This window comes from Silurus aristotelis (assembly GCF_946808225.1).
Source record: "Silurus aristotelis genome assembly, chromosome: 8".
NCBI lineage: Eukaryota > Metazoa > Chordata > Actinopteri > Siluriformes > Siluridae > Silurus > Silurus aristotelis.
The window spans coordinates 13,867,699-13,991,088 of NC_139581.1; the positions used below are offsets into that span (position 1 = coordinate 13,867,699).

General features: G+C 35.9%; 3 protein-coding genes across 9 annotated transcripts; 2 read left to right on the forward strand and 1 right to left on the reverse strand.

Annotated features, from left to right (window-relative positions):
• Nucleotides 1–50,595: 50,595 nt before the first annotated feature.
• On the forward strand, nt 50,596–64,760 carry LOC310730277 (uncharacterized protein). The gene is made up of 14 exons (XM_083549154.1): nt 50,596–50,725; nt 51,987–52,150; nt 52,760–52,864; nt 55,861–56,055; nt 57,540–58,334; nt 60,861–61,213; nt 61,422–61,580; nt 61,732–61,837; nt 62,072–62,316; nt 62,518–62,610; nt 63,003–63,084; nt 63,163–63,263; nt 63,391–63,550; nt 63,906–64,760. The coding sequence occupies exons 2-14, from the start codon at nt 52,000–52,002 to the stop codon at nt 63,908–63,910; spliced, it is 2,550 nt and encodes an 849-aa protein (XP_083405280.1). The 5' UTR covers nt 50,596–50,725; nt 51,987–51,999; the 3' UTR covers nt 63,911–64,760.
• Nucleotides 64,761–68,961: 4,201 nt separating this feature from the next.
• git1 (G protein-coupled receptor kinase interacting ArfGAP 1) lies at nt 68,962–95,707 on the reverse strand. Of its 6 annotated transcripts, none has more exons than XM_083548793.1 (21): nt 95,168–95,649; nt 90,306–90,439; nt 90,118–90,230; nt 88,971–89,076; nt 88,639–88,725; nt 87,666–87,796; nt 87,416–87,510; nt 87,018–87,060; nt 86,445–86,471; nt 85,936–85,984; nt 85,083–85,155; nt 84,463–84,560; nt 83,723–83,834; nt 82,764–82,891; nt 80,441–80,593; nt 79,465–79,743; nt 73,376–73,456; nt 73,180–73,256; nt 72,870–73,040; nt 72,031–72,094; nt 68,962–71,942 (listed from the first exon to the last, which is right to left on the reverse strand). In XM_083548793.1, exons 1-21 carry the CDS (start codon nt 95,217–95,219, stop codon nt 71,727–71,729), a joined length of 2,289 nt encoding a protein of 762 aa, XP_083404919.1. In that variant the 5' UTR covers nt 95,220–95,649; the 3' UTR covers nt 68,962–71,726. The 6 variants fall into 6 exon arrangements, with proteins under 6 accessions (XP_083404919.1, XP_083404918.1, XP_083404922.1 ...); XM_083548792.1 differs by having other exon boundaries at nt 79,459–79,743; nt 95,168–95,644; XM_083548796.1 differs by lacking the exon at nt 79,465–79,743 and having other exon boundaries at nt 95,168–95,707.
• Nucleotides 95,708–97,339: 1,632 nt separating this feature from the next.
• Nucleotides 97,340–121,262, forward strand: ankrd13b (ankyrin repeat domain 13B). Of its 2 annotated transcripts, none has more exons than XM_083548559.1 (15): nt 97,340–97,827; nt 104,258–104,393; nt 104,882–105,006; nt 109,250–109,295; nt 112,944–113,087; nt 113,306–113,519; nt 115,143–115,209; nt 115,384–115,465; nt 115,564–115,628; nt 115,959–116,095; nt 116,371–116,528; nt 117,344–117,514; nt 117,736–117,899; nt 118,339–118,415; nt 119,365–121,262. In XM_083548559.1, exons 1-15 carry the CDS (start codon nt 97,720–97,722, stop codon nt 119,558–119,560), a joined length of 1,890 nt encoding a protein of 629 aa, XP_083404685.1. In that variant the 5' UTR covers nt 97,340–97,719; the 3' UTR covers nt 119,561–121,262. The 2 variants fall into 2 exon arrangements, with proteins under 2 accessions (XP_083404685.1, XP_083404686.1); XM_083548560.1 differs by having other exon boundaries at nt 97,371–97,827; nt 118,339–118,422.
• The last annotated feature ends 2,128 nt before the right edge of the window (nt 121,263–123,390 follow it).

Genomic DNA, 123,390 nt, shown 5'->3' on the forward strand with positions numbered 1-123,390 from the left:
CCAATGCTGGGGCTATAACCCACAACCTTGTGGGGACCTGCTGACCAGTAAACCTATGCTTTACCCACTGAGCTATTAGATCTGTCTTACACAAGCAGTCAATAAGCCTAATGAACCAGCATGGCTTCTTTTCTATACTTCAACACTATGTAACTCATTTTAAAAGAAGGCCAAACAAGTAAAAAAAAAAAAAAAAAAAAGACAAATAAATAAAGCAATCTTTTAAACAGGTCTCTCTAATTAACAAATCGATTTACAGTTTAATGTCACAAAGGAGACAAACAATTATATTTAAAAAAATAAAATAAAATGCTACCATGCCAATGCTGGGGCTTGAAACCACAACCTTGTGGGGACCTGCTCAACTGTAAACATATGTTTTACCCACTAAGCTGTCAGATCTGTCTTGTGCAAGCAGTCAATAAGCCTAATGAACCAGCTTGGCTTCTTTTCCATTCTTCAACATTATGTAAATCATTAAAAATAGGCCAAACAAGTTTTTAAAAAAATAAAATAAATAAATAAAGCAATCTTTTAAACAGGTCTCTCTAATTAACAAATCGATTTACAGTTTATTGTCACAAAGGAGACAAACAATTATATTTAAAAAAATTAAATAAAATGCTACCATGCCAATGCTGGGGCTTGAACCCACAAACTTGTGGGGACCTGCTGACCAGTAAACCTATGCTTTACCCACTAAGCTGTCAGATCTGTCTTGTGCAAGCAGTCAATAAGCCTAATGAACCAGCTTGGCTTCTTTTCCATTCATCAACACTATGTAACTCATTAAAAATAGGCCAAACAAGTTTTAAAATTAATAAATAAATAAATCAAGCAATCTTTTAAACAGGTCTCTCTAATTAACAAATCGATTTACAGTTGAATGTCACAAATAAGACAAACGATTATATTTAAAAATAATAGAATAAAAAGCTAACATGGCAATGCTGGGGCTTGAACCCACAACCTTGTGGGGACCTGCTGACCAGTAAACCTATGCTTGACCCACTGAGCTATCAGATCTGTCTTGTGCAAGCAGTCAATAAGCCTAATGAACCAGCATTGCTTCTTTTCCATACTTCAACACTATGTAACTCATTTTAAAAGAAGTCCAAACAAGTTAAAAAAAAAAAAAAAAGACAAATAAATAAAGCAATCTTTTAAACAGGTCTCTCTAATTAACAAATCAATTTACAGTTTAATGTCACAAAGGAGACAAACGATTATATTTCAAAAAAATAAAATAAAATGCTACCATGCCAATGCTGGGGCTTGAACCCAAAACCTTGTGGGGACCTGCTGATCAGTAAACCTATGCTTTACCCACTGAGCTATCAGATCTGTCTTGTGCAACCAGTCAATAAGCCTAATGAACCAGCTTGGCTTCTTTTCCATTCTTCAACAATTTGTAACTCATTAAAAATAGGCCAAACAAGTACAAAAAAAAATAATAATAATTAAAGCAATCTTTTAAACAGGTCTTTCTAATTAACAAATCGATTTACAGTTTAATGTCACAAAGGGGACAAACGATAATATTTCAAAAAACAAAACAAAAAGTACTACCATGCCAATGCTGGGGCTAGAACCCACAACCTTGTGGCGACCTGCTAAACAGTAAACCTATGCTTTACTCACTGAGCTATCAGATCTGTCTTGTGCAAGCAGTCAATAAGCATAATGAACCAGCTTGGCTTCTTTGCCATTCATCAACACTATGTAACTCATTTTAAAAGAAGGCCAAACAAGTAAAAAAAAAATATAAAAAGACAAATAAATAAAGCAATCTTTTAAACAGGTCTTTCTAATTAACAAATCGATTTACAGTTTAATGTCACAATGGAGACAGACGATAATATTTCAAAAAACAAAACAAAAAATACTACCATGCCAATGCTGGGGCTTGAACCCACAACCTTGTGGGGACCTGCTGAACAGTAAACCTATGCTTTACCCACTGAGCTATCAGATCTGTCTTATCAAAGCAGTCAATAAGCCTAATGAACCAGCTTGGCTTCTTTTCCATTCTTCAACACTATGTAACTCATTAAAAATAGGCCAAACAAGTTTTAAAATTAATAAATAAATAAATAAAGCAATATTTTAAACAGGTCTCTCTAATTAACAAATCGATTTACAGTTTAATGTCAAAAAGGAGACAAACGATTATATTTAAAATAATAATAATAAATGCTACCATGCCACTGCTGGGGCTTGAACTCACAACCTTGGGGGGACCTGCTGAACAGTAAACCTATGCTTTACCCACTGAGCTATCAGATCTGTCTTGTGCAAGCAGTCAATAAGCCTAATGAACCAGCATTGCTTCTTTTCCAAACTTCAACACTATGTAACTCATTTTAAAAGAAGGCCAAACAAGTAAAAAAAAAAAAAAAGACAAATAAATAAAGCAATCTTTTAAACAGGTCTCTCTAATTAACAAATTGATTTACAGTTTAATGTCACAAAGGAGACAAACAATTATATTTAAAAAAAATAAAATAAAATGCTACCATGCCAATGCTGGGGCTTGAACCCACAACCTTGTGGGGACCTGCTGATCAGTAAACCTATGCTTTACCCACTAAGCTATCAGATCTGTCTTGTGCAACCAGTCAATAAGCCTAATGAACCAGCTTGGCTTCTTTTCCATTCTTCAACACTTTGTAACTCATTAAAAATAGGCCAAACAAGTAAAAAAAAAATAATAATAATAATTGAAGCAATCTTTTAAACAGGTCTTTCTAATTAACAAATCGATTTACAGTTTAATGTCACAAAGGAGACAAACGATAATATTTCAAAAAACAAAACAAAAAATACTACCATGCCAATGCTGGGGCTAGAACCCACAACCTTGTGGCGACCTGCTGAGCAGTAAACCCATGCTTTACCCACTGACCTATCAGATCTGTCTTGTTCAAGCAGTCAATAAACCTAATGAACCAGCTTGGCTTCTTTTCAAACGATTATATTTTCAAAAAATAAAATAAGATGCTAACATGCCAATGCTGGGGCTTGAACCCACAACCTTGTGGGGACCTGCTGAACAGTAAACCTATGCTTTACCCACTGAGCTATCAGATCTGTCTTATCAAAGCAGTCAATAAGCCTAATGAACCAGCTTGGCTTCTTTTCCATACTTCAACACTATGTAACTCATTAAAAATAGGCCAAACAAGTTTTAAAATTAATAAATAAATAAATAAAGCAATCTTTTAAACAGGTCTCTCTAATTAACAAATCGATTTACAGTTTAATGTCAAAAAGGAGACAAACGATTATATTTAAAAATAATAATAATAAATGCTACCATGCCAATGCTGGGGCTTGAATCCACAACCTTGTGGGGACCTGCTGAACAGTAAACCTATGCTTTACCCACTGAGCTATCAGATCTGTCTTATCAAAGCAGTCAATAAGCCTAATGAACCAGCTTGGCTTCTTTTCCATTCTTCAACACTATGTAACTCATTAAAAATAGGCCAAACAAGTAAAAAAAAAATAATAATAATAATAAAAGCAATCTTTTAAACAGGTCTTTCTAATTAACAAATCGATTTACAGTTTAATGTCACAAAGGAGACAAACGATAATATTTCAAAAAACAAAACAAAAAATACTACCATGCCAATGCTGGGGCTTGAACCCACAACCTTGTGGGGACCTGCTTAACAGTAAACCTATGCTCTACCAACTGAGCGATCAGATCTGGCTTGTGCAAGCAGTCAATAAGCCTAATGAACCAGCTTGGCTTCTTTTCCATTCTTCAACATTATGTAAATCATTAAAAATAAGCCAAACAATTTTTTAAAAAAATAAAAAAATAAATAAAGCAATCTTTTAAACAGGTCTCTCTAATTAACAAATCGATTTACAGTTTAATGTCACAAGGGAGACAAACAAGTATATTTAAAAAAATAATAATAAATGCTACCATGCCTATGCTGGGGCTTGAACCCACAACCTTGTGGGGACCTGCTGACCAGTAAACCTATGCTTTACCCACTGAGCTATCAGATCTGTCTTACACATGCAGTCAATAAGCCTAATGAACCAGCATGGCTTCTTTTCTATACTTCAACACTATGTAACTCATTTTAAAAGAAGGCCAAACAAGTAAAAAAAAAAAAAAAAAAAGACAAATAAATAAAGCAATCTTTTAAACAGGTCTCTCTAATTAACAAATTGATTTACAGTTTAATGTCACAAAGGAGACAAACAATTATATTTAAAAAAATAAAATAAAATGCTATCATGCCAATGCTGTGGCTTGAAACCACAACCTTGTGGGGACCTGCTCAACTGTAAACATATGTTTTACCCACTAAGCTGTCAGATCTGTCTTGTGCAAGCAGTCAATAAGCCTAATAAACCAGCTTGGCTTCTTTTCCATTCTTCAACATTATGTAAATCATTAAAAATAGGCCAAACAAGTTTTTAAAAAAATAAAAAAAATAAATAAAGCAATCTTTTAAACAGGTCTCTCTAATTAACAAATCGATTTACAGTTTAATGTCACAAAGGAGACAAACGATTATATTTAAAAAAAATAAAACAAAATGCTACCATGCCAATGCTGGGGCTTGAACCCACAACCTTGGGGGGACCTGCTGAACAGTAAACCTATGCTTTACCCACTGAGCTATCAGATCTGTCTTGTGCAAGCAGTCACTAAGCCTAATGAACCAGCATTGCTTCTTTTCCATACTTCAACACTATGTAACTCATTTTAAAAGAAGTCCAAACAAGTAAAAAAAAAAAAAAAAGACAAATAAATAAAGCAATCTTTTAAACCGGTCTCTCTAATTAACAAATCGATTTACAGTTTAATGTCACAAAGGAGACAAACGATTATATTTCAAAAAAATAAAATAAAATGCTACCATGCCAATGCTGGGGCTTGAACCCAAAACCTTGTGGGGACCTGCTGATCAGTAAACCTATGCTTTACCCACTGAGCTATCAGATCTGTCTTATGCAACCAGTCAATAAGCCTAATGAACCAGCTTGGCTTCTTTTCCATTCTTCAACAATTTGTAACTCATTAAAAATAGGCCAAACAAGTAAAAAAAAAAATAAATAATAATTAAAGCAATCTTTTAAACAGGTCTTTCTAATTAACAAATCGATTTACAGTTTAATGTCACAAAGGGGACAAACGATAATATTTCAAAAAACAAAACAAAAAGTACTACCATGCCAATGCTGGGGCTAGAACCCACAACCTTGTGGCGACCTGCTAAACAGTAAACCTATGCTTTACTCACTGAGCTATCAGATCTGTCTTGTGCAAGCAGTCAATAAGCATAATGAACCAGCTTGGCTTCTTTGCCATTCATCAACACTATGTAACTCATTTTAAAAGAAGGCCAAACAAGTAAAAAAAAAATATGAAAAAAGACAAATAAATAAAGCAATCTTTTAAACAGGTCTTTCTAATTAACAAATCGATTTACAGTTTAATGTCACAATGGAGACAGACGATAATATTTCAAAAAACAAAACAAAAAATACTACCATGCCAATGCTGGGGCTTGAACCCACAACCTTGTGGGGACCTGCTGAACAGTAAACTTATGCTTTACCCACTGAGCTATCAGATCTGTCTTATCAAAGCAGTCAATAAGCCTAATGAACCAGCTTGGCTTCTTTTCCATACTTCAACACTATGTAACTCATTAAAAATAGGCCAAACAAGTTTTAAAATTAATAAATAAATAAATAAAGCAATCTTTTAAACAGGTCTCTCTAATTAACAAATCGATTTACAGTTTAATGTCAAAAAGGAGACAAACGATTATATTTAAAAATAATAATAATAAATGCTACCATGCCAATGCTGGGGCTTGAACCCACAACCTTGTGGGGACCTGCTGAACAGTAAACCTATGCTTTACCCACTGAGCTATCAGATCTGACTTATCAAAGCAGTCAATAAGCCTAATTAACCAGCTTGGCTTCTTTTCCATTCTTCAACACTATGTAACTCATTAAAAATAGGCCAAACAAGTTTTAAAATTAATAAATAAATAAATAAAGCAATCTTTTAAACAGGTCTCTCTAATTAACAAATCGATTTACAGTTTAATGTCAAAAAGGAGACAAACGATTATATTTAAAAATAATAATAATAAATGCTACCATGCCAATGCTGGGGCTTGAACCCACAACCTTGGGGGGACCTGCTGAATAGTAAACCTATGCTTTACCCAATGAGCTATCAGATCTGTCTTGTGCAAGCAGTCAATAAGCCTAATGAACCAGCATTGCTTCTTTTCCATACTTCAACACTATGTAACTCATTTTAAAAGAAGTCCAAACAAGTAAAAAAAAAAAAAAAGACAAATAAATAAAGCAATCTTTTGAACAGGTCTCTCTAATTAACAAATCGATTTACAGTTTAATGTCACAAAGGAGACAAACGATTATATTTAAAAAAAAAAAAAATAAAAAGCTACCATGCTAATGCTTGAACCCACAACCTTGTGGGGACCTGCTGATCAGTAAACCTATGCTTTACCCACTAAGCTATCAGATCTGTCTTATGCAACCAGTCAATAAGCCTAATGAACCAGCTTGGCTTCTTTTCCATTCTTCAACAATTTGTAACTCATTAAAAATAGGCCAAACAAGTAAAAAAAAAAATAAATAATAATTAAAGCAATCTTTTAAACAGGTCTTTCTAATTAACAAATCGATTTACAGTTTAATGTCACAAAGGGGACAAACGATAATATTTCAAAAAACAAAACAAAAAGTACTACCATGCCAATGCTGGGGCTAGAACCCACAACCTTGTGGCGACCTGCTAAACAGTAAACCTATGCTTTACTCACTGAGCTATCAGATCTGTCTTGTGCAAGCAGTCAATAAGCATAATGAACCAGCTTGGCTTCTTTGCCATTCATCAACACTATGTAACTCATTTTAAAAGAAGGCCAAACAAGTAAAAAAAAAATATGAAAAAAGACAAATAAATAAAGCAATCTTTTAAACAGGTCTTTCTAATTAACAAATCGATTTACAGTTTAATGTCACAATGGAGACAGACGATAATATTTCAAAAAACAAAACAAAAAATACTACCATGCCAATGCTGGGGCTTGAACCCACAACCTTGTGGGGACCTGCTGAACAGTAAACTTATGCTTTACCCACTGAGCTATCAGATCTGTCTTATCAAAGCAGTCAATAAGCCTAATGAACCAGCTTGGCTTCTTTTCCATACTTCAACACTATGTAACTCATTAAAAATAGGCCAAACAAGTTTTAAAATTAATAAATAAATAAATAAAGCAATCTTTTAAACAGGTCTCTCTAATTAACAAATCGATTTACAGTTTAATGTCAAAAAGGAGACAAACGATTATATTTAAAAATAATAATAATAAATGCTACCATGCCAATGCTGGGGCTTGAACCCACAACCTTGTGGGGACCTGCTGAACAGTAAACCTATGCTTTACCCACTGAGCTATCAGATCTGACTTATCAAAGCAGTCAATAAGCCTAATTAACCAGCTTGGCTTCTTTTCCATTCTTCAACACTATGTAACTCATTAAAAATAGGCCAAACAAGTTTTAAAATTAATAAATAAATAAATAAAGCAATCTTTTAAACAGGTCTCTCTAATTAACAAATCGATTTACAGTTTAATGTCAAAAAGGAGACAAACGATTATATTTAAAAATAATAATAATAAATGCTACCATGCCAATGCTGGGGCTTGAACCCACAACCTTGGGGGGACCTGCTGAATAGTAAACCTATGCTTTACCCAATGAGCTATCAGATCTGTCTTGTGCAAGCAGTCAATAAGCCTAATGAACCAGCATTGCTTCTTTTCCATACTTCAACACTATGTAACTCATTTTAAAAGAAGTCCAAACAAGTAAAAAAAAAAAAAAAGACAAATAAATAAAGCAATCTTTTGAACAGGTCTCTCTAATTAACAAATCGATTTACAGTTTAATGTCACAAAGGAGACAAACGATTATATTTAAAAAAAAAAAAAAAAAAAAGCTACCATGCTAATGCTTGAACCCACAACCTTGTGGGGACCTGCTGATCAGTAAACCTATGCTTTACCCACTAAGCTATCAGATCTGTCTTGTGCAACCAGTCAATAAGCCTAATGAACCAGCTTGGCTTCTTTTCCATTCTTCAACACTTTGTAACTCATTTAAAATTGGACAAACAAGTAAAAAAAAAAAAATAATAATAATAAAAGCAATTTTTTAAACAGGTCTTTCTAATTAACAAATCGATTTACAGTTTAATGTCACAAAGGAGACAAACGATAATATTTCAAAAAACAAAACAAAAAATACTACCATGCCAATGCTGGGGCTTGAACCCACAACCTTGTGGGGACCTGCTTAATAGTAAACCTATGCTCTACCAACTGAGCGATCAGATCTGGCTTGTGCAAGCAGTCAATAAGCCTAATGAACCAGCTTGGCTTCTTTTCCATTCTTCAACATTATGTAAATCATTAAAAATAAGCCAAACAATTTTTTAAAAAAATAAAAAAATAAATAAAGCAATCTTTTAAACAGGTCTCTCTAATTAACAAATCGATTTACAGTTTAATGTCACAAGGGAGACAAACAAGTATATTTAAAAAAATAATAATAAATGCTACCATGCCTATGCTGGGGCTTGAACCCACAACCTTGTGGGGACCTGCTGACCAGTAAACCTATGCTTTACCCACTGAGCTATCAGATCTGTCTTACACATGCAGTCAATAAGCCTAATGAACCAGCATGGCTTCTTTTCTATACTTCAACACTATGTAACTCATTTTAAAAGAAGGCCAAACAAGTAAAAAAAAAAAAAAAAAAAGACAAATAAATAAAGCAATCTTTTAAACAGGTCTCTCTAATTAACAAATTGATTTACAGTTTAATGTCACAAAGGAGACAAACAATTATATTTAAAAAAATAAAATAAAATGCTATCATGCCAATGCTGTGGCTTGAAACCACAACCTTGTGGGGACCTGCTCAACTGTAAACATATGTTTTACCCACTAAGCTGTCAGATCTGTCTTGTGCAAGCAGTCAATAAGCCTAATAAACCAGCTTGGCTTCTTTTCCATTCTTCAACATTATGTAAATCATTAAAAATAGGCCAAACAAGTTTTTAAAAAAATAAAAAAAATAAATAAAGCAATCTTTTAAACAGGTCTCTCTAATTAACAAATCGATTTACAGTTTAATGTCACAAAGGAGACAAACGATTATATTTAAAAATAATAATAATAAATGCTACCATGCCAATGCTGGGGCTTGAACCCACAACCTTGTGGGGACCTGCTGGCCAATAAACCTATGCTTGACCCACTGAGCTATCAGATCTGTCTTGTGCAAGCAGTCAATAAGCCTAATGAACCAGCATGGCTTCTTTTCCATACCTTAACACTATGTAAATCATTTTAAAAGAAGACCAAACAAGTAAAAAAAAATTTAAAAAGACAAATAAATAAAGCAATCTTTTAAACAGGTCTTTCTAATTAACAAATCGATTTACAGTTTAATGTCACAATGGAGACAGACGATAATATTTCAAAAAACAAAACAAAAAATACTACCATGCCAATGCTGGGGCTTGAACCCACAACCTTGTGGGGACCTGCTGAACAGTAAACCTATGCTTTACCCACTGAGCTATTAGATCTGTCTAAGGAAAGCAGTCAATAAGCCTAATGAACCAGCTTGGCTTCTTTTCCATACTTCAACACTATGTAACTCATTAAAAATAGGCCAAACAAGTTTTAAAATTAATAAATAAATAAATAAAGCAATCTTTTAAACAGGTCTCTCTAATTAACAAATCGATTTACAGTTTAATGTCAAAAAGGAGACAAACGATTATATTTAAAAATAATAATAATAAATGCTACCATGCCAATGCTGGGGCTTGAACCCACAACCTTGTGGGGACCTGCTGAACAGTAAACCTATGCTTTACCCACTGAGCTATCAGATCTGTCTTATCAAAGCAGTCAATAAGCCTAATGAACCAGCTTGGCTTCTTTTCCATTCTTCAACACTATGTAACTCATTAAAAATAGGCCAAACAAGTTTTAAAATTAATAAATAAATAAATAAAGCAATCTTTTAAACAGGTCTCTCTAATTAACAAATCGATTTACAGTTTAATGTCAAAAAGGAGACAAACGATTATATTTAAAAATAATAATAATAAATGCTACCATGCCAATGCTGGGGCTTGAACCCACAACCTTGGGGGGACCTGCTGAACAGTAAACCTATGCTTTACCCACTGAGCTATCAGATCTGTCTTGTGCAAGCAGTCAATAAGCCTAATGAACCAGCATTGCTTCTTTTCCATACTTCAACACTATGTAACTCATTTTAAAAGAAGTCCAAACAAGTAAAAAAAAAAAAAAAAGACAAATAAATAAAGCAATCTTTTAAACAGGTCTCTCTAATTAACAAATCGATTTACAGTTTAATGTCACAAAGGAGACAAACGATTATATTTAAAAAAAATAAAATAAAATGCTACCATGCCAATGCTGGGGCTTGAACCCACAACCTTGTGGGGACCTGCTGATCAGTAAACCTATGCTTTACCCACTAAGCTATCAGATCTGTCTTGTGCAACCAGTCAATAAGCCTAATGAACCAGCTTGGCTTCTTTTCCATTCTTCAACACTTTGTAACTCATTAAAAATAGGCCAAACAAGTAAAAAAAAAATAATAATAATAATTGAAGCAATCTTTTTAACAGGTCTTTCTAATTAACAAATCGATTTACAGTTTATTGTCACAAAGGAGACAAACGATAATATTTCAAAAAACAAAACAAAAAATACTACCATGCCAATGCTGGGGCTTGAACCCACAACCTTGTGGGGACCTGCTTAACAGTAAACCTATGCTTTACCAAATGAGCGATCAGATCTGGCTTGTGCAAGCAGTCAATAAGCCTAATGAACCAGCTTGGCTTCTTTTCCATTCTTCAACATTATGTAAATCATTAAAAATAGGCCAAACAATTTTTTAAAAAAATACAAAAATAAATAAAGCAATCTTTTAAACAGGTCTCTCTAATTAACAAATCGATTTACAGTTTAATGTCACAAGGGAGACAAACAAGTATATTTAAAAAAATAATAATAAACGCTACCATGTCTATGCTGGGGCTTGAACCCACAACCTTGTGGGGACCTGCTGACCAGTAAACCTATGCTTTACCCACTGAGCTATCAGATCTGTCTTACACAAGCAGTCAATAAGCCTAATGAACCAGCATGGCTTTTTTTCTATACTTCAACACTATGTAACTCATTTTAAAAGAAGGCCAAACAAGTAAAAAAAAAAAAAAAAAAAGACAAATAAATAAAGCAATCTTTTAAACAGGTCTCTCTAATTAACAAATTGATTTACAGTTTATTGTCACAAAGGAGACAAACAATTATATTTAAAAAAATAAAATAAAATGCTATCATGCCAATGCTAGGGCTTGAAACCACAACCTTGTGGGGACCTGCTCAACTGTAAACATATGTTTTACCCACTAAGCTGTCAGATCTGTCTTGTGCAAGCAGTCAATAAGCCTAATGAACCAGCTTGGCTTCTTTTCCATTCTTCAACATTATGTAAATCATTAAAAATAGGCCAAACAGGTTTTTAAAAAAATAAAAAAAATAAATAAAGGAATCTTTTAAACAGGTCTCTCTAATTAACAAATCGATTTACAGTTTAATGTCACAAAGGAGACAAACGATTATATTTAAAAATAATAATAATAAATGCTACCATGCCAATGCTGGGGCTTGAACCCACAACCTTGTGGCGACCTGCTGAGCAGTAAACCCATGCTTTATCCACTGAGCTATCAGATCTGTCTTGTTCAAGCAGTCAATAAACCTAATGAACCAGCTTGGCTTCTTTTCAAACGATTATATTTTCAAAAAATAAAATAAAATGCTACCATGCCAATGCTGGGGCTTGAACCCACAACCTTGTGGGGACCTGCTGACCAGTAAAACTATGCTTGACCCACTGAGCTATCAGATCTGTCTTGTGCAAGCAGTCAATAAGCCTAATGAACCAGCTTGGCTTCTTTTCCATTCTTCAACATTATGTAAATCATTAAAAATAAGCCAAACAATTTTTTAAAAAAATAAAAAAATTAATAAAGCAATCTTTTAAACAGGTCTCTCTAATTAACAAATCGATTTACAGTTTAATGTCACAAAGGAGACAAACAATTATATTTAAAAAAATAAAATAAAATGCTACCATGCCAATGCTGGGGCTTGAAACCACAACCTTGTGGGGACCTGCTCAACTGTAAACATATGTTTTACCCACTAAGCTGTCAGATCTGTCTTGTGCAAGCAGTCAATAAGCCTAATGAACCAGCTTGGCTTCTTTTCCATTCTTCAACATTATGTAAATCATTAAAAATAGGCCAAACAAGTTTTTAAAAAAATTAAAAAAATAAATAAAGCAATCTTTTAAACAGGTCTCTCTAATTAACAAATCGATTTACAGTTTAATGTCACAAAGGAGACAAACGATTATATTTAAAAATAATAATAATAAATGCTACCATGCCAATGCTGGGGCTTGAACCCACAACCTTGGGGGGACCTGCTGAACAGTAAACCTATGCTTTACCCACTGAGCTATCAGATCTGTCTTGTGCAAGCAGTCAATAAGCCTAATGAACCAGCATTGCTTCTTTTCCATACTTCAACACTATGTAACTCATTTTAAAAGACGTCCAAACAAGTAAAAAAAAAAAAAAAAGACAAATAAATAATGCAATCTTTTAAACAGGTCTCTCTAATTAACAAATCGATTTACAGTTTAATGTCACAAAGGAGACAAACGATTATATTTCAAAAAAATAAAATAAAATGCTACCATGCCAATGCTGGGGCTTGAACCCACAACCTTGTGGGGACCTGCTGATCAGTAAACCTATGCTTTACCCACTAAGCTATCAGATCTGTCTTGTGCAACCAGTCAATAAGCCTCATGAACCAGCTTGGCTTCTTTTCCATTCTTCAACACTATGTAACTCATTAAAAATAGGCCAAACAAGTAAAAAAAAATAATAATAATAATTGAAGCAATCTTTTAAACAGGTCTTTCTAATTAACAAATCGATTTACAGTTTAATGTCACAAAGGAGACAAACGATAATATTTCAAAAAACAAAACAAAAAATACTACCATGCAAATGCTGGGGCTAGAACCCACAACCTTGTGGCGACCTGCTAAGCAGTAAACCTATGCTTTACCCACTGAGCTATCAGATCTGTCTTGTGCAAGCAGTCAATAAGCCTAATGAACCAGCTTGGCTTCTTTGCCATTTATCAACACTATGTAACTCATTAAAAATAGGCCAAACAAGTTTTAAAATTAATAAATAAATAAATCAAGCAATCTTTTAAACAGGTCTCACTAATTAACAAATCGATTTACAGTTGAATGTCACAAAGGAGACAAACGATTATATTTAAAAATAATAGAATAAAATGCTACCATGCCAATGTTGGGGCTTGAACCCACAACCTTGTGGGGACCTGCTGAACAGTAAACCCATGCTTTACCCACTGAGCTATCAGATCTGTCTTGTTCAAGCAGTCAATAAACCTAATGAACCAGCTTGGCTTCTTTTCAAATGATTATATTTTCAAAAAATAAAATAAAATGCTACCATGCCAATGCTGGGGCTTGAACCCACAACCTTGTGGGGACCTGCTGACCAGTAAACCTATGCTTGACCCACTGAGCTATCAGATCTGTTTTGTGCAAGCAGTCAATAAGCCTAATGAACCAGCATGGCTTCTTTTCCTTACCATAACACTATGTAAATCATTTTAAAAGAAGGCCAAACAAGTAAAAAAAAATATATAAAAAGACAAATAATAAAGCAATCTTTTAAACAGGTCTTTCTAATTAACAAATCGATTTACAGTTTAATGTCGAAATAGAGACAGACGATAATATTTCAAAAAACAAAACAAAAAATACTACCATGCCAATGCTTGAACCCACAACCTTGTGGGGACCTGCTGAAGAGTAAACCGATGCTTTACCCACTGAGCTATCAGATCTGTGTTGTGCAAGCAGTCAATAAGCCTAATGAACCAGCTTGGCTTCTTTGCCATTTATCAACACTATGTAACTCATTAAAAATAGGCCAAACAAGTTTTAAAATTAATAAATAAATAAATCAAGCAATCTTTTAAACAGGTCTCTCTAATTAACAAATCGATTTACAGTTGGATGTCACAAAGGAGACAAACGATTATATTTAAAAATAATAGAATAAAATGCTACCATGCCAATGCTGGGGCTTGAACCCACAACCTTGTGGGGACCTGCTGAACAGTAAACCCATGCTTTACCCACTGAGCTATCAGATCTGTCTTGTTCAAGCAGTCAATAAACCTAATGAACCAGCTTGGCTTCTTTTCAAATGATTATATTTTCAAAAAATAAAATAAAATGCTACCATGCCAATGCTGGGGCTTGAACCCACAACCTTGTGGGGACCTGCTGACCAGTAAACCTATGCTTGACCCACTGAGCTATCAGATCTGTCTTGTGCAAGCAGTCAATAAGCCTAATGAACCAGCATGGCGTCTTTTCCTTACCATAACACTATGTAAATCATTTTAAAAGAAGGCCAAACAAGTAAAAAAAAATATATAAAAAGACAAATAAATAAAGCAATCTTTTAAACAGGTCTTTCTAATTAACAAATCGATTTACAGTTTAATGTCGAAATAGAGACAGACGATAATATTTCAAAAAACAAAACAAAAAATACTACCATGCCAATGCTTGAACCCACAACCTTGTGGGGACCTGCTGAAGAGTAAACCGATGCTTTACCCAATGAGCTATCAGATCTGTCTTATCAAAGCAGTCAATAAGCCTAATGAACCAGCTTGGCTTCTTTTCCATTCTTCAACACTATGTAACTCATTAAAAATAGGCCAAACAAGTTTTAAAATTAATAAATAAATAAATCAAGCAATCTTTTAAACAGGTCTCTCTAATTAACAAATCGATTTACAGTTGGATGTCACAAAGGAGACAAACGATTATATTTAAAAATAATAGAATAAAATGCTACCATGCCAATGCTGGGGCTTGAACCCACAACCTTGTGGGGACCTGCTGAACAGTAAACCCATGCTTTACCCACTGAGCTATCAGATCTGTCTTGTTCAAGCAGTCAATAAACCTAATGAACCAGCTTGGCTTCTTTTCAAATGATTATATTTTCAAAAAATAAAATAAAATGCTACCATGCCAATGCTGGGGCTTGAACCCACAACCTTGTGGGGACCTGCTGACCAGTAAACCTATGCTTGACCCACTGAGCTATCAGATCTGTCTTGTGCAAGCAGTCAATAAGCCTAATGAACCAGCATGGCGTCTTTTCCTTACCATAACACTATGTAAATCATTTTAAAAGAAGGCCAAACAAGTAAAAAAAAATATATAAAAAGACAAATAAATAAAGCAATCTTTTAAACAGGTCTTTCTAATTAACAAATCGATTTACAGTTTAATGTCGAAATAGAGACAGACGATAATATTTCAAAAAACAAAACAAAAAATACTACCATGCCAATGCTTGAACCCACAACCTTGTGGGGACCTGCTGAAGAGTAAACCGATGCTTTACCCAATGAGCTATCAGATCTGTCTTATCAAAGCAGTCAATAAGCCTAATGAACCAGCTTGGCTTCTTTTCCATTCTTCAACACTATGTAACTCATTAAAAATAGGCCAAACAAGTTTTAAAATTAATAAATAAATAAATAAAGCAATCTTTTAAACAGGTCTCTCTAATTAACAAATCGATTTACAGTTTAATGTCAAAAAGGAGACAAACGATTATATTTAAAAATAATAATAGTAAATGCTACCATGCCAATGCTGGGGCTTGAACCCACAAGCTTGTGGGGACCTGCTGAACAGTAAACCTATGCTTTACCCACTGAGCTATCAGATCTGTCTTATCAACGCAGTCAATAAGCCTAATGAACCAGCTTGGCTTCTTTTCCATTCTTCAACACTATGTAACTCATTAAAAATAGGCCAAACAAGTTTTAAAATTAATAAATAAATAAATAAAGCAATCTTTTAAACAGGTCTCTCTAATTAACAAATCGATTTACAGTTTAATGTCAAAAAGGAGACAAACGTTTATATTTAAAAATAATAATAATAAATGCTACCATGCCAATGCTGGGGCTTGAACCCACAACCTTGGGGGGACCTGCTGAATAGTAAACCTATGCTTTACCCACTGAGCTATCAGATCTGTCTTGTGCAAGCAGTCAATAAGCCTAATGAACCAGCATTGCTTCTTTTCCATACTTCAACACTATGTAACTCATTTTAAAAGAAGTCCAAACAAGTAAAAAAAAAAAAAAGACAAATAAATAAAGCAATCTTTTAAACAGGTCTCTCTAATTAACAAATGGATTTACAGTTTAATGTCACAAAGGAGACAAACGATTATATTTAAAAAAAATAAAATAAAATGCTACCATGCCAATGCTGGGGCTTGAACCCACAACCTTGTGGGGACCTGCTGATCAGTAAACCTATGCTTTACCCACTAAGCTATCAGATCTGTCTTGTGCAAGCAGTCAATAAGCCTAATGAACCAGCTTGGCTTCTTTTCCATTCTTCAACACTTTGTAACTCATTAAAAATAGGCCAAACAAGTAAAAAAAAAATAATAATAATAATTGAAGCAATCTTTTAAACAGGTCTTTCTAATTAACAAATCGATTTACAGTTTAATGTCACAAAGGAGACAAACGATAATATTTCAAAAAACAAAACAAAAAATACTACCATGCCAATGCTGGGGCTTGAACCCACAACCTTGTGGGGATCTGCTTAACAGTAAACCTATGCTTTACCAACTGAGCTATCAAATCTGGCTTGTGCAAGCAGTCAATAAGCCTAATGAACCAGCTTGGCTTCTTTTCCATTCTTCAACATTATGTAAATCATTAAAAATAAGCCAAACAATTTTTTAAAAAAATTAAAAAATAAATAAAGCAATCTTTTAAACAGGTCTCTCTAATTAACAAATCGATTTACAGTTTAATGTCACAAGGGAGACAAACAAGTATATTTAAAAAAATAATAATAAATGCTACCATGCCTATGCTGGGGCTTGAACCCACAACCTTGTGGGGACCTGCTGACCAGTAAACCTATGCTTTACCCACTAAGCTATCAGATCTGTCTTAAACAAGCAGTCAATAAGCCTAATGAACCAGCATGGCTTCTTTTCTATACTTCAACACTATGTAACTCATTTTAAAAAAAGGCCAAACAAGTAAAAAAAAAAAAAAAAAAGACAAATAAATAAAGCAATCTTTTAAACAGGTCTCTCTAATTAACAAATCGATTTACAGTTTAATGTCACAAAGGAGACAAACAATTATATTTAAAAAAATAAAATAAAATGCTACCATGCCAATGCTGGGGCTTGAAACCACAACCTTGTGGGGACCTGCTCAACTGTAAATATATGTTTTACCCACTAAGCTGTCAGATCTGTCTTGTGCAAGCAGTCAATAAGCCTAATGAACCATCTTGGCTTCTTTTCCATTCTTCAACATTATGTAAATCATTAAAAATAGCCCAAACAAGTTTTAAAAAAAATAAAAAAAATAAATAAAGCAATCTTTTAAACAGGTCTCTCTAATTAACAAATCGATTTACAGTTTAATGTCACAAAGGAGACAAACGATTATATTTAAAAATAATAATAATAAATGCTACCATGCCAATGCTGGGGCTTGAACCCACAACCTTGGGGGGACCTGCTGAACAGTAAACCTATGCTTTACCCACTGAGCTATCAGATCTGTCTTGTGCAAGCAGTCAATAAGCCTAATGAACCAGCATTGCTTCTTTTCCATACTTCAACACTATGTAACTCATTTTAAAAGAAGTCCAAACAAGTAAAAAAAAAAAAAAAAAAGACAAATAAATAAAGCAATCTTTTAAACAGGTCTCTCTAATTAACAAATCGATTTACAGTTTAATGTCACAAAGGAGACAAACGATTATATTTCAAAAAAATAAAATAAAATGCTACCATGCCAATGCTGGGGCTTGAACCCACAACCTTGTGGGGACCTGCTGACCAGTAAACCTATGCTTTACCCACTAAGCTATCAGATCTGTCTTGTGCAGCCAGTCATTAAGCCTAATGAACCAGCTTGGCTTCTTTTCCATTCTTCAACACTTTGTAACTCATAAAAAATAGGCCAAACAAGTAAAAAAAAATAATAATAATAATTGAAGCAATCTTTTAAACAGGTCTTTCTAATTAACAAATCGATTTACAGTTTAATGTCACAAAGGAGACAAACGATAATATTTCAAAAAACAAAACAAAAAATACTACCATGCCAATGCTGGGGCTAGAACCCACAACCTTTTGGCGACCTGCTGAGCAGTAAACCTATGCTTTACCCACTGAGCTATCAGATATGTCTTGTTCAAGCAGTCAATAAACCTAATGAACCAGCTTGGCTTCTTTTCAAACGATTATATTTTCAAAAAATAAAATAAAATGCTACCATGCCAATGCTGGGGCTTGAACCCACAACCTTGTGGGGACCTGCTGACCAGTAAACCTATGCTTGGCCCACTGAGCTATCAGATCTGTCTTGTGCAAGCAGTCAATAAGCCTAATGAACCAGCATGGCTTCTTTTCCATACCTTAACACTATGTAAATCATTTTAAAAGAAGGCCAAACAAGTAAAAAAAAAATATAAAAAGACAAATAAATAAAGCAATCTTTTAAACAGGTCTTTCTAATTAACAAATCGATTTACAGTTTAATGTCACAATGGAGACAGACGATAATATTTCAAAAAACAAAACAAAAAATACTACCATGCCAATGCTGGGGCTTGAACCCACAACCTTGTGGGGACCTGCTGAACAGTAAACCGATGCTTTACCCACTGAGGTATCAGATCTGTCTTATCAAAGCAGTCAATAAGCCTAATGAACCAGCTTGGCTTCTTTTCCATTCTTCAACACTATGTAACTCATTAAAAATAGGCCAAACAAGTTTTAAAATTAATAAATAAATAAATAAAGCAATCTTTTAAACAGGTCTCTCTAATTAACAAATCGATTTACAGTTTAATGTCACAAAGGAGACAAACGATTATATTTAAAAAAAATAAAATAAAATGCTACCATGCCAATGCTGGGGCTTGAACCCACAACCTTGTGGGGACCTGCTGATCAGTAAACCTATGCTTTACCCACTAAGCTATCAGATCTGTCTTGTGCAACCAGTCAATAAGCCTAATGAACCAGCTTGGCTTCTTTTCCATTCTTCAACACTTTGTAACTCATTAAAAATAGGCCAAACAAGTAAAAAAAAAATAATAATAATAATTGAAGCAATCTTTTTAACAGGTCTTTCTAATTAACAAATCGATTTACAGTTTATTGTCACAAAGGAGACAAACGATAATATTTCAAAAAACAAAACAAAAAATACTACCATGCCAATGCTGGGGCTTGAACCCACAACCTTGTGGGGACCTGCTTAACAGTAAACCTATGCTTTACCAAATGAGCGATCAGATCTGGCTTGTGCAAGCAGTCAATAAGCCTAATGAACCAGCTTGGCTTCTTTTCCATTCTTCAACATTATGTAAATCATTAAAAATAGGCCAAACAATTTTTTAAAAAAATACAAAAATAAATAAAGCAATCTTTTAAACAGGTCTCTCTAATTAACAAATCGATTTACAGTTTAATGTCACAAGGGAGACAAACAAGTATATTTAAAAAAATAATAATAAACGCTACCATGTCTATGCTGGGGCTTGAACCCACAACCTTGTGGGGACCTGCTGACCAGTAAACCTATGCTTTACCCACTGAGCTATCAGATCTGTCTTACACAAGCAGTCAATAAGCCTAATGAACCAGCATGGCTTTTTTTCTATACTTCAACACTATGTAACTCATTTTAAAAGAAGGCCAAACAAGTAAAAAAAAAAAAAAAAAAAGACAAATAAATAAAGCAATCTTTTAAACAGGTCTCTCTAATTAACAAATTGATTTACAGTTTATTGTCACAAAGGAGACAAACAATTATATTTAAAAAAATAAAATAAAATGCTATCATGCCAATGCTAGGGCTTGAAACCACAACCTTGTGGGGACCTGCTCAACTGTAAACATATGTTTTACCCACTAAGCTGTCAGATCTGTCTTGTGCAAGCAGTCAATAAGCCTAATGAACCAGCTTGGCTTCTTTTCCATTCTTCAACATTATGTAAATCATTAAAAATAGGCCAAACAGGTTTTTAAAAAAATAAAAAAAATAAATAAAGGAATCTTTTAAACAGGTCTCTCTAATTAACAAATCGATTTACAGTTTAATGTCACAAAGGAGACAAACGATTATATTTAAAAATAATAATAATAAATGCTACCATGCCAATGCTGGGGCTTGAACCCACAACCTTGGGGCGACCTGCTGAGCAGTAAACCCATGCTTTATCCACTGAGCTATCAGATCTGTCTTGTTCAAGCAGTCAATAAACCTAATGAACCAGCTTGGCTTCTTTTCAAACGATTATATTTTCAAAAAATAAAATAAAATGCTACCATGCCAATGCTGGGGCTTGAACCCACAACCTTGTGGGGACCTGCTGACCAGTAAAACTATGCTTGACCCACTGAGCTATCAGATCTGTCTTGTGCAAGCAGTCAATAAGCCTAATGAACCAGCTTGGCTTCTTTTCCATTCTTCAACATTATGTAAATCATTAAAAATAAGCCAAACAATTTTTTAAAAAAATAAAAAAATTAATAAAGCAATCTTTTAAACAGGTCTCTCTAATTAACAAATCGATTTACAGTTTAATGTCACAAAGGAGACAAACAATTATATTTAAAAAAATAAAATAAAATGCTACCATGCCAATGCTGGGGCTTGAAACCACAACCTTGTGGGGACCTGCTCACCTGTAAACATATGTTTTACCCACTAAGCTGTCAGATCTGTCTTGTGCAAGCAGTCAATAAGCCTAATGAACCAGCTTGGCTTCTTTTCCATTCTTCAACATTATGTAAATCATTAAAAATAGGCCAAACAAGTTTTTAAAAAAATTAAAAAAATAAATAAAGCAATCTTTTAAACAGGTCTCTCTAATTAACAAATCGATTTACAGTTTAATGTCACAAAGGAGACAAACGATTATATTTAAAAATAATAATAATAAATGCTACCATGCCAATGCTGGGGCTTGAACCCACAACCTTGGGGGGACCTGCTGAACAGTAAACCTATGCTTTACCCACTGAGCTATCAGATCTGTCTTGTGCAAGCAGTCAATAAGCCTAATGAACCAGCATTGCTTCTTTTCCATACTTCAACACTATGTAACTCATTTTAAAAGACGTCCAAACAAGTAAAAAAAAAAAAAAAAGACAAATAAATAATGCAATCTTTTAAACAGGTCTCTCTAATTAACAAATCGATTTACAGTTTAATGTCACAAAGGAGACAAACGATTATATTTCAAAAAAATAAAATAAAATGCTACCATGCCAATGCTGGGGCTTGAACCCACAACCTTGTGGGGACCTGCTGATCAGTAAACCTATGCTTTACCCACTAAGCTATCAGATCTGTCTTGTGCAACCAGTCAATAAGCCTCATGAACCAGCTTGGCTTCTTTTCCATTCTTCAACACTTTGTAACTCATTAAAAATAGGCCAAACAAGTAAAAAAAAATAATAATAATAATTGAAGCAATCTTTTAAACAGGTCTTTCTAATTAACAAATCGATTTACAGTTTAATGTCACAAAGGAGACAAACGATAATATTTCAAAAAACAAAACAAAAAATACTACCATGCAAATGCTGGGGCTAGAACCCACAACCTTGTGGCGACCTGCTAAGCAGTAAACCTATGCTTTACCCACTGAGCTATCAGATCTGTCTTGTGCAAGCAGTCAATAAGCCTAATGAACCAGCTTGGCTTCTTTGCCATTTATCAACACTATGTAACTCATTAAAAATAGGCCAAACAAGTTTTAAAATTAATAAATAAATAAATAAAGCAATCTTTTAAACAGGTCTCACTAATTAACAAATCGATTTACAGTTGAATGTCACAAAGGAGACAAACGATTATATTTAAAAATAATAGAATAAAATGCTACCATGCCAATGTTGGGGCTTGAACCCACAACCTTGTGGGGACCTGCTGAACAGTAAACCCATGCTTTACCCACTGAGCTATCAGATCTGTCTTGTTCAAGCAGTCAATAAACCTAATGAACCAGCTTGGCTTCTTTTCAAATGATTATATTTTCAAAAAATAAAATAAAATGCTACCATGCCAATGCTGGGGCTTGAACCCACAACCTTGTGGGGACCTGCTGACCAGTAAACCTATGCTTGACCCACTGAACTATCAGATCTGTCTTGTGCAAGCAGTCAATAAGCCTAATGAACCAGCATGGCTTCTTTTCCTTACCATAACACTATGTAAATCATTTTAAAAGAAGGCCAAACAAGTAAAAAAAAATATATAAAAAGACAAATAAATAAAGCAATCTTTTAAACAGGTCTTTCTAATTAACAAATCGATTTACAGTTTAATGTCGAAATAGAGACAGACGATAATATTTCAAAAAACAAAACAAAAAATACTACCATGCCAATGCTTGAACCCACAACCTTGTGGGGACCTGCTGAAGAGTAAACCGATGCTTTACCCACTGAGCTATCAGATCTGTGTTGTGCAAGCAGTCAATAAGCCTAATGAACCAGCTTGGCTTCTTTGCCATTTATCAACACTATGTAACTCATTAAAAATAGGCCAAACAAGTTTTAAAATTAATAAATAAATAAATCAAGCAATCTTTTAAACAGGTCTCTCTAATTAACAAATCGATTTACAGTTGGATGTCACAAAGGAGACAAACGATTATATTTAAAAATAATAGAATAAAATGCTACCATGCCAATGCTGGGGCTTGAACCCACAACCTTGTGGGGACCTGCTGAACAGTAAACCCATGCTTTACCCACTGAGCTATCAGATCTGTCTTGTTCAAGCAGTCAATAAACCTAATGAACCAGCTTGGCTTCTTTTCAAATGATTATATTTTCAAAAAATAAAATAAAATGCTACCATGCGAATGCTGGGGCTTGAACCCACAACCTTGTGGGGACCTGCTGACCAGTAAACCTATGCTTGACCCACTGAGCTATCAGATCTGTCTTGTGCAAGCAGTCAATAAGCCTAATGAACCAGCATGGCGTCTTTTCCTTACCATAACACTATGTAAATCATTTTAAAAGAAGGCCAAACAAGTAAAAAAAAATATATAAAAAGACAAATAAATAAAGCAATCTTTTAAACAGGTCTTTCTAATTAACAAATCGATTTACAGTTTAATGTCGAAATAGAGACAGACGATAATATTTCAAAAAACAAAACAAAAAATACTACCATGCCAATGCTTGAACCCACAACCTTGTGGGGACCTGCTGAAGAGTAAACCGATGCTTTACCCAATGAGCTATCAGATCTGTCTTATCAAAGCAGTCAATAAGCCTAATGAACCAGCTTGGCTTCTTTTCCATTCTTCAACACTATGTAACTCATTAAAAATAGGCCAAACAAGTTTTAAAATTAATAAATAAATAAAAAAAGCAATCTTTTAAACAGGTCTCTCTAATTAACAAATCGATTTACAGTTTAATGTCAAAAAGGAGACAAACGATTATATTTAAAAATAATAATAGTAAATGCTACCATGCCAATGCTGGGGCTTGAACCCACAAGCTTGTGGGGACCTGCTGAACAGTAAACCTATGCTTTACCCACTGAGCTATCAGATCTGTCTTATCAACGCAGTCAATAAGCCTAATGAACCAGCTTGGCTTCTTTTCCATTCTTCAACACTATGTAACTCATTAAAAATAGGCCAAACAAGTTTTAAAATTAATAAATAAATAAATAAAGCAATCTTTTAAACAGGTCTCTCTAATTAACAAATCGATTTACAGTTTAATGTCAAAAAGGAGACAAACGATTATATTTAAAAATAATAATAATAAATGCTACCATGCCAATGCTGGGGCTTGAACCCACAACCTTGGGGGGACCTGCTGAATAGTAAACCTATGCTTTACCCACTGAGCTATCAGATCTGTCTTGTGCAAGCAGTCAATAAGCCTAATGAACCAGCATTGCTTCTTTTCCATACTTCAACACTATGTAACTCATTTTAAAAGAAGTCCAAACAAGTAAAAAAAAAAAAAAGACAAATAAATAAAGCAATCTTTTAAACAGGTCTCTCTAATTAACAAATGGATTTACAGTTTAATGTCACAAAGGAGACAAACGATTATATTTAAAAAAAATAAAATAAAATGCTACCATGCCAATGCTGGGGCTTGAAACCACAACCTTGTGGGGACCTGCTCAACTGTAAATATATGTTTTACCCACTAAGCTGTCAGATCTGTCTTGTGCAAGCAGTCAATAAGCCTAATGAACCATCTTGGCTTCTTTTCCATTCTTCAACATTATGTAAATCATTAAAAATAGCCCAAACAAGTTTTAAAAAAAATAAAAAAAATAAATAAAGCAATCTTTTAAACAGGTCTCTCTAATTAACAAATCGATTTACAGTTTAATGTCACAAAGGAGACAAACGATTATATTTAAAAATAATAATAATAAATGCTACCATGCCAATGCTGGGGCTTGAACCCACAACCTTGGGGGGACCTCCTGAACAGTAAACCTATGCTTTACCCACTGAGCTATCAGATCTGTCTTGTGCAAGCAGTCAATAAGCCTAATGAACCAGCATTGCTTCTTTTCCATACTTCAACACTATGTAACTCATTTTAAAAGAAGTCCAAACAAGTAAAAAAAAAAAAAAAAAAGACAAATAAATAAAGCAATCTTTTAAACAGGTCTCTCTAATTAACAAATCGATTTACAGTTTAATGTCACAAAGGAGACAAACGATTATATTTCAAAAAAATAAAATAAAATGCTACCATGCCAATGCTGGGGCTTGAACCCACAACCTTGTGGGGACCTGCTGACCAGTAAACCTATGCTTTACCCACTAAGCTATCAGATCTGTCTTGTGCAGCCAGTCATTAAGCCTAATGAACCAGCTTGGCTTCTTTTCCATTCTTCAACACTTTGTAACTCATAAAAAATAGGCCAAACAAGTAAAAAAAAATAATAATAATAATTGAAGCAATCTTTTAAACAGGTCTTTCTAATTAACAAATCGATTTACAGTTTAATGTCACAAAGGAGACAAACGATAATATTTCAAAAAACAAAACAAAAAATACTACCATGCCAATGCTGGGGCTAGAACCCACAACCTTTTGGCGACCTGCTGAGCAGTAAACCTATGCTTTACCCACTGAGCTATCAGATATGTCTTGTTCAAGCAGTCAATAAACCTAATGAACCAGCTTGGCTTCTTTTCAAACGATTATATTTTCAAAAAATAAAATAAAATGCTACCATGCCAATGCTGGGGCTTGAACCCACAACCTTGTGGGGACCTGCTGACCAGTAAACCTATGCTTGGCCCACTGAGCTATCAGATCTGTCTTGTGCAAGCAGTCAATAAGCCTAATGAACCAGCATGGCTTCTTTTCCATACCTTAACACTATGTAAATCATTTTAAAAGAAGGCCAAACAAGTAAAAAAAAAATATAAAAAGACAAATAAATAAAGCAATCTTTTAAACAGGTCTTTCTAATTAACAAATCGATTTACAGTTTAATGTCACAATGGAGACAGACGATAATATTTCAAAAAACAAAACAAAAAATACTACCATGCCAATGCTGGGGCTTGAACCCACAACCTTGTGGGGACCTGCTGAACAGTAAACCGATGCTTTACCCACTGAGGTATCAGATCTGGCTTATCAAAGCAGTCAATAAGCCTAATGAACCAGCTTGGCTTCTTTTCCATTCTTCAACACTATGTAACTCATTAAAAATAGGCCAAACAAGTTTTAAAATTAATAAATAAATAAATAAAGCAATCTTTTAAACAGGTCTCTCTAATTAACAAATCGATTTACAGTTTAATGTCAAAAAGGAGACAAACGATTATATTTAAAAATAATAATAATAAATGCTACCATGCCAATGCTGGGGCTTGAACCCACAACCTTGCGGGACCTGCTGAACAGTAAACCTATGCTTTACCCACTGAGCTATCAGATCTGTCTTGTGCAAGCAGTCAATAAGCCTAATGAACTAGCATTGCTTCTTTTTCATACTTCAACACTATGTAACTCATTAAAAATAGGCCAAACAAGTAAAAAAAAAAAAAAAAGACAAATAAATAAAGCAATCTTTTAAACAGGTCTCTCTAATTAACAAATCGATTTACAGTTTAATGTCACAAAGGAGACAAACGATTATATTTAAAAAAAAAATAAAATAAAATGCTACCATGCCAATGCTGGGGCTTGAACCCACAACCTTGTGGGGACCTGCTGATCAGTAAACCTATGCTTTACCCACTAAGCTATCAGATCTGTCTTGTGCAACCAGTCAATAAGCCTAATGAACCAGCTTGGCTTCTTTTCCATTCTTCAACACTTTGTAACTCATTAAAAATAGGCCAAACAAGTAAAAAAAAAAAAATAATAATAATTGAAGCAATCTTTTAAACAGGTCTTTCTAATTAACAAATCGATTTACAGTTTAATGTCACAAAGGAGACAAACGATAATATTTCAAAAAACAAAACAAAAAATACTGCCATGCCAATGCTGGGGCTTGAACCCACAACCTTGTGGGGACCTGCTTAACAGTAAACCTATGCTTTACCAACTGAGCTATCAGATCTGGCTTGTGCAAGCAGTCAATAAGCCTAATGAACCAGCTGGCTTCTTTTCCATTCTTCAACATTATGTAAATCATTAAAAATAAGCCAAACAATTTTTTAAAAAAATAAAAAAATAAATAAAGCAATCTTTTAAACAGGTCTCTCTAATTAACAAATCGATTTACAGTTTAATGTCACAAGGGAGACAAACAAGTATATTTAAAAAAAATAATAATAAATGCTACCATGCCTATGCTGGGGCTTGAACCCACAACCTTGTGGGGACCTGCTGACCAGTAAACCTATGCTTTACCCACTGAGCTTTCAGATCTGTCTTACACAAGCAGTCAATAAGCCTAATGAACCAGCATGGCTTCTTTTCTATACTTCAACACTATGTAACTCATTTTAAAAGAAGGCCAAACAAGTAAAAAAAAAAAAAAAAAAAAAAGACAAATAAATAAAGCAATCTTTTAAACAGGTCTCTCTAATTAACAAATCGATTTACAGTTTAATGTCACAAAGGAGACAAACAATTATATTTAAAAAAATAAAATAAAATGCTACCATGCCAATGCTGGTGCTTGAAACCACAACCTTGTGGGGACCTGCTCAACTGTAAACATATGTTTTACCCACTAAGCTGTCAGATCTGTCTTGTGCAAGCAGTCAATAAGCCTAATGAACCAGCTTGGCTTCTTTTCCATTCTTCAACATTATGTAAATCATTAAAAATAGGCCAAACAAGTTTTAAAAAAAAATAAATAAATAAATAAAGCAATCTTTTAAACAGGTCTCACTAATTAACAAATCGATTTACAGTTTAATGTCACAAAGGAGACAAACAATTATATTTAAAAAAATAAAATAAAATGCTACCATGCCAATGCTGGGGCTTGAACCCACAACCTTGTGGGGACCTGCTGACCAGTAAACCTATGCTTTACCCACTAAGCTATCAGATCTGTCTTGTGCAGCCAGTCAATAAGCCTAATGAACCAGCTTGGCTTCTTTTTTTCCATTCTTCAACACTATGTAACTCATTAAAAATAGGCCAAACAAGTAAAAAAAAATAATAATAATAATTGAAGCAATCTTTTAAACAGGTCTTTCTAATTAACAAATCGATTTACAGTTTAATGTCACAAAGGAGACAAACGATAATATTTCAAAAAACAAAACAAAAAATACTACCATGCCAATGCTGGGGCTAGAACCCACAACCTTGTGGTGACCTGCTGAGCAGTAAACCTATGCTTTACCCACTGAGCTATCAGATCTGTCTTGTGCAAGCAGTCAATAAGCCTAATGAACCAGCTTGGCTTCTTTGCCATTCATCAACACTATGTAACTCATTAAAAATAGGCCAAACAAGTTTTAAAATTATTAAATAAATAAATCAAGCAATCTTTTAAACAGGTCTCTCTAATTAACAAATCGATTTACAGTTTAATGTGAAAAAGGAGACAAACGATTATATTTAAAAATAATAATAATAAATGCTACCATGCCAATGCTGGGGCTTGAACCCACAACCTTGGGGGGACCTGCTGAACAGTAAACCTATGCTTTACCCACTGAGCTATCAGATCTGTCTTGTGCAAGCAGTCAATAAGCCTAATGAACCAGCATTGCTTCTTTTCCATACTTCAACACTATGTAACTCATTTTAAAAGAAGTCCAAACAAGTAAAAAAAAAAAAAAAGACAAATAAATAAAGCAATCTTTTAAACAGGTCTCTCTAATTAACAAATCGATTTACAGTTTAATGTCACAAAGGAGACAAACGATTATATTTAAAAAAAATAAAATAAAATGCTACCATGCCAATGCTGGGGCTTGAACCCACAACCTTGTGGGGACCTGCTGATCAGTAAACCTATGCTTTATCCACTAAGCTATCAGATCTGTCTTGTGCAAGCAGTCAATAAGCCTAATGAACCAGCTTGGCTTCTTTTCAAACGATTATATTTTCAAAAAATAAAATAAAATGCTACCATGCCAATGCTGGGGCTTGAACCCACAACCTTGTGGGGACCTGCTGACCAGTAAACCTATGCTTGACCCACTGAGCTATCAGATCTGTCTTGTGCAAGCAGTCAATAAGCCTAATGAACCAGCATGGCTTCTTTTCCATACCTTAACACTATGTAAATCATTTTAAAAGAAGGCCAAACAAGTAAAAAAAAAATATAAAAAGACAAATAAATAAAGCAATCTTTTAAACAGGTCTTTCTAATTAACAAATCGATTTAGAGTTTAATGTCACAATGGAGACAGACGATAATATTTCAAAAAACAAAACAAAAAATAATACCATGCCAATGCTGGGGCTTGGACCCACAACCTTGTGGGGACCTGCTGAACAGTAAACCAATGCTTTACCCACTGAGGTATCAGATATGTCTTATCAAAGCAGTCAATAAGCCTAATGAACCAGCTTGGCTTCTTTTCCATTCTTCAACACTATGTAACTCATTAAAAATAGGCCAAACAAGTTTTAAAATTAATAAATAAATAAATAAAGCAATCTTTTAAACAGGTCTCTCTAATTAACAAATCGATTTACAGTTTAATGTCACAAAGGAGACAAACAATTATATTCAAAAAAATGAAAAAAAATGCTACCATGCCAATGCTTGAACAAACTTGTGGGGACCTGCTGACCAGTAAACCTATGCTTTACCCACTAAGCTGTCAGATCTGTCTTGTGCAAGCAGTCAATAAGCCTAATGAACCAGCTTGGCTTCTTTTTCATTCTTCAACACTTTGTAACTCATTAAAAATAGGCCAAACAAGTTTTTAAAAAAAATAAAAAAAAATAATTAAAGCAATCTTTTAAACAGGTCTCTCTAATTAACAAATCGATTTACAGTTTATTGTCACAAAGGAGACAAACAATTATATTTAAAAAATAAATAAATAAAGCAATCTTTTAAACAGGTCTCTCTAATTAACAAATCGATTTACAGTTTAATGTCACAAAGGAGACAAACGATTATATTTAAAAAACATAAAATAAAATGCTACCATGCCAATGCTTGAACCCACAACCTTGTGGGGACCTGCTGACCAGTAAACCTTTGCTTTAACCACTGAGCTATCAGATCTGTCTTGTGCAAGCAGTCAATAAGCCTAATGAACCAGCATGGCTTCTTTTCCATACTTCAACACTATGTAACTCATTTTAAAAGAAGGCCAAACAAGTAAAAAAAAAAAAAAAGACAAATAAATAAAGCAATCTTTTAAACAGGTCTCTCTAATTAACAAATCGATTTACAGTTTAATGTCACAAAGGAGACAAACAATTATATAAAAAAAAAAAAAAAAAAAATGCTACCATGCCAATGCTGGGGCTTGAACCCACAACCTTGTGGGGACCTGCTGACCAGTAAACCTATGCTTTACCCACTGAACTATCAGATCTGTCCTGTGCAAGCAGTCAATAAGCCTAATGAACCAGCTTGGCTTCTTTTCCATTCTTCAACACTATGTAACTCATTAAAAATAGGCCAGACAAGTTTTAAAATTAATAAATAAATAAAGCAATCTTTTAAACAGGTCTCTCTAATTAACAAATCGATTTACAGTTAAATGTCACAAAGGAGACAAACAATTATATTTAAAAAAAAATTAATAAAGCAATCTTTTAAACAGGTCTCCCTAATTAACAAATCGATTTACAGTTTAATGTCACAAAGGAGACAAACGATTATATTTTTAAAAAAATACAATAAAATGCTACCATGCCAATGCTGGGGCTTGAACCCACAACCTTGTGGGGACCTGCTGACCAGTAAACCTATGCTTGACCCACTGAGCTATCAGATCTGTCTTGTGCAAGCAGTCAACAAGCCTAATGAACCAGCTTGGCTTCTTTTCCATTCTTCAACATTATGTAAATCATTAAAAATAAGCCAAACAATTTTTTTAAAAAATAAAAAAATAAATAAAGCAATCTTTTAAACAGGTCTCTCTAATTAACATATCGATTTACAGTTTAATGTCACAAGGGAGACAAACAAGTATATTTAAAAAAATAATAATAAATGCTACCATGCCTATGCTGGGGCTTGAACCCACAACCTTGTGGGGACCTGCTGACCAGTAAACCTATGCTTTACCCACTGAGCTTTCAGATCTGTCTTACACAAGCAGTCAATAAGCCTAATGAACCAGCATGGCTTCTTTTCGATACTTCAACACTATGTAACTCATTTTAAAAGAAGGCCAAACAAGTAAAAAAAAAAAAAAAAAAAGACAAATAAATAAAGCAATCTTTTAAACAGGTCTCTCTGATTAACAAATCGATTTACAGTTTAATGTCACAAAGGATACAAACAATTATATTTAAAAAAATAAAATAAAATGCTACCATGCCAATGCTGGGGCTTGAAACCACAACCTTGTGGGGACCTGCTCAACTGTAAACATATGTTTTACCCACTAAGCTGTCAGATCTGTCTTGTGCAAGCAGTCAATAAGCCTAATGAACCAGCTTGGCTTCTTTTCCATTCTTCAACATTATGTAAATCATTAAAAATAGGCCAAACAAGTTTTTAAAAAAAAAAAATAAATAAATAAATAAAGCAATCTTTTAAACAGGTCTCTCTAATTAACAAATCGATTTACAGTTTAATGTCACAAAGGAGACAAACAATTATATTCAAAAAAATAAAAAAAAATGCTACCATGCCAATGCTGGGGCTTGAACCCACAAACTTGTGGGGACCTGCTGACCAGTAAACCTATGCTTTACCCACTAAGCTGTCAGATCTGTCTTGTGCAAGCAGTCAATAAGCCTAATGAACCAGCTTGGCTTCTTTTTCATTCTTCAACACTTTGTAACATTAAAAATAGGCCAAACAAGATTTTAAAAAAAATAAAAAAAAATAATTAAAGCAATCTTTTAAACAGGTCTCTCTAATTAACAAATCGATTTACAGTTTATTGTCACAAAGGAGACAAACAATTATATTTAAAAAATAAATAAATAAAGCAATCTTTTAAACAGGTCTCTCTAATTAACAAATCGATTTACAGTTTAATGTCACAAAGGAGACAAACGATTATATTAAAAAAAAATAAAATAAAATGCTACCATGCCAATGCTGGGGCTTGAACCCACAACCTTGTGGGGACCTGCTGACCAGTAAACCTATGCTTTACCCACTGAGCTATCAGATCTGTCTTGTGCAAGCAGTCAATAAGCCTAATGAACCAGCTTGGCTTCTTTTTCATTCTTCAACACTTTGTAACTCATTAAAAATAGGCCAAACAAGTTAAAAAAAAAAAAAATAAATAAAAAATCAAAGCAATCTTTTAAACAGGTCCCTCTAATTAACAAATCGATTTACAGTTTATTGTCAAAAAGGAGACAAACAATTATATTTAAAAAAAAAAAAAATAAAGCAATCTTTTAAACAGGTCTCTCTAATTAACAAATCGATTTACAGTTTAATGTCACAAAGGAGACAAAGGATTATATTTAAAAAACATAAAATAAAATGCTACCATGCCAATGCTTGAACCCACAACCTTGTGGGGACCTGCTGACCCGTAAACCTAGGCTTTACCCACTGAGCTATCAGATCTGTCTTGTGCAAGCAGTCAATAAGCCTAATGAACCAGCTTGGCTTCTTTTCCATTCTTCAACATTATGTAAATCATTAAAAATATGCCAAACAAGTTTTTAAAAAATAAAAAATAAATAAAGCAATCTTTTAAACAGGTCTCCCTAATTAACAAATCGATTTACAGTTTAATGTCACAAAGGAGACAAACGATTATATTTAAAAAAAATAAAATAAAATGCTACCACGCCAATGCTGGGGCTTGAACCCACAACCTTGTGGGGACCTGCTGACCAGTAAACCTATGCTTGACCCACTGAGCTATCAGATCTGTCTTGTGCAAGCAGTCAATAAGCCTAATGAACCAGCATGGCTTCTTTTCCATACTTCAACACTATGTAACTCATTTTAAAAGAAGGCCAAACAAGTTTAAAAAAAAAAGACAAATAAATAAAGCAATATTTTAAACAGGTCTCTCTAATTAAAAAATCGATTTACAGTTTGATGTCACAGAGGAGACAAACGATAATATTTCAAAAAACAAAACAAAAAATACTACCATGCCAATGCTGGGGCTTGAACCCACATCCTTGGGGTGACCTGCTGAACAGTAATCCTATGCTTTACCCACTGAGCCATCAGATCTGTCTTGTGCAAGCAGTCAATAATCCTAATGAACCAGCATGGCTTCTTTTCCATACTTCAACACTATGTAACTCTTTTTAAAAGAAGGCCAAATAAGTTTTAAAATAAATAAATAAATAAATAAATAAATAAATAAATAAATAAATAAATAAATAAATAAATAAAGCAATCTTTTAAACAGGTCACTCTAATTAACAAATCGATTTACAGTTTAATGTCACAAAGGAGACAAACGATTATATATAAAAAAAAAAAAAATAAAATGTTACCATGCCAATGCTGGGGCTGATACCCACAACCTTGTGGGGACCTGCAGACCAGTAAACCTATGCTTTACCCACTGAGCTATCAGATCTGTCTTGTGCAAGCAGTCAATAAGCCTAATGAACCAGCTTGGCTTTTTTTCCATTCTTCAACACTATGTAACTCATTGAAAATAGGCCAAACAAGTTTTAAAATTAATAAATAAATAAATAAAGCAATCTTTTAAACAGGTCTCTCTAATTAACAAATCGATTTACAGTTTAATGTCACAAAGGAGACAAACGATTATATTCAAAAAAATAATAATAAATGCTACCATGCCAATGCTGGGGCTTGAACCCACAACCTTGGGGGGACCTGCTGACCAGTAAACCTATGCTTGACCCACTGAGCTATCAGATCTGTCTTGTGCAAGCAGTCAATAAGCCTAATAAACCAGCTTGGCTTCTTTTCCATTCTTCAACATTATGTAAATCATTAAAAATAGGCCAAAAAAGTTTTTAAAAAAATTAAAAAATAAATAAAGCAATCTTTTAAACAGGTCTCTCTAATTAACAAATCGATTTACAGTTTAATGTCAAAAAGGAGACAAACGATTATATTTAAAAATAATAATAATAAATGCTACCATGCCTATGCTGGGGCTTGAACCACAACCTTGTGGGGACCTGCTGACCAGTAAACCTATGCTTTACCCACTGAGCTATCATATCTGTCTTACGCAAGCAGTCAATAAGCCTAATGAACCAGCATGGCTTCTTTTCTATACTTCAACAATATGTAACTCATTTTAAAAGAAGGCCAAACAAGTAAAAAAAAAAAAAAAAAAGACAAATAAATAAAGCAATCTTTTAAACAGGTCTCTCTAATTAACAAATCGATTTACAGTTTAATGTCACAAAGGAGACAAACAATTATATTTTAAAAAAAATAATAAAATGCTACCATGCCAATGCTGGGGCTTGAACCCACAACCTTGTGGGGACCTGCTCAACTGTAAACATATGTTTTACCCACTAAGCTGTCAGATCTGTCTTGTGCAAGCAGTCAATAAGCCTAATGAACCAGCTTGGCTTCTTTTCCATTCTTCAACATTATGTAATTCATTAAAAATAGGCCAAACAAGTTTTTTAAAAAATAAAAAAAATAAATAAAGCAATCTTTTAAACAGGTCTCTGTAATTAACAAATTGATTTACAGTTTAATGTCACAAAGGAGACAAACAATTATATTTAAAAAAATAAAATAGAATGCTACCATGGCAATGCTGGGGCTTGAACCCACAAACTTGTGGGGACCTGCTGCCCAGTAAACCTATGCTTTACCCACTGAGCTATCAGATCTGTCTTGTGCAAGCAGTCAATAAGCCTAATGAACCAGCTTGGCTTCTTTTCCATTCTTCAACATTATGTAAATCATTAAAAATATGCCAAACAAGTTTTTAAAAAAAAAAAATTTATTAAATAAAGCGATCTTTTAAACAGGTCTCCCTAATTAACAAATCGATTAACAGTTTAATGTCACAAAGGAGACAAACAATTATATTTAAAAAAAAATAAAATAAAATGCTACCATGCCAAAGCTGGGGCTTGAAACCACAACCTTGTGGGGACCTGCTGACCAGTAAACCTATGCTTGACCCACTCAGCTATCAGATCTGTCTTGGGCAAGCAGTCAATAAGCCTAATAAACCAGCTTGGCTTCTTTTCCATTCTTCAACATTATGTAAATCATTAAAAAAAGGCCAGACAAGTTTTAAAATTAATAAAAAAAAAATAAATAAAGCAATCTTTTAAACAGGTCTCTCTAATTAACAAATCGATTTACAGTTGAATGTCACAAAGGAGACAAACGATTATATTTAAAAAAAATAAAATAAAATGCTACCATGCCAATGCTGGGGCTTGAACCCACAAACTTGTGGGGACCTGCTGAACAGTAAACCCATGCTTTACCCACTGAGCTATCAGATCTGTCTTGTTCAAGCAGTCAATAAGCCTAATGAACCAGCTTGGCTTCTTTTCCATTCTTCAACACTATGTAACTCATTAAAAATAGGCCAAACAAGTTTTAAAATAAATAAATAAATAAATAAATAAATAAATAAATAAATAAATAAATAAATAAATAAATAAATAAAGCAATCTTTTAAACAAGGCCTCTCTAATTAACAAATCGATTTACAGTTTAATGTCACAAAGGAGACAAACGATTATATTTAAAAAATAAATAAATAAATGCTACCATGCCAATGCTTGAACCCACAACCTTGTGGGGACCTGCTGACCAGTAAACCTATGCTTTAACCACTGAGCTATCAGATCTGTCTTGTGCAAGCAGTCAATAAGCCTAATGAACCAGCATGGCTTCTTTTCCATACTTCAACACTATGTAACTCATTTTAAAAGAAGGCCAAACAAGTAAAAAAAAAAAAAAAGACAAATAAATAAAGCAATCTTTTAAACAGGTCTCTCTAATTAACACATCGATTTACAGTTTAATGTCACAAAGGAGACAAAAGATTATATTTAAAAAAAATAAAATAAAATGCTACCATGCCAATGCTGGGGCTTGAACCCACAACCTTGTGGGGACCTGCTGACCAGTAAACCTATGCTTTACCCACTGAGCTATCAGATCTGTCTTGTGCAAGCAGTCAATAAGCCTAATGAACCAGCTTGGCTTCTTTTTCATTCTTCAACACTTTGTAACTCATTAAAAATAAGCCAAACAAGTTAAAAAAAAAAAAAAAAAAAAAAAAAAATCAAAGCAATCTTTTAAACAGGTCCCTCTAATTAACAAATCGATTTACAGTTTATTGTCAAAAAGGAGACAAACAATTATATTTAAAAAAAAATAAAATAAAGCAATCTTTTAAACAGGTCTCTCTAATTAACAAATCGATTTACAGTTTAATGTCACAAAGGAGACAAAGGATTATATTTAAAAAACATAAAATAAAATGCTACCATGCCAATGCTTGAACCCACAACCTTGTGGGGACCTGCTGACCCGTAAACCTAGGCTTTACCCACTGAGCTATCAGATCTGTCTTGTGCAAGCAGTCAATAAGCCTAATGAACCAGCTTGGCTTCTTTTCCATTCTTCAACATTATGTAAATCATTAAAAATATGCCAAACAAGTTTTTAAAAAATAAAAAATAAATAAAGCAATCTTTTAAACAGGTCTCCCTAATTAACAAATCGATTTACAGTTTAATGTCACAAAGGAGACAAACGATTATATTTAAAAAAAATAAAATAAAATGCTACCACGCCAATGCTGGGGCTTGAACCCACAACCTTGTGGGGACCTGCTGACCAGTAAACCTATGCTTTACCCACTGAGCTATCAGATCTGTCTTGTGCAAGCAGTCAATAAGCCTAATGAACCAGCTTGGCTTCTTTTCTATTCTTCAACATTATGTAAATCATTAAAAATATGCCAAACAAGTTTTTTAAAAAAAATAATAAATAAATAAAGCAATCTTTTAAACAGGTCTCACTAATTAACAAATCGATTAACAGTTTAATGTCACAAAGGAGACAAACAATTATATTTAAAAAAAAAATAAATAAAATGCTGCCACGCCAAAGCTGGGGCTTGAAACCACAACCTTGTGGGGACCTGCTGACCAGTAAACCTATGCTTGACCCACTAAGCTATCAGATATGTCTTGTGCAAGCAGTCAATAAGCCTAATAAACCAGCTTGGCTTCTTTTCCATTCTTCAACATTATGTAAATCATTAAAAATAGGCCAGACAAGTTTTAAAATTAATAAAAAAAATAAATAAAGCAATCTTTTAAACAGGTCTCTCTAATTAACAAATCGATTTACAGTTGAATGTCACAAAGGAGACAAACGATTATATTTAAAAAAAATAAAATAAAATGCTACCATGCCAATGCTGGGGCTTGAACCTACAACCTTGTGGGGACCTGCTGAACAGTAAACCCATGCTTTACCCACTAAGCTATCAGATCTGTCTGTTGCAAGCAGTCAATAAGCCTAATGAACCAGCTTGGCTTCTTTTCCATTCTTCAACACTATGTAACTCATTAAAAATAGGCCAAACAAGTTTTAAAATTAATAAATAAATAAATAAATAAATAAATAAAGCAATCTTTTAAACAGGTCTCTCTAATTAACAAATTGATTTACAGTTTAATGTCACAAAAGAGACAAACTGATTATATTAAAAAAAAAATGAAAAAAATGCTACCATGCCAATGCTGGGGCTTGAACCCACAACCTTGTGGGGACCTGCTGAACAGTAAACCCATGCTTTACCCACTAAGCTATCAGATCTGTCTGTTGCAAGCAGTCAATAAGCCTAATAAACCAGCTTGGCTTCTTTTCCATTCTTCAACATTATGTAAATCATTAAAAATAGGCCAAAAAAGTTTTTAAAAAAATTAAAAAATAAATAAAGCAATCTTTTAAACAGGTCTCTCTAATTAACAAATCGATTTACAGTTTAATGTCACAAAGGAGACAAACGAATATATTTAAAAAAAAATAAAATAACATGCTACCATGTCAATGCTTGAACCCACAACCTTGTGGGGACCTGTTGACCAGTAAACCTATGCTTTACCCACTGAGCTATCAGATTTGTCTTGTGCAAGCAGTCAATAGGCCTAATGAACCAGCTTGGCTTCTTTTCCTTTCTTCAACATTATGTAAATCATTAAAAATAGGCCAAACAAGTTTTTAAAAAAATTAAAAAATAATTAAAGCAATCTTTTAAACAGGTCTCTCTAATAAACAAATCGATTTACAGTTTAATATCACAAAGGAGACAAACGATTATATAAAAAAAATAAAAAATAAAATGCTACCATGCCAATGCTGGGGCTTGAACCCACAACCTTGTGGGGACCTGCTGGCCAGTAAACCTATGCTTTACCCACTGAGCTATCAAATCTGTCTTGTGCAAGCAGTCAATAAGCCTAATGAACCAGCTTGGCTTCTTTTCCATTCTTCAACACTATGTAACTCATTTTAAAAGAAGGCCAAACAAGTAAAAAAAAAAAAAAGACAAATAAATTAAGCAATCTTTTAAACAGGTCTCTCTAATTAACAAATCGATTAACAGTTTAATGACACAAAGGAGACAAATTATTATATTAAAAAATAATAATAATAAGCCTAATGAACCAGCATGGCTTCTAATGAACCAGCATGGCTTCTTTTCCATACTTTAACACTATGTAACTCATTTTAAAAGAAGGCCAAATAAGTTTAAAAAAAAAGACAAATAAATAAAGCAATCTTTTAAACAGGTTTCTCAAATTAACAAATTGATTTACAGTTTAATGTCACAAAGGAGACAAACGATTATATAAAAAAAAAAAAAACACACTACCATGCCAATGCTGGGGCTTGAACCCACAACCTTGTGTGGACCTGCTGACCAGTAAACCTATGCTTTACCCACTGAGCTATCAGATCTGTCTGGTACCAGCAGTCAATAAGCCTAATGAAGCAGCATGGCTTCTTATCCGTTCTTCAACATATGTTGAACATAACAAAAAATACTACCATGCCACTGCTGGGGCTTGAACCCACAAACTTGTGAGGACCTGCTGAACTGTAAACCTATGCTTTATCCACTGAGCTATCAGATCTGTCTTCTGCAAGCAGTCAATAAGCCTAATGAACCAGCTTGGCTTCTTTTCCATTCTTCAACACTATGTAACTCATTAAAAATAGGCCAAACAAGTTTTTTTTTTTTAATTAAAAAATAAATAAAGCAATCTTTTAAACAGGTCTCTCTAATTAACAAATCGATTTACAGTTTAATGTCACAAAGGAGACAAACGATTATATTTAAAAAAAATAAAATAAAATGCTACCATGCCAATGTTGGGGCTTGAAACCACAACCTTGTGGGGACCTGCTGACCAGTAAACCTATGCTTTACCCACTGAGCTATCAGATTTGTCTTGTGCAAGCAGTCAATAAGCCTAATGAACCAGCTTGGCTTCTTTTCCATTCTTCAACACTTTGTAACTCATTAAAAATAGGCCGAACAAGTTTTTAAAAAAATTAAAAAATAATTAAAGCAATCTTTTAAACAGGTCTCTCTAATAAACAAATCAATTTACAGTTTATTATCACAAAGGAGACAAACGATTATATAAAAAAAATAAAAAATAAAATGCTACCATGCCAATGCTGGGGCTTGAACCCACAACCTAGTGGGGACCTGCTGGCCAGTAAACCTATGCTTTACCATCTGAGCTATCAGATCTGTCTTGTGCAAGCAGTCAATAAGCCTAATGAACCAGCTTTGCCCCTTTTCCATTCTTCAACACTATGTAACTCATTTTAAAAGAAGGCCAAACAAGTTTAAAAAAAAAAAAAGACAAATAAATTAAGCAATCTTTTAAACAGGTCTCTCTAATTAACAAATCGATTTACAGTTTAATGTCACAAAGGAGACAAATTATTATATTAAAAAATAATAATAATAAGCATAATGAACCAGCATGGCTTCTAATGAACCAGCATGGCTTCTTTTCCATACTTTAACACTATGTAACTCATTTTAAAAGAAGGCCAAATAAGTTTAAAAAAAAAGACAAATAAATAAAGCAATCTTTTAAACAGGTTTCTCAAATTAACAAATCGATTTACAGTTTAATGTCACAAAGGAGACAAATTATTATATTAAAAAAAAAAAAAAAAAACACTACCATGCCAATGCTGGGGCTTGAACCAACAACCTTGCGGGGACCTGCTGACCAGTAAACCTATGCTTTACCCACTGAGCTATCAGATCTGTCTTGTACAAGCAGTCAATAAGACTAATGAACCAGCTTGGCTTTTTTTCCATTCTTCAACACTATGTAACTCATTTTAAAAGAAGGCCAAACAAGTTTTAAAAAAAATAAAAAAATGAATGAAGCAATCTTTTAAACAGGTCTCTCTAATTAACAAATCGATTTACAGTTTAATGTCACAAATGAGACAAACAATTATATTTATAAAATCAAAAATAAAATGCTACCATGCCAATGCTGGGGCTTGAAACAACAACCTTATGGTGTCCTGCTGACCAGTAAACCTATGCTTTACCCACTGAGCTATCAGATCTGTCTTGTGCAAGCAGTCAATAAGCCTAATGAACCAGCATGGCTTCTTTTCCATACTTCAACACTATGTAACTCATTTTAAAAGAAGGCCAAACAAGTAAAAAAAAAAAAAAAAGACAAATAAATAAAGCAATCTTTTAAACAGGTCTCTCTAATTAACAAATCGATTTACAGTTTAATGTCACAAAGAAGACAAACAATTGCTGAACAGTAAACCTATGATTTACCCACTGAGCTATCAGATCTGTCTTGTGCAAGCAGTCAATAAGCCTAATGAACCAGCTTGGCTTCTTTTCCATTCTTCAACACTATGTAACTCATTAAAAATAAGCCAAACAAGTTTTTGAAAAAATAAATAAATAAATAAAGCAATCTTTTAAACAGGTCTCTCTAATTAACAAATCGATTTACAGTTTAATGTCACAAAGGAGACAAACGATTATATTTAATATAAAAAAAAAATAAAATGCTGCCATGCCAATGCTGGGGCTTGAACCCACAACCTTGTGGGGACCTGCTGACCAGTTAACCTATGCTTTACCCACTGAGCTATCAGATCTGTCTTGTGCAAGCAGTCAATAAGACTAATGAACCAGCTTGGCTTCTTTTCCATTCTTCAACACTATGTAACTCATTTTAAAAGAAGGCCAAACAAGTTTTAAAAAAAATAAAAAAATAAATAAAGCAATCTTTTAAACAGGTCTCTCTAATTAACAAATCGATTTACAGTTTAATGTCACAAATGAGACAAACGATTATATTTATGAAATCAAAAATAAAATGCTACCATGCCAATGCTGGGGCTTGAACCAACAACCTTGTGGTGTCCTGCTGACCAGTAAACCTATGCTTTACCCACTGAGCTATCAGATCTGTCTTGTGCAAGCAGTCAATAAGCCTAATGAACCAGCATGGCTTCTTTTCCATACTTCAACACTATGTAACTCATTTTAAAAGAAGGCCAAACAAGTTAAAAAAAAAAAAGACAAATAAATAAAGCAATCTTTTAAACAGGTCTCTCTAATTAACAAATCGATTTACAGTTTAATGTCACAAAGGAGACAAACAATTATATTTAAAAAAAAATAATAAAATTCTACCATGCCAATGCTGGGGCTTGAACCCACAACCTTGTGGGGACCTGCTCAACTGTAAACATATGTTTTACCCACTAAGCTGTCAGATCTGTCTTGTGCAAGCAGTCAATAAGCCTAATGAACCAGCTTGGCTTCTTTTCCATTCTTCAACATTATGTAAATCATTAAAAATAGGCCAAACAAGTTTTTTAAAAAATAAAAAAAATAAATAAAGCAATCTTTTAAACAGGTCTCTGTAATTAACAAATTGATTTACAGTTTAATGTCACAAAGGAGACAAACAATTATATTTAAAAAAATAAAATAGAATGCTACCATGGCAATGCTGGGGCTTGAACCCACAAACTTGTGGGGACCTGCTGCCCAGTAAACCTATGCTTTACCCACTGAGCTATCAGATCTGTCTTGTGCAAGCAGTCAATAAGCCTAATGAACCAGCTTGGCTTCTTTTCCATTCTTCAACATTATGTAAATCATTAAAAATATGCCAAACAAGTTTTAAAAAAAAAAAAATTAATTAAATAAAGCGATCTTTTAAACAGGTCTCCCTAATTAACAAATCGATTACCAGTTTAATGTCACAAAGGAGACAAACAATTATATTTAAAAAAAAATAAAATAAAATGCTACCATGCCAAAGCTGGGGCTTGAAACCACAACCTTGTGGGGACCTGCTGACCAGTAAACCTATGCTTGACCCACTAAGCTATCAGATCTGTCTTGTGCAAGCAGTCAATAAGCCTAATAAACCAGCTTGGCTTCTTTTCCATTCTTCAACATTATGTAAATCATTAAAAACAGGCCAGACAAGTTTTAATATTAATAAAAAAAATAAATAAAGCAATCTTTTAAACAGGTCTCTCTAATTAACAAATCGATTTACAGTTGAATGTCACAAAGGAGACAAACGATTATATTTAAAAAAAATAAAATAAAATGCTACCATGCCAATGCTTGAACCCACAAACTTGTGGGGACCTGCTGAACAGTAAACCCATGCTTTACCCACTGAGCTATCAGATCTGTCTTGTTCAAGCAGTCAATAAGCCTAATGAACCAGCTTGGCTTCTTTTCCATTCTTCAACACTATGTAACTCATTAAAAATAGGCCAAACAAGTTTTAAAATAAATAAATAAATAAATAAATAAATAAATAAATAAATAAATAAATAAATAAATAAATAAATAAAGCAATCTTTTAAACAAGGCCTCTCTAATTAACAAATCGATTTACAGTTTAATGTCACAAAGGAGACAAACGATTATATTTAAAAAAAAAAATAATAAATCCTACCATGCCAATGCTTGAACCCACAACCTTGTGTGTTTTTTTTGCTTATTTGGCCTTCTTTTAAAATGAGTTACATAGTGTTAAAGTATGGAAAAGAAGCCATGCTGGTTCATTAGAAGCCATGCTGGTTCATTAGGCTTATTATTATTATTTTTTAATATAATAATTTGTCTCCTTTGTGACATTAAACTGTAAATCGATTTGTTAATTAGAGAGACCTGTTTAAAAGATTGCTTAATTTATTTGTCTTTTTTTTTTTTAAACTTGTTTGGCCTTCTTTTAAAATGAGTTACATAGTGTTGAAGAATGGAAAAGGAGCCCAGCTGGTTCATTAGGCTTATTGACTGCTTGCACAAGACAGATCTGATAGCTCAGATGGTAAAGCATAGGTTTACTGGCCAGCAGGTCCCCACTAGGTTGTGGGTTCAAGCCCCAGCATTGGCATGGTAGCATTTTATTTTTTATTTTTTTTTATATAATCGTTTGTCTCCTTTGTGATATTAAACTGTAAATTGATTTGTTTATTAGAGAGCTTGGCTTCTTTTCCATTCTTCAACACTATGTAACTCATTAAAAATAAGCCAAACAAGTTTTTGAAAAAATAAATAAATAAATAAAGCAATCTTTTAAACAGGTCTCTCTAATTAACAAATTACAGTTTAATGTCACAAAGAAGACAAACAATTGCTGAACAGTAAACCTATGATTTACCCACTGAGCTATCAGATCTCTCTTGTGCAAGCAGTCAATAAGACTAATGAACCAGCTTGGCTTCTTTTCCATTCTTCAACACTATGTAACTCATTTTAAAAGAAGGCCAAACAAGTTTTTAAAAAAAATAAAAAAATAAATAAAGCAATCTTTTAAACAGGTCTCTCTAATTAACAAATCGATTTACAGTTTAATGTCACAAATGAGACAAACGATTATATTTATAAAATCAAAAATTAAATGCTACCATGCCAATGCTGGGGCTTGAACCAACAACCTTGTGGTGTCCTGCTGACCAGTAAAATTATGCTTTACCCACTGAGCTATCAGATCTGTCTTGTGCAAGCAGTCAATAAGCCTAATGAACCAGCATGGCTTCTTTTCCATACTTCAACACTATGTAACTCATTTTAAAAGAAGGCCAAACAAGTTAAAAAAAAAAAAAAAGACAAATAAATAAAGCAATCTTTTAAACAGGTCTCTCTAATTAACAAATCGATTTACAGTTTAATGTCACAAAGGAGACAAACTATTATATAAAAGAAAAAAAAAAAAAAAAGAATAAACACTACCATGACAATGTTGGGGCTTGAACCCACAACCTTGTGGGGACCTGCTGACCAGTAAACCTATGCTTTACCCACTGAGCTATCAGATCTGTCTGATGCAAGCAGTCAATAAGCCTAATGAACCAGCTTGGTTTCATTTTCATTCTTCAACATATGTTGAACATAACAAAAAATACTACCATACCACTGCTGGGGCTTGAACTCAAAAACTTGTGAGGACCTGCTGACCAGTAAACCTATGCTTTACCCACTGAACTATCAGATCTGTCTTGTGCAAGCAGTCAATAAGCCTAATGAACCAGCATGGCTTCTTTTCCATACTTCAACACTATGTAACTCATTTTAAAAGAAGGCCAAACAAGGTAAAAAAAAAAAAAAAGACAAATAAATAAAGCAATCTTTTAAACAGGTCTCTCTAATTAACAAATCGATTTACAGTTTAATGTCACAAAGGAGACAAACAATTGCTGACCAGTAAACCTATGCTTTACCCACTGAGCTATCAGATCTGTCTTGTGCAAGCAGTCAATAAGCCTAATGAACCAGCTTGGCTTCTTTTCCATTCTTCAACACTATGTAACTCATTAAAAATAGGCCAAACAAGTTTTTAAAAAAATTAAAAAATTAATAAAGCAATCATTTTAAACAGGTCTCTCTAATTAACAAATTGATTTACAGTTTAATGTCACAAAGGAGACAAACGATTATATTTAAAAAAATAAAATAAAATAAAAACTACCATGGCAAAGCTGGGGCTTGAACCCACAACCTTGTGGGGACCTGCTGACCAGTAAACCTATGCTTTACACACTGAGCTATCAGATCTGTCTTGTGCAAGCAGTCAATAAGCCTAATGAACCAGCTTGGCTTCTTTTCCATTCTTCAACACTATGTAACTCATTAAAAATAGGCCAAACAAGTTTTAAAATTAATAAATAAATAAATAAAGCAATCTTTTAAACAGGTCTCTCTAATTAACAAATCGATTTACAGTTTAATGTCACAAAGGAGACAAACGATTATATTTAAAAAAAAATAAATAAAAAAAAAAACTACCATGGCAATGCTGGGGATTGAACCCACAACCTTGTGGGGACCTGCTGACCAATAAACCTATGCTTTACCCACTGAGCTATCAGATCTGTTTTGTGCAAGCAGTCAATAAGGCTTATGAACCAGCATGGCTTCTTTTCCATTATTCAACACTATGTAACTCATTTTAAAAGAAGGCCAAACAAGTAAAAAAAAAAAAAAGACAAATAAATAAAGCAATCTTTTAAACAGGTCTTTCTAATTAACAAATCGATTTACAGTTTAATGTCACAAAGGAGACAAACAATTGCTGAACAGTAAACCTATGATTTACCCACTGAGCTATCAGATCTGTCTTGTGCAAGCAGTCAATAAGCCTAATTAACCAGCTTGGCTTCTTTTCCATTCTTCAACACGATGTAACTCATTAAAAATAGGCCAAACAAGTTTAAAAAAATAAATAAATAAAGCAATCTTTTAAACAGATCTCTCTAATTAACAAATCGATTTACAGTTTAATGTCACAAAGGAGACAAACTATTATATAAAAAAACCAACAAAAAAAAACACTACCATGCAAATGTTTTGGCTTGAACCCACAACCTTGTGGGGACCTGCTCATCCATAAACTGATGCTTTACCCACTGAGCTATCAGATCTGTCTTGTGTAAGCAGTCAATAAGCCTAATGAACCAGCTTGGCTTCTTTTCCATTCTTCAACATTATGTAACTCATAAAAAATAGGCCAAACAAGTTTTAGAAAAAATAAAAAAATAAATAAACCAATCTTTTAAACAGGTCTCTCTAAATAACAAATCGATTTACAGTTTAATGTCACAAAGGAGACAAACGATTATATTTAAAAAGTCAAAAATAAAATGCTACCATGCCAATGCTGGGGCTTGAACCAACAACCTTGTGGGGACCTGCTGACCAGTAAACCTATGCTTTACCCACTGAGCTATCAGTTCTGTCTTGTGCAAACAGTCAATAAGCCCAATGAACCAGCATGGCTTCTTTTCCATACTTCAACACTATGTAACTCATTTTAAAAGAAGGCCAAACAAGTTAAAAAAAACAAAAAAAGACACGTAAATAAAGCAATCTTTTGAACAGGTCTCTCTAATTAACAAATCGATTTACAGTTTAATGTCACAAAGGAGACAAACTATTATATTTAAAAAAAAAAAAAAAAAAAAAAACCACTAGCATGCCAATGTTGGGGCTTGAACCCACAACCTTGTGGGGACCTGCTGACCAGTAAACCTATGCTTTACCCACTGAGCTATCAGATCTGTTTTGTGTGAGCAGTCAATAAGCCTAATGAACCAGCATGGCTTCTTTTCCATACTTTAACACTATGTAACTTATTTTAAAAGAAGGCCAAACAAGTAAAAAAAATTGAAAATAATAAATAAATAAATAAATAAATAAATAAATAAATAAATAAATAAATAAATAAATAAAGCAATCTTCTAAACAGGTCTCTCTAATTAACAAATCGATTTACAGTTTAATGTCACAAAGGAGACAAACAATTATATTAAAAAAAAAAAAAATACTACCATGCCAATGCTGGGGCTTGAACCCACAACCTTGTGGGGACCTGCTGACCAGTAAACCTATGCTTTACCCACTGAGCTATCAGATCTGTCTTGTGCAAGCAGTGCAAGCAGTCAATAAGCATTTACTGCAGAACAGTAAACCAATGCTTTACCCACTGAGCTATCAGATCTGTCTTGTGCAAGCAGTCAATAAGCCTAATGAACCAGCATGGCTTCTTTTCCATACTTCAACACTATGTAACTCATTTTAAAAGAAGGCCAAACAAGTAAAAAAAAAAAAAAGACAAATAAATAAAGCAATCTTTTAAACAGGTCTCTCTAATTAACAAATCGATTTACAGTTTAATGTCACAAAGGAGACAAACTATTATATTTCAAAAAACAAAACAAAAAATACTACCATGCCAAGGCTGCGGCTTGAACCCACAACCTTGTGGGGAACTACTCAACCGTAAACCTATGTTTTACCCACTGAGCTATCAGATCTGTCTTGTGCAAGCAGTCAATAAGCCTAATGAACCAGCTTGGCTTCTTTTCCATTCTTCAACACTATGTAACTCATTAAAAATAGGCCAAACAAGTTTAAAAAAAAAAAAAAACACAAATAAATAAAGCAATCTTTTAAACAGGTCTCTCTAATTAACTAATTGATTTACAGTTTAATATCACAAAGTAGACAAACTATTATATAAAAAAATAAAAAATTAATAAAAAATTCTACCATGTCAATGATGGGGCTTGAACCCACAACCTTGTGGGGACCTGCTGACCAGTAAACCTTTGCTTTACCCACTGAGCTATCAGATCTATCTTGTGCAAGCAGTCAATAAGCCTAATGAACCAGTTTGGCTGCTTTTCCATTTTTCAACACTATGTAACTCATTAAAAATAGGCCAAACAAGTTTTAAAAAAAAAAAAAACACAAATAAATAAAGCAATCTTTTAAACAGGTCTCTCTAATTAACTAATTGATTTACAGTTTAATATCACAAAGTAGACAAACTATTATATAAAAAAATAAAAAATTAATAAAAAATTCTACCATGTCAATGATGGGGCTTGAACCCACAACCTTGTGGGGACCTGCTGACCAGTAAACCTTTGCTTTACCCACTGAGCTATCAGATCTATTTTGTGCAAGCAGTCAATAAGCCTAATGAACCAGCTTGGCTTCTTTTCCATTCTTCAACACTATGTAACTCATTAAAAATAGGCCAAACAAGTTTAAAAAAAATAATAAATAAATAAATAAGGCAATCTTTTAAACAGGTCTCTCAAATTAACAAATCAATTTACAATTTAATGTCACAAAGGAGACAAACGATAATATTTCAAAAAACAAAACAAAAAATTCTATCATGCCAATGATGTGGCTTGAACCCACAACATTGTGGGGACCTGCTGAAGAGTAATCCTATGCTTAACCCATTGAGCTATCAGATCTGTCTTATGCAAACAGTCAATAAGCCTAATGAACCAGCTTGGCTTCTTTTCCATTCTTTAACACTATGTAACTCATTAAAAATAGGCCAAACAAGTTTTAAGAAAAATATAAAAATAAATGAAGCAATCTTTTAAACAGGTCTCTCTAATTAACAAATCGATTTACAGTTTAATGTCACAAAGGAGACAAACGATAATATTTCAAAAAAACAAAACAAAAAATACTACCATGCCAATGCTGGGGCTTGAACCCACAACCTTGTGGGGACCTGCTGACCAGTAAACCTATGCTTTACCCACTGAGCTATCAGATCTGTCTTGTGCAAGCAGTCAATAAGCCTAATGAACCAGCTTGGCTTCTTTTCCATTCTTCAACACTATGTAACTCATTAAAAATAGGCCAAACAAGTTTTAAAATTAAATAAATAAATAAATAAATAAATAAATAAATAAATAAATAAATAAATAAATAAAGCAATCTTTTAAACAGGTCTCTCTAATTAACAAATCGATTTACAGTTTAATGTCACAAAGGAGACAAACGATTATATTAAAAAAAATAAAATAAAATAAACTTCCATGCCAATGCTGAGGCTTGAACCCACAACCTTGTGGGGACCTGTTGAACAGTAAACCTATGCTTTACTCACTGAGCTATCAGATCTGTCCTGTGCATGCAGTCAATAAGCCTAATGAACCAGCATGGCTTCTTTTCCATACTTCAACACTATGTAACTCATTTTAAAAGAAGGCCAAACAAGTTAAAAAAAAAAAAAAAAGACAAATAAATAAAGCCATCTTTTAAACAGGTCTCTCTAATTAACAAATCGATTTACAGTTTAATGTAAAAGACGAGACAAACGATTGCTGAACAGTAAACCTATGCTTTACCCACTGAGCTATCAGATCTGTCTTGTGCAAGCAGTCAATACCAGCTTAATAAACCAGCATGGATTCTTTTCCATACTTCAACACTATGTAACTCATATTAAAAGTAGGCCAAACAAGTAAAAAAAAAAAAAAAACACAAATAAATAAAGCAATCTTTTAAACAGGTCTCTCTAATTAACAAATTGATTTACAGTTTAATATCACAAAGTAGACAAACTATTATATTAAAAAATAAAAAATAAATAAAAAACTCTACCATGTCAATGATGGGGCTTGAACCCACAACCTTGTGGGGACCTGCTGACCAGTAAACCTTTGCTTTATCCACTGAGCTATCAGATCTGTCTTGTGTAAGCAGTCAATAAGCCTAATGAACCAGCATGGCTTCTTTTCCATACTTTAACACTATGTAACTCATATTAAAAGTAGGCCAAACAAGTAAAAAAAAAAAAAAAAGACAAATAAATAAAGTAATCTTTTAAACAGGTCTCTTTAATTAACAAATAGATTTACAGTTTAATGTCACAAAGTAGACAATATTTTAGATTTTAAAAGAAAAAGAAAAACACTATTTTAAACAGGTCTCATTAATTAACAAATAGATTTACAGTTTAATGTCACAAAGTAGACAATATATTAGATTTTAAAAGAGAAATAAAAATTCTACCATGTAAAAGCCAGGGTTTGAAGCCACGACCTTGTGGGGATTTGTTAATTTGTAAACCAACACCTTACCTTCTGAGCTATCTCTTGCCCCTAGAGCAAGCAGTCAATAGGACTAATAACACAAATGGCTTCTTTTCCTACATTTCAACATCATGTAACTAATATTAAAAGTAGGCCAAACAAGTGTTTCAAAGAAGACAACGAAATAAAACAATATTTAAAACAGGTCTCTTTAATTAACAAATAGATTTACAGTTTAATGTCACAAAGTAGACAATATATTAGATTTTAAAAGAGAAATAAAAAGATTAGCTTTGGTGATGCCAGGCTTTGAACCCACAACTTTGCGGGGACTTGTTAATCGGTAAACCAACACCTTACCCACTGAGCTGCCTTAAGCTACGTTTATTAACAACTACTAGATAACACTTAAAAAATTCAAGCTTTTTTATATAAAAAAAAGGGGTGGGGCATTTGTTTAACTATTATTAACTATTTTTTTTATATATTATATTATATTATATTATATTATATTATATTATATTATATTATATTATATTATATTATATTATATTATATATTATTAACTATTATTTTTTTAACCATGCTTTATGGGCAATTCTGGGTTTTTTTTCCATCCAAATGTAGTAGTTCGTTTGAAGTAGCTGACAACTCACCTCACGTCATTTGTAATACAGTCTAATAACAGTAAATAATTATTGTAGGGAATAAAGGTACTTTTCAGTTAGACAGTCGGGAAAGCTCCAGACGTGTTTCCCAGCTGTGATTGGATAAATCATGTAAGGGGCGGGGTTTATCTGCCTGTGCACGCGCGTAAGTGTGTGCGTGTCTGCGTTCTTACAGATTGAACGCGGAGGTGCACCTGACCGTAAACGGAGACAAGCAGCCCATCATTCCTTTTTAAAGCTACTTGAGAGGTGAGTGATTCTTAAAAGCGGATATGAAGCCGGATCAGTGTATCTGCAGTGGAAAATAACAGACTGTGGCAAAAGAAAAAAATGTCGATGTGATAACCTGCTGAAATGGGATGAGCGTAAAATAATTGAGCGTAATGAATGCATGAGGCGTTAATCGATCGGACACCGTTATATGCATTGACATGGTGTGTGTGTGTGTGTGTGTGTGTGTGTGTGTGTGTGTGTGTGTTTGGGGGGGGGGCGTTTATTATCAGGCGCGCTGTTAATGCGTTATGTACGGGTTAATGATTATGAATGTCGCAGGATTAGTTTCTCCTATTGACGCAAATCATCCCTAGTATGAGCAGATATTTTTTTGTTTCCTCAATTTGACCAGATGTGGAGGATGATATGGACAGATGTCTGTATGTGTTATTTTCCTGCGTTTTATGCCAATAGAGGCCTGGGTGCTGACGTCACTGCCTCTCTAGTCAGAGGATGCTGCGTGACATCAGAGGTCGAAAACTGCGCCAGAAAAGACGCAGACATGTCGTCTGAGATTATTACAATGATCAAACTTTACATTTAGTACCTGTTTTATCATATATTAATTTTATTCTGGGAAAAAAAGAATTTCGGGCAGCCTGACATGTATTAGAAGCTGTTGGGTGGGACAAAGCAGTGGGGTTTTAACAGTTGCATATGGTTTTAGATTTCATAAATCTGACGCTGGAAGGGTTCGAGATCAATTTCTTCTCCTCCAAGACAGCATAAAGCTTTTTTACTAATACTAGTATTGTTCCAGTTATTGCAGTTGCATATCTGCATCTGTGACAGTAAGATATTCCACTATTTTATTGAATATATTATTTACATAAAATTCAAGTTTGATAAGCGAGATTGTAAATATTTACTGCTGTTAATTTATGCATAATTGTATTTTGCCTGAAATGCTGCTTGTCTCGATTGAAATTAATTTATGAAATGCTGTTTTAGTATCAAAACCTGTTATTGTACTGTAAGCATGCTAACCATCCTCAGACATTCAAATAAGTGTTTGCGAAAGTGTTTTCATTTATCATCATATTCCAATGATCTGACAATCATGTGCAATCTGTCTTTGTGTTATATAGCAAGTTGCAATTGTATTATGTAACTGTATGGGCATAACATTTTTTTGCCATTACTAAGATTTAATAAGCTTTTTCACTACAGCAGTAACATTTAGTCTACTGCATATGAGCAAATTATCATTTGTCTGGACCCTATATCTGATTTTCAGCCTGACCAAGACAATGGATTTTAAAGGTGATATTCATACAAATGGAGCACCCAAATCTGGCCAAGACAGTCTGGTAAAGAAAGATAATTTGGCTACCACAGGAGCAAGGAGTTTTGAAATGAAAATGGGAGACCCTATAGATAAAACTGGTGGGAAAAAAGAAGGTAAGCAATCTTTAAACATTTTGAAATATTTTAAAATGTCATATTGAAATGTCTAACATGCATTATACTAGGAAAATCTTTCAAATTAATAGTTACCTTATTATTCAATGTATTGCTCAAATATGTATAATTTCTAATATCAAAGTCTATTTGTACAGTCTTTAACCATAGAATCCAAGCATGTCAAATAATAATAAAAAAAATAAACAAAAAACAATGGCTTAGAGAGCATCCTATTTATAGTCTTCTTCTGTGATACACCTGACACAGAGTGCAGCTGAAAACTAAGATGGTCACAGCTGGTTGTGTAGTAATAAAAATGGTTCCACGGTCTCTTCCTGTCTTCTCATTTCAGCAACACCCATCCTTGACGGCCTCTCTCATTATAACTGATCAGGAGTATGGATGGGCCCTGGTCTTGTTTCTCCCTGCCAACACTGACCGGGCACATGTTAAATCAAGCTATCACAGATCATGAAGCTAGCTGTCAGATTAGACCCAAAATATTAGTGCTATTTGGCCAAAGTGACAAAGCTCAATGAACACAGACTTTGTGTATGCCATGGCAAATATACAGTGTTTACCTTTCCATTCTCTTTACTGTTACAGACACCAGCATAATTTCTGGATTGTCTGTAGGACAGATTGGGAATCAGTGCCAGGGTTCTCTGGGGGAAAATGGTTTTGGCCAGACCCGTAAAACAAATATGTTTGGTAAGGAGAAAAGGCATTTAAAAACGTTCTTAAAAAACAGAATGTGTTGTTGAAAAAGCATTAATAACTATAAAACTATATGTATATTTATATTGCAGTTATCTATAAAATATGGACTCTCACTGTTACTCCAGCTCACTTTTATTTAACCACTTTATCCTAGTCAGGATTTTGGTGTATCTGGAGTCTTTCCTGGAAACACTGCATGAGGTGGGAATGCACCAAGGGTGGGATACAAGTTCAACACTGGGCACTAAACACACACATTTACACAATCATTCACAGTTAGGGACAGTTTATTTTAGCTAATGCACACACTGGCATGTCTTTAGGAGGTCAGGCCCTGAAGAAACCATTGCAGACATGACAAGAACATGCAGAGAATACAGAGATGGCAAAAGTACACACATCCTTCAGTCAAGTAGAAGTACAGATACTCATGTTTTAAAATACTCTGGTAAAAGTACTAACTATACTTTTTTATTCAAGAGAAAGTAAAGAAGTACTTAACAAAGACATGTACTTAACTCAAAAGTAGCTATTACTACTACTTGTTTTAGTGTCACGCTGGTAACAGGACCTCACATCATATTTATATATTAATACAAAACTAATTTAAATTTTGTTACCTAATGCCTGTATCCAGGTTGATATAACCACCACGTAGAACACAAGTAGAGCAAAGATGATGATGATCAGGTGATCAGGAATGTCTCTGTTTTCAGTCTTGTTTAAATTGCTGACTCCCCCTGTCTCCTCCACATTAGCTTAACTTCTTGTTGCCTTCTGCCATGCTTGTTGTTAGCTTGGTAAACTAGCCTATGTCTGTGGTGCATGATAGCCAGGAAATTATAAATTAATTTTTATTTATTTTAAATAAATTTAAATTAAAAAATATTGATGTGCTAAAAATGGGGTGCAATGAGAAGAAAAAATATTGACATTTCGCCAAAAAGATTAAAACTAAAGTAATAAGCCTGTTTAAAAAATGTAAGAAGTAGAAAGTATGGATATTTGTGTAAAAGATCTAATGAGTGAAATTAAAAATTTTTCTAAAAAATAAATAGTGAAGTAAAGTACTTATACTAGAAAAATCTACTTTAGTACAGTAACAAATTATTTGTACTTTGTTACTTCCCACCTTTGACAGAATATTTCCACAGACAGGACCTTGAAATCAGGATCAAACAGATCTTGTAACTGTAAAATGTGCCATTGCATCAGTGTGCTGACCTGAAGATGTTTGGCATAATTATTAATTATAATATAATAAGTACTTTTAGTCAGTTTTTTAACCAGATTGTTTATAAGAATAAGGTAGATGTGCAGTAACTACAGTGGAATTAAGTTGATCAGTCACACCATGAAGTTATGGGAAAGAGTAGTGGAAGCCAGGCTGAGAGAAGAGGTGACCATCTGTGAGCAACAGTATGGTTTTATGACAAGGAAGAGCACCACATTTGTTTTAAGAATGTTGATGGAGAAGTAAAGAGAAGGTCAGAAGGAGTTGCATTGTGTGTTTGTGGATTTAGAGAAAGTGCACGACAGGGTGCCGAGAGAGGAGTTGTGGTATTGTATGAGGAAGTCCGGTGTGTCAGAGAAGTATGTGAGGGTGGTGCAGGACATGTATGAGGACAGTGTGACAGCAGTGAAGTGTGCAGTAGGAACAACAGTCTGGTTCAAGGTCAAGGTTGGACTGCATCAAGGATCAGCTCTAAGCCATTTCCTGTTTGCAGTGGTGATGGACAGGTTGACAGACGAGGTCAGACAGGAGTTTCCCTGGACTATGATTAGTTTGCGGATGATATTGTGATTTGTGGTGATAGTAGGGAGCTAGGTTGAAAAGAGCCTGGAGAGGTGGAGGTAATCGCTGGAGAGAAGGGGAATGAAGGTCAGCAGGAGTAAGAGAGAGTATATTTGTGTGAATGAGAGGGAGGGCAGTGGAGTGGTGAGGTTGCAGGGAGAAGAGGTGTAGAAGGTGGAGGAGTTCAGGTACCTGGGGTCAACAGTGAAAAGTAATGGAGTGTGTGTTAGAGAAGTAAAGAAAAGAGTGCAGGCAGGGTGGAGTGGGTGGAGAAGAGTGATAGCAGGAGTGATTTGTGATAGTAGGGTATCTGCGAGAGTGAAAGGGAAAGTCTATAGGATTGTGGTAAGACCTGCGATGTTGTATGGTTTAGAGACAGTGGCATTAAGTAAAAGACAGGAGGTGGAGCAGCAGAGTGGAAGATGTTAAGGTTTTTGTTGGGAATGACAAGGATGGACAGGATTAGAAATGAGTTTATTAGAGGGACAGCGCATGTAGGACGTTTTGGAGACAACATGAGGGTGGTGAGATTGAGATGGTTTGGACATGTGCAGTGGAGGGACATGGGGTATATTGTTAGAAAAATTATGAGGATGGAGCTACCAGGAAGGGGGGAAAGAGGAAAACTGTGGAGGATGTGGTGAAGGAAGACATGCAGGTATTTGGTGTGACAGAGGCAGATGTAGAGGACAGAGGGGTATGGAGACCGATAATCCGCTGTGGCGACCCCTAATGGCAGAAGCCAAAATAAGAAGAAGTCAGTTATTTAGCTAATACAGTAAAATATCATAATAATATAATTATTGTTGTAAAATCAATGAGATATACCCTGTAGCACTATCTATTAAGCTAAACTAGTAACAACTTAATTTATATTACACTTTATAATAATTCATTATATTGATCCCCAAATTCTGCCACTTCCTGGCTTTCCTCAGACGGGCTCCAGATCCGCTTTGACCTTGACCAAGATAAAACTCTAATTGGAGATGAATGCATGAATAATTATCAGGAGGAATTATAAGATACGGTATCTTTGTTATTGTTGCTAAGTCATACCTGACATATCAGCCAATGGATCAGAGTGCATTTTATCTAAAATATTGTAATTACATACTATTTGTAATATGGCAAATTTGTGGAATTCATAGCTTTTATCAATGTAGCATGTTTCTTCTGTTGTGCTCAGCAGGTCTCACTCAGCAAGGAATAAATCCAAGTGCTAATATGAATATGGGACTGCCCCCCTTTCAGTCTTCTAAACCGCCCACAATGGCTGAATCTCAGATGACATCAATTCTACCTTCTAATGAACCGTCAAAACCACTCCTGGCACCCAATAAACCATCTGACACAATCACTCACAATATCTTGGACAAACCTGCAGGTAAATGTCTTTTTTATCTATCACATTGTAGACCTGTGCAGTTAAAGTAGACTTCCAATATTAACTAAACATTGACCAAAAATGTCACTATTTGGCATTCATGCATAGGTAAATTTTTGTCTTAAAAATAACTGAGATTATGTTAACTTATCAACTAAAGTCTGGTTATTTTTAAACTTGAGCCTATTAAGGACAAGAGCGTCACAATTGTATATTACTGTATTTTCACAATTTTCATCCATCATCCAATTTTTGAAATAAAAACAAACATTTTTTTTAGCTCATAATACTTCTTTTAAATTGCAAACATGTAATATATTTGAGTTATTGAAAAACAAGTGTAAACACGATCAGTCTGCTGAAAATGTAAAATTCTGTTGTGATCATACTAAATTTAAAGACAATTAAACCATTTTCAGACTGTTTACATTCTAGGGCCCTGCTTTACTGCACCATTTTGTGCATAAAATACATTTATTCTTGATAAACCTATAAATAATGTGTATGTTTACCAGTAGGGGTATATGGAGAAATGTGTTTTTTTAATATAAGCAAAAGAGCATGTCTTGTTTTTTACATGATCAACAGTGTTAAGGCAATTTCTACCAAATGTGCAAAGAACGTCATAGTATTAATGGCAATAGATTAATTCTTCACTTAAAATGTGATTTAATAAACCTGAAAGTCATATTAGGAATGGCGAATCAATGTGTAAGTAAATACCACAGTCAGGCAGGTATTCAATTTACAAAAGCTTGTTTCTGATAGTTGAATATGAAATTTTTGTTTATTAAATATTACAAATGAGAAATGAAAAATTTCAGCAAAATCAATTGTGAAGAGTTAAGCCTAATTTTTTGGAGATCATAACTAAAAATTACAATAATCTCACAGCTGTCTATGGCCTGGAGCCAGAGGGGAAAAACTGGCCGTGCTGTCTAGGTAAAAGGGATAACAAACTGTCTCGAACTTGTCAATCACACTGGCAACTTGACACAAGCCATCATTGTAATCAGGTGATTGGACAGAATCATATAATCAGAAATGTTCTCAAAAATGTTGACCTGATTTTATTTTGTATTAACCAAATATTTTTCCTTCACATATATACCAGGCTAAACACACATGTTTAGAGTTGTTTTCCTTGTATTTTACTATTCTTAAGAACATTGTCTGGTGCATCTCCTCTCTTTTAATTACCTTGAAACACTACCATACATATTTATGCTAAAATCGTTTGACTGCACTTTTTCTAGTCATCTGATATTTACATTGCAAAATAAGTTTGAGAGCTTCACTATTTGCACATGTTTAATGCGGATTTCTTTATGATGTGGTGAATAGATCACTAGTACCAACATCAGTATTGGCTTTTATATTATAGGATTATGTAATGGTGATGCATTTTGAATCCAACTGTTCATAAATTATTGTTTGCATAGTAAATAAAAATGACACTTCCTCTTCCTCTTTGTAAAATCAAGAGGAATGCTCCTTGACAGGTCAGGCCATGCTTACCCATTCCCCCAACAAGGCAGAGCAAAGTCTCTCAGAACCTTTGGGTTACCAAGGGGTTCCACATAAAGAAGCCACATCAAATGAAGGGTCAGATGAGGCTGTACAGCAGAAGAAAACGAAATGTGAAACTACTGAAGAAGCATATAGTCTCTTGGAATGCCTCAGATCTCCTGAGAAAACCCAGTCTAAAAGCTCAAACCAAGAAGACTCAGCCCCTGATAACGGTGAGAGCTGGAAGAGTGAAATTCGAGAGTGGGGTGGTGGACGAATCCAGGCAAAGAAAACTAAGACCAGAATGAAGCTCCCTGAAGAGTGGGCCAATATACCAGATTCAGGTAGCCACTCTCTTGCTCTTGACCCAAATACAGAAATGGACATAGATGTGGATATGCTTTTTCCTGAAATGAATGAGGCCAAAGACCCTTGTACCATTATTGATGAACAAGAAGGTTTATCACCTTCGTTCACAGCTACACTTCAATTGGCCATCACATCAACAATAATTCAGGAGAATACCATCATACTGACTAACAACCCTGGTATATCTCAGAGCCCAAATCTTACCTCTGGCCTTGAAGCAACTGCACATGCCATCTCTGGGCAATTTGCAGACACCAAAACCTTCCAGAACAATTCATCTTTAAGTGGTCCCTCCCCGTCAGACTCTTCCAGCTTTGTAGTAAGCCAAAATACTGCAGGTCCTACTTCCCTCACTTCTCAAACAAAGCACCAGGAACCACCACTGGCAAAGTCCCACCAAGGTTGGTGAAGAATATATGGAGACCGTTTCCTTAGTGCATGGCTCAAAGATGTGGGCCCTCTTCTGCTTAGCTGTGCCTATAGTTGATAAGAATCGCATAACTACTCTAGTAAACTATTGTTTATTAACATATCGATAAGAGTTGGATTAATGTTGAATGACAAAAAGGTCCAGTATTGAATTAACCCTGTAAACCCCCAAGACATTTTAGCTGATCTAGATATTTCTTATTCTTGTAAATACATATATTTCTTTCTAGTCTCAAGTTATTCAGAAAAAAATATGCTTTAAAATTAATTCCTGTATAACAACCCAAATTCATTTAGATTCAGATACAGGGCTTAATAAATACTGGAGTTTTTATCTATCGTTCTGGATATAACTCACTGCAGTCAGTTTTTGTTGTAAAAGGTTATTGGGAGTTCAACCTCTTCCTCTGTTGTAGTTCTCACTAATTAGACATTGTTTAGACTGGTGCCAGTCTTATTATCCACTACTCCATTAAGTAATAACTTACACCAAAAGTAATAGAAATTAGACTGAAACAGTTGTCCTATTGCTTTTGCAAGAGTATTACTGGCAATATGCAGCAATTTAAAGTCGGTACATTTGAATAGCCAATACAATGTAGAAAACAGCTATATTACCTAATACATGATGAATTCATTTTAGCTAGCTGAAATACTGTGTGTGCCCCTGATCCACTTTTTTGTCCATTTTAAAATGTCAGGGAGCAGACAAAACTAATTTGTGAAGTAGCACTGACTTCCCAATAATGCAAATGTGACAAATAGTGAGCAACAGCATTCTTTGGAGTCTGGTTTAAACGTAGTGCTGTGTTCTGAGCTCATAAATATGATTCACCTGGTTGAATCATATTTATGAGCTCAGAACACAGCACTACGTTTAAACCAGACTCCAAAGAATGCTGTTGCTCACTATTTGTCACATTTGCATTATTGGGAAGTCAGTGCTACTTCACAATAATGCAAATGTGACAAATAGTGAGCAACAGCATTCTTTGGAGTCTGGTTTAAACGTAGTGCTGTGTTCTGAGCTCATAAATATGATTCACCTGGTTGAGCTAACCAAGAAGGAAGAATTGATACTGAAATATGACTAATTTGTTATAGAAGAGATCGGGGGAGATGATACAATATAGCATAATATTTTGACTAATCTAACTCCAGAAGTTTCCATTATTGCTCCAAGTGATGAGTTAATGCCTTCACAAATGACGTGACTGTTTCAAGGACAGATGGTTTCAGATAATCTGTGACCAAGTAAGGAACAAGTTAAATAAATATTAAATTTGGGTGACACCTAAGATGAATCACTCTTAAGATACAAAGTCTGCAGGAAGTCTTTCTCATACTGACTCTGGAGCTTTGAACTTAATTAAGTATGAACTGAAAGGCTGAACTCCCTGTGATGCATCATTGAATAAGACTGCATGAGAGCTATGTGTGTCGCAGTGGACAAAGTGTGTTGCTGATTTATTAAGAAAATTAATTCCAGGTCAATTTCTAATGGGAAATCCTCATTTATTGATACTTACAGCATGTGATGAAAGGTCAGTGCTGTTATAACATGCAGACTGCTAATCATTGCATCATATAAGCCTTTTCTCTGGAAAGGATAACAGCAAACTCTCTTTTTCTTGTCTTGCAGCTATTCCTTGTGTATGTTTTTTATTTTGTGTTTAATTATGCATACTTTATTAAGAGCTTTAATTTATTTGGAATTGTTTACATAAGATAAATTACTCAAACAGATTTTTTTTTGTCCTCTCCTGGCATAATTAAAGGTAAAATATTTACTATTACAATCAATCTACTAATAATGATGCTTTATTGTATTTTCTCTTTCAATTTATGGATGGCATTATTTGACGAACACTTCATGTAAATCAGGTAAGACATCTTACAATGTAGTTTTGTTATAACTTTCTCCCAGAATGTATTGTCATTTGTTCTCTGCAAATTATGAATGTGAATGACTGGAACAGTGATGATGGAAGTTCTGAAGCTCTTGATCATTTGAAGCACATAAATTGTTCCATCTTTCTGCTGCTGAATTACAAGTTACCAACAGGCTGCAGACCAAGGCCTAGAACATATGAGATTTAGTGTTGTAGTCAGTAGAAAAAGAGCTTACATAAATATACATCAGACAACAGGGCTCAGGTGTACCTCGTTTTTAGTCAATACCCCTTTATCTTGTTCCACTGATCCAGCATTCACTCATGCTCAACCATGCTACAACTTCTTTTACACATATTTTCATATAGAAGTTCAGTCTTTATAATTATTACTTGAGATGATATTAACTCATTGATAAGATGTAGCATATTGATACACATTTGTAATAATTAATTTGACATTTTTTTCCTTCACTTTGGCAGATAGATTTTTTTTTTTTTATTACAATGTTTTTTGAGACACTTCCTCCTGCTCCTGATGTGAAAAGCTTAGGGCTTGAAAGAAGAAATGTGTAGATGTAAGCTTCTTGTTTGTCTTTTTTAAAGTAAAAGAAGACACTACTGCAAAAGAGAAGATAGAGAAAATGGACACTTCTTCAAAGGCAGATATTATAAACACACCTGAAAACACAGAGAAGGCTGATACCAAGAAAGTGGACAATGTGGGCAGGATCCAGGACAAAGAGAAACAGGACTGCAAAACGGAGAAGAATGGAAAACTTGAGAAAGTGAATAATACTGAAGAGATAAAAAAGGACATGAAGGAGGAGAAGAAGAATGGTGGCGAAAAAGTGGATAAGACAGTCAAGAATGAGAAGAATGTAAAAGCTGCCAAGGAGACCAGCAAAACCACTGCATCTAATGGAACTAAAGATTTGATCAGTCTTGATAAAGTTAAGGTATGTGTAGAGGATAAACGACATAAACGTAACTTTGTGTGGTTATGTTTAAATGTTGACATTGTTGTAATAATTGTCATATAAGGAAAAGAAAGTTTGGACGGCTTGAAGGAAGGTTTTTTTACACATTCAAGAGCGTGTTTGATTCTAAGATACCCCTTTATATTCATTATGTTTACATGTGGATATACTATGAAAACACATGCAGTCCAACAAACAGAATTTGTCAAAACCAAGTTCACATGTAACTGGAGAAAATTCTGGCATCACCTCCAAATCAGCAAATAAAAAAGGCCCTGTGGCCAAGAAAACATCTCCTACTGGCACCAAGAAGCCTCCTGGCATCACTTCGTCCCATTTGGCAAAGGTAAACATGGTATGATACAGGTTCTCAAATACAAATATGACAAATAAAAAATATATATATTATCATAGAAGTTAAATAAAAGGAAAATATTGAAACAAAAATATTTTTAGTTTGTAAGAATATGTGGTCTAAATACATTGTTATTACATAGACCTCTGAAAACAATACTTCAGCCCAGAGGAAGCCTCCAGTTCCAAAGTTTAATGGGGCATCAGCTCCAAAAGGCTCTGCTGGCACCAAGACCGGTACCTCCACAGGTAGGATTTAGAAAAAGAAAAAAAAAGGTTTTTTGAAAAGTAACTTGCATAGCATAATTTTGCTATAATATATAGTATAATCTTTAATTAAACTATAATGCTATATCAATGATTAATTTGAAATATTGTAATGATTCTCTGGATCAAATCTCTTGACCTATGACTTAACATGTTATTAATTTAAGAACAAGAGCAATAACTGCCCTGTTTGTGTTTTTCACTCTCTTGCTGAAGTTAAACCCTCAATGATGAAGACCTCTACAAATGCAACCAGTGCAGCATCAACTGATGGAGCCCCTCGGCCCTCCCGTATCACCAAACCTCCTGTGCCCAAACAGGTGCCCCAGACAAAGAAGCCCCCAGTGCCACGAGCACCACGCAACACTCGAATCTCTAACACACCCATGCCTGATCTAAAGAATGTGTCCTCAAAGATTGGTTCCACAGGCAACATGAAGTACCAGCCCAGTGGAGGAAAGGTACAGTGGGCTAGGGAAAGAATACTGCATGTTTTTATGATTGTAGAATTCTTCTTGTCTTACCCTAAAAGTAAGAAAAAGACGATATGTTTAGTACGATTTCAGTTATCACAACATAAAACAATTTCAATAATAATCAATAATAAAATTGACCTTAATCTTTAGGAACTGTAAAGTGACCTAATAACTGTATTTGTAAAGGTTCATATAGTACACAAAAAAATGGACTTCAGTCACATCACCTCCCGCTGTGGCTCCAAGGACAACATCAAGCACATCCCCGGAGGAGGAAATGTACGTTTTATTATCTAATTAGTCATATTCTGTCACATACTTATTGTAAGGTAATTTCTAAGAAATGTTATTTTATATAATGATTACATTTTAATGTAGATTTAATAAAAGGGTCCATATTATACTAGGGTTGTGAGCTACATGTGTATATAACAAGGGCACATTTCGAACTTTGAATAATTGCAAAGATGAAAAAAGAGTTTCAAAGCTTCAGAGTCTCAGAGAAATAGCAAGAAGATTTTTACGTTTCAATTCAAGTCAATTATGAAATATCTATGAGCAAACATTTAGGGGTCCCCTAATATTGGTTAAAGAAAATGACATCTTTTATTTAGGAGTTGTCTGTATTGTGGTGGAACACCTAATACCCTCCCACTGTTATCATTTTTCAGGTTCAAATTCTGAATAAAAAAGTTGATTTAGGCAAAGTCTCTTCAAGATTTGGCTCCAAGGACAACATTAACCACAAGCCAGGTAAGAAACTTTATGATGACTATTTTATATATTTTGAAAATATGGATATTTTATTCCCTGTCTACTGATGCATAATAGGTGGTGTTAATGTGAAGGTTGAGTCTCAGAAGAGCAAAATCAAGACCAAAACAGGATCAAGGGATAATGTGAGCCAAGAGCCAGGGGGTGATCATTCTGAGGTAATACAAATAATTAACCAAATCATCATGTGCAAATATGGAATATGAATAAATTGATCTAACATCAATGTGGGACCATAATAATAATTTTTTTTTTAAAGGTTATTTATGTGCAACCTGTTTTCAGAATTTAGAAACTCAACAGAAATCCGAAGAAAGCCCACCTGCTCCAAACCCACCCATTCAGACCAATGAAGGGGTGAAGGAGAAGGTACCCACTCCTGCACCCTCTGAGGGACAGGGACTCTGGAATTCTTCAAGTCAAGACAAACACATCTCTGCCACCAGTATGTACATAGCAGGTTCTTTATTTTTTCTATTATATCTGATTCTCCAGTCCACTTCTTCTCAAAACTCTTTTAATAAAATGGTATAAATAACTATCAAGGGTGCATGTACAGTGCCTGGTTTGTTGTGGTGGAAAAGTGGTGTCAAATCAAGCATTGGCATCACAGCCTTTTCCACTGTGATAACTAAAAGCACTGTATTGCATATACACTCATATATATTATAAGGCAGGGTTATGAGATTATTTCCCCACATTTTTATTCAAGCTCTAATTATTGTTTTTTTTTTACATTATAAACAATGTTTAATTGTATGAATAAAACAAACAGTTGACAGAAATTTTTATCCCTTTAGATTGAATCCTACAGGCTGGGCTTCCAAGAGGATGCACAAGCTTACACGGAACCGTGGCACCAGTATCATCTCCTGGTCCCTTCCCGAGTGGCAGCCACCTTTCACCCACAATGCATTTGCAGTGTTTCTCTGAGCTCCACAGTCTCCTTCGTCTCAACCTAGCCTTGTTGCACATAGTAGTTGGAAACGGGCTCGAAACCAGCACACTAGCAGAACAACATGTCACACCATTATCAGTTACTTTTGACTTCTTTGACCATTTTCTCTGTTTCCTCAGATACACACAGATTGGATCTCAATACAAGGCTTCAGCAGGTTTGTAGTCTCATGGTTTTAGAGCTAGCTTGGTTTAAATGTGCAGTGCTGGATGAAAGCTGTATTAGTTTTATACTAACTATACAGAAACATGCAAGCTTATACATACCTTTCTATTTCATAGGTCAAATTAATCAAACATAAGGTCTAATTAAGCCTAAGACTGATGCCTGGCTCAAAATACTTTGCTGTCATTTAACAAAATGTGTATGTCTAAATTATATGCAAAGACACATTAATCTACCAGACTACAAAATTACAATATTATATAAACCCCTGGTTTAAAGTGAGTCAGTATTACTCTGCACATCTTCCAGTGGAAACTCCCAAGCAGTTATTGAAAAGCCTGTATAACACGCATGCAACTGTATGTTTAATCCATCTAAAATGAGTAAATCACATCACTCCTTTGTCTGACTTGTGAGACTGTTAGGTTGTTAATATAATGTGTTTGCATAGCTGGAGGTCAAATCACTTGCCAACATTTGTGGTAATGAGTAGGTAAGCTCTCAAAATGCAAGAACACACACTTGTCAAAAATGAACATATATACCATAGTTCAGTGTACTGACAAAAAAATACACAGCTAATTTAGGGGTATTAGAAGAAACCAGAGCTGAGGCAGGACATTTGCATATAACAGGGAAATAATTTAACCATGCAAAGCTCCTCCTTTTCTGTTGCTCAAATTGTATTTTCTGTTTCTAAAATAGCCAAGCATGTAACTGACAGTCAGTTAAATATATTTACTATTAGGAATTTCTCTCTTAGAATTCAGGTTATTCATTTAAGAACATTCAACCAAATGTACCACAATGAATATTTTTTAATATTTCATTTTAGCTCTAAGCCCCCCCACACACAAATACACAACCGAGCATGCTGGATGCTTGATGGTGCTGGAATTTGAACTCCAATCAATCTGAAGTCTAAAATTCTTCATATAAGAATTCTTAATATAAAATTCTAATATTCTAAAAATAGCTGACTTTTTGGAAAAAAAGACCATACCGAAATGTTACAATCATCAAAGCTCATTTTCCATCTGTGACGAAATTTCCACACCCAACACCTCCTTGTATCCTCCTAACATTTAAACACAGCCTACCAAAGAGGGTCCTGGTTATCTAGCACAAAGCAAAATCATACATCCTCAAACTTCTCCCCACATGCACATTGAACCTGCATGTCATGTGCTGAGGGTGTGGTCTTATACGCAAAAATATTACTTGTGCTTAAATATCACTTTCTTCAAAATGTTAAGTATAGTAAATCCAGCTACAGTGTAAACATCTAGCGAATTAAATCAGGCCAAGTAATGTGAATGAGGTCTTGCAAAGAGGATTTGCCCTTTCAAGATAGTTGTATTAAATAATGCAAGCCTCTGAACGCAAGCCTGTGGATATAATTTGTAACATTTATATTCAATACTGTGTGTACATGCCTTTGTGCCTAGTGTGAAGTGTGTGAACAGTGTATGAACAGTGTGCAACAGTCATATGTATTCATGTATACAGTCATACTCTCTTACTTTGAATTATCTCAAGCATAAGGTCTACTAATAGCTACATCTCCAAACCAAACTAACCACTTCTTATACAGTTCCACTGGCAAGTGAAAGACAATGTAAAGGTTTTAATTTATGATTATAAATTATACACTATATACTGTAGAGCATTTTTGGTGAGTGCATTACCACCGGAAGGCTGCAGAAGGCACGAGGAACTGTAATGTCCTGAAGGGTAATAAATATGACAAGACAATCCATTCGTTTTTGGTATTTTATAGTGTGTTTTGTAGCGCAGAAAACCTAAAGTAAACAGCAATAATTTGTGATTCAAATTATCTTGATTGATTTGGCATGCCTTCACAATAGAACATTAAAAAAGTTCCTCTTGCTTTAATATTATACTAAATTAGATATTGTATAATTTAATATTATATATTACATTTAATACAGAAATACAAACTCCTCATATGTTTAATATAAGCACACTTAAGCAGTTTGAAGCAGAGGTACGTGAACAACATGCATGTGCTGTTGTATCCTTGGATTAGCACTAATACATCATAGTTGATGCCAAATTAGTTTGCGGTTTTGTTCAAATGTTAAAATAATGCTCTGCTTAATAAGCCCTAAAAGCACAAGAAAACAATGCAATGCATTAAGATATTAATGTTACATATATATTGCTGAGTGCAAACATTGGTCATTAGAACTTGTTAAAGGAAGCTACACTTTGTCCCAAGTCAGGAATCTGGCATGATCTGCATAAAAGTTTGGTTCAATCAGTGTTTTGAGAATGCTCCCTGCCATTTTTGGTCAAATTTCCAACTGGCTGGGTACAATTGAGTTAGTGTGTGGTGCCCAATTAGCATTTTCACCTTCAAACATACACAATCTCTATGAGATTGAGGTCATACACAAATTTGGCCCTATGCACCTTAAACTTGGCAGTTTATGACATGGGAGTATAAATGTTGTGTTCTATTTGGACATGAAGCCCAAAATTGGCAGCAACAGTTCTGTTTCATGTATATTCATCCAGGTCTAGAGCTTATTTACAGTTTCTAATGATACTGGCAATTGAGATTTTTTAAATGTATTTATTTTGTGCAATCTGGGGAGTGTATTTTAATAAAGTCCTTCTGGTATTTGTTAATGAATGATACAAAACAAGTATATGTACGATGTATCTGAACATGTGGCAGTTGATTATGACCAAAAGGTTATTGGAAAAATGTTTTTCATTGTAACAAAGCACATTTCTGTTTATCAAGCCCTAGTGTGAACAGCAGACTGCTTTTGTAATTTATTGTTTTGTGTTCCAGGTTATGCATGCTGGGGTTTCTTGGGCATTCTTGTTGAATGTATTTAATTGTGCTATTGTGCGTAAATGCTTATTACAGTGTTTCAACAGAAATAGTTTCTAGCATCTTGTGGGTTGGACAGAACAACAGATTGCAAATTGCTTAACATGATTGCGAGGGGGTGAATGCACTCCTAAAATAGGTTAACTTTGAAACATTATATAGCAATAATAATAATAATAATACACGATTCCTATCCCAACTTAAAATGTAATTAATCTTTCACTATCTGATTAAAAACATACAGATGTATGAAAGCATGATCAGGATCACAGCATCTTCTTCTTTTAATATCCACTCACCTGTTTAATGGGAATCAATTTAGGACTCATGATAGGCAGATGTGTCCTTGAGTGTCCTTTAGGAAGTAGAAGGAGGAATATAGGATAAAATGTATCTTCAAGCCCACCAATGTGGTTGCCTTCATCTGCTGTTTCTGATATGTAGAGTGTGAAGGCATCAGTCAGTCTATATTGTCTTTGACAAAAGACCAAGTCTCACAGTGGACTGTATAAAGTATAACACAGTGGCATTAGGCAGCTCCAGGATGTGTATAGCTGTGTGTTTACTCACTATTTAACTCTCAATTTAGAATGAACTTTATATATTGTCTTGTGCTGGACATATTATTGTTTTGAACTGTTTTGCCTATTAAATGTGTACTTGTTGTGGTTGTCAAATATAGATGTGAAAGTTAATCATTAAAAATGGCTAGCAAGAAATGGGTCTATTTTATTGTCTATAGTGTCAACATACACCTGACACCATTCATACACATAGGACTTGAACAATTGACTTTTTCAGCCATATGTGGTTTTCTGCCCAAACTGTTAACACAACGCTGGAGTCAGACAATTGTACAAGATGTCTTTAGGTGCCGTAGCATTACATTTTCCCTCCACTTGATCTAGGAGACCCAAACCTACATGACAATGCCCCTTTGAACAAGTGAGCATGGCTTCCATGGGATGAATTTGAAGATCTTGTCTTGCTATAGAGCGCTTACCTTGATCCCACTGAACACCTTTGAGATGAACTGGAGCACTAACTGCCCCAGGCCTAACCCCAGGCCTCCTTACTTTACATCAGTTCCTATCTTTTGGCTGAATGAGCACAAATCTCAAAAATCATGGAACCTCTATCCAGAAAAGTGGAGGTTCTTAAAACAGCAAATGGGGACCCGATTTGGAATGAGATGATCAAAAAGAGTATATATATATATATATATATATATATATATATATATATATATATATGTTGCTTGATCAGGTGTCCACAAAGTTTAGTTCATATAGTGCACACATTATGTCAATATATTTTAAATATATTCAGAGTAACAATTTCCTTCAAATGTCACACCTTCAATTCTTTCTTCTAATTCTTGCTTCAGATTAACAGTTTCCAACATCAGGTATGCATACTAGCTACAGCTATAGTGAAATGGCTAATCACTGCTCGCCATCCTCAGGGACTACACCATTCTGTATGAAATCAATAAAATGGTTGAAATCAGGGATTCCTAAACATTTTTAAACAAGGGTCCATTTAAACTGTAAAATATAATTTACAGATCCCATAGCACAAATTTTTTATTTAAATTAACTAATCCAACCAATTCTATATTAGGGTAATTTAATGGAGCCAAGGAGCTTCATTGCTAAACTTCCGACAAAACACGCAGTATATATTCTTGCCAGTTTGAGATTATTATATAGAGTATTTGGATCCTACTTGCTTTAACTCGGTGAAGGAAGAGAAAACATCACCTGGAAAGTATATATATATATATACACACACACACACACACACACACACACACACACACACACACACACACACACACACACACAAAAGCACTCTTGTAGGACAATTACCATTTTTTTCTTTATTACAAATGTACATCTTATGAGTTTCTATTATGATTTTTTTATTTTATTTTATTTTTTTGCTTCGTTTAATTTCTTTATTTTGTACAATTAACTCTGCTAAAAGAAATTCTCCCATCAGCCATCTCATAACAGTTATGAGGAGTACAATGCAGTGTGTTTGACTTGAAGAAGAGACTATGCAGAAGTAGGATGGGATATGGATGTTTTCGTGTGTGTATATGTTTGCACACAGGCTTGTTCTTGTGTGCATTGATTGTAATATGGCATTAGGCTGCATGGGACATAGCAGAAATTAAACTTGCAGAACTCACACTAAAGGAGCCCAACATTGTGCTGGATATATCATGAAGTCTGTGTGTGCTAAGGCTCCCATTTCCCAACACACTCACTCCATCTTTTCAGGTGCTAACTTCTTAACTATCTATGGTCACAATAAATTGGGTAAAACTCCTCCCAAGAGCCACAGTAAAAGAGCCTTGTGAAAAAAGGCAAAATTAGCAATATGTGTAACACATACTCAATGATTGGGTTCCATGTGTACTACCCAGAGGTAACAAGAAGTCTGGAAGAGATGCCACATAGCTATTTAAAAGACATAAGATGTGCAAAGTAAATGGTAAATTTTCTCTTTAAGAAAAGCAATATCCTATTTCCAAAATAAAAATAAAATAAAAAAACAAGGCGAGTGTATGAAATAATTGAAATCATCAAGGCAAATTGGACAAAATGAGAAAAGTATTTTAAAAGTAAATTAAGGCTTATGTAACGGCAAAAGAACCACAAAAACAAAACTATAACACTGAGAGAGTATTGATGCTATAACGATGACAGTCTTCACCTGGACAGTAAGAAAAGATCAATTAGTTTTAATTAGCTGTCTGGTCAGAGTCACCGTATGCAATTGTCTGATGAAATCTGGATGTGGTCCAAAGAAGAACTTAAAAGTTCTGGTTGTATAAACACCAACAGGCTTCTGTGAAAACTTAACGTGACACACTGTCTAAAAGAAGCCTGAGAATTATTAACATTAATAGTGCTCGGAATACATGATTTGAAAGCTCCAGTTTACAAACCCCACAATATCAAGGCGTATTCATTAGTTAAAATAACTTGTTTGTAGAGCCATAGAGCTCTATAGCTAGTATTCAGCAGTAGGTTGGTGGGCCCTGACTGCTTCTTACAGTTTCATACACACTGGCTTTATGGCTCCAAAAATCAACTAGGGGAGAGCTTTATACAGCACAGCTGTCATTTTTTCCCATTACTGCAACCTGCTGAAGTGCCTGGATAGTAAACTCGGATTGTGCCCTTCTACCATCAGCGCTCACATCCGTATAGCTTATATAACATTGTTACATTGACAGTACACATGCTTTCCAATCAAGAAAATAATATAAACATGAAGTATACTTAATCTGATATTTTCATAAAAGAGAAAAATCTGGTCCAAAAAAATACGCTCACATCAAAATTCTCTAACTCGCTACACTAGTAAAGAAGCCAACTTGATACTCTCAAAGAAAGTACAGTGGAAGAACTGGAGAGGAACCATCCTACCAGAGTGGACCTCTATGTTCCTAAATACAGGCAATGTTACAAACGAGCCAACAAATATGCAGCTTCTAGGAAACAATCACACAATGGAGGGATTGTGAATTGTGAGATGAATGAAGAACTGGATCCATTGCCAAAAGAATGAATGCTGACCTTATTTTCAGACACTGATAAATGTGACTAAGTCAGCCTCAACAGCTGTGAAATCATCGCGGCAGTGTCCTTATTTCCATCGCTATTTCGTTTGGTTATGGTGAACGCAAACTTTTACAGTTCTACACGTCTTCCTGGGGGACAGGTGTTCTGTACGATCATGAGGATCCCCAATACTGAGTAAAAGCTGAGTGTTCCACTTTTAACAATCCCCATTTCTTGACCAAGTGATATTCAATGAAATAACAAAAAAATAATAATAATACATAGTCAACAAAATTAGGAAAAAACAAACATCGATGACAATGATAATCATAACATTAATAAAAAAAAAATAATAAAAAAAAAAAAACTATAGGTCATACACATTACAATAATTCCAGTGTAAGTGTTTTTAAGTCCACATCTTTGTCCCGAGAGGTAAAGGCCAATGGAGTGGCATATAAAAGTAGACTTGAATCAAGAAATATTCAAGAAAATAAAAATGATGAGAACGAGCAGACGTGAGTGTTAAATGTGCATATGAGTCATCATCATATAACTGTGTGTGTGTGTGTGTGTGTGTGTGTGTGTGTGTGTGTGTGTGTGTGTGTGTGAGTAAGAGAGAGAGAGAGAGAGAGAGAGAAAGAAAGAAAGAAAGAAAGAAAGAAAGAAAGAAAGAAAGAGAGAGCAAGATGAAAAGTGCATGTAAAGAGGGATCCCAATAACAGAAGAAGAGAAGTTGTGAGATGATATTTGCCAGTCCGATAAGGGTCTCCCATAAGCCTCCCCCTCTCTTCATCGGTGGTGCAACCTGCATGTAACTTCCTTTTATTTAGATTTTTTTTCTTTTCTTTATTTCCCCAAACATGTGATTCTTACATTTATCCTCATTCATCCCGAACATTCCACATCCAATTAATTCAGGTTTTCCTTTTCTTATTTGTTTATTCCACCTCTTCAACAACCCACTGTTTGTTTGCAGTTCCTTCCTTCACCACCAGTGTGTCTGTAGTGTTTTCTGCAGTGTGTCCCGGCACCCATGAAGCCCAGAGCCGGGTCACTGCTTCTTTTCGCGAGTGGTGATGGTGACGAGCTGCTTAGCGGCCTTGGCTATGTCATAGGCACACTGGATGACCTGCTGTGTGAGGAGCTGGTAATCGACAGCGCTGGCCGAAGGCTCAGAGGGTGCAGCTTTGCGACACTCCACCTGCAGACGTGAGGCGCTAGAGGCCAGCAGCTTGAGAGAGGCGCGCACTGCATCCAGAGCTGGTCTCTGAAGACACACAGCATAAACACTGAGGTCAGGAACTAAGGCTTGTTAAACAGAATGAGCTAAAGGTGGAAAGAGAACAATAACTGACCTTCGGAAAGAGAGAGGCCATCTCTGTCACAGCCGAGTGGATCTTCTCCGAGCATGGCACAAAACTAAAAATCACATTCACGGGTTGTGTTATTTTCACAACATTCATATACTTTCATTTATTTAAAACACATTAAACAAATGTAGGGCAATTGCTTATAGCAGAGTCACCAATGAGAACACAGAAACCTAATCAAAGAAACAAGCAGAAAGGGAATTAATAAATATTTGCAAGATAAAATATATAGCAAGATTAAAAAAAATACAAAAATTCTGTGTAAACAGGTGTTTGTTTTTTATCTATTTTCTAACAACTACTGACAAGGCAAACAAGTTGCCCAACTGTGATGTTCATATACTATACAGTAGGTGGGGTCTAATAAAAATAATAATTATTACTTAAATATTCAGTTACTTATTTTATTATAGTTTCAAGTCTAATTGACTTACTATGTTTTTCATGCTGCTTTTAATACTAATGTGTTTCTCATAGAAGTCAGTGTGCCCTGACTCATTACTACTTTAAAAGATCTTCTCATAATCAATTTAAAAAATAAACTGCCCACTTGAATCCAATTGTGGAAGTTGGTATATTGCATGACAAAATATTTGATTTGTTTCACAGAATGCTGCTGGTTTTATGTTTAAGTAGTTTCAGGAATAAATTCTCACATGACTTCTGTAAATAAATATGAAAAAAAATAAAAAATAATCCATCTACCTCATGTGCTAAATAGTTTCGGCTGAATTTAACGTATAAATGACGTTCCAATTATGAAGGGATCCATTAATGTTTCACGTCATGTTTTTAGACTGTATGAACGTGGATAAAACACCCACCTGTCATGTTTAAACTCCTGTGCTGCTCTCAGCAGCTCCTGGATGTTCTTGGTGACCTGCTCAGTCTTAAGAATGACATCCTCTGTGCAGGGCAGTGTTGGATCTGGCTCCCCCGCATCTCCACTATCCTCTGCCTCCACTCGACTCTCTTCCTCACTGCTGCGGCCCACGCTGTGCCCACAACCATACATGCACACAACTCATAAAATCAGCCCTAACTTATTATATTTGCTAATGGTTAGAATGCTAGTAGAAAACCTACATGTAAGGTTTTAAAAATGAGCAAATACCTAAAACATGATCCACTTACCCAATGGAGGAGTCATATGTTTGAGTGTTGTCGTAGTCACTGTCAGTGCCACTACCATGTTTCTCTAATTTAGGTGGCTAAAGTTAAGATAACAGTTCATCAGCTGAACATCAGCTTACTTTCATTTAACATTCAGACCAATGTATGTTATTTAAAACAATAAACTGAGAAGACTCCACTCTTTTTCTCCACTTACCATGTAGCGCCCCATTTCCATGGAGGCTGACATATGTGATCCTCCATAAGGGATGGGGCCTGCAGAAGACCCTTTTCGCACCTGAAAATGTAAAACAAGAGACACAAGCTTAATGATAAATCTGGGAGAAGCCAGACAGACAGACAGGTGGAAAAAAAAACCTCAAGAAAGACCTCTGCAGAGTTCAACAAAAGGAAGGCAAGCTCTACAGTGAAATAAATGCACTGCCAGTTTCAGTTTACAGCAGTGAAGGAAGCAGAGACTAAGATAAAATATTAAAATCAGAAGAATGATACTGACTGAATCAAGCAGACAGTATCATGAAACAGGAAGACCTGTGAGTGTTCAGAACATGGGAAAAGGAGTTGCTGTTAAATTATATGTAAGATGTCAAGTCAAGACAAGGTCACAACATTGAAGTATATATATGTATGTGTGTGGTGTGTGTGTGTGTGTGTGTGTGTGTGTGTGTGTATGTACGTGTATATTTATATATATATATATATATACAGTGGGTACGGAAAGTATTCAGACCCCGTTAAATTTTTCACTTTTTGTTATATTGCAGCCATTTGCTAAAATCATTTAAGTTCATTTCTTTTCCTCATGAATGTACACACAGCACCCCATACTGACAGAAAAACACAGAATTGTTGACCTTTTTGCAGATTTATTAAAAAAGAAAAACTGAAATATCACATGGTCCTAAGTATTCAGACCCTTTGCTGTGACACTCATATATTTAACTCAGGTGCTCTCAATTTCTTCTGATCATCCTTGAGATGGTTTTACACCTTCATTTGAGTCCAGAAATTTTTGATTATACTGATTGGACTTGATTAGGAAAGCCACACACCTGTTTATATAAGACCTTACAGATCACAATGCATGTCAGAGTAAATGAGAATCATTAAGGTCAAAGGAACTGCCTGAAGAGCTCAGAGACAGAATTGTGGCAAGGCACAGATCTGGCCAAGGTTCCAAAAAATTTTTTGCTGCACTTAAGGTTCCTAAGAGCACAGTGGCCTCCATAATCCTCAAATGGAAGACGTTTGGGACGACCAGAACCATTCCTAGAGCTGGCCGACCGGCCAAACTGAGCTATCGGGGGAGAAGAGCCTTGGTGAGAGAGGTAAAGAAGAACCCAAAGATCACTTTGGCTGAGCTCCAGAGATGCAGTCGGGAGATGGGAGAAAGTTGTAGAAAGTCAACCATTACTGCAGCCCTTCACCAGTGGGGCTTTATAGCAGAGTGGCCCGACGGAAGCCTCTCCTCAGTGCAGGACACATGAAAACCCGCATGGAGTTCTCCAAGATGGTGAGAAATAAGATTCTCTGGTCTGATGAGACCAAGCTAGAACTTTTTGGCCTTAATTCTAAGCGGTATGTGTGGAGAAAACCAGGCACTGCTCATCACCTGTCCAGTACAGTCTCAACAATGAAGCATGGTGGTGGCAGCATCATGCTGTGGGGGTGTTTTTCAGCTGCAGGGACAGGACGACTGGTTGCAATCAAGGGAAAGATGAATGTGGCCAAGCACAGGGATATCCTGGACGAAAACCTTCTCCAGAGTGCTTTGGACCTCAGACTGGGCTGAAGGTTTACCTTCCAACAAGACAATGACCCTAAGCACACAGCTAAAATAACGATGGAGTGGCTTCACAACAACTCCGTGACTGTTCTTGAATGGCCCAGCCAGAGCAATGACTTAAACCCAATTGAGCATCTCTGGAGAGACCTAAAAATAGCTGTCCACCAACGTTTACCGTCCAACTTGACAGAACTGGAGAGGATCTGCAAGGAGGAATGGCAGAGGATCCCTGAATCCAGGTGTGAAAAACTTGTTGCAGCCTTCCCAAAAAGACTCATGGCTGTATTAGATCAAAAGGGTGCTTCTACTAAATACTGAGCAAAGGTCTGAATACTTAGGACCATGTGATATTTTAGTTTTTCTTTTTTAATAAATCTGCAACAGTGTCAACAATTCTGTGTTTTTCTGTCAATATAGGGTGCTATGTGTACATTAATGAGGAAAAGAAATTAACTTAAATGATTTTAGCAAATGGCTGCAAAATAAAAAAGAGTGAAAAATTTAAGGGGGTCTGAATACTTTCCGTACCCACTGTATATATATATATATATATATATATATATATATATATATATATATATATACATACAGTTAGGAAAATAAGTATTTGAACACCCTGCTATTTTGCAAGTTCTCCCACTTAGAAATCATGGAGGGGTCTGAAATTGTCATCGTAGGTGCATGTCCACTGTGAGAGACATAATCTAAAAAAAAAAATAAAAATCCAGAAATCACAATATATGATTTTTAAACTATTTATTTGTATGATACAGCTGCAAATAAGTATTTGAACACCTGTCTATCAGCTAGAATTCTGACCCTCAAAGACCTGTTAGTCTGCCTTTAAAATGTCCACCTCCACTACATTTATTATCCTAAATTAGATGCACCTGTTTGAGGTCGTTAGCTGCATAAAGACACCTGTCCACCCCATACAATCAGTAAGAATCCAACTACTAACATGGCCAAGACCAAAGAGCTGTCCAAAGACACTAGAGACAAAATTGTACACCTCCACAAGGCTGGAAAGGGCTACGGGGAAATTGCCAAGCAGCTTGGTGAAAAAAGGTCCACTGTTGGAGCAATCATTAGAAAATGAAAGAAGCTAAACATGACTGTCAATCTCCCTTGGACTGGGGCTCCATGCAAGATTTCACCTCGTGGGGTCTCAGTGATCCTAAGGAAGGTGAGAAATCAGCCCAGAACTACACAGGAGGAGCTGGTCAATGAACTGAAAAGAGCTGGGACCACCGTTTCCAAGGTTATTGTTCGTAATACACTAAGACGTCATGGTTTGAAATCATGCATGGCACGGAAGGTTCCCCTGCTTAAACCAGCACATGTCCAGGCACGTCTTAAGTTTGCCAATGACCATTTGGATGATCCAGAGGAGTCATGGGAAAAAGTCATGTGGTCAGATGAGACCAAAATAGAACTTTTGGGTCATAATTCCACTAAATGTGTTTTGCAGGAAGAAGAATGATGAGTACCATCCCAAAAACACCATCCCTACTGTGAAGCATGTGGGTGGTAGCATCATGCTTTGGGGTTGTTTTTCTGCACATGGGACAGGGCGACTGCACTGTATTAAGGAGAGGATGACCGGGGCCATGTATTGCGAGATTTTGGGGAACAACCTCCTTCCCTCAGTTAGAGCATTGAAGATGGGTCGAGGCTGGGCCTTCCAACATGACAATGACCCCGAAGCACACAGCCAGGATAACCAAGGAGTGGCTCTGTAAGAAGCATAATCAAGGTTCTGGTGTGGCCTAGCCAGTCTCCAGACCTAAACCCAATAGAGAATCTTTGGAGGGAGCTCAAACTCCATGTTTCTCAGCGACAGTCCAGAAACCTGACTGTTCTAGAGAAGATCTGTGTGGAGGAGTGGGCCAAAATCCCTCCTGCAGTGTGTGCAAACCTGGTGAAAAACTACAGGAAATGTTTGACCTCTGTAATTGCAAACAAAGGCTACTTTACCAAATATTAACAATGACTTTCTCAGGTGTTTAAATACTTATTTGCAGCTGTATCATACAAATAAATAGTTAAAAAATCATACATTGTGATTTCTGGATTTTTTTTATTTTTATTATGTCTCTCACAATGGACATGCACCTACGATGACAATTTCAGACCCCTCCATGATTTCTAAGTGGGAGAACTTGCAAAATAGCAGGGTGTTCAAATTCTTATTTTCCTCACTGTGTGTGTGTGTATATATATATATATATATATATATATATATATATATATATATATATATATATATATATATATATATATATATATATAATATAAAAAACAAATGACAAGGGATGGGTATCGTTTACATTTTATGAATACAGGTACCAATACTGCTTATTGATACCGGTACTTAATGATACTGTTATCGACACTACTCTCTAAAATTTGCAAAAAGACATGATGTAAAAAGATGTTGAAAATTACTGCAGAACTTTAATTCAGTGTTTAAATACCTCTAAGCAATCAGAAAAAGGCACAAAACAAAGCACATTTTTTAATAAAAAGGTCTGCTCATGAAGAAAAGAGAGAGAGAGAGAGAGAGAGAGAGAGAGAGAGAGAGAGAGAGAGAGAGAGAGAGAGAGAGAGAGAGAGAGAGATTTCTGCATACCACAGGACAGCATATATGAACACCATGGGCATAGGAGCACAACAGAATGTAATAAAGAATTCTGCCATCTTTAGCCAGTTGACTGTATTGAAGGGCAATAAATCCTTCACTTCAAAATAATGAAACCCTATGACACTCAGGGTTTTTTTTTCCAGATGTCAACTTTCTAACCATTACTATGGTGAATGGGCTGCTCCTGGGTGCCTGAGACCATGTCCCTGTCTCATTCCTCACTGACTGTGAAACCCTTTCTTTCCTACCGTGTCCTGTGGGGTTATTCTTATTTATATTTACATTTTAGAACTGAGTGGTGTCCCCCAAAGACTACTAGTACTAACTAAAACTTATTTTATAGTGAATGTTGCATTCGCTTGAGGCTTAGGCAGGAGAGTTGATGTTGGAGTTGGAAGATGAGGGAGTTATAGTACATAGTACAGCACACTGCTTGCAGTAGATGGTGTGTTTTGTTTGTAAATGTTTTATTATATTACCAGTGTTGCCTCCTTTCTTCACTATAACACAACTGCATCGGACAAGGGTGTTGCTTAGTTTTGCAACATAACCACACACTTTTGAACATTTCAACACCATCATGACTGACTGTCTGTGCACAAACACAAAATGCACATGTGCATGGATATTACACGTACATTGGCCAAACGTCAGCCATGTGATTTCATCATTCAGGGATGAAAAATGACAAGCAGCAGCTTCTAATTTGCCATTAACACCGAAGTATACAGAGATAAAACTACACAAGTATCGATAACAGCATCTTTTGTCCTGAAGCTTTCGGTGATCCGGTATTAAAGCAAATACCTACCGTAATAAAATATAATATCGGTTCTTGGTACCCATCCCTATAAATGACTAAAAATCAGTAGAAACAAAACCCTACACCCAAAAATGTGACAGAACTTGTTTAACCCATCTGAAAACATAATCAATGCTCTACAGCTATATTTAACCTCCACCCAATGAGTACCAGGCACAACTCACGAGTAAGCATCTAACAGCAGCAAGCATAATCATTGTTTTGATAGAATTGAACTGTGTGTATAACAGTAACCTAGTGCTGTCATACTATGACAAATCATTTAAAAAGCTCAATTTCATATAAGATTGCATTTTACCACAACATATTTTCTGTATTTTGGGAGCAGCAATTATCGATGAACACACTAACTGAAGCAAACAACCAAAGCTGTCTCTAATCAGTACGTTTAAAATGTTCTGTACTGATTTTATATGTTGATGCCAACTCGCAATTTGTATCCAGTAGTGAAAACCTGGTCATTAAACAGTGCAGAAAAAAGAAAAACCAGAGACATTCACACCAATTCAGTCCATTGATCAGACAATCAAGCACCCATACATTCCATGAACTATTTATAGTCTTCGTTCCCAGCTAGCTCATTCGGCAGTTAAGCACAAGACAAGCTTGAGACGGCCTCTCTTGGCACATTGAGCTTCTAATGGCAGAGATACCATCAATCTATGCCTAAAAGAAATCCACCACATTGCCTCAATTCCAAAAAAAAAAAAAAAAAAAAAAAAAAAAAAAAAACCCAGCAGTTCATGCTCCTGTCCATGAACATATAGATTTTTTTTTTCAGTAACATCATCTGGAGTAATTTCCGATGAAGGAAGTGCTGATGTGTGACCATAGGGTGGCAGTAAAGAGCAGTGTGCAGTGTTAATCAGTCATAAACACAAACACAGGTGTAAGCATTGGCTGCCCAGGCAAAAGCAGCAGGCTACCCAGACAAAAAGAGCTAGTAAGGCTGACAGTTAACACAGAATAAAACCAAACAAACAAACAAAAAAAGGTCAGAGTTCAGGGATTAGACGAGCCACTCACACTTACGCTGGAGCCGAGGGGCTGCAGGTGGCCGCTCAGGGAGTCCAGTGCTGGGCTGAGGGCTTTGGGGGCGGCCACTCCGGGCTCATACATCGAAAATGCCTGCCTGTCCCTTCGCAGAGGGGTTGAGGAGGGTGGACCCAAGCTTGAGTCCGCACTGCTCACTCCTCCTGCCCCTCCTCTTACCCCGGTGGGCCAAAGGGCCGGGTTGCCACACCCCAGAGCCCCCACAGGCCCAGACTGAGCCCCCTTTAGAGCTACGTTCTCCGTCTGCATCCGAGAAATCTACAGGGATGAATGGGGGCGAGTCAGCCAGAATACCAGACACACACAAAAACAAACAAAACAAAAACAACATAGAACATGAGTCGTTCCAACAAAAGGGTTTGAGAGAGGTACCAGTTAAGGGCTTAATCATGCTGAGAAAACGTCAACAAACTGGCAAAAGGGGGTACAGGCATTAGATGGGGTGAGTGCATCAGTGTCATTCTCCGGGTGGGTCTAACACATACTGAAATTACACGGCTCAATGTGTGTGCATAGACTTGTTTAAGTGTTGGTCAAATCTGCAATATCAAGTAGTTTGTGCATTTGTGTATGAAAACAAAAGAAGTACTGGCCATCTATAAATGATCAACAGACTCAAAGAACAGACAATAGCAGAGATCAGACAGACCTGATAATCTTCTATACTTGAATATTTTCACATAAACTATCCAGTTCAACACTCTTATCTAAAGAGCATTTACTGCAAACAACTACATCAGACTGGACATAAACCTGAACAGTGAAAGGTACAACTGAACAAAGCTGATCATTATATACTGCCGTGTTAAAACATCTAAACATCTACTTAGGTGGCTACTAAACACTTCATACATTTTAATTTAAAAAAACTGATTTACAGCCTTTACAAAGTGGCCGGGTTAGTGTTTAGTAATTTGTCCCTGCTCCTAGAGGCCCGACTGTAACATGCTTATACCTCTTTCTGAAGTCTCCTCAGCTCCTCACTTAAGTTGTTGTTGACCTTCATGAGCTGCTGGACTTTAGCCTCAGAAGAGGCCAGGGCTTTCTTCACTTCCAGATATTCCTGCAGTGTGATGGGGCCATCCGAAAGATCTGAAGAGTCCATGCTCTGAAACAAATAACACACAAATACATACAAAAAAATAAATAAATAAAATAAATAAATAAGGTTTTAATGTCGGTGTTTTCCAGTGTGTTTTTACTACTTAAAAAAAGTTATGTTTCTTATAAAACAATATAATTATGCTATAAATATAAATGTTAAGTTTAACAGAATACAAAAAAAAAATGATCAGAAAAGACCTGAGGTTTTAGGGTGAGAGAGATTAAGAGCAAGCTGAAAAAAAAAAAATAATAATTAATCAAGGAACCAAGTATTTCATGTCTGTGTGAATCACTGGTGATGCCTTCAGATAGACTATCAGAAAGTATTGGACATTCATGAGACAGAATCTCTTTAATAAGAGTCTCTATTCTATCAGGCAGGAAGAAAAGCAAGAAAAAGTGTTGGCCTAGTTTGTAAAAAGAAAGTCAGAAACACACTGCTTAAAACCTTCTAATAAAATAATCAAGCTGTTGCAATCTCCATATATTTCTCCTTTATCCTGCCAGTTACTATTTGGGTGTACTTCTTGGTGCACACTGTGTGGTTTGGGATGAATTTTCTCTGAAGACGTGCTGGCTTGGCACCAAAATTGTTCACCAGAAAGTCCAAAACATGCAACTTCTCACAGACATGCACAGAGGTTCAGTAGGTATAAATATTCTCTCAGTGTCTGTACTTTTTCATGCAGAAACTGTACAACACATACATTTCTTTAAAGAAAACTGAGCTCGTAAATCTCCAGGACTAAGCAGGAGAAGAAGCATTCTCTTAGTCTCAGCCCTGCCACTTCCTGTGTTGGGAGGGAGCATGTTCAGACACAACTTCCTCTTTCCAGCTGCAGAACAATGGTTCACTGTCATCATTGTTTATTTTGCCCTTTCATCATTCTACAAGTATGAGGTAGGGCTACAGATCCTACTGCAATGCATGCTGGGACAAGTTGTAAAATGTGACATAATTTGCTGTTGCTCTATCGACTTCAGTTGTTAATATAATATTAAGGCTTGGCACGTTCATATTATTGCACATTAACATCATAATAAATTAGCATTATGATTCCTTTGTTTCTTGCTGTTCAATATAACTAAACTGATTAAAAAAAAAACTACTAAGTGTTTCAGCCAAGGCCAGATGTACGCACAGGCTGACAGATATAGCTTGGACCAAATAGAAAAGAGAAAACACTATGAATAAATATTTAGAATTTCAGTCTTGTGAAATAAATATTATTTTAAGAAATAGTGCTGCTCATTTTTGCTATTTCAATACGTTGAAAATCAGTGTTTTTTTTTTATTAGATTTGCTCAGTTTTTGTTCAGTCCTGATTTCTAGTGACAATAAGAGGAAACACAGATGCATCAATTAGGCTTATAATGTATGCTAGCTATCAGTCATTGTCAAATAATGTGACAAGATTAATATAAAAATAATTAATGGATAAAAGGTGCAATAAAGAAAAATAAAAAAATATGGAATATATTGAATATATTTCTCAATATAAATCCCAATGACAACATTTCAAATATAATATTATAAAATTATATAAAAATATATATGTAATTTATTTATGGATACCATTCATACTAGCAATGTCATAGCTTTTTTCTATAGGCTACATTGCTGCCTGTTAACCTCCAATAGTGGAGTTAGTTGTGTCCTGCTACATTGAGCATGAGTTCAGCCAAGGTGGTGGCATTGAATGTGTCTCGTCTCACTACTCTGGTAAAAATTAGTTACATATTTATTTATCCAGTTATTTCTGGTCATTAGTGCACATGCATAATTTAAAAACTACTTAAGTCCACATGTTCTGAATGTCGTTATATAAAAAAAAAGAGCAGATAGATTTAGAGTTAAATTCTTCTCAAAATATACACAGTATTTGTATTTACACAGACAAACAGATTGGTTCATTTTTTTAAGCAGTAAAGAAATTAAAAACGTTATAACAAAACCCCACATTCTTATTAGCGCTGTTATCAAAACCTCAGGAAACTATTTAATACAGTGGAGTCTTCTAGCACTGTGATGTGATATTTTTGCTTCATCACCCCCTGTTAGATACAGAGCTCAAAAAACAAAAATAGCCTGTTTCTCACTCATCCTTTTCTGATGAGGTTCAGACCGGACCATTTATATTGCAGCATATTTATGTGCATGTTGAAGAGCTGACCTTAGCACGGTTGTTGCGCTGAGCGTTGTTGTTGTTGTGTGCAGTTATTTCACTGTCTGTGTCCTCATCAGAAGCTACGCTATCATAGTCGTGCTGGTCATCGTCTGCCTGGCTCACGTCTAAAGGCTCTGAAACACCCAGCAGTGTTAAAACACAAGCACAGAAACAGAGCTAGCAAAATCATTTCAGTCTAAAGCTGCCAGGTGTGCATCATGATTTTAAACTATTATGTAAAGAGAATACCCCATACCCTCTTTTGCATCTGTAGCACATGTGTGATTACCATTGACAACACATTTACCTTTACTGAGAACAAAAACTCTGTTTACTTAAACTTTGGTTAAAATTAAAGTATAAAGAACATTAGGCCAGAACACTGGGGCCGGGTGCCATGTTTGTGTTTGGACCTTGGATGCCTGGAAAAATTATTAAGATCTAAATTTTGATGTATGTGGACATCTGTGTATTAGACTCCAGGGATAAACACCATGAAAAATTTAGCTTCTAGTAGTAAAAATATGTCTGTTAGCTATGTGTAAAAGGTAAGAGAATCTTTAAAACATTAATTCATAACATTTAGTTCGAAAGCAGTCAGTGTTGTGCAACTGAGATCTCAAGCTTTTTATGTTGGTCATCTGTCAGGTCTTTCAATCAAATCAAAAAGCTCTTTCTTCTAGCATTGATGCTATATGTTTACTAAAAAGCATAACAGTCTGTAACAAGTGCCTGATTGGAGTAGATTCAATTGTAAATAAACTGAATTTACTTCTATAAGTTCTATAAAAATGTTTTGCATGAATTTTGACTATTAATATATTTATATAACTTTAAAAGAAAACAGGTTCTAAGTTCTGTTCCCAGAACAGGCAGATGTGTTTAAACTGTGACACAAATGAGAAAAAAAAAAGTATTCAAGAGTGTTTCTTTAAATTATGAGACAGGAATGCAGGATCTCTCACCAGTGGGACTTGTTAGGCCTTTGCCTTGTTGCCGCCGCTTGGCGTCGCTGAGAATGTCGATGATTAGTGTAGCAAACTCTCGTGCATTAAAGCGTGCCAACTTCTGACGGCCCTGTGGAGAAAAAAAGTTACTCCTAAGACTGCTGGTTCAAAAAAGAACAGAAAATACTATTCTATTCAAAATATATTCTTAGTCTACAAAAAGAAAATGCTGTTAAGATTGTTGACGTGGCAGTGAGCACAATGTTTGGCCAACTGCATGTGTGTGAGAAAATCATCCCACATAATTTATAAACAGAGCAAACAGGAAACAATCTGATTGGCTAATCACTGCATGGAAACCATGCTGCATGCGGATCCACAGTAGTCTATTTCAGCTGAGGAAACGGGAGAACAAGAGTAAGACAAAGTGCAAGAGACACAGAGTTAAACAGTGGAAATGTTAAGTAAGGGAGGCTACCAGTCATACTGCCCTCTTTCTCGCTGCTTTTTTTCCTACTGTGTGGTGGCTAGCACAGGCCCTATGTCATTGTAAAACCACAAACTATTTTTAGACCTGGGCTCTACTAATTTCACCATACACAAATATCAAGGCAACTCTGCCCTGCTCTTTTTTCCAGCTGGATTCCTTCATTCCTTCAAAGTCTGCCTGATCCAGGCTTGTTCATCCACATCTGGACCATTCTCTCATTGGCTTTTCACAACAGACTGGCTGATACTTATAAGCGTGTGTGTATTACCTGGTTGCGTGTGGCTGAATATTCAGGGTTGACAGGTAAAAAGGGAACAGCACTCCTCTCTGTGACCAGTGTACTATGGTTCTGAGTCGTTAGCCACACTGTGAGCAGGACAGAAAAACTAAGCATTAACAGAAATAAAGATGAGGAACAGTATTACAAAGCAAGGTAATCTTATAGCCCACTCCAAACGCCCACATGCACAATCCCACACAGATGCCATGTGTTTGGAAAAAAACGTTATCTAAAAAAATTACAAAAAGAAACAGGCTGCCTTCCTGGGTATGTGTGTGGCCCCTTGCCTTCTACCTGGTGCTGCTTACCTGAGAGACTCAGCCTGCAACCCCAGCTGCCACGAATCCTACCTCACAGAGGAGGAAGGAGGGAGCAAGAGACAGAAAGAAAAAGAGGAGGAGGAGAGCAGTCCTGAGGCGACTTAACTGACTCACTTGTTCTTATTTTCTCTCTCTCTCCCTCACTCCTCCCTTCTTCTCTTCCTCCTCCAGTCTCCCTCCCTTCCCTGCAGCTGGACTGCTTGGCCAGTGCCTTCTATAGTCAATGTTTATACAACATCAAGTGATGGGAAAAAAAAAATAGGAGAAAAAAAGAGAGAAGTGTCATACCAGCATCGTTCTCCCTACGGTCGACCTCATCATAGACATCCATGGCCAGCTCCTCAAACAAGCGGTTATTTAGCTGTGTGTGAGACACAAACTATATATCAAAACATGGTAATACATTTCAGAGTGCTCTGTGTTGAGGCTCTGCAGAAGCACAAAGGTAAGCAAAATGAGAGAAATGTGCACAGGCAACAGGAACACACAAATGTAGCATTTGGGAGAAACAATTTAAACCAACAAATCAGTCAAAGACCCATAAACCGACAAACTGTATTCTTCAAATATCACACCAAATGCATTGAAAAGACGTCTACCACTTTTTAATAAATAGTCAACATGGGCTCATGCCAACACATACAGTACATCCGTTTTTCCACTGACAGCACAGATATTGGTCAAAAAGTTGTGTGTACCACATACTACATTTGAATAATCCATGGTTTTATCACAACAATCCCAGAGTAATTTACAAAGTTATAAATCTTACTGAGAACACGTCTAAAAACAAATGATTTCACAAGGTATTTTAAATGTGGTGCTTCTTGAAGCAAAGTTTTGTTGTCAGAAAATCCTTTGTTATTAATAATAATCCTCAAATCCCTTGTTCACTTTTTATTTTGAGTTACTCAAATTGTTTTGATGGGAATTAAATAATGGGAGCAAAACACTGCGCGATCCCAAGTTCACACTTTCAGACATTACCCATAGTCAGTTTTGCCAGCTAAAAACTGGTTCTTGTGGTGAATTGCAAAGTGTTTTAGATCAGGCACCGGATTCAATTAGTACCAGCAGCTTGTCAGTGGAAAAATAAAAGATAAGAATGGTGAGCGCTCTCACCTGCATACTGAATACTCACCGCTTGAAGCTTCTTCTTGGCAGCCTTGGCCAGTTCAGACAGGTCCAGGCTACACAGAGACAAAGACACAGACATAGGCGTAAAAGTGCACCAGAAATGTACAGACAGAGAAAGATGATGAGAGAGAGAAGGAAAGAAAAAAGGTGAGAGTGGATAGATGAAGCATGACACTAGGGCAGAAGAGGTGTCAGGGTCAGAAAGAAAACAAAACAGGCAGAACAGCGTTTGGGTTTGACGACGTTCTTGCAAACTCCGCACTTCAAGTATTTTATGTAAATTGGATATTAAGGTATTAACAGATGAAAACAAATCAATTAAAATCACAAGCAGTAGAAAAACAAAAACTGTCTTAATTGGTTAGAAATTTTAATTTCAAAATCCATCTTATGCTGTTGCTCTATTCGCCTGCTTCATTCTTCCAAACACTGGCATCCAAATAAAGGACATATGAAGAGCAAAGGGAAAAAGAGAGAGGTTATGGAGAGGGGAATAAGAAGAAGGTGAGATACCTCTGTGTTGGGCACTTAGGGCGCGCTCTGCCTCCACAAAGAGCAGCAAGATGGGGAAAACAGAGAATGCGTGAGAAAGACAGTCAAAGAACGACCAAGATATACAAGTACACAGACACAGGGACAGAGACAGAGAGAGAAAGAGAGATAGAGCAGGAGAGAGAGTGAGAGATTGTTAGAGATAAAGACAAAGAGAGAGAGGAAGTGAGACAGAGAGATTGATTGACCCCATATAAACACTCTTGCAGTATGTGTGACTGTCTTGCTTTAAGAATGAGAGGCAATAAAACATCAGGCAGAAGTAAGATGTGTGCACTGATTTAAAGTGACTGACAGTATGGCGCAACCTGCTGGCCAACACACTTAAATACAATAACTGAAATAGCAGCTCGGTGTTATGTGTCTAGCATGAGTGCGAAGTACAGTGAAGAAAGCACACGTACAATGCATCGTGCCATGCCATGCCATTCATAGCACAATCCTCATAAGTGTAATCAATTATACTAATACAGATGCAGAAATCAAAACAGTCATGTAAAAATCTAAATCATAAACACACACTTATACACACACCTGTCTGCCATCTGAGGGATGATATAATGTCCATTCTTGTGATCTGCAAAATAAAAATCAAGTAAAATGTTAACGTTCATCATCAGATCAGATCATCAGTTTATTTGTCATGCAGGGTTCTTGGCCCTTTTCCAAAACATCACAGGCTTTCAAAGCCCAATTATCATGTTCAAAAGTAAAATGAAATGTGTTGCACTTATGCAAAAAATTTAAATAAAAAAGATTTCAAATTCAACAAATTCAGATATTTAATACTTTGGAATTTGGCAACAATTCCATCCAATTATGAAAATGCCTTAAACTTGGTAGTTTTTTCAGACTTGGGCAAGAACCCCGGAGGAGAAGTTACGCCAACGTGAGGTCATCCTTTACTCGTAAAAGAGCAGCTTAGAGTCTACCTGGACGACGGCCACACAGATAGAAAGCCAGCCTGTCTGTGAGCTCATACTGACATTCCACCAAGCGCTCTGCTAACTCCACCTGGCCAGCCTGCCTGTGTACCAAACACACAACAACAAAATGAATGTGAGAAACAAAAGCCAGCAAATGCACGGTATTTACTAACAACAGTAATAAAATCAGCCAGAAAGAAGAGAAAATGGCTTAATTTTTCTCGTGTGAGTAGATTCTGATCAAGTGCTTTTGTACCTGGCATAATCCATTGGTGTGCGGCCGTTGATGTCCGGCGCTCCGGGGTCAGCTCCGTACACCACAAGCAGCTCAGCCTGCAGGACCTGACCTGCTTTTGCAGCCACGTGCAAAGGAGTAGTGCCTTTTTCCTGCAGTCAATGTCAAAAAGGGAGAGCTTACAGCTATAGCCCCCCAGGCCACTGAGCTGATATTAGTCTACTAATACTCATACTGAGATAAAGAGCAGCTGGATTAACCTGCTTTTAAATGTTTAATTGCCTGTGTATGATTTGGGCTTGCATTATATAATCCAGAATACTTTCAGAAATATTCTACTCTCTAAAAAGCACATGTTTGGCATTGCAGAAGTGCCAAATATATTAAAGAAAAATTATAATATCCAAAAACATCAATGTCAATTATCAATAATTTGTAACTGCAAAACCACAATTATAATCTACAGTAAATAAAATTTACAAAATTGCCCAAGTCCTTGCCTTGTCTTACATTACAAGCCTTATTTATATTTTTGATCATAATGGTTTTTTGACAGGTTTAATTTGTGAGCCCAAATGCCTCATTACCATCATTAATGTGCACAGTAGAGATGATATTCATCAATTAATTAGTAATTGAAAGAACAACGATTTGGGTTAAGAAAACTCTATGACCATTATATATGTAGCACACGTGCGGCAGATAATTTCACCATGTTTAATCGGTAAGCCCACAATGCTATAGACAAGAGGAAAAGCCCTCCAAGAGAAATACAAAAAAATAATAATTCTTTACAAATATAGATGCATGTGTAAAATTCTAATTAGAGAAATAAAAAAAATTAAAAAAAATTTTTTACATAATATTTAGTTTGTTTCATGCAATACTACCAAGATTAACCAAGCCGTGTAGAGAATTCTGCTTGTGATCCCATTTCAGATAATAAATAAATTAAAATGTAGTTAGTCTGCATGATACAAATATTAAGACTTACAGGATGAAAGAAGTTGGCCTGAGCTCCAAGAGACAGCAGTCGCAGACATGTCTCCAGACTTCCTGTCCGCACACTTGAATGTAATTGCTGTAAGCAGGAGACGAAAAGAGAGAGAGAGAGCGAGAGCGAGAGAGAGAGAATCTTCTGTGAATCTTCTCATCGTCACTACTCAACAGAAGCAGCTTGCATTACTTTCAAGCAGGACCTCATTAAGAGCATTAAGGAGCCTCCTGCAGTGACTGTCTGTTAATTTTTCATGTGGGAGTTGAGAGCAGAAGGGAGATGGGCTTTGCCTCTCATCAGGCTCTGTTGACCTTTCATCATTTCCTCACCTTACTGAGATCCTTGCTGGTGACCCCATCATCATCACGGCACGGTAGTTTGTGGACAAATGCTAGCATCTGATACTTGGCGCGAATGAACTCTGACTTGGTGGGGCTGCCGAAAGAAGCCAAAAAAATATGACTGACATGACATAACATCTACATACAATACATCAATAGAGCACAATATACAAAAAAAATCTAGTTTACATTTAACCTTGGCAATCAATAAAGTATTTCAATCTTTCTAGCGAACATCTACAATCAGAACCATTATTTCACAGTGTAGTCCTGAGAAAATGAATAGTAGACCCCATCTCTATCACTGTCCATTTTATCATCCATCTAATCCATCATTCATTATAATCCATCATTTATTATGCCTACACTTAAAGAGGTAACATTACCTTAACTGACTGATGGGAGCACAAGAAGCATGACCTATTTCTGTTTTATGGTGAGGTTTCATTTTAAAAATTCTCTGATAAAATTAGGGATGCATTGATGCTACTGGAATCAGGTCTCAGCCTGATACTGTGCTTAATTACTCAAAGAAACTCCCCAAGAGCATTATTCTATACCAGGTGGTGCTTTGTGGCCTATCCCTGGTGTGTGCTGTTGTGCTAAAGATCACACGAGACAAAATGACAGCCATCGAAAATTATTTCACCAGTAATGATGGCAATCAAAGCAAAGCAGACTGCAAAGTGTGATTTGCAAAAAAGGTCAAGAGGAGGTACTGCACCACTTTCCTACAATTTGAATGACTGAATAAGGCCGTTTTAATGTTAAACTCAGCAATCAGGAGTTCATGGCGAGGAACAGGGGATTGAGCAGGAACCGCAGGAAAAATATATACAATTAAGCATCTATATATCAAATTATTTTAGTTTAAGGAGAGCTTGCATGGGATTTAAATTACAGTAAGACATTTGATATTAAGGTTATTGTGAGGAGTGTAGTATTTTCTAAAATGATATTAGCTTGCCTGGGGAAATGACAAATTGTATAAGCTCTAAGAATAACCCAATACTATGAGTAACAAAAAGGCTATCTTGTAACCAATTACAGTGAAGCCTTATGAAACATGGACCACATCTTGTTCTTAGTAAACAAAGCATGTTAGGGATGTTAGCATCTGCTAATTTTAACTTACTGGACTTTATCTTGGGGGTTAGGTTTCCTTCGACCACTCTGAACCTGAGCAGGGTCCAGTAGTGAATGCTCCCAAATGGAGTTAGCACCATTACTGGCCAGCGTCTGCACCATCTGAAATTCACACACGGAAATGACATATCCAGAATGCACTAACAGAGCCTCTATCCAAATGCAGTCTGTGCATACCTGTAGTAAGGAAGGAGGCCAGCCGCTGTGGCGCAAATGCTTGACGATGGAGATGTGGCGTCCGAGGCTCCTGTGCACAGAGCAGCACTCATCGCAGATCAGCACCCCTCTGTTTATACTGCTCCAACCCGGATCTGGAGAAACACAATGAGAAAGTATGTTCAATTACTCAATATCACATTTACTGGTATAAATAGGGAAGAAAAAAAACACCAACACCAATGTAAAGCATAACCAATAATGCAGAGGTCCTTCAATAAGACAAAACATCTCCAGGATGATAGAATTATGGGGTTTTTTTTATAAATATATCAATATTGATATATATTTTGTTGCAAAACCTGTATATGGACCATGGACTACAGTATGACGTACATAGAAATCATTGATGGATTACAATAAAACTAAAGTTTTCTCCAAAATACCGCTTCTTTATTCTACTAAATAGAGAAAGGTTTTTGTTTCAGGTACTGAAATTTGGCATCATTATCAAAAACATGCTAGCCAATCAAAAGTGTCACTTTATACTGAGAACTGTAATTTCTATGTATTGAACAGTAACATTTTCATCTACATTCTTGATAATGTTCTAAGAAAACATGATATTTAAAGCTTTCTGAAGCATGTATTTAACCATTCACAGAAACATCCCTGATAACTGAGCTAAAAATAAGACATTAACACTAAAAAGAACACCACAAAATTAACAAACAAAAAGACATGCAAGGTGAGAAAATAGCAAATGTATGTGAACAGAAAAAAACAGAAGCAATTCAATATTCAAGACAAGACTGTTTTTTATTATGACTGTCACAACATTTTAGGATGGTCCTAAAGAACGCATTAGTCTGAATCCCTGTCACGGTATGAAACACTGTGACACACACACACATGCTCGCGCACACACACACACATGCTCGCGCACACACACACACATGCTCGCGCACACACACACACATGCTCGCGCACACACACACACATGCTCGCGCACACACACACACATGCTCGCGCACACACACACACACACACATGCTCGCGCACACACACACACGCTCGCGCACACACAGGACTGTTCTCCTCCATCTTAACCACACTTCAGCTGCAGTTTCACACAAACACTTATACTCACCCACACAATACTGTAACCAAGCCTTTCATGCGAATGCAATTATTCCTCTCTGATTATTCTTGTGAAACAAAGTGACAGAAAGATCTACAGCCATCCATCCATCTATCTATATCAGCACCACAGCACAACATGCATCCACTCCAGCTGATGCACTCATCCCCACTTCAAACCACACTATTATCTACATTCCTCCGGCATGTCACATGCGACAATTACATGCTGCTCAGCTGCAACAAGAAGAGCTGCAGCATTGCAGGCAGGAACAGAGTCGATAAGGATCCGACCCACCTCTATCTCACTTACTATGAATATAGGCTAAGCAGGACAATGCATACAGTGCAGAAAACTGAAGGCAGGTAACTGCTCCACGCAACCAAGCGACTGCAGGTAATAACACCACGGCTATAAATCAGCAGACATTATAATGCAGGGAAGAGCTAAGAGGAGATACACACAGAGAAACAAACAATCCTGAAAAGAGAGCAGCTGTGTGTAGAGCAGCTGCCAAAGTGGCCCCCCTTCCCCATGGGGCAGATGGAAGACACGGAAGCAAAGCCAATGCCGCAAGACCCCAATTTATGATGACATGGCAAACTAACAGCAAATAAAATAAAATAAAAAATAATAATAAAACATGGTAGGACATGCTTTTATAGGAAAATAATCCACAGTATGGTGTGGTGATGCTATTCCAATGTTGATTATTACCCTAAAACAGCACAATTATATTCCTTTTATACCATTTTTTCAGTTATTAATAAAAAAACAAGCTGTGCTTTTTAATTATTTATAGTTAAACTTTATTTTAAAGAACATGAGACACATTCATTCCTCCACCAGCCTCTCTTATTTCTCTTTCTTAAAGTTAAGAAAACTAAATATCAAAATACATCACAGCTTGTTGTGCTAAACAATAAAACAGAAGTCTTAAAACATGGAAAACGTACTGGCACCAAAACTCCAGGAAGCTTTACCACATCAAATGTGTTTTTCTTTAGCAAACAGCAACACTGCTTTTAATCTGTTTAATACCCTAAGATTACACAGTAAGCTCAATATGAATTATCTTTTACTACAGATACAATGTATTAGAGCAGCGTGTTAAAAGAAAACCCGTGATTTGCCGACCCATAACATTAAATCACACACTCTGGGAGCTTCATGGGATACAATTCATGACATGCAGTTTTAAATGTCTTATATTTCTATCTATCTATGTAATGTATAGATGGGCAATGTGTCTGAAAATATTTTATTTAATGTCTACATAAGTTAATATTCTAACAGAAAATAGTGGGGAAAGGATAATATTATCAACCCTGAGTCAGTTTACCAGTCACTTAATCAGGAACACCTGTACACTCATGCAGTTGTCTAATAAGCCAATTAAACGGGAGTAGCACAACGCAATAGACCATGCAGATACAGGTCAAGAGCTTCAGGTAATCTACTAAGTTTTAAATCTTCTTGAAAGCAAAGGCTTTCAGACTGAAACACCTTATTGACGAAAACGATCAGGAGAATGACCAGACTGGGTTAAGCTGACAAGAAGTCTATACTAACTCAAATAAGCACTCTTTACTTTACTCTTTAACCGTGACAACTGGAGTGCACAGAAAAGCATTTCACAGCAGCCCAAAAGATTCCTGGTCAGATTCCTGGTCTTGGCTGACAGAAGTGAATCCTGGTATGACCAAGACTGTTGGAACTTTTGATGTTTGTGTGTTGATATGCTTTTCTGATCATCACAGTTGTAAATAGAGATTATTCAGGTGGGTATTGAATTAGCTGAAAGTCAAACCAGTCTGTCCATTTTCTTCTGACCTCTCTTTTCTACAAAATAATCGTTTTTGTTTTTCACACCATTATGTGTATTCTCAAGAGAGTGTGTGTGTGTGTGTGTGCGTGTGTGCGTGTGTGCGTGTGTGTGTGTGTGTGTGTGTGTGTGTGTGTGTGTGTGTGAAAAACCCAGGAGATCAGCAGGTTATGAAATATGCAAACCAGCATGTCTGGCACCAGTATCCATGCTACTATCAAAGTCACCAAATTCACGCTATTTATTGATTCGTATACTTGATTACCTATCCATTACCTCAGACCATTGTCCCAAGCAGCCTGACAGAATAAAACAGATTATGAATATAACTCTTAAAATTATAAAATCAGCCAATAAAAAACGTTATCCCTAATGAGCAAAGCAGTGGTAAAAGTGGCAAGGAATAAAACTCCCTGAGCTGGTATAAGGAAGAAACCTTGAGAAGTACCAGACTCAATAGGAAACCCATCCTCATCTGGGACACCAAATGTCCACTCATTATCGATCCATGTAGATGTTGAGGTTATCAACTGGTCACTGATGGACACTTGAATGCAAAAACTGTGTATAGAACAGTTGAGCGCATATATGAATTAAATTATTGGAGTTCACCTAGAACAGTTAATATATTAATTCATTTAAGAGCTAATATAGAACTGCTCATATGTTCATTAATTTGTAAAAGTTCATAGTACAAATATGACTTATTAATTATATTATATTAATGCATAGTACATATATATATATATATATATATATATATATATATATATATATATATATATATATTAAATGATAGCTGATGTAGATCCTGCTCATATATAATTTATATGAAAAAATAAGAAATTCATTTGAAAGAAATATCAATTAAAATTCAGTAGATCGTTGTTGTTTTTTTTATTTACTTTGAGTAAATCTTTAGACAATGATACGTTGCCTTTCGTGGTGTGAAAAACTAGAGTTCTCAGTGTACGAGCTCAGCAAAGGGGGACACCATAACCTGCATTCTCCTTTATAACCCTGATATTTTACTCAATTAAATCAGCTACAACATGCACAGCTGATGTTCAGGCTGGTCAGACAAGTGACCATGCAGTAGCAAAGTTAAACAGCTAAATCTAAGATACAAAACACTCAGAACAACAGCTTCGCCTATTAAAAATATAACTTATAGCCATTAAAAACCAGAGTCTGAGCAAATATCAAATCACAACTAGGCAACTAACCAACCAAGTTTGACAGCTAACGACTCAACAGTACAACAGCTTTAGCTAGTTCTCCAGCTAGCTTGAGTTACTTGGGCGTATTGACTGTTTACACAAAATAAAGTCTTATTAACTCCAAAACAAACATTCCTAATCTAAAAAATAACAACTTAATCTTTTTTTTTTTTTTAAGAAATTAAAACTGAACTATAAGAAAAAGATACGCACCAGAGGCTGCTCGTTAGCCTAATCCCGTTATCCTGATTCGGTTTTAACCGGGTTTCCAGATTATAAATCTTATTAAAACCTCGTGTGTGAAGCAAAACTCAGGTCAAATCTATTTAAAGAAAGTATCCCAAACCAGTTTATGGCAATAAAATATCGAGGACACAACTAAACCACTGTATAGCTAGCTATATTCCGTGGCTAGCTTCATGGCTAACAACAAGGATTAGCCATAGAAAATCTCGACCTACACTTCGCCAAATCCGCGGTACTGGTTTCATGACGTGATAGATAATCTAGAGAACAGACTGTTTTTCTATTTTAAAAAATGTACGTTTGACATTTTATCCCAAAACAGGTTTATGGTCGCTGACTTTGTTGTTTTTGGGGTAAGAGGGGCCACGGGCCTAACTGCTCTCCTCCTCCTCCTGCCCCAGAGCAGCACTCAATCTCAACCAGCCGAGATCTGAACCGTAACCGAACGTACCTGGCGCACTGCAGTCTGCACACACCTCACTTCTCTGGACTTTCCTGGACATGTTAGGAAACGCCACCTTTGGTTTGCGATTACGACGCGAATCACGGGCCAAATGTCGACGAGGTCTCGCCGTTCCACTGAGCAAGCGACTGCAGCTTGGATGCCGCCCCGAATGTCCGGAAGCCGGCGGAGAGCTTCCCGATGCTCCAGCTCCTCTCCCTGTTCTAGCCTGATTTCACTGCCCTCTGCAAACCAGTTTCAATCACACAAACACTTTGTTGGCGCTCGAAAATGCGACCCGAGATAGGAAACACGGATCTGGATATCTCTTCTGTCTGTCCGGCGTGTAGTATTATCATTACCCGAGTCCCGCAGCCCGCAAGCACGCGCGCGCGCACACATACACACAGTAATGGGTTTTATTTCCATGCAGCAGCCTGAGCGCGCTTGTAGGTTGTGGCAGGCTGCATACTGTCTCCCTCTGACGTCCTGATCAGCTCGCGGGGGTCATTGTGTAGTGGGAGGCAGAACACATACTCTCACATACACACACACGGCTTTTGTATACATATGTTCCTAATAAATGACAATTTGTTATTTAAATATCCCACAAAAACAACAACAACAACAACAAAGCTTTTCAAAGTCACTGACATCCAGTTGTCTACTCTGGGTTTTCAAAATGATGTCAAGTCTGCAAAATGCCATCACATATATTACTTTGGGAAAAAGTACAAAAGCATGCCTGCATTTTTATCCCCATGAAGAAGAATGTTATGAATATGCGAATATGAAAATGCCCACAACAATTCCATTCATTTTGGATGCAAATACTTCAGTGTTATAACCTCTTATCGTTCCACATGAATGTTCGATTGCCAGGCAGATCTTTCCTTCTCAGGGCACAATAGTTGAGCCAAGTCACCTACTAAGGTTTGTGGAAGATGGGAGGAAACCAAAGATAATAATAATACAAATGTAGATAATGTCAATATAAACCAAATAACTATCTCTTGTTTCTTAAAAAAAAAAAAAAAAAAAAAAAAAAAGGTTAAAATTCTGACACTTAAGTAATTCCCTGATGTTTATCAGTTTGAGCTCATAGGGTTGTATTATTGTTAGTGTGGCCTCTTGTTATTCTGTACTAGTTTAGAAAGCAACATAAACAGCCGGGAATTAGTAAATGGGATTTGTATTGTAAGATCTACAGTTTTTAGAACTGCCTTACATATGCTGTGGAAGTCTATTTTTTTTTCTAGTTTTTCTAGTTTTTTAGTAGTTTGATGCAAGGCTTTGCATTTGATCCATTAAATTAATAAAATAAAAATAATAAAGTTGTTTTTAAAGCAATCAGTAAATAAGGAATAAGTGTATCAGCACAAATAAGGCAGGGTAACTACACCGTGTGTGTGTGTGTGTGTGTGTGTGTGTGTGTGTGTGTGTGTGTGTGTGTGTGTGTGTGTGTGTGTGTATATATATATATATATATATATATATATATATATATATATATATATATATATATATATATATATATATATATGTATATGTTTGTGTGTGTGTGTGTGTGTGTATATATATATATATATATATATATATATATATATATATATATATATATATATATATATAAATAAAATAAATAGACATATGTTGTTACTCACTTAAATATTAACATAGATTTGGCAGTGAAGCCTCTGATGAAAAGCCCAGCCTGAAGTGGTCAAACACTAAATAAATGGATGCATTTTTGAGATTTTCTAATGGCCTTACTATTGTGTTATTGTCTTGTGAAATCATGTCGATTATAAAGCACTATTTTCAATAATTATTTTCTATTTTTTTTCTTTTTACCACCTGGCACTGATCTACCAGTTTAAACATTTTGATCCGGTTAGTCAGGATTGATTTTAATAAGGTGTTCGTGTATTTGAAAGTTTTGAGGTTTAATTTTTGATTGTTTTTGAAAGAAACATGGCATAGAAACGCTCTTGGGGGTATCTTGGCCATTAAAAAACAAGAGAATTGAAGTATTAAGGATGAGTGCATTGTTCAAAGCAACACATTTCACTATTTTTAATGCAAGACATTCTCATGCTTTAGAACTAAAAAGATAGTATCTGAGGCTGAAATAGATTTCGATGCGCACCCTGCCGTTAAGTGCGCATGAACAGCATCACCGTGTAACGCGTGATCACCGAAAGGGGAGCAACTGAGAGCTCGCGCTCATAGGCGTCGATTTTCTTTCAGAGCCAAGTGACAGACTGAGAGCGAGCACACCCGAGCGCGAGACGGCGGAGACACGCCGCGCAGACCACAACTTACACCTCAAGACTAGTCCAAGCATCTTAGCTGTCAGACTTTTACTATGAGGGAGGGATGCTGGATGATGAACCAGAGGAGAGACGTTCTCTCATCCGGAATCGTAGCGATCAATCAGCACGCGCCCCTTTTTATAGTGACTAAATAGGCTCGCGGGTGGAAAAAAAAGAAGAAGAAAAGGTGTGGGGTTGGAAAGGAAAGAAGGTTAAAAAAAAGAGGTAAGAAAGTATGCTCCGAGGATGATTTCAGCCAAGAAAACTCCGGAGAAGAGCCGTTACCGTCTCCATTATCTCGTTTGGCACAACAAACACCGGCAGTTGGAGAAAGAGCTCTCTGCGAGCGAGCAGGTGAGAGAAAGGTTGGTTCACGGTCCAGGGTTCTCGGATGGGTTTTGGATGGTGTCTGCATCCAAACCGCATCCTGTAGGTTAAATACCAGGAAGGCGTTTTTGATATACTGTTGAGTATACTGTTTTAGTATGCAAGCGTGTGGGTTTTTTTCGTGTGTGTGTGTGTGTGTGTGTGTGTGTGTGTGGTGATGAGGGGGCCATATCTGATAGTAGGTTCAAGGTGTGCAGTGGAAGCCTAATTAACACACCACCCAATACATTAGAGATTCATTCTTTTTTTTGGTTGTTTATCAGAAATGAACCCACGCTCGTGCACTAGAATAGGCTCGTATGTGATCATAGAGGATCCCCCGGCGCGCGACTCTACACTATTACACCTGGCTGAGGCTTGAACCGCTACCGTTCATACTCTCCCTTTTTTTATTCTATACTCATCATCTAACTTATTAATTATCAGCTGTTTACTAGCTAAAAGGAAGACTAAATATCAACTGCCCCTCCCTGTTTCACTTCCTGTGGTAAAATCCGTATCTACTGCGGCTTTTTTTTTTCTTTCTCCGGCAAGTGTCTCTCCTTAAAGCGCACTGTTAAAATGGTGTAAATGAGAGGGTGTGTTTAACACGGGCAGAGGCACAATGGCTGCTTGAATGATGCTTCTCCATTTTCCATTCATTCTCACAAAGATTTAAGTAGAGAGTGGGTTTGTCAAGAGCACAACATTCAATGAAATCCATGCATTAACATGCCACAGCAATATAGAGCACAACAGTGTGATGATCTACAGATGCAGGTTATAACAAAAATGGTTTCTATTTAGATTTATTAAAGCTTTTTATATATATGAAAATAGATATATGTATGAACATTACATTCTGTTTATTTTGTTACACATTCTGTGTTGTAATATGGCCTGTTAGTGCACACTCTAGCAAACAGCATACCTTTATTAGTACCACCTTTACAACAGCATTCACAGGTACGTTTTCTTATTATAATACATATGCTTCAGCAGTCATTTGCAGCTTGAAAAATGCAGCTCTTATTGATAAATCCAAACGCCGTGACACATTCACACTGTCAATTGATGCATCACTGTGTTTTATTGTATGTATTCAGAGCCCCTGGATGCTTCAGCGGATATTTGAATACGGATTTATACTGTCAAGTAAAGCCCCCCTGTGTTATCTGGTTTACAGGTGAAAGTATACGCTGGTCAGTGTTAATAGAGAGTTTTGGTTCATGGTTAAGAGAAAGACAGTGACAGTAAGCCAAGATCAGGTATTTGATGGGGTGTAGGTATTTGCATGTGTAAGTGCTCAGAAGGGAGGTCAGTGCTACCATGATCAATTTTGGAGAGACAGGGCTCACTGCCATGACAAAGACAAAAGCGCTGCACCAGCGCGCGATCTGTATTGGGTGTCGGAATAGACGGAGCAGAACAATTTGAGCTACCATGGAGGAAGTGCGAGGTCATCAATAGCAAAGAGATGAATTAGAGAGTAGAGACAGAAGGTCAGTGAGATAGACAAACTGAGAAGCAGGATTTGCAGTTTGCTTTGAAAATGTATAAAATGGGGCACATACTCAAAGTAGACAGTCAGTGGTTTGGACAGGATAAAGGAAATTTTGAATGATTTCTTAAAAAAATAAAAATAAATTGATGGAAGCAGAATGAATTATGCACACAAAAGTGTATATTTAAATAAGATCCTATTCAGCTGGAGACAGTCACTGCCTAAATATCTGCCTTAGCAACAAATATTATAGCTCACATGTAGTTCTAACAGCATGAATAACTTATATTTCTATCCATTTTTAGTGCAATCTGTTGGCAACACTTGCTCTCAATCCTCAATCTCCCCAGCCTGTCTCCTACACCATGAAACCCAACACCAATTTGCAGAATGTTGTCACTAGGGATGAGGATGATGCTTGGGTGGGAGTAGCCTGAGATGTAGTTAACTTATTTGGAGGCTTTTAACAGACGGGGCAGCATGAAATGGGACAGCAATTGACAGGGCTAAAAGACTGAACAGATGTCTGCACAGACAAGACCACAGTATGTTGTGATTGTGTGGCAGGCGGAATTGGAATGGAGGAAGTGGACGGTACTTTGAGGGCCGTGTTTGATTTCATTATGGCTTATGGACTGGATTTACCTATGGTGCAGCAGTGCCAAGCTGTGGAAACAAGCACAAAAGTCTAATGGGAATCCACATCATATTCATTTCAGTTCCTCATAATTTCTTCAGTATCATAAATTATGTAATTCACCAAGTTACTTTAAAACAAGTTCCCCTTTTGTTATTTGAATATGCAAAACAACAACTAGCTGAGTTTTTTTTTTGCTCTGCATTTTCCTGGAATATGTGGAGCCTTCGTTCAAGCAGGTTGTAGCTTCCAAGAAGGCCTTACTAGGTATTTAATGTGCAATTTGGAAATAATAACCCTTAATAACCCTGGTCTCATGAAGTTCTCTGAACATGAAAATTGCAAGGATTAGCTTTTTGGTGCGTCTAAATAACTGTGGGTTTCCTACGTATTCTTCACCACTGCAAGTACACATAAAATGTCAGTGCCATCAATTTTTGATGGTACTTAACATGACCACAACAACCATGCCATCTCTTCAAGGAATCTTTGAATAGTTACAGGTTTCAATTTAGAGCACTATTTGAAACAAAATGCTTTTGTTTTAGGGGTCTGCATAGAAATAAGGGAGCTATAATGTTGTGATGAAAAATAATGCAGACCATGTTTAGTTGTAATGAGGTTGGTATTGTTCTTTTGTAATGGCATGATAAAGTAGCCAAATGCTGAATAAGCATCCATGCTGTTTCCCACTCTAAAGCTAACAAAGACCAACTATAGAAAAGAAAAGAGGGAGATTCTGGTGTTCTGTGTCATTAATGAATATTTGCTCCAGCAGTACCGATAGAGTATGAGAGCGGAGAATCTAATGGCTGTGACATTTTCTGAGGAAGTTATTAGCTTGTACACACACACACACACACACACACACACACACACACACACACACACATTCTCTGTATTTTGCTTTACACTGAAAATGTTTTTTTTTTCAGACTGGTTCACCAGTAATGGCTCTGTCACCCCAGCCACACAGCAAGCACTCAGGGATAAGAAGACCCCATTCTCTCTCTCTCTCTCTCTCTCTCTCTCTCTCTCTCTCTCTCTCTCTCTCTCTCTCTCTCTCTCTCTCTCTCTCTCTCATCCATAGTGTCTGAGTCACTGACATTATGGCTGAAAAATTGAAGTACTCAAACACTTTTCCTTAAAAGTCACACATGCTCTATGCTGCTTGCCTGATTTCTCAGTCATAACTGGTTTTAGGTGAATGTATACCTGTTAAACGGACCATCAAACAGCATTGTTTCTGTTCATTCGTGCTCGGTATTTACTGATTGATGAAATCTGTGCACAACTTCATGTGTTTTGCCCACACAGAAGAGGTTTCATAACTAGGTTATTTCACCACGCACTGCATCTTGCATCTTGTTCCCCTGCCGACACACAACTGCAGACACACATACACACTTAGACACACGCCTACATTCCACATACACAGTTTGGGCTCCCAATAAAAGATTGATGCTGGTTTAAGTAGCTGCCAGAAAACATTAGCCAAGGCAGAGAAAAAGCAGGAGCAGATGCTCCACCAGAGATGGCTATCAATAATGCAGCCTCCAGCTTGGTAAAATGAGGGGAAAAAATTGGGGTTGGAGGAGCACAGGCACTAAAATGTGAGGGAAGACCCTAGATAACATACTATACTAAAACCTTGGGGAATAAATACCATTTTATATAGCTCTCTGTGTGCTTGAGTCACAGCGGAGTTTGTGTGTGAACAGTCAAATGTTCCACTGTTTACAACACTATTATCAGCATAGTGTTTATATGACAGAGCGGAAGTATTGTTAATATTCAGGGTTTTTTTTTCCAAAAAAACAATGTTCTGAGCGGCTTTTTGGAACTGGGAGAGAAAACAGATACAGTGAGGAAAGTTATAAAAAGAGCTTTAATATGAATGGACAACATACAATTGACAACCTCAATGAATAAATAAAAGAACAAAAAAATGAAATAAATAAGTTGTTAACTACAGATGAAAGGAAGGTGTTATAAGGCAGTCAGGTTCACATTTTCATAGTTTATGATGTTTTATGCTTCAAACCTTCTAAATCTAGTATTCTAAAAGGTGTCTATGTAGAATCCTACATTTCAAAATATAACTATTAAAAAATCTGAAGCCATTAACCATCCAATGAAGCCTTAAGACTACATTATTAAGAGGTGATGTCTAAAATAAATAAAAAGTTAAGTTTCATTAATATAATACAGTAATCCTCTGCTTTACCATGGTTTGAATCTCATGCCACTCGTTTATTGCGGAATTGCATTTGTCACATAAATAATTTGTTTCGCTGAATTGTTTTTAAGAAGTTTTATGTTGAAATAATGAAATGTATTAATAAAAAATAGAATAATTCATTATAAAATGAAGTAAAATGTTAATACAGTACAGTACTGTATACATAAAATTGCAATTTTGGGGTGGCGTCCGTTTATCGATAAACCGGGGATATACTGTATTTATTCGATTTTTTGTTTTGTTTAACCTTAGAAAAATTCAACCAGGATTTCCCATCTTTCCTTGGAACACACTAACATTTATAAACATAGAATAACATAATTAATAAGAAGTGTGTCTTTTTAATTAAAGTATAAATTAGTTAATTGCTAGATTGTAGGCATATATTTGTTTTATAAATAATTACATTTTTGCCATCTAGTAAAAGCCATAGAAAGGCAATTACCAACTTTGCATCTATATAATTTGGTGTGAAAAGTGATAATTGTCACTGCCTAGTGAGTCATGCACAAAGTCGTGCACAGTGAGTTTGCACAAAGATCCAACAATAGTTCAGTTTGTGTGGAGTAAAAATGTGTGTTAGCCTGGGTAGAGAAATGGCAGAGAACAGGTCAATGAGAGGCTAGTGACAACTAATTACTCTTGCTCTGGTCGTACATCTCTGTGTAGCCCTTCACAAGAAGGCATTTCATACATATCTCCCACTCATTCATTCTTTCTCACTATCCCAAGTGTGTTCAGCTGTTGTCTCCCCTACTGTATTAGCCTTGGGGTTGAGCTGAGCTTCTTATAGGACTGACAGAAAAGCCCTAATTTATTTTTAAACCCCAATTGTTCTTCCAGCATTCTCTCTCTTTCCCCCCCTGTGTCTTACTCTCTTTCCTTCCATCACACTATCCCATCGTGTCACACTCCTTCCTCTGCGCCCTCTGTTACCATAGCAATGCCCCTCCACTCCCTCTGTGTCCCCACCCTTCCTGTCCTCCCTTTTCCATTGTGAAGGAGCTGATGTTTTCCCAGCTTCTTGGGAAGCCACTCAGGCTCCAGTTGTTGCTTATGAACACACTGCTGGTGTTAACGAGGGAGCTGGCTAATTGCAGAGCAGGGAACAAGGCTTAGGGAGTATGTGTGCACCACATGGGAGTTGGCTTCCTATGCAAAACAACATTACAGATGGGTGTACTGTATCCACTGCATATACACATACACACAAGAGCATGCACACACACACACACACACACTCACACACACACACGCACACACGCACACACGCACACACAGAAACCTGGTGCATGTTCTGTGAATAAAAACAAAAAAGCTCCATAACATGAGGTACGAGATGACAGTACACAGACACACACACGCAAACACACTGCATGTAGCTGTAATACAGCTCTTAGGCTGCTGGTGCAACTGTAAGGAAACACAACAGCTCTCCCAGCAGACAGCAAGTCCTCAGGCAGTAATATGTTTCCATTGTAATGTGCCTGTCTGAGGCATGTGCATAAAACCACCATTATGTGACTCATTTACTGTAAGCTGGCTAGAAATAAACTATTCGTAATGCACAGTTAAAATTTGCATATCTTTATTGTCACACTGGCTCAGCACTGCTTTTAGCAGCTCTTACGACCTTTCCTCCTGTCAGTAGGATTAATGTGTGTGGACTTAATCCTAGGCAAAATGCCAGCTCATCAAATGCGATCAACCAGGATATACTGCATGCATAAATAACAGCATTTTCACAGATAAGCACAGAGATATATTCTCTATATAAAGCAGTGTCAGCTTTTGCCAGCCCCAGTGACATCAAGTCCAGTGAGGCACAGGTTTGCTTTTTGCTGGAGAATTCCCCATAAATGTTCAGATTTTTTTTCTCATGGTTACAGCTTCAAGTGTGATGGTTTAATTATCGCTTGTCACTTCTGTCACCATCGCACTGTCTCACCTCAACGGACTCTTTTCGTTTCCCAGTGCTTCAGTAGGAAGTAAGTCACTGTTTAACTTTCTTTCTCCCACCTTCGGGTTTTCACAGGTGGACTTGGAAGTGCTAGACCCACGGGGTCGCACTCCCCTGCATCTGGCTGTGACCCTCAACCACCTGGAATGCGCTCGGGTGCTGCTACACTATGGCGCTGACATTAGCAAAGAAAACAGCAACGGCTGGACAGGTAGCACAGCAACATCTCAAACATTGAGTGTGCATACAAGTACTAATAATATGATTTCAGCTGCTTTCAGATCATTCAAGTAGTCAGATAAACCGCAAACTGTAATATCTGTATATAATATATATAACCATTTTGTGAAATGGGGAAATCCAAAGTTTTTCCTGCTTATCACATTATTTTGTAAGATATATTGTGAGAATAAGCACAAAACAAAAAAGGCATGAAGGGTTGGACAAACAAGATATCAGGGATGAAAGAAGACATTCCGATGATATGAGAAGTTATTTATTGTTATCTCCATTTATGACTGCTCTAAAAATATTTTATTTACCTCCTACACCCTCTCTTTCCATATTCTCGATCATAAATTAAACAAGATCTTTAATTACTATAGTATCTCACTGGTATTTAAATATGGAATATTTTTGCACAGCTACAGTATCTTTCCCTTTCTTTCTCTTTTTCTTTCCCCCTTCTGTCCATCTCAGTTTTGCAGGAAGCCATCAGCCTGCGTGATGCTCAGCTGGTGCGGCTTGTCTTGTGTCACAGAGACTACCAGCGCACCATTAAGAGACTGGCAGGGATCCCCAGATTACTAGAAAGACTTCAGCAGGTCAGCTTTTACTGTCAGAAAGTCAGAACACAGCCCAAGAGAGAACCATCAAAATATATACGTATTCATGGTGCTAAAATTTGCTTCAGCATGTGAGCAGAGACTTATGAACATGACTGCAGCCAAAAAGAATGGCCATTGTCAGCACGTTAATACTAAAATTCTATAACACTGTTTATACCTGCAGAAATGTCTCTGTATTGTGCAATTCTGACCTTGAACAGTTCATTGTTGTTATTTAAAATCAGCTCATGCATAGAGCAGTGACACTGTCTGGTTGTTTTCTTTTTTGTAACCACCAAAAATCAACAGAACTTTTAGCTGTAAATACACAAGAATTTAGAGGAGACAGCATCATAAATGGAGACATTGCTAATCTTAAGGACATAATGTTATATTAATAAAAACTAAGTGAGCTGATAGCAAAGCAAATGAATGCTTGGTCAGATTGTCCTTGAAACCATCAGCACATTTTTCCTTACAGGAGAGCACACTGAATTAGCAAGAATATTGCTGATGTTTTTATTTGACAAAACCTCAAAACCTTAAATAAGCATCCCATGCCACATTAACTAGCAAAGACACTTAACTGTCAGCTCAAAATATGTGGTCTGTCCAACAGAAGACACCAAAGCTATCTACAACTCAATTTCAAAAACATTGGTAAAAATTGAAAAATGATTTGTACATCTTATAAACACATTTTATTCAGAACTTAGAAAAGATATCAAATGTTTAAACTGTGGAAATATGGGGACAAGTGTGTGTAATAAAATTATAGTAAAAAAAATAGGGTTAGGGTTGGGGTTGGGGTTAAAAAACAACTCAAAATATTTTTAGTCAGGGTCAACAAAAGGCTGAAAAAAGGCAACTAAAAAGAAACATTTTGCAACTAATTAAGATAACTGGCAACAGGTCAGTAAATGATGGGTATAAATAGAGTATCCTAGAGAGGGAGAGTCTCTCTGCAGTAAAGATAGGCAGAGGTTCACCAATCTGCAAAAACATCTGTGAAACAATTTTAGAATAATGTTGCTCTACATACTTGTGAATATTTTGAATATATATCATCATCTACAGTACATAATATCATTAAAGGTTCAGAAAATCTGGAGTAATCTCTGTGTACAAGGGAAACATCAATTTTGGATGTTAAATCAATAATCAATAATGCACTGCATTAAAAACAGATGTGAGGTAATGGAAATCACTGCATGGGCTCAGAAACACTTCCAGAAATAATCTGTGAACACAGTTTGCCATGTCATCTGAAAATGCAGGTTGAAGCTCTATCATGCAGTAAATAAGCCATATGTGAACATAATCCAGAAACACAGTTTTCTGGTCCAAAGCTGGAAAGTGGAAAACTGTTCTGTGGTCAGACAAATTCAAATTTAAAATCCTTTTTGGAAACCATGGATGCTGCATCTATCAAACTAAAGAGGATAGGGTCTGGCTTATCAGTGCATAATGCTATAAAACGATGTTAAACCGCATACTTCATCTATTACAACAGCATGGCTTTGTAGTAGAAGAATCCGAATGCTGAACTGACCTGCCTTCAGTCCAGCTTTTTGTAAATCAATTGTAAACGTTTAATGCATCAGGAAATGAAAAATATGACAGAAAAGACCCAGAATCCTGTATCAGACACATATGGACAGTATGCTTCAAGTGGTGGTCCTCAGTTCCCAGGCATATACAGACTGTTGTTAAAAGTTGATGCCTTGTCCCAACTTTCTTCAGATGAGATGGAGACATGAAATCAACATTACCTTATATTTACCTTAAAATAGCATTTTTCTCAGTTTTAACATTTGATATGATCCTATGCTTTATTATGAATAAAATCTTGGTTTATGAGATTTTTTTTAAGCTTTACACTTTCTGCTGTTGAATGCGGTATGCTTCTGTTTCATCAAACAAAAAAGAATGTGATGGATCAAGTACTAGTTACAAAACTGCAAATCATTTATACAGTGAGGAAAATAAGTATTTGAACACCCTGCTATTTTGCAAGTTCTCCCACTTAGAAATCATAGAGGGGTCTGAAATTGTCATCGTAGGTGCATGTCCACTGTGAGAGACATAATCAAAAAAAAAAATCCAGAAATCACAATGTATGAGTTTTTAACTATTTATTTGTATGATACAGCTGCAAATAAGTATTTAAACACCTGAGAAAGTCAATGTTAATATTTGGTACAGTAGCCTTTGTTTGCAATTACAGAGGTCAAACGTTTCCTGTAGTTTTTCACCAGGTTTGCACACACTGCAGGAGGGATTTTGGCCCACTCCTCCACACAGATCTTCTCTAGATCAGTCAGGTTTCTGGACTGTCGCTGAGAAACACGGAGTTTGAGCTCCCTCCAAAGATTCTCTATTGGGTTTAGGTCTGGAGACTGGCTAGGCCACGCCAGAACCTTGATATACAGAGCCACTCCTTGGTTATCCTGGCTGTGTGCTTCGGGTCATTGTCATGTTGGAAGACTCAGCCTCGACCCATCTTCAATGCTCTAACTGAGTGAAGGAGGTTGTTCCCCAAAATCTCGCAATACATGGCCCCGGTCATCCTCTCCTTAATACAGTGCAGTCGCCCTGTCCCATGTGCAAAAAACAACCCCAAAGCATGATGCTACCACCCCATGCTTCACAGTAGGGATGGTGTTCTTGGGATGGTACTCATCATTCTTCTTCCTCCAAACACGTTTAGTGGAATTATGACCCAAAAGTTCTATTTTGGTCTCATCTGACCACTTGACTTTCTCCCATGACTCCTCTGGATCATCCAAATGGTCATTGGCAAACTTAAGACGTGCCTGGACATGTGCTGGTTTAAGCAGGGGAACCTTCCGTGCCATGCATGATTTCAAACCATGAGGTCTTAGTGTATTACCAACAGTAACCTTGGAAACGGTGGTCCCAGCTCTTTTCAGGTCATTGACCAGCTCCTCCCGTGTAGTTCTGGGCTGATTTCTCACCTTCCTTAGGATCATTGAGACCCCACGAGGTGAGATCTTGCATGGAGCCCCAGTTCGAGGGAGATTGACAGTCATGTTTAGCTTCTTCCATTTTCTAATGATTGCTCCAACAGTGGACCTTTTTTCACCAAGCTGCTTGGCAATTTCCCTGTAGCACTTTCCAGTTAGTAGTTGGATTCTTACTGATTGTATGGGGTGGACAGGTGTCTTTATGCAGCTAACGACCTCAAACAGGTGCATCTAATTTAGGATAATAAATGTAGTGGAGGTGGACATTTTAAAGGCAGACTAACAGGTCTTTGAGGGTCAGAATTCTAGCTGATAGACAGGTGTTCAAATACTTATTTGCAGCTGTATCATACAAATAAATAGTTTAAAAATCATATATTGTGATTTCTGTTTTTTTTTTTTTTTTTTTAGATTATGTCTCTCACAGTGGACATGCACCTACGATGACCATTTCAGACCCCTCCATGATTTCTAATTGGGAGAACTTGCAAAATAGCAGGGTGTTCAAATACTTATTTTCCTCACTGTATGTCACTAGCTTTTTATATCATCTAGCAATTGACATGAGGACTGAAAAGAAATTGTGATCCTTTTTAGTCCTCATGTCCCAAAGCCTGATTTTTTTGGGGTAGAAGAAGGCATGAGATTGTCCCTAAAGATGGTAAGCTACTGAATAAGAATACATTCTGAACACTTCTACTAACCTGTGTAAGCCAACACGACATAAAGAAGTCCAGTTTAAGAACCATTAAAGAATTAGTTTATCTGCACTGAAAAAAATATATGTACAAACAGGGAAAATGGCAAAGGTTCTGTCCCACAAACTAATCTGTAAAGTCTCTACTGGAGGAAATATTCTGTCTTCCTTCTTCCTTCTATGAGCACTTTCTGAAATTTATTTTGTTGTTTCTGATGAATGAACAATTTCTTACCATAAGACATGCATTAATCTTCCCCTTTCCTGCTTTGTACTCTGTTCATTCTTACACGACCACTCTACCACACATAGAGACTGCCACAGAGACTGCATTAGCATTTACTTATATGGTATTTGGCAGATGCCCTTATCCAGATCGACTTAAAGAAATGCTTTAAGTCTCTATCAATAAAAACATTCTTATACCAGTTCACTAGGTCAGAGACTATGCTAAAAAAAAAAAAAAAAAGCCTGTTAAAAAGGTAGACTAATGGCCCCAAATTAACCTTCTGTCTTTTCTCCATCTTTTCCTCCTTTCCCCTCATCTGTATCTCAGGCACAAGACTTTTATGTGGAGATGAAATGGGAGTTTACAAGCTGGGGTATGTAAAACAGTTTTGTTCAAATAACTAAACACTGATTACACTTACTTGATTATTAATACTAAGAGCATAATCATGAGATCATATAAATATCAAGATATTTGAATTATTTGGTAGAAACAGAAACAGCACTCATGGCTAACAAATTTCCATTGTCATTATGGTGCTTCAACATACACTACATGGACAAAAGAATTAGCATACTTGACTTTTCTAGTCATATGTGGTTTTTAAAAACTGTTACCATAAAGTTAAGGGGCACTCAATTGGACTGGGTGACATGGATTTTTTAACATTTCTCTACACTTGAAGTAGGAGATGCAAATCTGCTCCAGCATGACAATGCCCCTGTACACAAATCCAGCTATGTTTTACATGGTTTGGATTGAAAGATCTCGAATGGCATATTATAGAGCTCTGACCTGAACTATATTGAATACCTCTGGGATGACTTGTACGCTGACTGCACCCCAGTCATTCTCACCCTACATCAGTACCTGACTTCACGAACACCCTTGTGGCTGAATGAGCACAAATGTACACAATTGCACTCCAAATTCTAGTGGAACATCTTCCCAGAAGAGTGGAGGTTATTATAACAGCAAATTGGACTGTATAAATAAATTCCAGATCTGCAACATGGCATTTGTATGTGATTCAAATATATGCTAAAGGGAGACTAATTTTATTCTAGAAAAACCTGTATATTTTTGTAACCATATATGCTATTTGATCATTCAAATGCTTTATCAGGCATCAGGCTTTATCTAATAAACAATGGTCATTTGACATAAGGAGCAGTTGCTGATTTGGGGATAATTAAACATCATTAGTAATTTAGAAATGAGAGAACTGGTAATGACCAGCAAGTAAAAGTCACTATGTTGCAGGTTCTGTCTCTACAATACAAATTCCAGTTAATGACACTGCTGGGGCACAGTGTTAGTTGGGAATATCTAGGATAATTCTAAAGAAAGTTACAGTTAGATTAAGTTGCTTTCAGAAGGACATTTTCTGTCAGAGTCTTGTTCAAAGACTTTGAAGTGGAGATAGGCTTCCTGGGCTTTTTGCCACCTGCCTCTCTGTCACTTTCTGCGTCTCTCACTCTTTCTATTTTTGTCTGTCTTTATTTAACCAAGGAATATTGAGGTAATCTATGTTTATTGGCTGTCTTATTTAATCTAACAATTTCATATCATTTTTCATACACATGAGGTCATCATACTAATTATGATCATTAAGCAAAACAGCTATACACTAATCAATAAACTAATATTCACTTTAACAGGTTTAGTTATTTAATACATTTTAGTGGGTTTGATTTATTTTTGTCACAGCAGTTTCTTCCAGATAGGAACTACACAATAATATCATTTATTAAAATTAAAGATACATTTTCTTATACAATCATCATGAATAATTAATAATTTTAGACATTATTGCAAAGACAAAATGAGGGGAAAGTATTGAAAGAAAATGATGAATGAGCTTCAGGGGTGAAGATGATTGGGAAGATCTTCAGTCCAGTTCAGTTCAGGTTTTGTTGAAATTGATTTTCCTGACGCAGAAACTGCAGAAACACTCATCTGAGCTGCTTCCTCAGATTCCCTACATAGTGGGAAATCCCAGCTATTTAAACTCTGTGTGTAATTTGTGACAGTGTTAGATTGGCATGATTTGGATTTGCATGAAATCACCAAGTTGAGCATGTCAGGTTGTAGGTAGTGGTGCAGATCTCCCACTCTGTTTAGAAATGCTTGTTGCCACTGACAAAATGGCAATATTTATAAATGTTTTTACACTAATTGCATTCTCATACATATGCATAGTTGCTCTCTTGAAAAGAGTGTTTCTTGTCCTTCAGGCTTGGAATTCAATCTTTGGTAATTTAGGCACCTGTGTTAAGTTTTAACCTACACATCTGTACCTTTCTGACCGCACTGGATAGCATATTTTATTTTGCATTTATATTACATTGCTCTACTTGTGTTCTAGTGTTTTATCAAAATGACAGGCACAACAACAAGGTTTCTACTATAAAGTGAGTCTATGCTTAAATTGATAGTGAATGGAATTTAATGTATTTTTTTCTTTTTTGTTCATTTTAAATATTCAATTTAAAGCAATGTAACTAAAGGCTGTTTTAAGGTATGTTTGTTCTTAGGCAGGGGACTATCCTACAACTTGCATGCACTTGATTTTTATAAGGACTATAAGTAACAAACAGCTCTATAATGTTGTCAGTGTTATGTAGTCATTATTGAAAATGGGCTGCTCAGAACTAGAGTCGATTAAACTGTAATTAATTAGTGGCCATAAATATAATTGATTCATTTAATTCCTTATTTATTTTTCTGCTCCTTCTAAAGTGACTCTTTACAGAAGTATATACATAATGTCCTCTAAATTATTATTATAAATATAATGCTTTTAAATCTAAATTGTTGACTATTCACTCCTCTTTATTTTAACAGACTAAATTAGTATTAGAAGTAAAAACTTTTTAGCACTCACATTACATTTTGTAAACCAGGTACTTCTCAAGATTTTAAATCTACTTGTCAAATTGTAGAATAGTTTAGATTAGGTTAGATTCAACATTATGGTCATTGTACTCAGTATAGTGCATGCAGTGCATCTTGCAAAAAAATGTCACTGACATTTTTTTGTGAGGTTTTGCAGTTAAAATGGCAGAGCAGATCAGTCTTGTTGTCAAAAAGAGCAAATAACCTCCAATGAAGCTTCAAGATGAAGTTACTCAGATGAGAAACTTGGAGAAGGTCATTAAAAGATCAGCAGAGCTTTGAAACCTTCCTACAAGCACAGTGAATTTCGTTATAACAAAATGAAAAACCCAATCCCAGGTGCTAGTTTAGGTTATACTTCCAAACTGAATGTTCAGGCAAGAAGGACAATTGTTAAAAAAGTGTCCAAAAGACCAGCTGCAGCCCAGAAGGAGAAACAGAGCTCACTGGCTAAAATAAAAAATCCTATTAGACATCAACACTATCATTAGTTATTCACATTTCCAGCCTCTGTAGGAGAATGACCACAAAGTAGCAGCTTTTGAGCTGTCTAAAAGGCAGCTGATGATTTTGAATGAATTTGATTAATGTTTTCGGGTCATTTAGTCTTTAAGCAATGTGTTATTTTTATCATGGGCCAAATATAGACCATTACCCAATTAATACCTTCAGGTAGCATCACACTGCATGGTTGCCTATCAGTAGGGGGAATTGGAAATCATGTTGCCATCAAGGGCTTTTACAGATAGAGCCAAATACAAGCAAATTCTTGATGAGTACATGTTCCAGTCAGCCAGAAATCTGTGTCTGAGGTGCATCCAGCAAAAACAATAACCAAGAGCTTTTGAATGGTTGAGCTAAATCCTAGACTCAATTTTAATACAAAATGTGTTGCATAACCTGAACACTGCTGTTCATCTCTATGATCCATCTAATTTATGAGGGTTGGAAAAAATCTGTGTTGTGGAATTGATGAAACTGTCTAATTGTTGCAAAGGACAATTGCTCAAGGGATTGAATCGGTTTGATATGGTGAATACTTAACTGCTTAGATGTTTTCTAGATTTAGGTTAATTGATTGATGATTTATAATGTTTGGACTCCTCATCCATCTTTGTTTTAGTGCCACTAGTGTCTCGAATCTGTCCAAGTGACACATATCGAGTGTGGAAAAGTGGCCAGTGCCTTCGAGTGGACACAACACTTATGGGGTTTGAGCAGATGACTTGGCAGCGAGGCAACCGCAGCTTCATCTTCAAAGGACAAGGTGACAAATAACCTTCAATTGCATCCCCATTCTCACATCTTATTACAATTAAAACCAACAAAAAATGTCTCTGTAATAGACTCACTCTCACATATATTTTGTCCTTATCACTATCCAGGAAGATTGGTATCTCCCATGGTTATTTATATATTCCTGTCAACTTCAACAATGGACTTTTATTTATTCCTTTCAACTCCTCCTTTCTACATGTAATTTAGACTCCAGTGCCATGGTGATGGAGGTGGACCATGACAGACAGCTGGTGTTCTGTGAGACACTCCCATGTCTACCATCCTCTCCCTCCTCTCGTCCTCAAAGCAATGCTCTCAGTCTGTTGGGCGTCCTGCAGCCCACTGATGAGCAGGTGGCTGCTCGGATCTCTGCCCCAGTGGTCACAACTCAGCTAGACACCAGGAACATTGCTTTCGAAAGGTGAGCCAAGAATAATGTTAACTATAATAACAAAAACACTCTTCAAAACTTCACTTTACCACCTGGGTGAACTTTGAAGTATACATGATATATAATGTATATATAGCTGAGGCAAATGTTTACATACTCCTAGGCTAAAGACATTTATTAGATATTCACTTCAACTCAACACATTCATGGGACTAAGGTGGCTAAATGTGGTTTTTGCTTTAGTTTTTCTAGATGATCCTTCTTCCTGATACCATCCGTTTTTATTTAGTCAAAACACACAGAACATGATGCTCATGGACCCTCAGGTTTGAATTTTGGATTAAAAGCCTCATATTTTTACTCTCCATAAGTAACAATGATTGATATTACGAAATAGTAAAAAGAAAAATGTAATTGAAAAAGCCTTCTCTAAAAAAAAAATATATATATATATATATATATATATATATATATATATATATATATATATATATATATATATATATATATATATATATATATATATATATATATAAAAACACAGTACAGACCAAAAGTTTGGACACACCTTCTCATTCAAAGAGTTTTCTTTATTTTAATGACTTTGAAAATTGTAGAGTCACACTGAAGGCATCAAAACTATGAATTAACACATGTGGAATTATATACATAACAAAAAAGTGAACTGAAAATATGTCATATTGTAGGTTCTTCAAAGTTCTTCCACCTTTTGCTTAGATTACTGCTTTGCACACTCTTGGCATTCTCTTGATGCCTACTTTGAAGAACCTACAATATGACATATTTTCAGTTCACTTTTTTGTTATGTATATAATTCCACATGTGTTAATTCATAGTTTTGATGCCTTCAGTGTGACTCTACAATTTTCATAGTCATAAAAATAAAGAAAACTCTTTGAATGAGAAGGTGTGTCCAAACTTTTGGTCTGTACTGTATATAAAATATATATAAACCTTTGGTCTGGACAATGATTTTTGCTTATCCCTAGGATTTTATTTTTACCTCTTTCCTTGATGAAATACTGCAAAAGTTTTTAGATTTTCATGTGGTTGATTGTTCACAGGTTCGTTGTACCAGTTGTTTAGACATTGCTGCAAATAATGAAGTGCACACATTTTTGTCTGGCTCTAAAGGCATTCATTTTTGTCTTGGCTCTAAAGGCATTCAAGCTTAAAGTTAGGTACATTTAGAGCTTCAGGCACACTCCTAATTGTGTCCATTTGGTTAGCAAGTAGCTTTTAAGTCATTACATTATTTTCTGGAAACTTTCAGACTGTTTAAAGGGCATATGTGAAACTTTAATACTGGAATTCTTATACTGTGAATTAAAGCTAAAATAAATTTCTTAGATGCCCAATTTGATTTACCAAAAAAAAAAAAAATGCATTACAAAACAATGTGTATAGTGAGATTGAGATTAAATATCCTCAGCCTAGGTGTGTGTAAACGTTTGGCCTTATACTACATTCCATTGTTCCCCTGGCCCACAATATATTTCCTACACTGTGCCTTCTTATTTTCCACAGGAGCATAATGAAATAGTTACATTGCTGAGGGATCTCTTTATTTGCTAGCACCTCAATTTTGTCTGCAGATTCTTAGTGTAAAAGCATCTGCCACTCTGATTGCAGGAACAAGACAGGCATTCTCGGCTGGCGAAGTGAGAAAACAGAGGTGGTGAATGGCTACGAATCCAAGGTACCTAGTCAGACAGAGCACATATGCACTCTCCTGTAAGTGTGTTTTTATAGCTTGAGGCACTGGAGTACAGTTTCATTGAGACATGTCCTCAGATCAATATATTTCATCCCAGTGGAAATGAGTCTGCCTGTAAATGCACAGGCATCACTATTCGCTTTATACATGTTTCAGGTGTACTGCGCCTCCAATGTAGAGCTGATCACTCGAACACGAACCGACCACCTCCCCGAACAGCACAAATCCAAACCCAAAAGTATTTCCATGTTAAAAATATCATAAAATAGTATGTAGAATGCCATGTGAAATCCTGAGTTTTTTTTTATTTTTTATTATGCTCTGCTTATCCTGCAGGCAGTAAAACACCACTTCAGTCCTTCCTGGGTATTGCTGAGCAGCATATGGGAACTACCAATGGGGTGAGTGCACGTTACTGTTGTACTGACTTATTTGGTTATTATGATTCTTATTATCATATGCATTTCAGTGTCAGTATGGTATTATATTACTCTTTGTGTTTTGTTTAATAACATTTCCTAGCCTAGGGCATTCCGTGTCAATGCTTGGCTTGTTTTAATAATGTCTGTGTATGATTATTTATTTTCCCATGATATTCACTTAGGGTTTTTTTTTTTTTCTCTTTTTCTGCAAGAATAACACTTTCCAAGCCTGATAATATCCACTCTCTGTGCTTGCCTTATATTAACAACAAAGTCTGTGTATGATTTATAGATGTGTTTACATTACAGCAAACAATGGTGACCCAGATGTCATGCCCTGTGATGAACAGCAGATCCATGACAGCTGAGGAATACTTTAATCCAAATCCAAGTCATGTCCAAAGAGATATTGGTCAGCCTTGCCATCTCACCACCAAGACACAAAGGTGCTTACATATTACAGCAGCTTACACAGGCTTTTGATGATCATAATCATTTTGTGTCATCATTTTCTTAGAGGAATCCTGGGAAATTAGTCAGTGTTAAAATTTCTTTTAAAACACAATTTTATTTTATTAGTATGGCAACTACGATACAATATCCTTTTTTGCACAGCCATTTTTGCTGCCATGTGGAGTTGAGTTTCAAGATTGGTATCTATGTTCAAATGACTTTAGTGGAAAGAAACAATAAATGTGATTCACTAAGCTTTGTCTTACAGGTTCAAAGCCAAGCTGTGGCTATGTGAGTCTCATCCTCTGTCCCTGGCTGATCAGGTGGCTCCTATTATAGACCTCATGGCCATCTCTAACACCCTGTTTGCTAAGCTCAGAGACTTCATCACCCTGAGACTGCCTCCAGGATTTCCCATCAAGATAGGTAAGAAAAAAACAAATATTGTCCAATATTTAATCAGTTTTGAATACCTGAGCCCCGGTCCCCATTTTAACTAGGTATTTAAAGCGGTGTTACTTTTTTTGCCTGAATTTAGTCAGTGCTAACTAATTAGTTTCTTCCTTGGATACGTGTCAGCCAGTTTCTGTAAAACTCATACAGACTCGTTAAAGTTTTTATTTGTAATGTTTGGAAATGTTTAAAATGTACACATACTGTATATGTAATAGACACCTGTTTTATATAAAACCTTTTTTTCAAGACAATTTGCACAATGCCTTACAGTCGATCACCTAGTTTCTTCATACAGACTTTAGTTGTATTTTTGTAAATTACAAGGCAATTCTCAAAATACACATATGCTTCATAGTTGGACTTTTTGAGCAACAAAAAGTGTTAAAAAAAAAAACATGGACACCTTCAAGTTAGCAAGCTAACTGTTATGGGTAAAATATATTTACCTGCTCGAAACCGCAAACTGCATAGTCGGCTTCATAGTTTTAATAAGCAAATATGTTTTACTAAGCAAATATGCACTATTTACTGAGCAATTAAAAATATCTTCAGCATAATTCATAATGTTAGCAGCAAAGTTAATTTGAGAGCAGTTGCTAAACTGAATAAGCATTTCAGAATAGTAGTTTGGGTGTTTTCATAGTTTTTTCCTAGTCGTAGGTTGGAAATGTAGCAGTAGTTTCAGCAGGGGGAGGAAAGATTCAATACTTTCTTTCTAACTGAAGCAACAAGAAAGCTCTGTAGACTGCACATTTATTTTGCATCTTTCTTTTGTTTCTCATCAGAAATCCCCATCTATCACATCCTGAATGCACGCATCACCTTTGGGAATCTGAACGGCTGTGAGGATGGGGGAGTGGGCAGGACAGAGACAGATGTAGAGGGACAGAAAGACAGGACAGAAACACCTTCTCCTGGCAGTGACTCGTCCAGTGTGTCCAGCTCCAGCTCAACTAGTAAGAACCAGCCTGTTCCTCACTCGACAAGCACAAGCCCTTTAGAGTCTTAAAGAATTCAGCTAAACCTATTACAGCAACTGGAAAAAAATAGATTGATGGTATTTTTCCACTTTCACTGACTCAAACCGTATCTTTTATTCTGACCCAATTAATTAGATGCAGTTCCGATACACTGCCTGATGTGTTTATGTTCGTGCACGTGAATTTGCGTTTCTTAGACTCATGCCATGGAGGTGAAATTCCAGCATCAGTGTTTGAGGCACCACGAGGCTACAGCATCCTTGGAGGGAACCAGAGAGAGAGCATGCGGGAGGAGGAGGACGACCTACTGCAGTTCGCCATTCAACAAAGTTTACTGGAGGCAGGCTCTGAGTATGATCAGGTAAGACACACATGCACACTATAAAACAAGTAATAAGAGAAGCACTCAACACTTATATTTACATTTTATACATTCATTTAGCACAACCCTATGTGTTAACATACATGCTCAAAATTACATTTGGAAAGGATCACTTTAATTAGGACAGTTGAACAGTGTACTAGGACATACTGGATAAAAAAAGAACAATGATTTTTCAAAAGATTTCAAGAAAGTGAGGCAATACCTGGATTTTAAACACTAATTTTGTTATTTAGTATACCACTCTTGTAAGCCTGATACCCCTTAGTTTTACAGTGACTGTAAAGTGACTAAATATGTGTAAACCCATGAATTAAATAATTGCCAAAAGCCGGTTTTATAATTATGTACATATAAACATACAAAAACATAAATGTACTTTAATGTATGTTTCAAAATGTACTCTGTTTTTTTCTAGGTGACGATTTGGGAGGCTCTGACCAACAGTAAGCCTGGAACTCATCCTCTGTCATGTGACCCGAGCCGCCTGGAAAGGTCTGCAGTCAGTATCTCTTCATTCCTGTAGTCTCATAGCCACCACTCAGTCTTTTTTCACCACCTAATACTGTTGCTCAGAGGTGGCAGGCTCATAGCCCTACAGAGATTCTGGCTTTCTACATTCTAGCACAACAAATTTCAGAAATGTTGTGGTTAGCTAATGAAATTAATTGGGTATGTTAAAAAGGGTCGAATGTGATCCTTTCTAGTGCTGTGGTCCTACAAAACTTTATATTTACATATTCCAATCTGCCTGGTGCTTTCATCCAAACAGGTACAGCTAATAACAAGAAAGAACTAACGACTTTGACAGTGCTAGGATTTGAACCCATGACCTTTCAATTAGAAGCACAAAGCCCGTAAGCCATTCCAACCCTGACTGATAAACAACTGTACTGTGCCCTGATATCACTATAATATGTTTAAATATTCATATACTATTTTACAAATTTAGGGTGTTACAGCATGAAACTTGTATTAAAATTGCAGTTCGAAATTGTATAATATTGCCATGCAGAGGAGTCAGGTACATTTTGTACATCATTGCATTTGGAACAGATTAAAAAGAGTTACTCAGATCTAGTGTTTCCTACAAAGGCAACTCACAGGATGTACATATTAAAGAGGGTCAGATGGTGGAAAGGAGAAGGTTTGTGAGTGTTTTGATTTTAGCAGAATGACCTAAAATACAAACTACAAATAACAGAAACAGATTATCCAGACTAATCAATACAAACCAGTACACTTCTCTTGTCTGCATAGTCCATCACTGCTGCATCTGATTCAAACCAGCGTTACCTAGAAAAATCTATATTGCTTAAGTTGCTCATTGGTTGTCTTAATGCTAAACAACAGTTTATTTATTGTTCGACTACTGGTTTAGCCTTTTAATTTAGTTTGTAGAAATCATAGTCATTTTTTCATCTTTGTCATCTTACCTTATCAGAACTCCACAGCACAAACCCAGCCCTGAGTCCAGCTCGGGAAGCACACCAACTAATGAGACGCCACACAGCTTTGACGAGCAGCTACGTTTGGCAATGGAGTTGTCAGCACGCGAACAGGAAGAGGCAGAGCTCCGGCAGAGACAAGAGGAAGAAGAGCTACAGCGCATCATTCAACTGTCACTGATGGAGAAGTGACAAAAATCTGAGCGACCAAAAATCAAGGGGTAGGAAGGTAATGCAGCCAATGTCTATTGACTACTGCAATTCTCTCCTCTCCCGTGTTTAGCCTCTCGTCCTCCAGCAGCCTGTTTGAAGCTCAAGGATCCACCAGTCACAGAGAGATCTGTCTCTGTCCACTTTTTACAAGTTTACAGCCACAAGCAACTCAGTTCACGGGCAGTTAACTGGCCCTCATCAGACTCATAACATATCAGATGTATAACTAATCAGCAAACCTGTAAAATCTTTTGTTTTTTCCTTTTAGACAATTCAGCAGAGCTCACAGCTGTGTCAGGGATCTCAGCATCTCTCATAAAGCCATTTGTTACCCAGAAATCCTAGAGTACCACATTAAGACTCTAAGTCCTCCCACAAAACATTTGCACAAAACATTTGCATATTTTTTTTTTTTATGGAATTGGATAAATTAGGCTGGGTTATTATTTGCACAAAATTTAATTGCACTCTTATACAAAGCATAGGTAGTTCCTAATGCTAAGAGGTGCCGGTTAATGAAACATGTACATGTATATAATGTCTGCCTCACATAGAGGCTAAGTTAGACTGTTGCAACTACTCAAAATGCACGATGGAAAAAGCATGAATCTGTCTTCATTTTGGTACCTCATGTCTGTGCAGCTTCTTTGTATTTATTTCAATGAGAAAGAGAACGGTTTTCACTAGGAAGATGCAGGACTGCAGTTGCGTGGTCGCTAAGAAGCAGGAATAATTTTCTAGGAAATTTAGCGAGAGCGTTCTGGTCTTTTTCAGGTCGGTAATAAGGTTAAGTAGAAGTGTACTCAATAATAAATTAGATCCTCACTGCAATATTTATACTTTGTGTCATAAACACAAATTTAAACAGACCAGAAAACATACATTATAATGTATGTTTTATACTCAATATGGTGCTATAGTAATGTAATTTTTCTTTCCATGTTAAAAATATGTAGTATGTTATTTTCTTTTGGATTTAACATCTAAGCGATATACCCTTTTTATTTTTTTATCTTTCTGGCTTCCATGCAGTGCTTCCCAACCCTGGCCTTCAGAAGCCTCTAGATTATTTCATTCAAACACAGCACTGGAGCTCCTGATTCATTCAATCACTATACCAACTGTAGGCAGGAGGGTCCAATCAGGTGCACCAATGCAGGGAGAAAACAGCAAGGACTAGTTTCTCTGATCCAGATGCAGTCCTAAACAAATACTTAATCTCAAATGAAGAAAAACTCAAATCTCTTATTGTTCTGACAATCTGGGTCTAAGCGACTGGCAACAATTGTATAATAATAGCGAATAATACTGACATAAGATTCCTTTTAAGCACAATTTAACACAAAGCAGTTACGCTCAGTGATTATAGCCAGTCAAGAAATGACCAAAGGGCTGTTCAGCAGCATAGAACAATATAGAGATTAAATGTAGATGTATGTGTAGAGTTATGATGATGAAGCATATAAAGAGAGAACTGAGGATATAAGGATTCAGTTATATAGAAATGCTTGATGTGGTTATGAATATAAACCCAACATATTCTATTGGTTCTGTTTTTATTTTGCACCTGATATGAATGTGGAGTGTTACTATGGTGTCTCTATGATGTGATAAAACTCACTGCAACAACGCTGCTCAAATTTGTAACCTCAAGAAAGATTGAATAAAAGAGAAAATTTCACACTGACTGAAGAATCTTATATAATGAAATTAACAGATTAGAATTATTTAAAATCTTTTGTAAAGTTTAAGCAGTATCTTATGTTAGATGATAAAAATGTATTTATTATTCTTTTTGCTTACATTCTCCCAGTGTGCCATATTTTTTTCTCTTAGCGTTCCCCGTCATATTTTGGACACAATGCATTGGACAAATTCGGCTGATCATTTCCAAATTTGTTTTCCAGCAGGTGGTTCTGTGGATATTATAAGAATGGGAAACTCCAACATAATAGCCTACTCACATGCTAGCCTAATAGCATACTACATGCTATGTTTATTTATTGTTAGTTAAACCATGAAACCTGAACATTTGGCCAGTTTTAAGAAGGTTATGGTAGAATGTTTTAGAAACTTTGTAAAAAGGGTTATAAACATTACAATAAAAATTTTCAAAAAACACGAGAAAGCGTCTGAACATTTCCAGTGACGGAATTGTAAAGCTACAACATACAAACCCAGTCTAGACTATTGTATGCTTCCATATTTGTTGGAAATTTTCCTCAAAAACTAGCCTCTATAATTAGCTAGTGCTAAGCTAAGGTACAGACTTTAGCATGATTACCCACACTGAGCTATAGCATTCCTCTGGTCAATCGAGCACAACCTGCATTTCAACAATTCAAATGTCCTTGATAACCATACGAGGCTCAAATGTGTATATAGCTAACTTGACTAGAACACCTCTACTAATAGAAATTTAATACAAACTTACAGATCATTAACAAGCTCACAAACTTAGTTGTAGCTAATATTAAAGTACACAAAAAAATACTTTCAAATTTATCATGAAATATTAGGCTATTTGCACTTTTTATTGTATGTCCATGTTCAATAGTGAGCTTAAACAATATAAGGGTAACAGCGATTAAAATGTATTATGCCTCTTTAATGCTCCAGAGACCAGTGTAAGTCCGGGTTACCCTTTAAATGTACTTATAAATCCCAAAAGCACTGTATAATATATATTGGGCCATTCTAGCTTTAAATGTGCAGTTTCAGAGTAATAACCATTAAACACTTGCTCTCTTAGTATGTAAGAGTATCTCGGGACGAGGCTTTAAATCCATGACTGGTTCACGGTCTCTCATCCCATCATGCCACGTCTCCATCGCATTGCGAAAAGGCGCGAGAGCATCAGCAGCCCTCGAAATGCTCTTTTCCCTGCAGCTATTTTGGGAGCTTTGGAAAGCCAAGTCGCTCTAGCTATCTCAGAGTCTCAAGAGCTTCAGTCAGCCAGTAAATCAACCTGAGAGAAGAAAGCAAGTCAGAATTGTAAGTGTAAAGTAAATCTTTAAACAGCAACATCAGGGCGAACATCAGGGTCTCGGTGCACAGGATTATAAATTCACACGAGCATTATACGTACAGAACAACAGTGGCAGAATGCATTACTGTCAAAAACCCTTTTTTTTTTTATTAGATACAACTTAAAATGTACATACAAATATACATACATACATACATACACACAGTGGTGTGAAAATGTAGATTATTATTATTTTTTTTTTTGTGTGTGTTTGTCACTTTAATGTTTCAGATCATCAAACTAATTTAAATATTAGTAAAAGATAACACCATTTTTGCCCAGTCTCTTTCTTATGGTGGCATCATGAACACTGACCTTAACTAAGGCAAGTGAGGCCTGCAGTTCTTTGGATGTTGTTGTGGGGTCTTTTGTGACCTCTTGGGTGAGTCGTCGCTGTGCTCTTGATGTAATTTTGGTCGAGCGGCCACTCCTGGGAAGGTTCTCCACTGTTCCATGTTTTTGCCATTTGTGAATAATGGCTCTGACTGTGGTTTGCTGGCATCCCAAAGCTTTAGAAATGGCTTTATAACCTTTTCCAGACTGATAGATCTCAATTACTTTGCTTTCTCATTTGTTTCTGAATTTCTTTGTCTCTCAGCATGATGTCTAGCTTTTGAGGATCTTTTGGTCTACTTCACTTTGTCAGGCAGGTCCGATTTAAGAGATTTCTTGATTGTGAACAGGCGTGGCAGTAATCAAAATTTTTTTCACAAAGGGCCATGTGGTTTTGGATTTAGTTTTCCCTCAATAATAAAAACCTTTATTTAAAAACTGCATGTTG

Bases quoted from the DNA above. Each gene is read 5' to 3' on its own strand.
- ankrd13b (XM_083548559.1), top strand. From the start codon at position 97,720: ATGATTTCAGCCAAGAAAACTCCGGAGAAGAGCCGTTACCGTCTCCAT. The intron at 97,828-104,257 runs GTGAGAGAAAGG...GGGTTTTCACAG, and splicing joins AGCTCTCTGCGAGCGAGCAG to GTGGACTTGGAAGTGCTAGA. The intron at 115,210-115,383 runs GTACCTAGTCAG...TACATGTTTCAG, and splicing joins TGAATGGCTACGAATCCAAG to GTGTACTGCGCCTCCAATGT.
- git1 (XM_083548792.1), bottom strand. From the start codon at position 95,219: ATGTCCAGGAAAGTCCAGAGAAGTGAGGTGTGTGCAGACTGCAGTGCG. The intron at 79,744-80,440 runs GTATAAGCATGT...TCATCCCTGTAG, and splicing joins TGAGGAGACTTCAGAAAGAG to ATTTCTCGGATGCAGACGGA. The intron at 73,041-73,179 runs GTAAGTGGATCA...TTGTGGGCACAG, and splicing joins ACATATGACTCCTCCATTGG to CGTGGGCCGCAGCAGTGAGG.
- LOC310730277 (XM_083549154.1), top strand. From the start codon at position 52,000: ATGGATTTTAAAGGTGATATTCATACAAATGGAGCACCCAAATCTGGC. The intron at 52,865-55,860 runs GTAAGGAGAAAA...TGTGCTCAGCAG, and splicing joins CCGTAAAACAAATATGTTTG to GTCTCACTCAGCAAGGAATA. The intron at 58,335-60,860 runs GTTGGTGAAGAA...TCTTTTTTAAAG, and splicing joins ACTGGCAAAGTCCCACCAAG to TAAAAGAAGACACTACTGCA.